The sequence below is a fragment of the Chiloscyllium plagiosum genome, unplaced genomic scaffold (genome assembly GCF_037043375.1).
Source record: "Chiloscyllium plagiosum isolate Xiang-an unplaced genomic scaffold, Cpla_swu_hap1 HiC_scaffold_1, whole genome shotgun sequence".
In the NCBI taxonomy this organism is placed as follows: Eukaryota; Metazoa; Chordata; class Chondrichthyes; order Orectolobiformes; family Hemiscylliidae; genus Chiloscyllium; species Chiloscyllium plagiosum.
The window spans coordinates 149,240,473-149,359,945 of NW_028270139.1; the positions used below are offsets into that span (position 1 = coordinate 149,240,473).

A 119,473-nucleotide genomic window follows, 5' to 3' on the forward strand; every position below is an offset into this window, starting at 1 on the left:
CGGTTTGGTCTGGGCAAAGCTTTCATAAGATGGGTAAAGGTTCTCTACAGTGTACCTCTCTCTGCGGTCATTATCAACGGGGTACGATAAAGCAATTTTAATATTTCTAGGGGCAGCCGGCAGGGCTGTCCCCTTTCACCATTACTTTTTATGTTGGTGATTGAACCGTTGGCAGAGGCCATTCGTGGGGATTTCAATATATCAGCTCCAGAAGTGGGGTCAAAATTACATAAGATCTCGCTGTATGCAGATGATGTTCTAATTTTCTTGACAAATCCAGCAGTTTCAGTGCCTTGCCTGATACAATGCATTCACGCGTTTGGCGCTTTTTCAGGGTATAAGATGAATTTTGCTAAATCAGAGGCTATGCCTATGGGTTGTCTTACGAAAGAGTTGGCTCTTGAGAGTGACTATAGATTCCCATTTAGGTGGTCACAGGGGGGTTTTGTGTATTTGGGCATATTCATTACTCCATTTCTGGATTGGCTGTTCAAAGCCAATTTTACTCAATTATTTGAAAAAATTAAACAAGATCTCCAAAGATGGGAGGCACTTCCAGTCTCACGGTTGGGTCGGATAGCGCTTATTAAGATGAACATTCTCCCTCGTGTGCTATACCCTATATGGATGCTCCCCCTGATTTACAATAAACAAACACTCAGGAGACTGAACAGTTGGTTCAGCTCCTTTATCTGGCACCATAAACGGCTCATTAAATTAGCCAAAGTGCAGTTGCCTCACAGATTGGGGGGAGTAGACCTTCCGGACATTAAAAATTACCAATTAAGCTCGCTTTTGACCTACTTAAGTGATTGGGTTTTTGGGGACCCTCTTTCAATATGGCTAGATATCGAAGTCTCCCAGGCAAGGTGCCCCCTTACCAGTTTGCTATTTTTGGACAAGGCGAGGACAGTTAGGGAATATTGCCATAACCCAATAGTCATCAATACTGTTAAAGCATGGAGGGCAATTCGGCAGAGGGAAGGTAATATTGGCAAAACATCTTTGTTTACACCTTTAGTGGGTATGCCGAGTTTTCAACCAGGTATGATAGATTCAGGATTTAGATGCTGGGCAGCTAGGGGTATATCTTGCATGGGTGATTTATTTGAGGGAGATGTAATGATATCCTTCGATCAGTTAGTACGGAAGTACGAGTTATCTAATAGAGACCTCTTTCGCTTTTTTCAAGTTAGGGATTTTATTCAAAAAAAGACCACACTTTTGACTGATCCCTACAAATCTGACATAGAAAGAGGGGTACTAAGGGCTAAGAGTACACTCTCTGTCAGTACTCTATATCACCAATTGGGGGGTGCCACCTCAGATGAGTCTGATCGACTCTGCAAGATGTGGGAAAGTGAGCTGGGTGTTGAAGTTTCTTCAGCGGCATGGGAGGATATTTGGGAGAATATTTGGGAGAATGCAAAAAAGATATTAATTTACAATAGGACCCATGCTTTACAGTTGAAGATTCTCCACAGGGTCCACGTAGCACCAGACCGTTTGTCAAAATTTAAACCAGGGATATCTTCAGCATGTCCCAAGTGCAAGGTCTGTATGGGTACTCTTACCCATTGTCTTTGGTCTTGTGACAGGCTTCAAACATATTGGAGCGCTGTGGTGGGTGCAATGGAGAGGATTTTAGGTGTAGGGGTGGAGAAGGACATTATTTCGCTCCTTTTGGGCCTACCCATTGTATCTCCTGCAGACTCGCATAAGGCAAAACTTTTCAATATTCTTACATTCTGTGCAAGGAAGAATATCTTGCTCGGTTGGATATCAGAAAACTCCCCAGGCCTGTCGGGTTGGCGGAAGATTGTTATGGAGCATATTCCCCTGGATTTTCTCACAAATATGGTACACCACAAAACTGAGAATTTTTACAAGACATGGCAACCCTTTTTGAAATACCTGGACACAGATTTATCTGCCACACTAACAAGGGCTTTTATATAGCCGTAACGATTGTGTTTCATGAGTCCAATATCCAGGGAGGAGCAACTGTGAATGTATGAGTGTTTTGTTTGGCTGGGCTGAGTTATTACTATTTATTTGTTTGTTGTTAGGTATTTATTTAGTTAGTTAAATAGCTTGTTTAGGTTTTTTTTAATTTTATACTTCCCTATATATGTTTATACATTCGTATAGGAAGGTGGGTTGGGGAATTTTTTTTTATTATTTTGGTTTAGTTTTGTACTATTTTTGTACTATTTTGAATTGCATTGATTTGTATTTGCTGTAATATTTAAAAATCTATTTTTTCTTAATAAAAATATATTATAAAAAAAAGACTTTTTTGAAGCCATAAACTAAAAATGTACACATTACTTTGGGATTCTGACCCATGGTCATGGCAAAAATTTGATTATTAAACTAGATTATTAATTGCTTAATAGGTATATTCTGATACTACCATAGAATATAATTGCCTTGTCAGTTTACACTGGGGTACTTAGGAAATCAGTGTTAGGATACCTTCCTGAATTAGAAAGAATTGTGTTTGAGATGGATACACAGTCTGCAAGATGTACCTTGCTTAATTACTGAAACAGACAATATGAAGGAAATATATAGCCTGAAACCTCAAGACCCAAGAAATATCAATACACACACACACACAAATTGTTTCCTTTTGACACTGCCAAGAAGCTTGAGAGAGGCTGGCAGCAGACCAGAGGGCAAACTGTGAAGTTTGTGCATTTCTACTTTAGCAGGAGTCTCCCCCATCCTTAGTCGACATGTGAAGCTTAAGACTTAATCAGTGAGCTCTCCAAAGGTTAAGGATATCAGGAGTCAAGCCAGTCAGTTCAGAAAGGTCATAAATGCTTTCAGAGCAAATCTCACCTTAAATAGCATTAAAACCCATGACAATAAGTCTAATAATGGGGTGCGGAGACTAGTAATCTCTATAATCCCTGGTCAACATTCTAGGGGACATGGATTCAAATCCCACCAGTGGTACTGGTGGAATTTGAATTAATTTTTTAAAAAAATCTACAGTAGAAAGCTACCCTCATGATGACTATGTCAATTGGTGTAAAAATTCCTCTGGTTCACAAGTGCCTCTAAGAAAGAGACCTTGGAGTGCAGGTTCATGACTCGTTGAAAGTGGAGTCGCAGGTGGATAGGATAGTGAAGAATGCGTTTGGTATGCTTTCCTTTATTGGTCAGAGTATTGAGTACAGGAGCTGGGAGATCAAGTTGCAGCTGTACAGGACATTGGTTAGGCCACTACTGGAATATTGCGTCGAATTCTGGTCTCCTTCCTATCGGAAAGATGTTGTGAAACTTGAAAGGGTTCAGAAAAGATTTACAAGGATGTTGCCAGGGTTGGAGGGTTTGAGCTATATGGAGAGGCTGAACAGGCTGGGGCCGTTTTCCCTGGAGCGTCGGAGGCTGAGGGGTGACCTTATAGAGGTTTACAAAATTATGAGGGGCATGGATAGAATAAATAGACAAAGTTTTTTCCCTGGGGTTGGAGAGTCACTAGAGGGCATAGGTTTAGGGTGAGAGGGGAAAGACATAAAAGAGACCGAAGGGGCAACTTTTTCATGCAGAGGGTGGTACGTGTATGGAATGAGCTGCCAGAGAAAGTGTTAGAGGCTGGTACAATTGCAACATTTAAAAGGCATTTGGATAGTTATATGAATACGAAGGGTTTGGAGGGATATGGGCCAGGTGCTGGCAGGTGGGACTAGATTGGGTTGGGATATCTGGTCGGCATGGACGGCTGTACATCACTTTGACTCTATAAATTTGTCATCCTTACCTAGTCTAACCTACATGTGACTTTAGACCCACAACTAGTTCAATCTTAACCGCTCTCTGAGCAATTAAGGATGGGTAATCATTGTTAGCTGAAACGAGACATGATGCACATCTTTCTTTTTTTAAAATAAAAAGCCTAAAAATAGGGAAATGCTGACAGTGGGTTTAAAGTCCAGCATCCACCATTGAAAGTGCATGAAATTCCAGGCTCAGCTCTGACATCCTTCAAGATTGCCATTTATTGTCCACTCATACAAATACTGTGGCTACAGGAGGAGGTCAGAGGCTATGTACTGAGTTTAGCAGCTCATCTTCGGACTCCCCAAAGCCTATCAGAGATTGGGTTTGGGGGGGGGAGGGGGGGGACTTTGAAGGTGAGGGAATGTTTCCTCTTGTGGAGGGAGACTAGACCTAGAGGTCTCCTTTTTGAAAACTGGCAGAACTCACTTCCTCAGAAATCAATGGAGTCTGGGTCATTGAACGTTTTTGAGACTGTATTAAACACAGATTTATCAATAGGAAAGGGAGTCCAAAACAAAACAAATGTATAGGTACTTAAACCCCCGTGACAAGTCACCCGTCTCCACTTTAAAATTGCATGGCTATTTCTGGAGCTTTCTTCTTCCTGATATTTAAGCTCTTTTAGAGCAAACTCACGAACAAACAGCACATTTTCACTGACTGAACCCGCACACAATGCCTGACCTTCCAAATCATTCTATCCTCTGACCTTCCAGATCATTCTATCCTCTTGAGACACTGACTCCTATCATGAGGCAAAAGCAGCTTGTTTTTTTTTCCACCTCCTACACCCCTCCTCCTCCCGCAATAAACTGAATTTTTCACCCCAAGGATTTAAAAGGCTTTATTGAAATGCATGTACACAAATTTTTAGATACCGTTACTACCCACAAAACTCAAAAATGAAACTAAAACTTCGTCTTCCCTCTTCCTGACAATATGCGCATGCACGCGCGCACACACACACACACACACACAGAGAAATACTGGCCGAACTTAAAGCTGTCCATTGTTCTTGCACTTCAGAACCCAAGTTTCCATATTATAATAATATATTATCAACCTCCATCATATCATATATCCCCATCAATGAAAAGCTTTACATTTCTAGTCTGTGGAGACCCCTCATGATTTTGAACACCTCTATCAAAGTTTCCTCACAACTTTTCTTTTCTAAGGAAAACAACCCCGAATTTTAATAACATAAGAATTAAGAGTTAAATCAGGCCCTTCTCCACCATTTAGTAACTATTCAGCCAATCTGATTCTGGCCTTAACTCTACCTAGCTGCCTGTATCTACCCAAATGTTCCCCTCTTACCTCCAAAGAAACCCCTTTGAATCGCTTGTTGGTCAAAAAGCTAACTCAGCCTGGAATAAAAACCCAACTTGCACGGTTTGCTGCAAATAAATTTTACAGACTAATGACCCTCTGAAAGAGCAAAACTTCTTGTTTCAATCATAAGGGGGAGACTCCAAACTAATTTTTAGTTAATATCTATTAGTCCTGGACTGTCATATAAAAGAAACATCATGTCAGCCTCCACCCTGTCAGTTCCCTCATGATCTTCTATGTTTCAATAAGGCCACATCTTATTTCTCTGAACTTCAATAGCATGCACCCAACCTGCTCAACCTCTCTTCAGCTTGTCACTTCATCCCAAGAACCGATTGAGCTAACCTGCTCCAAACTGCTTCTTACAAAAATCATATCCTACAATTAACGAAAACAAAACTGTATGCAGTGCTCTGGGTACAGTCTCACCAACTGTAGCAAAACTCCCCTGCTTTTATACTTGATTCTTTGTGAATTAAATGCCAACATCCCGCTTGCTTTCAGAACTACTTGCTGTTCTTGCGTGTTCTCTATAATTCATGTTCAGGACAACTTGTACAGAGTTCTGCAATCTCTCTCCATTGAAAGAATATGTTGCTTTTCTATTCTTCCTGCAGAAGTGGACAATTTCACATTTTTCTCCAATTATTTTCCAATCCTTTGTTCTTGAAACCATGCCTGAAAATCTTTTCTGCATTCACTTAATGCTTTTTACACACGGCACCCTGGATACTCCTTAGATGAAAGTGCTTTGAAAAACATTCATGATGACCTTCCTTGAGTACACTCTATACCTATCAATAAATCCCTGGATGCTGTATTAACTTCTCTTTCATCCTGCCTTGCCACCTCGAATGATTTATGCACCGAAATGCATAGGTTCCTGCACCCTTTGAGCATTCTTGGTTTAACAGGTCGTTCTGCTATATCACGCGTTTAGTTAACACAAATTCGCTTCCACACGATTGACGAATTGAGGACACTGTTGCTAAAGTGCAAACTTTTAAAATGGTTATAACACGATTTCGGCTCCATTCGTTTAAATAGTGCCGCTGTTATGCAATTTTCTTAGAACACAGGATCGAACGAAAACAGTGTTACAGAACAGACTGTACACAATAATCTTTCCCCATTCTTACTTTCCTCTCAAAATGAATCACCCCCACATTTCTCTGCATTAAAGTTTTTCCATCACGTGCACATCCATTCTAACCTCCAAATACCTAACCCCCTCACATTTACAACACTTTCAAGTTGTGAGCCACCCTCAAACTTTGAATTTGCATCCTGCACAAAGTCACTGATAAAGATTTATAAAAAGGCAGAGGTCCTACCACAATCTCTATTAAACCTCACTAGACTCCTTCCTGCATTGCAAAAAAAAAAGTACCACTCATCACGACTGTTTCCCGTGACTCAACCAACTTTGTGTACGAAAACAGAAATAGCTGCAGGAACTCTGCTTTCTCTCCACAGGCACTACAAGACCGGCTGAGTTATCCCTTCTTCAGAAGTGTATTTGCTGCCAGTCCTTAATAATTCCACAGGATTCAGTTTTGTTGGCAAGTCTGTCATGTGGCATTTTATAATAAACTTTTTGGAAGTGCACATACATCAGTAAAATTACCCTCAGCAACATTCTTTGTTAATCCATATTTGCACTCAACAAATCTGTCCAGCATTTTTGTTTTTCTTAAATTAAGGTACACCTATCGAAGCAATTATAATTTTGATCCGGATAATCTTCCATTCAAAAGCTTCACCATTAACAAGCTTAAAATGCTGGGCTGGGCTTATCCTGATATGCCTGTTTGAAGTGGGCTGCAATATTTGCAGTTCTCAAGTTGTTGTGGTTCTGTTCGCCGAGCTGGAAGTTTTTGTTGCAAACGTTTTGTCCCCTGGCTAGGCGACATCATCAGTGCTTGGGAGCCTCCTGCGAAGCGCTTCTTTGATGTTTCCTCCGGTGTTTATAGTGGTCTGTCCCTGCCGCTTCCGGTTGTCAGTTTCAGCTGTCCGCTGTAGTGGTTGGTATATTGGGTCCAGGTTGATGTGTTTGTTGATGGAGTTTGTGGATGAATGCCATGCCTCTAGGAATTCCCTGGCTGTTCTCTGTCTGGTTTGCCCTATGATAGTATATTTGTCCCAGTCGAATTCATGTTGCTTGTTGTCTGCGTGTGTGGCTACTAAGGATAGCTGGTCGTGTCATTTCGTGGCTAGTTGATGTTCATGTATGCGGATTGTTAGCTGTCTTCCTGTTTGTCTTATATAGTGTTTTGTGCAGTCCTTGCATGGTATTTTGTACACTACATTAGTTTTGCTCATGTTGGGTATCGGGTCCTTCGTTCTGGTGAGTTGTTGTCTGAGCGTGGCTGTTGGTTTGTGTGCCGTTATGAGGAGCATCAGGAGCATCTCAGAACTGACAGCCAGACAACTGCGACCCCTAGGACTCATAACGGCACACAAACCAACAGCCACGCTCAGACAACAACTCACCAGAACGAAGGACCCGATACCCAACATGAGCAAAACTAATGTAGTGTACAAAATACCATGCAAGGACTGCACAAAACACTATATAGGACAAACAGGAAGACAGCTAACAATCCGCATACATGAACATCAACTAGCCACGAAATGACATGACCAGCTATCCTTAGTAGCCACACACGCAGACAACAAGCAACATGAATTCAACTGGAACAACACTACTATCATAGGGCAAACCAGACAGAGAACAGCCAGGGAATTCCTAGAGACATGGCATTCATCCACAAACTCCATCAACAAACACATCAACCTGGACCCAATATACAACCACTACAGCGGACAGCTGAAACTGACAACCGGAAGTGGCAGGGACAGACCACTATAAACACCGGAGGAAACATCAAAGAAGCGCTTCGCAGGAGGCTCCCAAGCACTGATGTCGTCGCCTAGCCAGGGGACGAAACGTTTGCAAAAAAAACTTTCAGCTCAGCGAACAGAACCACAACAACGAGCACCCGAGCTACAAATCTTCGCACAAACTTTCAGTTCTCAAGTCCTATGGCACCAGTGCTGTATATGGAGGTTGAAAGATTATAGCCAGTGCCTTCACAGCTGACACTCTCCCTCAGATGTTTTTGATTTGGTCCTGACTTTTCAACCTTAAGAACACCCAGCCTTCCTAATTAGCAGGGTCTAGCTTTGACCTAATGTTAACAAAAAAGATTGTGGAACAAATAGGGTAGTTCACTGAACAATTCATACCAAATACATGCCATTCTGGAGAGGAGGGACTTGGTGGATTCAGTGACATTTAAAAATAAACAAACTGAAGAACGCTGGAGAAACTCAGCAAGTCTTGCAGCTTCTGTGGAGAGAGAGGTACAGAGTTAACATTTCGGGTCCAACGTGACACTTCAGAAAAGTTCAGTTTCAAAGAAATTCTGTTGAGCCCAAGACATGAACTCGGTTTCTCTCTCCACAGATGTTGCCTGACCTGCTGAGTTCCTCCAGCACTTAAGAGTTATAGAGTCACAGAGATGTACAGCATGGAAACAGACCCTTTGGTCCAACCCATCCATGCCGATCAGATATCCCAACCCAATCTAATCCCACCTGCCAGCACCTGGCCCATATCTCTCCAAACTCTTCCTATTCATATATCCATCCAAATACCTCTTAAATGTTGCAATTGCACCAGCCTCCACCACATCCTCTGGCAGCTCATTCCATACACGTATCACCCGCTGCGTGAAGAATTTGACCCTTAGGTCTCTTTTATATCTTTCCCCTCTCACCCTAAACCGATGCCCTCTAGTTCTGGACTCTCTGACCCCAGGGAATAGACTTGGTCTACTTATCCTATGCATGCCCCTCATAATTTTGTAAACCTCTATAAGGTCACCCCTCAGCCTCCGATGCTCCAGGGAAAACAGCCCCAGCCTGTTCAGCCTCTCCCTCTCCCCAGATCCTCCAATCCTTGTAAATCTTTTCTGAACCCTTTCAAGTTTCACAAAATCTTTCCAATAGGAAGGAGACCCAGAATTGCACACAATATTCCAACAGTGGCCTAACCAATGTCTGTACAGCTGCAACATGACCTCCCAACTCTTGTACTCAATACTCTGACCAATAAAGGAAAGCATACCAAACGCCTTCTTCACTACCCTATCTACCTGCGACTCCACTTTCAAGGAGCTATGAACCTGCATTCCAAGGTCTCTTTGTTCAGCAACACTCCCTAGGACCTTACCATTAAGTGTATAAGTCCTGCTAACATTTGCTTTCCCAAAATGCAGCACCTCGCATTTATTTGAATTAAACTCCATCTGCCACTTCTCAGCCCATTGGCCCATCTGGTCAAGATCCTGTTGTCATCTGAGGTAACCCTCTTCACTGTCCACTACACCTCCAATTTTGGTATCATCTGCAAACTTACTAATTGTACCTCTTATGCTCGCATCCAAGTCATTTATGTAAATGACAAAAAGTACAGGGCCCAGCACCGATCCTTGTGGCACTCCACTGGTCACTGGCCTCCAGTCTGAAAAACAACCCTCCACCACCACCCTCTGTCTTCTATCTTTGAGCCTTGCTGGTTTTTATTTCAGATCTCCAGCATCTGTAGTATTTTGCTTTTACTTGGTGGTGACTTGGGGGTTGATACACAAACAAAAAAATAACAAATTATTTAATTTCCTGTCCCTAAAAAACTAGCTTCTATCACAGCGAAAAAAATTCTATTCCAAAGTAGAGAGAAAAACAAGTTAGTTTGTTTTTTGAAAGTATTTATTTTCTTTGTGGGCGCTTCATCTAGTGTACAGATTCAGACAAAATAGACATAACATATGTATATGGCTCTGTTCTGTTTTAATATAGATTCAGTCATTTCATCCAGATGATTGAAACAGTGAGATGGATGATTTAGGCACTGAGCTGTGCAAGAAGTTGCTTTCTCTTGTTAAAAAGACTTATTTTGGGGATATTTACAGCAGTTTCCTCTTCTCAAATTCCTGAAAAAGAAAGGATAAAATAAATCAGAGTGGCACATCTCATTCAGCAAAAAAAATTCCAAACTCCACATGCTTCTTGTTTTAAAAAAGATGAAATTTCCCTCTTATCATATGTCAAACAGAAACATTAAATATTTCCGATTGTCCACCAGATAATCAGAAGATTACTCATTCAATAATGATTTATCACAGCATTTTGATGTTAAAGTTCTCCCCATCTCTGTAGCCAAACACCTCTGTAAAAGATTCCACGGTTTTAACTTCCTGTACTTGTCCACTTGACATCTTGATTTGATTTGATTTATTATTGTCAAATGTACCAAGGTACAGTGAAAAGTTTTGATTTGCATGCAGTACAGGCAGACATACCATACAAAGATCATAGGTTTCAGAGGAACACAAAGTTACAGTTGCAACAAAGGTATAGAAAAAAACAAGATTAACATTTGAAATTTGAGAGGTCCTTTCAGAAGCGCAGCAGGTCAGGCAGCATCCAAGAAGCAGGAGAATTGACACTTCGGGCATAAGCCCTTCTTCAGGAATCTTAAATCATTCCTGAAGAAGGGCTTATGCCCGAAACGTCGATTCTCCTACTCCTTGGATGCTGCCTGACCTGCTGCACTTTTCTAGCAACACATTTTTCAGCTCTGATCTCCAGTATCTGCAGACGTCACTTTCTCCTAGGTCCTTTCAGAAGTCTAATAACAGCAGGGAAGAAGCTGTTCTTGAATTTGTTGGTCTGTGTTAAAGCTTTGGTATCTTCTGCCTGACAGAAGAGATTGGAAGAGATTATAATGGGGTGGAAGGGGTCTTCGATGATGCTGGTTACAGTGATTACAACACAAGAATAAACATTCCTAATCTGAGATGATGGCACATTGGTAACGCCACTGAATTAGTAATCCCAAACCCCAGGTTAATATACAGGGGACATCAGTTCAAATACCACTCCTGAGAGAGAGTTAAATTTGAAGTCAGTTAAAAAAATATCTGTAGTATAAAGCTATGCTAAAGGCGACCATGAATCCACTGTCTGTTGTCTTAAAAAACCAAGCTGGTTCACATCCTTTTATGAAGGAAATTTGTCAATCCTTACTTAGTCTGGTTTACCTGCACCTCCAGACGCACAGCAATGTGGCTGACTCTTATTTAGGGATAAAATGCTGGCCCAGTCAATGATGCCCAGAGTCCTACTGTTTCCCCTTAGCCTACCGAATTGGGGTTTAAAACATCAAATCTGAAACTCATTCTACCACACAGTCTCTCTCAAAACTACTTTTCCAAAAGTTTGCAGATGACACCAAAATTGCAGGTGTAGTGGACAGTGAAGAGGGTTACCTCAGATGACAACAGGATCTGGACCAGATGGGCCAATGGCTGAGAAGTGGCAGATGGAGTTTAATTCAAATAAATGCGAGGTGCTGCATTTTGGGAAAGCAAATCTTAGCAGGACTTATACACTTAATGGTAAGATCCTAGGGAGTGTTGCTAAACAAAGAGACCTTGGAATGCAGGTTCATAGCTCCTTGAAAGTGGAGTCCCAGGTAGATAGGATAGTGAAGAAGGCGTTTGGTATACTTTCCTTTATTGGTCAGAGTATTGAGTACAGGAGTTGGGAGGTCATGTTGTGGCTGTACAGGACATTGGTTAGGCCACTGTTGGAATATTACGTGCAATTCTGGTCTCCTTCCTAATCGAAAGATGTTGTGAAACTTGAAAGGGTTCAGAAACGATTTACAAGGATGTTGCCAGGGTTGGAGGATCTGAGCTACAGGGAGAGGCTGAACAGGCTGGGGCTGTTTTCCCTGGAGCGTCGGAGGCTGAGGGGAGACCTTATAGAGATTTACAAATTTATGAGGGGCATAGATAGGATAAATAGACAAAGTCTTTTTCCTGGAGTCGGGGAGTCCAGAATTAGAGGGCATAGGTTTAGGGTGAGAGGGGAAAGATCCAAAAGAGACCTAAGGGGCAACCTTTTCACGCAGAGTGTGGTATGTGTATGGAATGAGCTGCCAGAGGAAGTGGTGGAGACTGGTACAATTGCAACATTTAAGAGGCATTTGGATGGGTATATGAATAGGAAGGGTTTGGAGGGATATGGGCCGGGTGCTAGCAGGTGGGACTAGATTGGGTTGGGATATCTGGTCGGCATGGATGGGTTGGACGGAAGGGTCTGTTTCCATGCTGTACATCTTGATGACTCTATGACTCTAAACATTATTTCTGAAACAAGTCCAAGGAGGCCAGTGTCCCGTTTGCAAGTCACCCTTTATTTACACATACGTAGTATGTGGGAAATTGTTGGAGTGAATCCTGAGAGACAGGATTTACATGTATTCGGAAAGGCAAGGACTGATTAGGGATAGTCAACATGGCTTTGTGCATGGGGAATCATGTCTCACAAACTTAATTGAATTTTTTTGAAAAAGTAATGAAGAGGACTGATGAGGGCAGAGCAGTAGATGTAATCTATATGGACTTCAGTAAGGCGTTTGACAAGGTTCCCCATGGGAGACTGGTTAGCAAGGTTAGATCTCATGGAATACAGGGAGAACTAGCCAATTGGATACTAAACTGGCTCAAAGGTATCCTCAAAGACAGAGGGTGGTGATGGAGGGTTGTTATTCAGACTGGAGGCCTGTGACCAGCAAATGTGCCACAAGGATCGGTGCTGGGTCCTCTACTTTTCATCATTTATACAGATGATTTGGATGTGAACATAGAAGATATAGTTAGTAAGTTTGCAGATGACATCAAAATTGAAGCTGTAGTGGAAAACAAAGAGGGTTACCTCAGAGTACAACGGAATCTTGATCAGATGGGCCAATGGGCTGAGGAATGGCAGACGGAGATTGATTTAGACAAATGCGAGGTGCTGAATTTTGGGAAAGTAATTCAGTGCAGGACTTATACACTTAAAGGTAAGGTCCTTGGGAGTGCTGCTGAACAAAGAGACCTTGGGAGTGCAGGTTCATAGCTCCTTGAAAGTGGAGTTGCAGGTAGACAAGATAGTGAAGAAAGCATTTGGTATGCTTTCAGCACTGAGTACAGGCGTTTGGAGTCATGTTGCAGCTATCCAGGACATTGGTTAGGCCACTTTTGAAATATTGTGTGAAAGTCTGGTCTCCCTCCTATCAGAAGCATGTTGTGAAACTTGAAAGGGTTGAGAAAAGATTTACAAGGATGTTGCCAGAGTTGGAGGATTTGAGCTATGGGGAGAGGTTGAATAGGCTGAGGTTATTTTCCCTGGAGCATCGGAGGCTGAGGGGTGACCTTTTAGAGGTTTATAAAATCATGAGGGGCATGGATATGGTAAATAGACAAGGTCTTTCCCGAGGGTAGGGAAATCCAGAACTAGAAGGCATAGGTTTAGGTGAGGGGGGCAAGATTTAATAGGGACCTGAGGGGCAACCTTTTTATGTCGAAGGTGGTGCATGTATGGAATGAGCTACCAGAGGAAGTGATGGAGGTTGGTACAATTACAACATTTAACAGGCATCTGACTGGTTATATGAATAGGAAGGGTTTAGAGGGATATGGCCCAAGCGCTGGCAAATGGGACTCGATTAATTAGGATATCTGGTTGGCATGAAGAATTTGGACCGAAGGGTCTGTTTCCATGCTGTACATCTCCATGAGCCAGCCCCTAAAATGAAGGGACTCTGTTTATATCTGACAGCCAGGGCTCCATAATTCACAGCCCCAATCAGGGAATTCATACTCAATGGACATCCATCTGCCCAACCGCATTCCAATTACCACAATTTCTCTTCACCACAATAAGTGATACATCACATGAGCAATTCCAATTTTTCCATGAAGAGCACTGAACTGCAGGCAGAACGCAGCATCACATTGATTAACGTAACCACCACTGTTATATCTGCAGCCTGACCTCGTGATTCTGACCTTTTGTATTCCCACACTATTGCTCCATGCCTTCAGCAGTGTATGCCCCAAGCTCTGAAACTCCCTTCATAAACTCGTTTTAGCTTTCCCTTCAGGACCCCGGCTGCCTGGTGGTTTTGGTGTTACGTTTTGGCCAACATCGCTCTCGTCAAGTGCCTCGGGGCATTCTGCTACGTTTGAAAGTGCTCCATTAAATTCAAGCTGCTGTGGCTGACCCAGTTTGACTGTCCAACGACAGTGCAAGTCACACTGAGGGGTTTGAGGCTGCTGACTTAGGCAAGGCAGAATACACCCAGTTTAGACTGAAGCAACCTGCACAGAAAATGAGTTTTGACATTGAGGGAAGAGGGTTTGCTGAGAGGGTATGATATATGCATCGCCGTTAAAATAAAACACACACGCATACCTCTAATAAGGGATATTCATCAAAGTGATGAGTCAAGGTGCCAAGAAACACATGGAGCATCACAGGAATATATGCTGCTCAGCAGGCTGGACACAGCTAGCATGGTGCATGATCAGTGTTGGCTGACCTGCCGCAGGAAGGTGTGAGAGCACTGCGCATTACTGCCTAGGACAGCTGGGAACCCGGCAATGCAACTGAGCCACTGCACGTATCACAACAGTGAGCCTTTCAGCTGAATGCCTGCTAGCGCAACATGTTATCCAGAGGCACACAGAGAAGAGAAATCCAAAAGCAGATAAGACTAGGACAAGCAGCATAAATAAAAGATTATATGCAGCACAATATTTCTTCCATCCTTTGAAACCAGTGGTTGTACATATGGCAAGTTTTGCAGGAAACACAGGATATAAGTTTATTCCAAGGTTTTTATATTTTTACGATGGATGGGTAAATAGGAAATGAAATGGTGTCGCTAACAAGCGTGTTTAGTTAGTTACTAAATTTAGACAATTTACTGAAGAGAAAGAACTCTTGCCTGTTGTAAACTTGAATTTAGAATTGACATGAAACAAAAACAAATGCCATTAATCACCAAAGGAGCACAACCCAATTTCCTTAAATACAAACATTTGGGCCTTTGAGCCTGATCTGCATTCACTAAGATCACGGCTGATCGGATTTTAAACTCAACTCTACATTCCTGCATATCCCCAACAATCTTTCATTTTCATGTTAATCTCCCTTTATCTCATATAAAACTAAGATGCTGAAGATCTGAAACAAAAATAGAAACTGCTGGAGAAGCTCAGCAGGTCTGGCAGCATCAATGGAGAGAAAGCAGAATTGCATTGAGTTCTGAAGTTGGTTAACTGGACTTAAAATGTGAACTCTTTCTCTCTGCGCAGATGCTGCCAGACCTGCTGAGTTTCTCCAGAAATTTCCCTACCTCTATATGCTGACTGTTTGTGCTGTGTATTTCCAGCAGAACCTGTCTTTGATTCAGTTTTCAGCATCGTACAATGTTTCCTTCAGTCTAATTGGTACAATAATCCTGATGTGTTAAAGAGTCGTACAGCACAGAAACAGACCCTTCGGTCCAACCAGTCCATGCTGAACATAATCCCAAACTAAACTAGCCCCACCTGCCTGCTCCTGGCCCATATCCCTCCAAGTCTTTCCTGTTCCTGTAGCTAGCCAATGTCTTTTAAACATTCTAATTGTGCCCACATCCATCACTTCAAGAATTTTATTCCATACCAGAATCACCTTTCCCCCTCACCTTATAAATATGTCTCCTCGTCTTGAAATCTCCTATTCGTGGGTGCTCTTGAATTTTCCTTTTGTTTGGGGGGAGGGGGTCTGGAGGGGGTAAAAAGTAGGGGCCTTATGGAAAGGCAAGGAACTTGACCAGCCCCCTGCTCCCTATCCCATTCCCAATTTGACAATCCTTTCTGAAGTCAGTTCACATGGGGATGTTAGACTCAGCAGTGATTGTGAGGTTCCACAGTGGAATAACTTGCTGTAAAAAAAAAATGTCTGGGCACACAAAGGAAAAAAAAAATAGCTGGGGCATGGTAGCTGAAAGTCCTTGACAACGTGACAGAATTATTCCTAAACATTTCATTCACAGGTACTGCCAAAACCCTCTTCATAAATAACTCTCCACAAATACACCTCGCTTCCAAGAATTATACAGTACCATGGCAATAAACAATCTGGAAAAATCATCAAAACAATTAAATTCCACTCTCAACAAATTATTTCATCTTTAACCTGTTCTTCCCATAATTAGTTTAATTGTTGAATTTAAAATGTACATTAGTACACGTTAAAACAATTATAGCTGCCCACCATAGTTATAAATATATTCTAGCCCAGTGAAATGTTTTCCTGTCCTTCATCTTATTGCAGAAGTATATTTGTGTCTGTCTGTTACTCTGGACGTAGGTTTGCTCGCTAAGCTGAAAGGTTCATTTTCAGATGTTTCATCACCCGACTAGGGAACATCATCAGTGAGCCTCCGGATGAAGCACTGGTGGTATGGCCCGGTTTTTATTTATGCGTTTGGGTTTCCTTGGGGGTGGTGACATCATTTCCTGTGGCGATGTCATTCCTGTTCTTTTTCTCAGGCTGTGATGGGATCCAAGTCAATGTGTTTGTTGGTAGAGTTTAGGTTAGAATGCCATGCTTCTTGAGTGGGTCTCTGAATGGCTTGTCTGAGGATGAAGGTGTCATCCCAGTCGAGGTGATGTCCTTCCTCATCTAGATGTAAAGATACTAGCGAGAGGGGGGAATGTTTTAATTTCATTGAGCAAAAAGGGCAGAAAACTAGCCACCAAGATATATGAACATCAATTAGCCACAAAAAGACATAACCCACTCTCACTAGTATCCTTACATACAGATGAGGAAGGACACCACTTCGACTGGGACAACACATCCATCCTAGGACAAGCCAAACAGAGACACGCGCAAGAATTGCGAGAAGCATGGCATTCCAACCGGAACTCTACCAACAAACACTGACTTGGATCCCATTTACTACCCCTTGAAAAAAAGAACAGAAAATGACATCACCACAGGAAATGGCACTACCACCCAAGGAAACTTAAACATGCAAATAAAAAGCAGGCCATACCACCAGTGCTTCATCCCAAGGTTCACTGATGTTTCCTGGTATGGTGACGAAACATCTGAACCTACCAGCACAGTGAGCAAACCTACTTCCAAAACCTCAACCTGAGCTACAAATCTTCTTAAAACTCGCAGCAGGTCAGGTAGCATCCAAGGAGCAGGAGAGTCAACGTTTTGAGCATATCGAGCACATTCCTGATGAAGGGCTTATGCCCGAAACGTCGACTGTCCTGCTCCTTGGATGCTGCCTGACCGGCTGGGCTTTCCAGCACCACACTTTTTGACTCCTCTCCTCTGCCGTTGCCCATTAAACAAGTCAGCCACAAACCCACCAACTGACTTGAAAAGTCCACTCCTCGGCAATAACAAGGTGCCGGGAACAGAAAACGGAGGAGGGATGAGATTTCCCCTCGACCTTCCCAGCCCGGGACAGGATATAAACCCCCCCCCCCCACCCCCAGAGCTCTGACCAGGCTCACCAGATAGCATTCCAGCAATGCCACCTGGGGAGTTCCCCTCCAGCAAGGCGGGGGGGATGGGGGGGGGGGGTCAAGGGGTGTGTCTGCCCATGGAAATAACGGCATGGCCACCAGAGGGCAGTAATCCTGAAGAGAGAAGTTAATGACAGATGTTACACGGGGAGTCTAGGGAGGAGTGTAGGATGATGGCGGGAAGGGGGGGGGGGGGGAGCTAAGGCATGAGGGAGCTGGGGTTTGAGGGCCAGGTTGGGGTCGGGGAGGGAACCTTTTAACATCTTCTGTACCTGTTTTCTCGTTTCTCAACTGAAAAATCTGGTCTTCATACTGTGGCCAGAATTGGGCTGGGGGTTCGGTAGAATTGTAACGCCCAGGGAATGGTGCCATCAGAATTACAATCACCACCAAATACTAACACATTTCTAATCCTATGAAAATCAGAGGCATTATCACCCGACACAGTTAATCCAGACACCCAGGGTTATAGGGATCTGTGTTTGAATCTCGCTGTAACAGGTGGTGGAATCCAAATTCAACACAAATCCGGAATTAGGCATTTAATGGCGACTATGAATCCATTGTTGATTGAGGGAAAAGCCCATCTCAGAGAAAGTGACGACTGCAGATGCTGGAGATCAGAGTCGAAAAGGGTGGCACTGGAAAATCACAGCAGGCCTGACAGCATCCGAGGAGCAGGAGAGTCGACATTTTGAGCATTAGCCCCTCAATGCCCATTTGGTCAACCAATGCCCTTTAGGGAAGGAAACTGCCATCCTTACCCAGTCTGGCCTATATGTCACTCCAGACCCACAGCAATGTGGCTGACTGTTAGTTGCCCTCTGGGTAATCAAGGATGGGCAATAAATGCTGCTGCAGCCAACCACACCCTCATCCCGTGAATTAAATTTTAAAAAAAGACGAGTTAAGAACAAGGATTCAAAGAAATATAAAACTGGCTTGTGAAAGGCAAATGTGCAGGACCTTTAAGCCTATTGCTCTCTATCATTATTTCCAAGTTATTTGTAGGCACAACAAACAGTAATTGCACAGCCAATTTATTAAGCTTCATGCTCATCTTAACATTTGCGTCTTCAGAATTTGCCTTTTGTCATTACCAGACAAAGGCAAGGAAAACTCACATAAATGATGTTCTGCTGCCACCTGGTGGCATTTGCGAACATTAACACGTTGTATAGTAACTGAATAAACCAAGACCCATCTCTTCTTTATAATTCTGTAATAATGTTAAACATCAGCCACAAGCCATGGAATTGGACAACTGCAGGCACTGAGTGAACATAGCATGGTTCCTGGCAGCAATGAAAGAGCCTTGTAACAAAATAAATCAGCCATTTTGGGCGAGATAACGGAAATTGACTGGGACTTGTGGGAGTTCAGGACAACATGACAATATGAAGAAAAAGGCAGAAATATATTCAATGCAAATAAATCAAAAAAATGAAGCAGAGATTCAAAATTATGGTACGACATAAATGCAGGTGGCTGACAATTCTAACCATATGGAGGAGACGGTAACCTTGTAATCAATTAGAGGCAAAACCCACTGTTTAAATTTTCTAAGTTAATGATAATTTTACACTAGTAATTAAAAACTGTTTAAATCACTAAACTAAAGCAATAACATCGACAAGTGCAGCCTCTTCATTCTCAGTTCAGATGAAGAGTCACCAGACTCAAAAGATTGACTCTGCTTTCTCCCCACCCACCGATGCTGCCAAACCGGTTGAATTTCTCCTAGAATTTATTTTTGTTTCAGATCTCAGGCATCTGCAGCTTTTGTTTTCTTCCCTTCAATCACGAGTTGCACCACGGGTCGTACTAAATGGGATGGGTTGGCCTGTATGCTAGTACAAAGACGACTTGCATTTCTATAACCTCATTCATGACCATCAGATATCCCAAAGCACTTTGAAGTCAGCAAACAACCTCCGAAACAAAGTCGCTGTTATTGTTCAGAAAGTGCAACTCCCACACGTAACAATGTGATCATGATCAGATTGTTTCTGTGATGTTGACTGAGAGATAAATAGCACACTTCGACGTGGTATATTTCATGCTCAGCTGGGAAAGCAGACAGAGCCTTGGCTTAACCCCTCATCTGAAAGACTGCACCTCTGATAGTGCAGCACTCCACTGCAGTTATAGCCCTGGTTGTAGGAATTGAGACCAAAACCTTTTCTTCAATCAATCACAGGATGTAGGCATCGCTGACTAGGCCAGCATTTATTGCCCATCCCTAATTGCCCAGAGGGCTGTTAGGAGTGTTAGGGCTCTGCACATGGACGTGGGTGTGGGTCTGGAGTCACATGTAGACCAGACCTGGTACAGATGGCAGTTTCATTCCCTGAAGGAAATCAGTGAACAGCTGGGTTTTTCTGACAATCAATTCATGGTCAATCATGAGACTCTTAATTCCAGATTTTTACTGAATTCAAATTCTACCATCTGCCATGGCAGGTTTCGAACCTGGGTCCCCGGATTAACAGACTAGCGATAACACCACTTGGCCATCACCTCCCCTGTAACCACGTGCCCTCTAACCAAGATACACCGCTACCAACTGAACCAAGACTAACACTGGTTAAGGGTGGCTGTGGGGAATTACTTCCAGAATGCACGTCTTGATTTCAGAAACAAAAATCATCTCTCGCTTTGAGACCAGCATTTACTGCCCATCCCTAACTGCCTTTATAGAGTTCAGCAGAAAAGTCAGCCATTTCAGGTGGAAGCTGACCATCAGTCCTGAGGTCAGACCCAGGAATAGCAGATTTCCAGCCCGAGAATGTCAGTCATGGAGAACCTCAGTAGGTCTGTCAGCATCTGAGGAGAGGGAAAACAGAGGTGATGCTTCACTGAACTTGAAAGATTAAGTCTGCTCTCTCTCCTCAGATGCTGCCAGACCTGTTGAGTTTCTGCAGTCCGTTCTGTTTTTATTTATCTCCCGCAGTTCTGCAATTGTTTTTTTGTTGAAAATACATGTGGTTCAGCTGTTTAAAATTACAATCTCATAACATCACGACCACTTTCACTAATAGCAGCTTTTATAAAATTTGTTTTCTTTTTAAATGGAATACAAATTTGTAAATGGCTGCTGCAGGGCTTGAATTCACATTTTCTTAGATAACTATATCAACAGACTCACTCTACTGAGGAAAATGTGACACCAATATGTCCTGCACAGCATTGAAGGTACAGTCAGACTTGGCCGGTGAGTCTCACAGTATCTGTTACTACTGCACATGGTTGCATTATCCTAAGTGTCTAATTCTTTGAGGGAAGGTATGAAGCAGTTCTAACCAGCAAGGTTATGGATCCCAAAGCAACATTCCATCAATAAATCCACATCTGAGCTGATGTGTTAAAAAGAAACAACGAAGACTATTGATTCACTCTGATGAAGTCGCCTAGATTCAAAATGTTAGTTTGCTCTCCAAGGATGCTGCCTAACCCGCTGTGATCACCAGTACTTCTTTGTTTTCAGGACAGATTCCAGCATTTGCAGTAATTTGTTCCTACAATGGGCTAAAGGCCTTTTTTTGTCCGTGCTGTAAACACTAACATTCCCATCTCCTGTACCTGCCAAGCTTATGTCTTAAAACCTGAAAAGTATAAAATGGACAACACTTCGAGAACAAAACACAACTTTGAGAAAGTTTCCCCTTTCTAGCTCCAGTAACGCATTCCAGGAATACGGATAAACACCGGACATTCCAATTCCAATATGCAGCATTAAATTTCACATTTTATAGAAACAAAACAGCTTTACATTCATTATTCATTCACGGGATGAGGGCTTCGCTGACTAGACAAACATTTATTGCCCAACCTAATTACCCAGAGGGCAGTTAAGAGTCAATCACATTGCTATGGGTCTGGAGTCACATCTAGGCCAGACCAGGTAAGGATGGCAGTTTCCGTCCTGAAAGACATTAGTGAACCAGGTGGGTTTTCCTGACAATCGACAATAGATTCATGGTCATCATTAGATTCTTAATTCCAGATAGATTTTAAATTGAAATTCCACCATCTCCGTGGCGGGATTCAAACTGGGGTCCGCAGAATATTACCTGGAGCTCATTAACGATAACACCATGAGGCCGTTGCTTGCCTCCCCAAAGCCAGTGACATTACATCTTGCGAGTGAATTTTTTTTTAAAAGAAATTCACCATCTGCGTCGGGATTCAAACACATGTCCCTAGAGCATGATAATGTTTACTGAAGCAAATCTATCTCTGGATTAACAATTCAGCAATAATACTAAGCTGTCACCTCCCCAATATGAGGTTCCCATCTGAAACGGCAGACCTTCAGGAAAATTCACTTCTTCCCCTGAAAATTGTTATGTCATTAAGACAGAAGCAGCAGAGCAATATAAACACATTTGCATGACAACTTTTGTTTCTTCGAAACAAAAAAGTTAGCAGTTGCATCAGAATAGCATCGATCTTCATTTGCACCACCTCAGGAACATATTAATGTACCGCGCCCTGGATCAGCACAGCAGGGAACGAGGCAAATGCGCAGGTAAATGTGTCACACTGCCCCACAATAAGGATCACAGAGCTCAGTGTGCCAGGCGGCCACAGCGGCAGAAACTGCAGATCCCGCAGTGCAAAGCCACACACTGAGCACAATTGCACGAGATATCTGACAGAACAAGGAACACGCTGACAACAATAATGCAACAAAGAGGTGGAGGTGGTGGGTGCACAGTGGCCATGTGGTGCAGGATAACTGGTTGTGGAAAGAGAGAATGGGAAACAGCTTGATAAGAAAAACAAATTGGATGGGACAAGCTCAACAGATGGCCACTAAGTTCAGGACAGCGACAGCGAGCCCAGGATTTTCTCTTTAATTTAAATTGAACCTTTTAATAATAATAGCTAAAGCACCTTCTGGAGAAAAGTTGTAATAGTACAAGTGCAATGACTGGAATTAGGGCCAGGTGGGTCTCATTAACTAAGATTGGCCCAGGTTAACAACCCCAATCAGGGAGCCCGGGCTGACAGAAATAAACTGGAGTCACCCTGGAGTTGTTCAGGGAGAGGTGGGCGCTGCAGGAAGTGGAGTAATTATTTCCCCCTCCAACTCTATCTTGATTTAACCCCTGCCCTCCCCTTCACTTTTTGATCACACAGCACTGCCCTTTGATGTGAAGGGCACTGCTTTTCACCCGGGGGGTTTCCTTTCTTCCTGGTGGTGGGAATTGAATAAAAGATTCGTACACCTTGTGTCTCTCACACCTGCACACACACAACATGGGTGCTGGGGAAAAAATAAACACTACCGCAGTTCGGAGGTAGTGTGGGGGTTTTAAAAAAAAACAGAAGATTCAGGGTTTTCTCAATTTAGGGGACTGACTCTATGCTGGCTCGTGTTACAGTCAGTATGTTACTGTTAGTTTCTGCTTCCCTTTTTTTGGAGGGGGGAAACCTGATTTCTGAACTGGCTGAATTATTTAGCCAGTTTGTTAACTGGCATTCCTTTTAGTGAGGACGGACTGTTACACTCCTGATGCACATAATGTGTTTCAGGTGTAACTCAGTTCTCATTAGGGGGTTGTTACAGCCTGTGTATTACTCTTCTCTTTTTACTCTTTTTTTGAGAAAAGGATAATGTTAATTTTGTGGTAGGGCTTAGCCCTTGGACTCTAGTTTCCTTTGTTTTTTGTATGTGTCTTCACTTTTTATTGGTGTTTGGACTGAGAAAAAATAAATAAATAAATAAATAAACTGGAGTCAGAGTCTCTTTATTCTCGGCACAACAACAGAATTTGCTGGAAAAGCTCAGCAGGACTGGCAGCGTCTGTGGAGAGAGATCAGAGTGTACGTTGCGAGACTGGTGACTCAGTCAGTTCTGAGGAAAAGACACCGGTTCCAAAACGTTAACGCTGATTTCTCTCCACAGATATTACCAGACCTGCTGAGCTTTTCCAGCAATTTCTGTTTTTGTTTCTGACTTAAAGGCATCAGTAGTTCTTTCGGTTTCTCTCTATTCTAGCAACCGTCTCTGAGCTAGTTTGTCAGAGTCTGTGTACTCTGCACACGGGAGTAAAGGTTGACCTGGTGACGGGATACTGGCCTCTGGGGAATTATTTCAAACAGAAAGCAGCAAAAGGTGGGCTGGTATTTCCAATACTTCCATGGAGCTTCAAATGGGCAAAAGAAGGACAGCTAAAGGAGGAATAAGAATCCTGCATCTCTTTAGCTGCACCATAAACTGTAGGAGGAGGAAGAGTGCTGCTCAGAGAGTATTGTCTCTTGGAGCGTACATCAGTGTGAAAAGCCTCGATTAACCTTTCGGCACTGAAAGATCAACTTGACAAAGGTGGAAGTAATTAGAACATAGAACATAGAAAAGTACAGCACAGACCAGGCCCTATGGTCCACGATGTTGTGCCGAGGATTAATCCTAATATGAAATAATAACCCACGCACCCCTCAATTCACTGCTAGCCATGTACATGCCCAGCAGTCACTTAAATGGCCCCTAATGACTCTGCTGGTTGGTTATGGAAGAGGCAGACTTTGCACAGCCTGAATTCAAATGGAGGAGACAGCAAGTAACAAAACCTAGCCGGTCCTTGGGTTTTCCCTTGAAACTGATGAGTATTTACCTTCTGTATGGTGCTGCCCAGTTGGGCAGGGGACATGCTGACGACCACACCAGCCTGCTGAAGGGCAGCAATCTTCTCCTTGGCTCCACCTTTACCTCCAGCGATGATGGCCCCGGCGTGGCCCATTCTCCGACCTGGTGGCGCCGTAAGACCAGCAATGAATGAGACCACCGGCTTGGCATTGGGCCCCTGACAAACAAAAACAGGAACACGTTAATATCAAAACTGACAAGAAGATCGCTTCACTGGACTAAGAGTCCAATCGTACTGACCGAACAGTTCAACTCCACTGTGAGCTGAGATTTTAACTTCAGTTTCAAAAGGAAAACAATGTTGAAAGTGACACCATCAGTAAGCTGCAGGTTTATCGTTACAAACTCGGCCAGTTCATTAACATGCTTCAGGGAAGGTAACCTGCTCTCCTTACCTAACCCAGCCGAATTACAACTCAAGTGCCATACTAATAGAGCAGAATTCTAACTGTCCTCTACCTCATCTCAGTGAGGCACTCCAGTCATATTGAGGGAAGCTAGAACGTCTCAGCAAGTCTAGCAGTTTGTGCGAAAGGGGGAAGAGAGGAGTTAATGCTTCAGGGAAGGTGCCCTTCCATCATCGGTTGTGATCAAAGATGACCAGTGACCAGAGAAATTAATCTTTCTCAATCACCACCAACAATCAGCCCATTACCAGCTGAGGAGTCCATGCTTTCAACAGAAAGAGCTGGTTGCAAAGGGTTGGATGAGCCAAATGACCAGGTGAGAGCAGGCACATGAAGTCGGTGACAGCCACATGGGAGATTTCAGTCCTTTGAAAAAGTGGAAAACAGGCATAGAAAATTGTTCCAAGGTGCGTGAGGTGGCGTTTACCTTTCAAAAGTCTTTTTTGGAGGTTGGGCCGCAGAGAGACCAAAGTCTCGTCATTTTGTGAAGTTGAGCCTCTGGGTATGAAGGGATGGATGAGAGTGTTTGTAACTGAAGGCGGCGGGGGGGAAGAAACGACAGAGGCAGATAGAGGTGGAAACAAACAATATTGACAGCAGAGCAGATGTAGGGGAAGGAAGCTGAGTTTCCAGTGGGCTCAGGGGCATCATGCAGTACAACTAGAGGGCAAGGGAGATTGATGGCAAAAAAACTGGAAAGGTACAGATGTTAGCATGAGAGCTCCAAATCTGCTCAATACTTCAAGATGAGTAATGACACTGATGAAGGACATAATTTAATATCTCCTTCCCAGAAGGAAGGAGGAAGATTAGGTTATAAAATTATCACAGATATAATTTGCAACAGGAACAAAGTGCTGATCCTCAAACTATAAAAATTTGTAGTATGGTTTTGCTTTTTTCTCTTTTTTTCCACAAGAGGACAAATGATTCCCAAGTAAAACGATAAAAATATATTTTAAAACGTAGCCAATTAGAATATAACAATACAGATTGGTCAGAGTATTGAGTACAGGAGTTGGGAGGTCATGTTGTGGCTGTACAGGACATTGGTTACAATATTCCAATACTGTTGGAATATTGTATCAAATTCTGGTCTCCTTCCTATCGGAAGGATGTTGTGAAACTTGAAAGGGTTCAGAAAAGATTTACAAGGATGTTGCCAGGGTTGGAGGATCTGAGCTACAAGGAGAGGCTGAACAGGCTGGAGCTGTTTTCCCTGGAGCGTCGGAGGCTGAGGGGTGACCTTATAGAGGTTTACAAAATTATGAGGGGCATGGATAGGATAAATAGACAAAGTCTTTTCCCTGGGGTCAGGGAGTCCAGAACTAGAGGGTGAGAGGGGAAAGATACAATAAAGACACCTAAGGGGCAACTTTTTCATGCAGAGGGTGGTACGTGTATGGAATGAGCTGCCAGAGGATGTGGTGGAGGCTGGTACAATTGCAACATTTTAAGAGGCATTTGGATGGGTATATGAAAAGGAAGGGTTTGGTGGGATATGGGCCAAGTGCTGGCAGGTGGGACTAGATTGGGTTGGGATATCTGGGCAGCATGGACGGGTTGGACCGAAGGGTCTGTTTCCATGCTGTACATCTCTATGACTCTAGATAACCTCATAGTCACCCTATGGAGTTTCACCTATCTTATGAGATGTTGCAATGAAAAAGGTACAAAGAAAAAGGATATTTTTGTGCTGTTGGTATATTATCCATTATTATAGAATTACAAAGATTGCTTGTTTCAGTCTCTACTGACATATCTATTCGCATTATCTCAGAGTCATACAGCACGGAAACAAACTCTTTGGTCCAACTCGTCCATGCTGGCCAAGTTTCCAAACTAAACAAGACCTTTCTGCCCGTGTTTGGCTCATGTCCCTCTGAACCTTTCCTATTCCTGTACCTGTCCAAATGTATTGTTAAATGTTGTAACCATACCTTTAGCTACTACTTCCTCCGGCAATTCATTCCACATACGCTCCATCTTCTGTGTGAAAAGGTTGCTCCTTCACTTCCTTTTAAACCTTTCCCCTCTCACTTTAGACGTATCCCCTCTAGTTTTGGACTCCCCTACCCCCAGGGAAAAGATTTCTACTATTCAGCTTACACCCCTCTATTTAATAAACCTCTATATGGTCACACATCAATCTCCAATGCTACAGGGAAAAACGTCTGAGCCAACCCAACCTCCCTATAACTCACACCCTTCACTCCTGGTAACATCCTTGTAACTTAATATTTTCCTAGTGCAGGATGACCAGACATCACTTTCAAGGTACTATGGACCTGAACCTTTTGATCTCTTCTTGGGCCACAACACACTGGCCTTGGCTGAATAGGTGAAGTAACATTGTACAGATGCAGAACACTGTTATAGCAGGAAAAGGAATCTTTTCACGACTCAAACGCACCATGATGTGCTGTGCCAACGAGGTTATGGAGCTATCCTCTGGTTGTAGCCAGTTCCTTAAAGGCTTTCGACTCCAAAAAACCTACACCTTGCATTAGAAAACTTGGTCTTTCACATTGTTAGGAAATTTCAACAAAACTGTCGAGAATCAAGTTCCCCAAAGGAGTTCTGTCAAACCTGAACCTCCTTTTGTACATCCCTAACATGCTGTGTTGACAATGCCTTAAAACAATCTTCTTCTGTCACTCAACAGCTGTCAGGCAGCAAAAGAAATCAACATCTTGTTCCTCTGGACTTGGTTCAAGCTAAAGTCTACAGAGAGAAATCTCAGTAACTGAGATTAATGTTACAGTCAGAGTTACCATCTGGTTCTTTAGCCAACAACCATTTTTAGTGTAATTAGCATCAAATGCTCAACAGCCACTGTGCAGCCCTTCTGGGCAGACAGCTCTTGAAGAAGGAAAAATAGACACAAATATTAGTCATCTCTCCGTCAGACCACAGTTTGAATCTGACAATGAATAAAAGGCCAACTGAATTCAACAAGAGACAATATTCCTTATGCTCTATTCAGAAAAGGAAATACTTCCAAAAAGAGATTTTTCTAATATCAAACCACAAAACTGTCAGCCTTATATAAAGACATGATGTGGAGGTGCCAGTGTTGGACTGAGGTGGACAAGGTCAGAAATCATACAACACCAGGTTATAGTCCAACGGGTTTATTTGAGCGCTGCTCTGAAAGCGGGTGATTTCAAATAAACCTGTTGTGTGATTTCTGACCTTACGTAAAGATAGAAAAGGAAAATCTTTTCCCATAGATGATGGTTCCAGGACTAAGGCACACAGATGCAGAGCTTTGGGAAAGCACGACAAGAGCATCTGGGATTGAGTTTTTTTTAAAAAACACTGCTAGTGGTAATGACATTAGATTAGATTAGATTAGATTAGATTAGATTACAGTGTGGAAACAGGCCCTTCGGCCCAACAAGTCCACACCGACCCGCCGAAGCGAAACCCACCCATACCCCTACATTTACCCCGTACCTAACACTACGGGCAATTTAGTATGGCCAATTCACCTAACCTGCACATCTTTGGACTGTGGGAGGAAACCGGAGCACCCGGAGGAAACCCACGCAGACACGGGGAGAACGTGCAAACTCCACACAGTCAGTCGCCTGAGTCGGGAACTGAACCCGGGTCTCTGGCGCTGTGAGGCAGCAGTGCTAACCACTGTGCCACCGTGCCACCCTGACATGAAACTTGCTGCCTCGTGAAAGGTGGTGGAAACAGACAATGATTTCAAAAATGTAGTTGGTTGAGCAATTGAAGGAAATAAACTTAAAAGGGCTAGAGGGATGGAGCAAAGGAAAGGGACTGAGTGAGAAAAGGGACTGAGTAGTTCTCTCTAAAAATAGGCAGCACAGACTAGATAGCTTCCCTGTGTTCTAAAAATGGCTCGACAGCTTAAATCGAAGCCCTTAAACTTGGTCAGTGAATTGAGTTTCCTCAATAGCACGATTGGGATAAACTAGTGACGACTAAGCCACATGGAACATGCAGAGTCCTGGCTGCACTGAGTAATTGGAGTCGGGTGTCTGTACATATTTGACTCCAGGTTAGAAAGAATGTCACTTCATGTTGCCCACACTGATAGCAAACTTTTAGCAGGGTGTGTCTGAGCTATGGCTCTCTTCCTCTCTCCATGTTATCAAATGCCCCATCAACATCTTGCAGTAAAAAATCCCTGACTACAACTGCCTTAGTATTTTTACACGGCTCTGCAATTGGATGATATATTTGATCTCTTACGTCTCAGACAGTTTTGGGGTGTGTCGTACACTCAACAAAATGCTTGTTCCTTTTGTGTTATTAACTCCCAATGAGTGCCCTAATTTGATGATCCTTTCAAGTTATCATCCCAATCACTGCATTCCCTGACCAATGCTGCAAGCCCTACTTCCTCTACTGTCTGGGCCATTGCATTAAAATATATCCCAAGAGCATTGCTAACTTTTCTTATTTGGCCTACATTACCTCTACCTTGCAAATTTACTTACTCGCATTTTACCTTTAATTCCATCTCAGCCTTTATTCCTTCCAAACTACTTGCCAGGATCCTATTCCCATTGCTAATCTTGATAAACCACCCCCAAAAAGCTTTAGCTTTAGCTTCCCACAAAGGTTTTGGTTCTGTTCCTGTTCATATTTGGCTGTTCATCTTGTACAGGTCCCACCTACCCAGGAATTGTCTCAATGTTTCAGGAACCTAAAGATCTTCCCACTGCTGCACCATCTCTTCAGCCACAAATTCATCTGCGCTGTCCTTCTATTCCTAAACTCACTCCTGCACTTCGCATCAGGAGTCTACATTAAAAGTCCCACTTTTCAATTTTCTAGCCAAATTACTTAAAAGTTGCTCACAGAACCTTATTTCTCTTGCTTCCCATGTCATTGGCCCCAACGTGGACCACCAAGGCCTGACTGCTCATCCTTCTCCAGAATGCTCTATGACATTTTTGACCCTGGCAGGCATGAAGCAATATACCAGCCTGAAATCACATGTATGGCTACTAGCCTACTCTCCTCATCAATGAGTCCCTTACCACTAGTGTCCCTCCACACTTCTTAAACTTGTAATTTAAAAGTATTTGAACCTCTAGTTTGATAATGAAGAAGATCAAATTGACAGTTCACAAATAGTTTGCAGTTATGGGTCAGTGTAACACACCAAAATTTGTGGAGATTTATTGATCCTTCAGATTCAGCCAATGCAGGATAGAAGTTAAACCAAAACTATAATGAACTTGGAAAGGGTACAGAGGCAGGTATGGAGCTTGGCTTTACCTCTCTGGATTAATTCTGAAATGTAGGCAATAAATGCCAGAAATGTCCATCCCCATTTAGCACGAGGAAGCTGCGAAGCTCCGGAATGGCTACATTGTAAAAGCTTGATACAATTAAGTAGTTTGTGAAGTCACCTCGGGGCCAATTAAGAGTCAACCAAGATGGCCTGAAATGGATCATAAAAAGGTCTAGGTGTGTTAACAGAGGACATTAAAGAACTAGCTGAGCTTTGAAACAAATGCACCACTGTGGTCACTTCAGGTGATGGCAGCTTATTTCCAGAATTGAAATTCTCAAACTGCTACGGCAGAATCTGAAGTCTGGGTTACTAGATCAGATACAATTACATGATCCTACCCATAAAACATACAATGCAATGTTGCTGGTTAGTTGTCTCCAGTACGTAGCTTTAGTTCTGCTGTCAGACAGGATTTAGCTAGCACTGAACATGTTCAAAACTCATTGATGTGATCCATTTAAAACCTGGAACCAGGTTATAATAAAAATCTGGCATTGCTTTATAAAGTCAGAGATGTACAACACAGAAACAGACCCTTTGGTCCAACCTGTCCATGCCAACCAGGTATCCTAAATTTATCTAGTCCCATTTGCCAGCATTTGACCCATATCCCTCTAAACCATTCCATTCATGTACCCATCCACAAGCCTTTTAAATATTATAAGTGCACCAGCCTTCACCACTTCCTCTGGCAGCTCATTCTATACACGCACCAATCTATGCATGAAAACGCTGGCACTCAAAGTCCCTTTTAAATCTCTCCCCTCTCATCATAAACCTATGCCCTCTAGTTTTCGACTCCCCTTCCCTGGCTATTTACTGTACCTTGCCCCTCATGTTTTTATAAAGCTCGATAAAGTCATCCTTAAACCTCGGACATTGGAGCAAAAAATGCCCTGTTTTGTAAAAAAAAGTCTTTATTCTTTAAATTGATGCTACTTCAGTAAATGTTTTTAAGGCTAAGGTAGATTTCTTTTGAACAATGAAGGAATTAAGGGTTATGGTGAAAGGGTGGGTAAGGGGAGCTGAGTCCATGAAAAGATCAGCCGTGATATCATCGAATGCCACATTGTTAACTCAGTGTCTTTCATTACAGCAAAATGCATCAGCCTATCAAAACCCAAGACACTGAAATATGGGGTCATAACCTATATTCCACTTCCAACTGAGTTACTTGATATTTTGAATGCATAATCTGAATTAATCAGGTTTCTTTTGCAGCGAGAATCATTAACAAGAATACTTTCATGAAAATAAACCAAACTGACTTTTCAGCTGTCGTATAATGCCAAACATTGCATGAACATTTGTCTTGTTAGTTTCAAATGTATGTCCAAAACAAAAACTTGTGGTGTTGACACCTTCCTAACAAAAGAGAAAGCTTAATTCTGTATCCTCACCACTACTTTTACAATATTCTTTTAACATATCTTCTTAAGGTTCCTGGCCAGGTGGACATTCCTAACCCAAGTCACCACACTTCACTCAGTCCAGAGAGTGAACATTATAGAATCATACAGTACTGTATAGAAGAGACTCTTTGGCCCATTGAGTCTGTTCCGCTAAAAGTACACCTCTGTCAACACTAGTCCCACTTACCCACACTTAGCCCACAGGCTTGAATATTAACAGATTACAATCAAGAATACCACCACGGCTGAATTCAAAACAGGCCTCATGACATATCCATGAGAATTCACCAAATAGGGATCAGAGCAGCGTTTAAATGGTCTCTCTCTTTTCTCCAAAGCCTCACTCCCCACTTCCCACACCATTCAGGTCAAATGCAACACCTGCACCTGTTTCTTGATTAGTGGAGGGATCAAGGGTTACAGAGAGAAGGCAGGAGAATGAGGTCGAGAAACATATTAGCCATGATATGGAGAGAACAGGGTCACCCGAAACGTTAACTCTAGATTTCCCTCCACAGATGCTGCTGGACCTGCTGACTTTTACCAGCAATTTCAGCTTTCGTTTCAGGTTTCCAGCATCCACAGTCCTTTCAGTTCTTTGTTTACAAGCCTACGCAGTGTGGAAGACAGAAGACTGGTCAGGCGAATATTGGAATATTCAGTCCAGAAGTAACAAAAACAAAGAAGAGAATAAGTATTATATTTATAGATTATGATGCAGATTACAAAAAACTGCACTTCGATTTTTGGTTAATCTTTTATCCAACCTGATCTTCTAGGCCACCACTATGTAGATCGACCCTGCAAATACACTCTTTCCGAAGAAAAAGTCTCATACTTCCAATATTAATTTGTAGTAATACTGTGCACAATGATACATTTAACACTGCAAACAGTGGTTTTGGTATTTTTAAAGTAAAACATGGCATGTTACGTTGAGTATAAATCTACAGCACAGGAACAGATCATTTGGCTCAGGTGACCTATGCCAATGTATGTGCTACAAGTAAGCCTCTTCCTGCTTACTTCATCTTGACCCCATTAGCAGAATGATGCATTTCTGTTTTTCCCCATGTGGATATCTAATATTCCCTCAAATGTCACTTTGAAGTACTTTGGGATCTTTCTAAGAAAAGGTGCTTAGCAATTTGATTAACTTCCATTGAATTTCACACCAACATCAAAATATTAAATAACAACACGTCAAGGATTTTAATTTTATGGAGGAAAAACAAATCTACGGACTCATGCAAATGAAAATAATATAAAGCTCCGTTGCACACACAGGGTCTTCTTGCTTTCTTGAATCTGAGCTTTCACAAATCCTCGGACAGTGCAACAATACAATGGAGGGTAGAATAGTAGAATCTAGTCTTAAATCTTAACTGGGACAGGTTTTTAAAAACAATGCAATCCTTCCTTAATTCCCACAGCACAGAAGGAGCACAATTTCAAACCTTCTGTGCTCAAGCAGCTTACTGTGTTAACAAGGTAAAAACAATGACTGCAGATGCTGGAAACCAGATTCCGGATTAGTGGTGCTGGAAGAGCACAGCAGTTCAGGCAGCATCCGAGGAGCTTCGAAATTGACGTTTCGGGCAAAAGCCCTTCATCAGGAATAAAGGCAGAGAGCCTGGAGCGTGGAGAGATAAGCTAGAGGAGGGTGGGGGTGGGGAGAAAGTAGCATAGAGTACAATGGGTGAGTGGGGGAGGAGATGAAGGTGATAGGTCAGGGAGGAGAGGGTGGAGTGGATAGGTGGAAAAAGAGATGGGAGGTAGGACAAGTCCGGACAAGTCATGGGGACAGTGCTGAGCTGGAAGTTCAGAACTAGGGTGACGTGGGGGAAGGGGAAATGAGGAAACTGTTGAAGTCCACATTGATGCTCCGGACAAGTCATGGGTTAACAGTCAAATGGCAAGGAACCAGATTTTGTACAGCATAATAAATCGCATGCACCCTGACTCTGGGCAAAATCACAAGGGAGGAGAACAACAGAAGGGGATGTGCAGAATAAAGTTTAAAATAATGGAGACAGAAATGATTTATAGGCACAAGGGAGAAGCAGATGAGAAGAATCTCCCCTTCCTCAAGCCATTATCAACAACTCAACATGTCACAAATCAAGACACAAAGTATACGTTGCCCATTGCATACCTGATTAAACATTGAGAAGGCATTTAAAAATATATAAAACCCTCTGCTGAGCATTTCAAGAATATAGGGCACAAAGGGATTCTGCATCATCCAATAAAACAACAGTGACACCAACCATGCACAGATTTTTGTGAATCTTTATTCCAAATTTATATTAAAACTTGTGCCTATCTAAAAAGAGAAAGAAAATGAACCCAGGTCACCTTGTGAAAATGTCAGCACAATGATTTATGCATGTTCAAATGAATATGTATGTGCAATGATACCTGGCTCAGGACACTCCAGAAACATGCTGAGAAACAGAAAACAGGACTGTAGTGTTGAAATTCAGTTCTTGTTTACTATTTGAGGATTTTTTTGAGGATGTAACTCTGAAGATGGACGAGGGAGATCCAGTAGATGTAGTGTACCTGGACTTTCAGAAAGCTTTTGATAAAGTCCCACATAGGAGGTTAGTGAGCAAAATTAGGGCGCATGGTATTGGGGGCAAGGTACTAACTTGGATTGAACGTTGGTTGGCTGATAGGAAACAAAGAGTAGTGATAAACGGCTCCATTTCGGAATGGCAGGCAGTGACCAGTGGGGTACCGCAGGGATCAGTGCTGGGACCGAAGCTTTTTACAATATATGTTAATGATATAGAATATGGTATTAGCAATAACATTAGCAAATTTGCTGATGATACTAAGCTGGGTGGCAGGGTGAAATGTGAGGAGGATGTTTGGAGATTACAGGGTGACCTGGACAGGTTAGGTGAGTGGTCAGATGCATGGCAGATGCAGTTTAATGTGGATAAATGTTATCCACTTTGGTGGCAAGAACAGGAAGGCAGATTACTACCTAAATAGAATCAATTTAGGTAAAGGGGTAGTACAGAGAGATCTGGGTGTTCTTGTACACCAGTCAATGAAGGTAAGTATGCAGGTACAGCAGGTAGTGAAGAAGGATAATAGCATACTGGCCTTCATAACAAGAGGGATTGAGTATAGAAGCAAAGAGGTTCTTCTGCAGCTGTACAGGGCCCTGGTGAGAGCACATCTGGAGTATTGTGTGCAGTTCTGGTCTCCAAATTTGAGGAAAGACATTCTGGCTATTGAGGGAGTGCAGCGTAGGTTCACGATGTCAATTCCTGGAATGGCGGGACTACCTTATGCTGAAAGACTGGAGCAACTGGGCTTGTATACCCTTGAGTTTAGAAGACTGAGAGGGGGTCTGATTGAGACATATAAGATTAATAAAGGATTGGACACTCTGGAGGCAGGAAACATGTTTCCGCTGATGGGTGAGTGCCAAACCAGAGGACACAGCTTAAAAATACGGGGTAGACCATTTAGGACAGAGATGAGGAGAAACTTCTTCATCCAGAGAGTGGTGACTGTGTGGAATGCTCTGCCCCAGAGGGCAGTGGAGGCCCAGTCTCTGGATTAATTTAAGAAAGAGTTGGATAGAACTCTCAAGGATAATGGAATCAAGGGTTATGGAGATAAGGCTGATTAAGGATGATCAGCCATGATCATTTTGAATGGTGGCACAGGCTCGAAGGGTAGAATGGCCTACTCCTGCACCTATTGTCTATTGTCTATTTAACTACCTCGGAATTGCTGCATCAATACATTCGTTAATTGATCAGTGATAATAATTAACAAGTTAAATCTATGCAATTGAAAGTCCTGCACACAAAACATTTCACATTGCAAACACTAAACAAAAATGTTAGTCTGAGAGTCATACAGCATAGAAACAGACCCTTCAGCCTGCCATGTCTGTGCTGGCCAACAAGAAAACTACACTTATCCCACTTGCCTGCGCTTGGTCCATAGCCTACTATACCCTGGCATTTTAAGTTCTTATCAGATGCTTCTCAAATGTTGCAAGAGTGTCTACCTCCACCACCCTTTCAGGCAGCCCATTCCATATTTCTGGATGAAAGATATTTTTTTCAGATATCCTCTAAACCACTTACTCAACACCTTACGCATATGCAAGGTTTGTAGCTCAGGTTGAGGTTTAGGGTGTAGGTTTGCTTGCTGAGCTGTAGGTTTGCTTGCTGAGCTGTAGGTTTGATATCCAGCCGTTTCATTACCCGGCTAGGTAACATCATCAGTGGCGACCTCCAAGTGAAGCGAAGCTGTTGTCTCCTGCTTTCTATTTATATGTTTGTCCTGGATGGGGTTCCTGGGATTTGTGGTGATGTCATTTCCTGTTCATTTTCTGAGGGGTTGATAGATGATATCTAGATCTATGCGTTTGTTTATGGTATTGTGGTTGGAGTGCCAGGCCTCTAGGAATTCTCTGGCATGTCTTTGCTTAGCCTATCCCAGGCTAGCTGTGTTGTCCCAGTCGAAATGGTGGGCTTTTTTTGGATGAAAAAAACCACCATTTTGACTGGGACAAGCTAAGCAAAGACATGCCAGAGAATTCCTAGAGGCCTGGCACTCCAACCACAATGCCTTAAACAAACACATAGATCTAGATACCATCTATCAACCCCTCAGAAAACGAACAGGAAATGACATCACCACAACCCCAGGAACCCTATCCAGGACAAACATATAAATAGAAAGCAGGAGACAACAGCTTCGCTTCACTTGGAGGTCGCCACTGATGATGTTACCTAGCCAGGTAATGAAACGTCTACATACCTAACCTGCAGCTCAGCGAGCAAACCTACACCCTAAACCTTAAACATATGCCCTCTGGGCTTAGTCTGCCATGGGGAAATGTTTCTCACAATCTACTTGGTCTACGCCTCTAATAATTGTGGGTATCTCAATCAGATCCTCTCCTAGCCTCGTCTATTCCAAAGAATAAAATCGCAGTCTATCCAGTCTCTCCTCGCTCTTGGACTTTTCATCCCAGGCAACATTCTGGTGAATCTCTCCTCTGCACCTCTCTAGTTCAACCACATCTTTCCAACAGTGTAGCGATCAGAACTGCACACAATATTCACAGTAGCCAATCAATGTTTTGAAAGTTGTAACAAGACTTCCTTGCTCCCATATTTTACGCCCTATCTAATGAAGGCAAGCATCATGTATGCTTTCTTCATCATCCTGTCTATGTGTGCTAACACCTTCAGGGATCTATGGATCCATACACCAGGGTCCCTTTGTACCTCAGTACTCCCTAGGCACTTACTATTCATCGTGTATGCCATTCTCTTATTTGACCCAATCATCACATCTCATTTACCAGGATTAAATTCCAACTACCATTACTCTGCCAGTTTACCTGCTGATTAATAACAGACTGGAGCCTGAGTGTTCCTCCTCACTATGAAAAACATCAAACTTTCATGACATCTACAAACTTCATAATTATACATTCTGCATTCACATTCAAGTAGTTAATGTAATAACAAATAGCAAAGGTCCAAGCACCAATCTTTGCGGTACACCCTGGTGACAGGCTTCCAATCACAAAAACAATCCATTATCACCCTTAGTCTCCTATATGCATGTTTTAATTTGTATTGTAATAGCTTCTATCTTGCTGATGCAAAAAAAAATCAGGATCTTGAAGCCAAGCTGCAAAGCATTAATTTGACCATAAGAGAAATTCCAACAGTGAGAGGTTTAGGCATTAGTTGGTACCAGGTAAAATTTAAAAATCCACAAAACTATACAGAATACTGCTGATCTTCAACACCTGACCAAGGATTCAGGGCTGACACCCATACCACTCAGAAGGATAACCTTGATGATTGGCCATGATCAGATCAAATGGCAGAGCATGCTCAAAGGGCCAAATAGCCTTTATGTATGTTTCTATATCAATGTAAGAATTAACAGACAGATCTTCGCTTCATCCTTCGTGTTACCCAAATAAAGAAAAAACGAGGACGGGAAAAAAGGGGAAAAAAAATGAAGAAATCTAAAAAGTAGAGTTTTCGCATGGAGACCCTCATCATACCTTAGTATTTATACTTCCACATTCACAGCTGCCCTCCTCCCTTTCTCAGCAGCTTAAGTATTTTGTTTACCCTGCTCTGGAAGGATCATATTTTCCCTCCTTGGCCTGCATCAATTCACTAATGCTATGGTCTTCAACATCAGCCCTCTGTTTTTTTTTACAGATGTTAACTGACTCGCCTCCCTGTTGAAACCTCGCTGCGTAAGCATCCTTGCATCCTACCATGCATGTGAGAAATACCACCTCAACTCCCACCAGTCATTGAAAATGTTCATACTATACTGCAGTATTATTGTGGCATAGTCACTTCAATCCTCTTTAATCACTGTGACCAGATTGTGCTGAGAAGAATCAAATGAAAACATGTTTCTTTCAAATAATATTTTTCATTCTCTTTTCCTGCTAAAGGAGTTGGTGATTATTCCAGGGAATTTGAGGTTAACTGGCTCCCAGCATATATCAAACTGGGAACATTCTGATTCAGCACCAAGTCTCAAAGTTCTTCAGTTTACCAGCTGATTATCCAATCCTACTGCTGAACATGGCAAGATCACAAATGAACGCATGGTTTTCATTCCGATTCAAGAAAACAATTGATTAATTAAATGATAAATTAAAAGCGCTGTACACACCGTGTTGCGCTGTGTCAAAAAATCTGCTGCGTTCTCCTCTGCGTTTCCACCAATCTCTCCAATGAGAATAATGCCTTCTGTTTTGGGATCCTTCAGGAAGACATCAAGGCAATCAATGAAGTCTGTTCCATTGAAAGGATCTCCACCAATACCTAGGATTTAAATCGCCAAATTAAGGTGAAGTCTTCTATATAAATCAAAAATGCACAAGAATATTTCACTGTCCAGTTTAGAGAAGAAATCTTCAAGTTTGTTTCTTTCCCAGGTTGTCAGTCAAACCCTTCCTTTTCTCAAAACAAAGAAAACAAAGAACTACAGGTGCTGAAACCAGAAACAACAATTGCTGGGAGAACTCAGCAAATCTAGCAGCATCTGTGGAGGGAAAACAGAGCCAATGTTTCAGGTTCAGCAGCCATTCTGGGGAAGGGTTCTGAAGTGTTTTCTCTCCAGAAGTACTGCCAGACCTGCTAGGTTTTTGCAGTAATTTCTGTTTCTGGTCCCATCTTTTTCATTAATATTCTGCACTCACTGTCCAAATTTGAAGTCCACAGGGCTCAGAATTTTTTTTGAAATTATGTCACACATCATGATAGATCGTCAAAACAGCAGTCGCATGATTGATTAGTTTTCGCCAATCCTGTGGGGAGTAGCAGGGAAGACGACTATCTTGACGAAGAAAGCAGAGCAGTAATCATCATTCCAACAGCACAGCATGCTCCTAAACCAGCACAACAATTAGCCATATTCCTGGTTCCTTCTGGGAATCTAGAATCACTTGTCAGCATTCTGTAGCATACATGCAGCCAACTGCAGCAGTATTCAGGCGAGGCATTTTGGGGAATTAAAACATCTGGATTTTCCTTTCCAGCCCACATGAAGGTGAGCGGGGAGCAGCAGTGGTATCAAGGACACATATTAAATGCAGAAACAATTAAGTTAAAATAAGATCTTAAAATGGATTTTATCAGATTCCCATCATAGTTCCATTCACTTGAGGACAGTGGTGCTGAACAACCGCAAAGCAGAGTGCTTTTGAATCACAACTAAATCAGGCAATAGCAAATATTCATTTGGAATACTATGTCTGCCAAGTTGTGAAACACTACCTTAATTCTGAGAAAACACACCTTTGAACTGCTTAATTAGTGTGAACCATACAACGTTTACAGGAGAAGATGTATATCAAGAGGCAAGGAAGGAAGGCTCAAAAAAAATCATGCAATGCACAGATGACACAGACTCTAAAAGTGGCAGATGATACATCAGTGGCAGAGTTTATATTGCTGTTTTATTATGCATAGGCTTTGTGCTGCTGGCAGCTATTCTTGTGGAAAGCTGTGGGCCAGTCATGTCCGCGCCTAGAAATACTTTCAACTTTCCCGAAGCTGGCTTAAAGAAACAAACACAAAGAAGCTGCAAATCATGAAATGGTGGCATAATTTGAATCAACACACCTGCTGTACTCATAGCAGTGAGAACTCCATGAGAGCGTGACCGCGATTGTATTGTTTCAACACAGATTTCTTGGCACAACTGCACTTGTAGCAACACACATAGAATGCAAAACAGGTTCAGCCCTGGAATGAAATCTTGTGACTTACCAATACAGAGAGACTGGCCCAGGCCAACCTGTGTCGTCTGGTGAACTGCTTCATACGTTAGCGTACCAGATCTTGAAACAATACCTAAACATAAATACACTCATTTACAGAAAACACAAAAATACCCCACTGAAGTAGTTTAATGGTTACAATGCCATAATCTCAAATCTCCATTATGTTGCCTATTTCAATTATCTTGGGTCAATGAACTTATCCAATGTGATCTGCCACATAGAATGAAGAGCTTAGGTTTGATCCCTGTTAGATTGGAAAAGTACGGCAGATCACCAATTCTTGCTAAGGATTTAAAAGTTGTAGGCTTAAGTGCAACTCCATACCAATGTGGTTAGCTTTTAGTTGATCCCTGAAGACGGCAAGAGGTATGTCTAACAAATGTGCTTTGAAATGTGCTGCCAAGCCTGTGAATTAAAAGAAAAGCCGCAAGCTAACATTCCCCTTTGCTCTTCTGAAGGGGCTGATTCATGTTGGTGGGCAGTGCCGTGGGGCTCAGACATTTAGACCTGAATTTTCATGCTCCTGTTGGATACTCTCCAACTGTGACATCCATTTAAAAAAAGAACTGCACACACTGGAAACCAGGAACAAAAACTGAAATTGCTGGAAAAACTCAGCAGGTCTATCACAGCATATGTGGAGAGAAAACAGAGGTAATGTTTCTGGTTGACTTTGCTTCGTCTCCACAGATGCTGACAGACTTGCTGAGGTTTTCCAGCAATTTGTTTTTGTGATGTCCATAAAGGTAGCCCTGATCTTTCAGTTTTAGGTCGGCACAAAGGTGGGGTGGGATGGCAGAGGGGGGTTGCTGTAAAATAAAAAGAGTCACAGCAGGCACCAAGAGAAGTATGAAGTTGGAGGTGGAGGTGGGCCCAGTGTGGGTGAGCAAAACAATAAGGCTCTTGGAGAAAAAAAATGGGGAGGTAGGAAGTCTATAGTGCAGTTTCTGGTATTTTGGATATGACATTATTACAGTCAGTGCCAACTCTGCAAATGTTGTCCAACTGTTAGCTAACCCTGAAACAGATGGCCAAAAATGGGCTCTACTCGAGAATGAAAACAACAATGCTGCTGTCTCTATGCAGCTCACTCTACTAAAGCACTTGGAGTGGATTCACAAGACATGGCCATGGAGTTGGCCTTATCTTAGGACAGCATCACTAAATGGTAAAGACGTTCTACAGAACTGTGGCTACCTTTTATACTTCAGTGATTTTGTTCAGCGCCATGTCCTATTCCTTGACTTCTTGCCATTCGTCCCTCTGGCCATGATACTATCATCCAAGTTGTATACTGTACAATATCACTCACTGGAGAGGCTTACAATACACCATGACCATTCTTGCTCGGGTGTAATGCAGAGCTCCACCTAAGTGAACCTGAAGCATATTTTGAACATGTCAAAGTCTGTTAGGTTATACTCCCTTTGACCAAATGGGCTGCTGTTGTAGTTGCGATCTGCCTCAATTTAAGGGCTGCTAAAAGGTGTAATTGTCCAAGTTTTCAAAAAGTATAATTTGTCCACTAGAAACCAACCACAGTTCTGTGTAGGTTGGTGAAAAGCTGAGTACGAAGGAGTCATGGCAACTACTAGGGAGCCTTGTACAGAGTTGGAGGTAAACCTTGTTGTGATCACAAGATGCTTGGCCATAAAAAAAACGGAAGGAGACTTTCAGTTGACAAAGAGGTCCAAATGCTGGTTTGGAACTTTTACGGTGACATGGGATTCAGACAATTAGACAGAAGCTCCTGGTCACTGTGAAACAACAGAGCCTAAGCTAATCAACTCTGGCAGCCACCTCAAGCTGAAACACAATTCTGTCATCAAATGAAGACAACAAATATCCCGGAGTCAGAGCAGAAACCCAGACAAATACTTTCCTGACTTAACCTACAGCATAAGAATCAACGAAGGCAGGACAGTCTTTTGAGTGAATGTTCTAATTCAGTAAAGACTAAGAATCCATTTCTCCTTTCTGTACAGCCGAGTTCAATATGAGGTTTGCTCATCAATTGCAACAGGGATTCATTTTGATACTGGAGACTGAATGGAGAAATTCAATCACGATTCATTGACCTCTGTTGGAAAGCATCTTTAAGTGGAAATCAGGTGACAGCCTCAGTTGCAATGCTGTTTCTATGGAGTAAATTCCTAACACTCAATAGTCTATTAGACATCGAAGGCATCTTGATCTCGGTATCAGAGAATCACTGATGACTATGAAACTATGTTCTGTAGGCGTAGCTTTATCTTCAGCTTTTCACGTACATTCGAAAGCTTTGGAATTGAAAGCCACTTGTCTATTTCCCCTAGTCTTTAAGGGAACCTCATTTTCAAAATTTTTAACCTCTCATTTGGTTTAGCACCACGTTTCCCTCACAATTCCCAGATTAAATGCATGTCCAGGTGAGTTGATACTTTCCACACTGCACATTATAATACCACAAATCTCAAGTAGAAATAGAAGCCAATTTGCATCCAGTACTCACCAATTCGACCTTTCATATGGATGTGCCCAGGCATGATTCCAATTTTACACTCTCCAGGCTGAGGAGGAATGAATTAATTCAGGGGTAAAGGCATGTCAGTATCTGCACGCAAAAATCAAATGAGCAAAATACAAAAGGGAGGCATAAAAGATAGCAAGCTTTAATCAATGCACTTCAAATAAACAAACATGCCAAAAAGAAGGAAAAGACAAAAGAAATCAATATTAGCCACTCAAACTCATGTAATTAATAAATGATACATAACAGCCAGTTACACAGCATTCATGACTAAACAGCAGATCACCACAACATACAAGGCAGGAGAAACAATAGATTTCAGTCTTCAAGCATGATATTTTTCTTTCCCCCTGCAGGGTCTAGGCAATGTTGACAAAGCTGTATTTGTTACCCATTCTTTGTTGCTCCAAGAGCATCAAGAATCATTGACCTCGTTTCAGACTTGAGTCCTGGATAAGGCAGACATTACAGGAGAAGTACTTGGGTTTTCAAGAAGCTCAATCTGGGAGCTTTAATGATCGCTTTTTGTCCAGTACTTGTCCACAAATCACCAATTTCTTTGAATTCGTGTTTGCAGTTGGCCATTGTGAAGTTTGCAACCTGTTAATTAACCAATACCCCCAACTATTTAAGGGTAACATGGTGGATCAGTAGTTAGCACTGCTGCCTCACAGCATCAGGGACCTGGGTTTGATTCCACTCTCGGGTGACCATCTGCATGCAGTTTGCACATTCTCCATGAATCTGCTTGGGTTTTCTTCAGGTGCTCCAGTTTCCTCTCAGTCCAAACATGTGCAGATTAGGTGGATTGACTGTGCTAAATTGCCCATAGTGTCCAGGGATGTGTAGCTAGGTGGATTGGCCATTGGACATACAGGGTTACTGGTAGTGGTGGTGTGTGGGTGCGTGTGTGCGTGTGTGTCCATGATTTTATTTAGATCATTCACTTACAATTTGTACATAGCTAGCTGCTCTCTGTTCTGACAATAAGTCCAATTGGAATGGTTTTATGTGGGAAATTTGGTGAAACATCAGATTTCTCCCCACAGATGCTGCCATCATTTTCAATTTTTAATGTGAGATTTCTGCTGTCTACTTGTGTAGGAGGTCAATCTCTGGGTTGACACTGATGATCATGTGGTTAAAGAGGCACGTAACAGTCTAGTAGACTCGCCAACTTTAAGGGCATTTAAATGGACGAGAATGGAATAGGGGAGGTTAGATGGGTTTCAGATTGGTTCCACAGGTCGATGCAACATCGAGGGCTGAAGGGCCTCTACTGCGCTGTTATGTTCTATGTAAACTATATGTAATTCACACATAGCGAATAACAATTCTGGCAGAGTAGTGGATCAGTGATATCCTTGCACAAATCACTGCCTTCATAATTGTGAAAACAAAAATCAAAAATATCCTATCTAAAGCTAGAAGTCACATGACACCTAGTTATAGTCCAACAGGTTTATTTGAATTCACAAGTTCTCGTAGCCCTGCTCCTTCATCAGATGAAAGAGTAGTGCTTTGACAGTTTGTGATTTCAAATAAACCTGTTGGAAGTTAACCTGGCGTTGTGTGACGTCTGACTTTCTACATCCTTGTCCAATGGCAACACCTTCACATCCTATCTAAAGCTGCAAGAGTGTTTATGTTGCTACAACTGACTGTCTACAATTTGGTCCTTGACGGACTGCACTAAAAATTCTTTCCTCTTAATCGAACTTCAAGCTGCGTCATGCTGAAGCAATAAAGGATTTCTTTTTAAAATGTAGAAATAAACACTCCAATCAATGAAACTTTACCAGTTAAACTAAATGATGTCAATCACTTATTCAAGGCACTTACATTGATCACTCCTGGACAGTTGGGACCAATGAGGCGAGTCTTATTCTGACGAATAAGTCGATGTTTCACGCGTACCATGTCCTGCTGTGGAATTCCTTCAGTGATGCAGACCACCAGTGGTATCTCAGCATCTATCGACTCCAGAATAGCAGCAGCAGCAAAGGGGGGAGGGACATAGATAACAGATGCATCAGCTCCTGTGTTTTCTCTGGCCTAAAAGTATAAAGATGAAGTGATTATTTACTGGTAGCAATTTACAAACTTTACATTGTTAACTCTTTCTGTTTTCATGCTATAACAACCTGATAGATACAGGGTATTTGCTCAAGATGGTTGATGCACTGAGTTTCCATTCTCAGGCTACTTAAAAGGAGCTACATGAGAAACAGAAAGAAAGAAACCAGCCTTAGTCACTTTAGTAAACATCTTAACTGCTAACTGAAGAACAGATTAGCAGCCCCACATTTGTAGCTGGGGAAAATGCATGTTGTACAATGGGATTGTTGAGGAAAACATCAATATAACTAAACACAAGCCGCTTACTATAATAGTTCAGTGCATAATAATCTATAATTAAACATACATATAGAATATATAATTACAATCAAGTAGAACAAAACTGTTATTAAAAAGTTAAACACAGCATGCACTATATTGAGACTAATGAAATCCATAAAGTTCATGCTGCTGAATCCTACATCCCTGTCATTAACACATCCACGCTCAACTATTTCAATACTTCCCAGATCGGCCTCCCACCTTTTACTTCCCACAAACTCCAGTTCCTCCAAAACATTTTACTTCATGTAACCCATTTGGTACCAAGTTCCACTCACCAATCACCTCTCCTTTCATCAGTGCCTCGAATTTAGAACTCTGTTTGTATTTTATTCATGAATGTGGGTGTCATTGCTAAGCATTTATTACTCATTACGAACTGCCCTTGAGAAGGTGGCAGTGAGCTGTGGGATGTTGATGCAGGTGATATTTAACAATGACAATGCCACTGAATGTCAAGTGTCTGCAAAGCATTATTTTAAGTCACTGGATTACTCATCCACTGATAATGCTGCTACGCCACTGCTTCCCTAGTTATCTTTAATTAATTCACAGGATGAGGACATCACTGACTAGGCCAGTATGGACTGCCCATCTCTAATTTCCCAAAAGGCAGTTAAGAGTCAACCACATTCCTGGGATCTGGAGTCATATGTTGGCCAGACCAGATAAGGATGCCAGTTTCCTTCCTTAAAGGACATTCAAATTCCACCATCTGCCACGACAGGATTCAAAACCTGGGTCCCCAACACATTCCATGAATAAACCACTGGGCAATCGCCTCACCATCTCTTGATATCACTAATTCCCTTCAGACCTAGAATCTTTTCCCCTGCTCATCCCCAAAGAACGCTCCACTTCTGACTCTAGCCTTTTGCCCCACTTCAGCCAATTAAGCTCAATGTTTTGGAATCTCCTTGGAGTTTACAGCCCTCCTTAAAAACCACATCCTCAACCAAGGCTTGAACACCATTCTTAATACCTGCCTTGCCTGGATGTCTCAAAGTCTTCCTGACTCTTCTATTAATCATCTTGGGAGGTATTTCTTTCTTTGAAGGTGCTACAGGTGTTCAAGCTTTTATTGGCATAAACTTAAGTCATGAATCTATTTGATGACATCGGGTTTCATTCAACTATTTTCAGCTCACATTTTGTGAACTGTGCTTAAAGGTTTAAGCAAAATTGTTGCTATTACAGTCAACTTAATGCCATTTAACAACCACTGGTCAAGGTTACAACACTTCTTTTTTAATGCCAATGTAATCCCATTCTCGGGACAAATGGCTTCCATCAGAATGAAGCTTAACAACTCAAAACTCTGTAGTAGTGAATCTGTGGACGGCATGGTGACAAAGTGATTCGGACTGCTCCCTCACTGCGCCAGAGACCTGGGTTCAATTCCCACCTCAGGTGACTGACTGTGTGGAGTTTGCACGTTCTCCCCGTGTCTGTGTGGGTTTCCTCCGGGTGCTCTGGTTTCCTCCTACAGTCCAAATATGTGCAGGTCAGGTGAATTGGCCGTGCTAAATTGCCCGTAGTGTTAGGTAAGGGGTAAATGTAGGGGTATGGGTGGGTTACGCTTCGGCGGGTCGGTGTGGACTTGTTGGGCCGAAGGGCCTGTTTCCACACTGTAATGTAATCTAATCTAATCTAATCTAAATCTAATATATAATGGTCAGCGAACCAAGGTCTCCCAAACAATTCAACAACGGGTTCTATTGCTGTGATACCGCTGTGAGAATTGCAAATATTGGGTGTGGTGAGATAACAAAAGAATTTGGTGTGGAAATAGAGAGGGTTGTGAGGAGATTTCACTGAGAAAGACGCTGCAAAATCTCCCATTTTAACTGCTGTAAGAGCCAGGCTTCCTAGTCAACTGTATGAAAAGAATATTAGGATTTGAAGCTGTCTCCATAGTTGCCATTTCTATTTGAGACATACAACACCAAAATTCTGGCTTGTGAAGACCCTCTTTTGGGTGATCTTGCAGCAAACACTCCACAGTCTATGCAGAGTTAGCTGAGGCAACAAGACGATCACCAATATACTCCAAAATAATTCAAGATTGATTCTGAACTTGTTAGACAGCTCAGGGCTGTGCTGATTCCATTTTTTGTGTGTGTAACTCCTACAGAATTTCCTACAAGCTTCATCATCTGTAAATTGCAGAAATTGTTAGAAATTTGCTATACATTCCAAATTTTTCTTGACTCTTTTACATTTGTATAGATATTTGTAACATTTATAGAAAGGGGAGAATCTTCTTTGGTGAGAAGATACTATTGTAAATGTTAACTTGACTGTATTTACCTCTTTAACAGAGTTGAAGACAGGCAAATTCAAGTGGCTTTTACCCCCTTTCCCAGGTGACACTCCTCCTACAAGATTAGTGCCATATTCCAAAGCCTGTTGGCTATGGAAGGTTCCCTGGAATATACAACAAAGAGGAAAACATGTAATTAAATTAACATACAAATATACTCAACAGTATTACACTTTAAGTCATCCAACGTAGTCTCCTCTGAGACTTTATCCAAATAATTTTATTCAGCAGTGAGCCACAGAGCGCTTGCATGTAATTGAGTGGAGAACGATCTCACAGCCAGGCAAGATCCTGCTGATCACATCATGCACTTTTCACAGAGTGTAATCAGACGTAAAAATTATCTTTGATTTTACATCCAACCCAATTGAGTTAAGTTATATCACACCAGCTACTGCCTGAGCTGATAGCAACTAATTCAGCACAAAACTGGAGGGACAAAGGATAGGTGCACTATACCATATGGATGCCATCAGCGCAGAATTTGCAACCTCATGGATGGGCATATACCTATTCGAATAAGATCATCAGGCTAGAAGTTCAACTCTAGTTGAATGCAGGACAGCACATCATAGAAGATGATTCCAGTTGCTGGATGCCAGTCATATCTCCAGAACATCTCTGCAAGAGTTTCTCAGGGCAGTGTCCCAGGTCTAACCATCTCAGCTGCTTTGTCAATGACCTTCTCTCCACCCACTGCACCTTTGCATACTCTCTGATTTTGCAGCTGGGGTGGAGCGTGCTGGCCCAGCAGTTAGTGACCTCGATGGTGTTTGTGCCTGGGAGGAGGGTACATGGTGAGGATCTTCTTGACCCTCCTGAACTTAAAGTTCCAAAGGTCAGAGGCAGAGCAGGGAGGGTGGATGTGGAAGACCCGGTCACCTCTGCAGTGTCCCAAGGGGAGATTTCTGAGGTGTCAGTGCGAGCTTCCTCCTTTGGCTGGGTGCCACCAGTGTTCACCAACTTTCCCCTGTCCTCCTGTATTGCACCTCAGGTCCTGAGCACTAATGGTTTGGACATGAAGTCCAAGTGTGTAAGTCTGTAAAGCAGACCGAGGGTTCCAGCAGATGCCTGGTTTCCGGCAGTCTTACAAGTGCCTGTAGCATTTTTCCCCAAGCCAGCAGAGCTTTCACAGTGAGGTGCTCACCAGACTGTGCTCCAACACACTCAGGGTGTCAGTATTTGAGGTGATGCTGATGGTGGGTCGGGGGGGGGACTAGGTGGGTACTGGAGGCCGTCTTGCCAATTCTCCCGGAGATCTCCCCCTACTTTCATCCTCAGCCAATAAAACTGATGCAATAAAATGAATATTGGTGTAACATTTGCGATTAGATTAGACGTTCAGCCTAGTTTGTCAGTACTGTTTCATGGGACGTAGGCATTTCTAAAAGAGCCAGCGTTTCTTCCTCATCCCAAATTGTTCATGAACTAAATGGCTAAGATTTGACAACATTACTGAGGGTCTAAAATCACAAAAAGGCCAGACCAAAGTAAGGATGGGAAATTTTCTTCTCTAAGGGACAGTAGTAAACCAGATGGAGTTTTATAACAATTGATAGAGAGATACCAGAGCAAAAAACAGAGTGTGGTACTTATTATGGCATTATGGAGAGGGTCACTGCTAGTGTTCATCTGCACCCGCAAGACAGCACTGATTAGGTAGCAACATCAGGCCAGGCTGCGAGGTCCTAGTGATGCAGCCTCCTCTACCAGGCCTCCATGAAGAGGCCTCATCATCTCTTCAACCCGGGCCTTCAGGTCCCTATCAAAGAAATGCAGAGCCATGTTTTGTTTCTATGTTCCTTATGATTTAAACGATTGTCTATTTGGAGTCATTTGCAAATTTATACAGGTTAACTTCTGTCACCATATCAGTTAGTTATACAGAGCGTGAGCAGAAATGATCCTCAAGAAGCCCCATTGGTATTAATCTGCCTCCCACAGTTCTGTATGTCAATATGGACCAAATTCAGTACAATCTCTGATAGTGAACACACAAAGTCAATGCAAGTCAGTCCTACCTATAAATTACAAAGACAAAAAGCTTGAATACCCGTCCCCACAAAATAAAGTTGAGAGAAGTCCAATGTTTTGTAGCAATTATGATGTACAACTGATGCAATAAAATGAGCATGTGTGTCATATGATGCAGCATTGCATGGGAATAGATTAGACCCACATCTAGTTTATTAATATTCTTCCAAGGGACATGGGCATCACTGACAGAGCCAGCATTTGTTCCGTATCTCGAATTGCTCTTAAACTGAATGGCTAAGGTTACATTGATTGTTGTGGATCTAGAATTACAGGTAGGCCAAACCAGCTAAGAATGGCAAATTTCCTTCCCTGAAGGACATGAGCAAACCAGATGGAGTTTTATAGCAATCGATGATGATTTTGTCATTGGCACCATTACGAAGACTCACTTTACTTTCCAGCTTCATGAATTAAATTCTAAAGGCTACCACAATAGAATTTGAATCTATAACCTCAGACCATTAGCCTAGCCATCTGGAATGCTAGTCCAAAGACATTATTACTTGGCCATATTCAAGGTAGTTCATCTCAAGTGGGACGCTAATGTGATCCAATGATCCAACAATGTGGTCACATAAGAAAGGGTACTGGGAAGAGTTAAGAATATAGGACTTAAGAACAAGAGTAGATCATGTAGCCCTTCATCCTTGTCTACCATTCAATGGGATCAAAGCCGGATCTGATTTATAAGGATGTTGCCCGGTATGGAGAATGTTACCAAAGTGAAAAGAGTGGATGGACTAAGGTTATTTTCTACTGAACAGAGGAGGCTGAGTAGAGGTGGTTAAGAGGGGCCTAGACAGAGAATGAACAGAGGCAATCAATAGAAGGATTAGAGGTGAACAGAAGAGGGTGCTGCAGGTCAGGAATTTGCTATCTCAATGGGTGAGAGACCAGAAACTTGCAGCACATTTTTAAAAATCCTTGGAGATGAACCTGAAGTGCCTTAATACAAAGAGTTACCAATAGCTGGAACATTGAACTATTTCATCCAGTAAAGACACAATGGGCTGAATGGCTTCTTGTGCATTAAATATATACAATTCTGAAGTAAGTCAGCCTAGAGTCATTGGCAATGCTTTCAGAAGACAGTCCACGCATGCCAACCGAAAGACTTGATCAATAGTCAAGTTGCTTGACACATCAGTGCAGTACTGAACTGCAGTTCAAGAGCTAGGATTTATCCTTCACAAAACAATGACTGTTTCAAATCTTTATTGTGTAACTTGTTCACAAGTCAAGCTCAGAACTAACTATAAAATAACTAAAGAACTGCAGATGCTGGAAATCAGAAACAAAAACAGAAATTGCTGGAAAATGCCCCACCTGTGAAGAGAGAGCAGAGTTACCATGTTGGGTTTAGGAACACTTTTTGTGAACTACTTGTCTCTCCACAAACGATGCCGAATCTTCTGAGTTATTCCAGCAATTTCTGATTTTGTTTCAAGCTTAGGACTGTTGTGTTACATTGCAACTTCTATTATTACTGTTGCAGCTGCCTTTTACTAAAGTTGACTAAAATGGCCACCCAGAGTTTTGTAGCTGACACAAGATGGCTAAAAAGGGATTGGCAGCTGCACACAGCAGACTTCCACAGCCAGGCTTGTAGTCTCCATATAGAGTCACCGGATAAGATAAAGAAAGATCCTAATAATAGGGAATCATTTTAGGGTCCTGGTGAGAAAAGACAGAGGAATTTAATTAGATTTCTGTAGACAGGCAGCTCTAAGCACATAAGTATTCTGATAAAGAGCATCCTTAAAAAAACTTAGATAAGAAACAACTGGCAATAACCACAGTCCCAAGTTTGTTATTTAGTAAAATATAGAAGGAAAAGTCTGATCCCACACTATTCTGAACTGTTTACGTAATTGTGAATTAAAATGCAACCTACAAACTAACTTGAAGAGATTTAGCTGAATTCCTATGAGCAGTCAATCTTGGACAGCAAAAAGAGGCCCACTTCATTCGCACGAAAGGTAAGCGATAAATGGTGTAAAGATAACCTTGAAGAGAGCACCAACAGACAGTTAGCATGGTAGATGGTGTAAGGAGGTTGTGAAACATGGTCAGTGTGACATCCAGAAGATAAACAAATGCAGCATCACGGCTTAGCAAACAGCCTAAGTACAAATGTAGACAATTTGAGTAAATCCTTGTAGCCAAAGATCAACGGGAGAATGACAGAGACCAAGTATAAGATATGGGTGAGGGCGAGGTCATGTCCTGTTGTACCTTGAGAATCCAAATAAGTTTCTTTAAACAACTTGGTAAAGCTGTGAAAGTGACTGAATGTCCCCCTTATCAATGGAATTCAAATAGATGCTGTCTTATTAAGTAAGAAGAAATAGTATGAAAAATATTTAAAATAGAGACAGTCAGGTTCATCCAAGTATTAAACTTCTTTTTAAAATCAAGTAACAGAATGCAAATAACAGAAGTTGAAGCTGCAAGACAAAGAGACTATTTGTTTGATCTCTCAAGGAGAGAGCGAGAGAGAGAGAAAAAGGGATGTGGGGACACCTCCCACCATGTACGTGGTAGGTACTCATGTGACTCAGACAACGGATGAATGGGCACCACAAGACAATCAACAGACAGGAGTGTTCCCTCCCAGTTGGGGAACACTTAAGCAGTCCTTCGGGTGACCATCCTCGAAGGCGGACTTCGGGACAGGCAGCAACGAAAAGTGGCCCAGCAGAGGCTGATAGATAAGTTCCACATCCATAGGGAGGGCCTCAACTGGGACCTTGGGTTCATGTCACACTACAGGTGACCACCATTGCACTATACACACACAGACACTCCTATACACACACAGACACACACACACACCCTTACAGACGCACACACACTCCCACATGCACCCCCTCACAGACTTAGACCACTCTATACTCACGCGCACATATACACTCTCTCTCACAGACACTCACAACCCCCCACCCCAGACACACACACACACTCATCTCCTCAGAGACTTAAGACACTATACACTCTCTCTCACACACTCACAACCCCCCAACCCAGACAGACAGACAGACACACACACACACACACACACACACACACAAAGACCCACATGCACACATATACATATACGTTTGTGGGGTGAATTTGTACTTGCAGAATTACATTGTACTTTGCTAAAAAATTGCATGAATTAATGTAAAACTGGTATCTCACTTTTTAGATTAGAATCAATCTACACATCATGGCACAGACAGAGATCACAGGGGGCTAACACCTTCAACATATTGTCCAGCTAACACTAATTGTTACAGTTAACCTGAGAACGCAACTTTTAATAAAAAAACGTTTTGTGAATTTACACATGAAGGAAGTGAAACTACCATGGTATTCGAACAGATAAAAGACTCAACAGACAATGAAGCTATTTTTCAATATATAATTTCAGTTACATCATACTGTAAACCTTTGCTAGAAATTCTGTGCCTTACAATCGTGTCCTCTACTACCACCTGATGAAGGAGCAGTGCTCCTAAAGCTAGTGTGCTCCCAATTAAACCTGTTGGACTATAACCTGGTGCTGTGTGATTTTTAACTTTGAGAGAATGGGTGCAGCTGCTGCCCAACTTGTCAGCTTTGTCAAAGAATTATAACATTAAGTGTAATTATATAACTTTATATTGGCAGAAATTAGCATCCTTTTGTATCTCTTGTAATAAGTATATAAATTGTCTAACAGAATGCAAAAAGCCCTTAGGTGATAAGCAAGTGTCTAGTTTATTAACAATTAACGTGACACAGCTGGCAAATGTCTGGGAAGGAGTACACACCTGTCAGCATTGGAACATGATTGAATGAGTTGCATTGTAAGATGAGACAGGTAATGGAAGTGTCTGGTAAACGTCATGAGATCATGGGAGAGGCTAGGACTGTACATAGAGATATCCATCATTGATCATGTATTTACAGGATTGGATGTGCAGATTTGGGGGAATATAGCTAACAATGACATCAATATTCCATATAATTATTGTAACATGGAATGTATAAGAATTAAATGAGGGCGGCACAATGTCCAGTAGAATCTGTTAGAAACTGCTAGACACAGAACTTAAAGCTCCTCTTTGAAATCTCTATGACAATTACCGACAAAAATTGCCAATTATCATCATTCAGACGAGTTGTTAATCTGGAAGCAATCTGACCTTTCAGGTGGGCATAAAGCATTACATGGCACTAGTTGCTGAAGAGTATGGAAGTTCTCTCCAGGGTCTTCACCAATATTTAACCCTCAAACAACATCTCAAGAACAGATTGCTTAGTCTTTTTCTTATGGATATTTGTGGAACCCTGCCTTGTGCAAATCAAAGTTTCTGACATTACAACAGTCAGCTGTAGCTGTGGCCTTCTTGACTGCATTCTTGCCAGAGTCAGTGAATTCAGGTCTTAGTCCAGGATCTTAACATAAGTTATCTAGATTTACAATCTAGAGCAATAATAGCATCTTTCCAACGAGACTTTAAACTAGGGACACATCTGCTCGCTCTCTCTCTCTCTAGTAGACGCAAAAGGTCCCACGGCATGATTTTGAAGAAAACCAGACATGATTTCTTTGCTGTCCTCATCCACCTTCATCCTGTTCTGAACATCAATGAAACAGATTATCTGAGTCATGACCACACTGTAGTTGGTGGAAGCTAATCTTTCCTACATTATAATGGTGACTATGTTTGAGTTCCAAATTGCTTTGGAACATCCTGATGTCATGAAAGGCACTGTATAAATGCAAAGTAAAAACTGATAAGAACTATGGATGCTATAAATCAGAAACAAAAACAGAAGCTGCTGGAAAAGCTCAGCAGGTGTCTAGCAGCACCTGCGAAGAACAATCCAAGTTAACATTTCGGGTCCGGTCACCCTTCCTTAGAACTGATGGTAACTAGGAAAATGGTTTTCCTAGCTGCCATTAGTTCTGAGGAAGGGTCATCAGACCTCAAAACATTAACTTTGATTTATTTTTTCAGATGCTATCAGACCTGCTGAGCTTTTCCAGGAACTTCTGATTTGAGTGAAAACTCAATGGTGGAAAAGTGCTTTGGAAATCCTGAAGGCAGAAAAGACATCATCATTAAAAGTTCTTTCTTTTGCATGAAGTTTTATGAAGACAAGTTAGACTTTATATCAAAAAGAATTGAAACGCACAGCACCAAAAGCAGCTCTCTATTGTCAAAACATCAACACTCACGGCTGATGGTAAAAGATGCCAAGTATCAAAAATAAATATGAGAAATAAATACCAGCAGGTTAAATATGAATGTTAGACAGATGGAATGCAAACAAGACGCACCTGCTTCCCAGTAAAACCCTGGCAAATGACCTTTGTTGTTTTGTCTATGTAGAGGTTTTGCCTTGAGCCGCTGTAGCAGTGTCTCACTCCACTCCGCTTTGCTGCAACTAACAAAAGGCCAATGTTAGCAACACAGGTCCACTATTTTGCTGAGGTATATAACATGCAGTACTGACTCAGGATACCAAAGGTCTAATTCACACACAGACAATTACAGACAAGCACAGCAGTGATGCTTTGGTGCTCAACTAGATTTTAAAAACAGGCCAATTACGGAAAATAATTTTAGGAAATCCCGCTCTGATTTTGCAAGTCCCACCAAGATCACCACCGGGAGATCAAAATCAGTCCCAATCCATAAACACACAAGAATGAGGAGCAGTAGAGCATATGACCCAATGAATCGCCAGGAAGGATTGAGAAGATCACAAATGATCCAATTGTGGCCTCAACTTTGTAGAAACATATTTTCCCTCATAATTCCCACCTTGAATGCTTCCCACCCTGATCCTGATGTTCTTGTCTGCCCTTCCATCACTCTTAACTCCCCTGCTGATTAAATCGCTCTAATTCAACCTCAAATATATTCAAGGTCAGCGTCTGTTGCTCTCTGGGGCAGAGAATTTCCAGGACTAAATGATCCTGAGAGAGACAGATTCTGCTCATTTCTGCTGAACCTGCCCAAACTTTCCACCTAAAATAAAGCAATAATGGTAGCAGATTTTAACTATCCAAACATGAATGGTGACGGAGGGAACAAAATTCTTAAATTGCATCCAGAATTTACTTTTTTTTAAAGCTTGTACATAGATGGATAGACCCCAACAAGGGAGGGACAGCTTTAGACCTAATACTTGGGAATGAACTCAGTCTGGTAGAAGGTGGATTAGTAGAGAAGCATTTTGGACATAATGACCACAATTCAGTTATATCTAGGATATTTATGGAAAAGGATAAGGATGGGCCAGGAACAAACGCATCTTAGCTTAATAAATTTAGCCTAAGATTTGGCCCAAGTGGACAGACAGCAACTACTTGCAGATAAAAATGGGTCAGGGCAGCAGGAAGCATTCAAGGAGGACACAGCAAATGGACAGGGAAATACATTTCCAGACAGATAAAAGCTGGGATCAAGAATGGAGCATCCTGGATGTCATGGGACAGAAGGTTTAGGGTTAAGAAAAAAAAATAGAAACTATGGCAGATACCAAGTGCTCAATATGGCAGAATCCCCAGAGGGTCTAAAAAACATACAGAAACTTAAAAAAAGAAATTAGGAAAGCTGAGAGAGTACCTTACAAGCGTTGGCAGGTAGAATAAAGGGAAACTGAAAGGACTTTGTTTTAAATATTCTAAGTGTAAGTGAGTAACAGGGAAAGAGGAGGGTCTATAGAGGTAAGAAAGATAAAACAAAATAAACCAAACCATTTGCTTGTAACACAAATTCAAAGAGTTTTAAGCACACATTAAAAGTATAAATCACATTCACCCCAAAACACCACTCCATAAGTGGAAAAGATCTTTCAAAATAGCCCACAAAAAACACTCCAGGAACATTATGTAAAAGTGTGATTTGTACAGCATTCATTCCAGAGTGGGTTTACATCACTTATGACTTCAATGTTGGTGCCTTCTCCTGGTGCTATTATACACCTGATTTTATATTAACTCAGCTGTAAGTAACTTCTGCAGGATTTTATCCCAACAATTCTGGTCCAAGACTAACTTGAACTTCTTACTCGGAGGTAACCTAGTTCACTATTTATCCTTCTCTTCACAGGAGCACTGACCTACACAGCTATGGTCTTCCACAGATTTCAAAGGATTGCTCCAAACTCAAAGTAAAAACGTATTCCCTTAAGCCTCCCTTAAGTTGAAAAAAAACAAGTTCCAAAAGTGTCTACTCTTGAGGCTGGGTCATAAAACAATATATTATAAAATCATTTTTTTTTAAAATCACCATGGCTACAGAATTACTTACAAGTTAATTAATTTCAGCAACACAAAAAACCCATAACCAAAAATAAAAACTCAAACTTACAATAAATGATTAATAGAAACAAAGCAATTAGTGTCAAATTAGGCAGCATGGATTTGTAATGAAAGGTCGTGTTTAACACATTTGATCAAAATGTTTTGAGGAGGTAACCACGGCTGTTGATGAGGACAATGCATTTCATGTGGTCTACATGGTCATGAGCAACATTAGGACTTAAATGCAGGGGATATGATCAAGAAGCTTTCAGATGACATGAAATTTAGTAGAATGGTAAACAGTGGGTAAGATAACAATAAACTATAGAAAGATATCAACAGACTGGTTAATGGACAGAGCAGTGGCAAATGGGATTCAACCTAGAAAGTCTCAAACAAAAAGGAATGAAAGTGGATGAACCACCTAACATCGAACTTGGCACCTAAAACAACGGCAAAGATATTCCTGTCAATCTGACAACGTCCTCCTTACTAACATCTGAGGGCTATTGCAAAATTGGGAGAGCTGTATCACATGCCAGGCAAGCAACAGCCAGACATAGTCATATAGGAGTTGCCCTGGGAGTCCTCAAAATTGACTTCGGACATCATGAAGCATCAGGTCAAACACAGGAAAAGAAACCTCCTAATTACCATGCACAGTCCTCTCTCAGCTGATATGGATCACATGAAGGAAGCACCAAGAGTGGCAAGGAGACAATGAATTTCCTCCACCCAGAGTACAATGTCCACCACCCAGAGTGGTTCAGCAAAAGCATAACTGCTGATTGAGCTGGTCAGATCCTAAAGGTCATTGCTATCTACCAGTCTAGCAGCTAAGGAATTAATAAGAGAATATCTTACTTGACCTCATCCTGATCAATCTGCCTGCAGCAGATGGATCTATCCATGACAGTATCATGAAGACCATGCTATCAGGAGCAGAATTAGGCCCTTTGACCCATCGAGTCTGCTCTGCAGCCAAATAAAAGAGTGACCACTGCATGGCCCTTGCGGAGACAAAGTCACACTTTTGCAATGAAACAATCTTCCATCATAACTGCCTGGCACTATCACCATAATAAAAGTGCCAGACTTCAAATAGATCCAACACAACACCAGGAGGTGCCACAGGCCATTAGCAGCAGCAGAATCATACTTCAACACAATCTGCAACCTCATAACCTGGTATATCCCCCAACCTACCATCATCATCAAATCAGGGGATCAACCCAATGTTTAATGAAGACCCCAGGAAGAGCAACATCAGCCATAATTAAACAGGAGGTGTCAAGCTACCAACAGGACTACTTGCATGCCAAACAGCACAAGGAGAAAAATGACAGACAGATCTAAGCAATCCCACAACCAATGGATCAGATCAAAGCTCTGCAGTCCTACCACATCCGGTTGTGAATGGTGATAAACATTAAACAACTTACTGGAAGAGGAGGTTCCACAAATATTCCCATCCTCATTGATAGGAGTGCCCAGTTTATCAGGTGCAAAAAGGTTTAAACATTTGCAGCAATCTTCAGCCAGAAGTGCTGAATGGATGATCCACCTCAGCTTCCTCCGGAAGTCCCTAACATCACAAGTGTCAACATTCAGACAATTCAATTCACTCCATAGGAAGATGGTCATGGTTGCTGGAGGTCAGTCATCTCAGTTCCAGGACATCTCTGCAGGAGCTCCTCAGGGGAGTGTCCTCAGCCTAACTATCTGCAGCTGCTTCATGAATTACCATCCCTCCATCAAAGCCAGAAGTGGGGCTGTTCACTGACGATTGCACCATTCATGATTCCTTGGACTTTAAAGCAGTCAATATCCAAATGCAACAAGACCTGGATAATGTCCAAGCTTTGTCTGAAAAGTAGCAAGTAACATTCGCATCACACAAATGCCCGCCAATGACCATCTTCAATAAGATTGAATCTAACCAACACAAGTAACTCACTTCCCCAAAGCCTGTTCACCAACGTACAAGACACTGTTGCGATGGAATACTCCCCACTTGCCTGGATGGATGCAGCTCCAACAAGACTCAAGAAGCTTGACACCATTCCAGGTTAAAGAAGCTTGCTTGATTGGCACCAAGACTAAAAAATTCAATTATTCCTCCATCATTGCACAGTAGCAGCAGCAGTGTGATACACTGCAGAAATTCAAAGATCCTATGACACAATCTTCCAAATCCATGACCACTTCCACCTCGAAGGACAAAGGCAGCAGATACACATGAATATTTCCAGCTGCAAGCTACCCTCCAACCTAACCTGAAAATATATTGCCGTCCCTTCACTGTTTTGAATCAGCATCCTGGAATTCCCTCCCCAATGGCATTATGGACATACCTAAAGCAAACAGACTGCAGTGTTTCAAGGCAGTAGCTCACCACACTCTTAAGGGCAACTAGGGGCACGCATTAAATTCTTCCCCATCCACATAACCATAAGAAATAGGAACAAGATCAGGTGTTTTGACCCCCTTCAAGCTGCTCCTCTATTCAATAGGATTGTGGCAGATCAGACATTTCTCACACCCACTTTCCTATAATCCTTGATTACCTTACCATGGAGAGCTGATCAGTAGGGAGTTTCAAAGATTCTCAACCATCTGAGAGAAGAAATTCCTCCCCATCTCAGTCTTAAACTGGCACCCTTTTATACGGAGACATTGCTTTCTGTTTTGGACTCCCCAGTGTGGGGAAATATCTTCTCAACATTTATCCTGTCAAGCCCCTTAAGAATCCTATGTGCTTCATTGAGATGGTTTCACCTTTATCTAAACTCCAGTGAGTAGAGTCCCAATCTGGTTAGCCTCTGTTCATGAGATAATACCATACTAAGGCTCATCTTAGTAAACCGTCTCTGAACTCTGTCCAAGGAAACATCTTTCTTTAAATAAGGGGACCAAAACTGCTCACAGTACTCCAGATGTGGTCTCACCAGCACCTTGTACAGTTACAGTTGGACTTCCTTATTGTTATACTCCAATCCCCTCAAAATAAGGGCCAACATTAATGACCTTCCTGATGAATACCTGTGTGCTAGCTTTCTGTGTTTCAGGGACAAGTGCCCTCAAGTTCATTTTGCAGTTTTTCTCCATTTCGATAATACTGTTCTTTTGTTTTCCTAACAAAATGAACAACTTCGCTTTTTCCCCATACTACACTCCATTTTCCAACTTTTTGCCAACTTACTTAACCTGCCAATATCTCACTGTGAACTGTTTGCATCTCTTTCTGGTGACACCCACATTTCAGGAGTGAAAAAAATAACAACCTGGACAAGTGTGAGGCAATGTGCTTGGGGAGAACCAACAAAACAAATGATCATACTGTGAATTACAGGATCCTGGGAGGTTAGAATAGATGTGAAGGTCATTGATGCGCATATCCACAGCTCCCTGAAGCTAGCAAGGCAAGTAATTCAGAAGAAAGCTGAGGCATAGAGTACAAGAGTAGGGAGGTTGTGCTGGAATTGTATAAAACACCGGTGATGAAACCCTTCATCAGGATTCCTGAAACATTGATTCTCCTGCTCCTCAGATGCTGCCTGACCTGCTGTGCTTTCCCAGCACCACACTCTCGACTGTGATCTCCAGCATCTGCAGTCCTCACTTTCTCCTCTTCACTACATCACATTGCCCATTTTGATAAGGCAGATTTCTGAAAGAAACTTAAATGTTAACACACCATTGAAATTAGCTGTGAAATTTTATTTTGCAATGTAGATGTTAATTTTTTTTTAAATCTGCCATGTGGAAACATACACATCTCCTCTACTACCACAAGAGGAACACTTCAACCGAAGTAACATTCAGGATGCAAAGGGTGCAGAATTGTTTTAGGTCACCCAAACTGGTTCTGCTTCGATACTTATATCTTCACAGAACTTGCATGAAAAATGTTGACGGCATACAAATTTGTTTAAACACACTTAGGGACAGAAAGCACTTGCTAGCTTTTAAACAAACAATTTTCAATTTATATAGCACCAAAACAGGTCAGAAAACATTTGAAAATACTTCAAAGGAATGTCAAACAAAATGTGACAAACTAGACGCTTGCTGGCAGTTGCCCGGCTGGAGAATTTAAAATTCGGAGTAAGTCTCAGGATAAGAGATAGGCCATTGAGGTTGAGGACAGAACTTTTTTTTCCACTTGGGGACCCTTGCAACTCACCTGTGGATAATTATTTGTTTATGACATGCAAGAAAAAGATTAACAGATTTTGGAGCACTATGGTTATCAGGCAAGAAAAGTAAAGTTCAGTGAGTTCAGATGTGATCTTATTGTATGAAGGAGTAGACGGAAGAAGTCATAGAATGTAGTACTGCTTCTGTTTCTTATGTTTAAATGATGTACACTGAGTAAGGATATATTAGGACAACTTGCTAAAAGCTTGTTCAAAGAGGTTTCAAAGAGTGCTTTAAAAAAAAAGAGGTAGAAGGGTTCAGGGTGTGATGGTTGAGGGCATATTGCCAACACTGGAGTGATGCACAAGCAGCCAGAATTAGGGCTGAGCAAAGATCACTGAGGGTTGTAAATCTGAAAGAGATAGCAGAAATAAGGAAGCAAAGAAATGAAAGATTGTAAATAATGATCAAAAGTTTCAAATCAAGGCTATTTTTCACGCCTCTTTCCAACCCCTGAGAAGAATTAGTCATTTATAATGTGGTGATTTAAAATCAACAACATTAATGCTTTCAAAAACCACAAATCAAAAAGTAGTCAAAGTTGAAAAACCATCACATTGAAATTTAATCTTTGATAATTAACGCTGTTTACAACTTTACCAGGTGATCATTAATGTCCATCAGTCAGCCTATGATGCATTACACTAAACATATTACTTTCTGAGTAAAAGAAAAGTTTTCTTAAAGTTAACTTTGTTTAAATGTTAAAATTTTGGTTCTACTGCCTTGACACAATAGCATTAATCCTGAATGACCTCTTCTTCGGCTGTGCACACAGTCTCGACAGGCCTTCCTCAGAGTTCATCATCTTGGAGTCCTTTCTGTTGCTTTTCTCTGCACATTCTTCCTTCAGCAGGAACCAAATGTGATCACAGCACCCCAGATAACGTCTGATCAATGGACAAAAATCTCTCAACAAACCTGTGTTCAATCAGTTTTGTTATTTTGTCTGGATGCCTAATGTTCATCAACCCTTTCTTTCCTAAGATCTCACCTGAATAGCCCTACCCAATCTCCTGCTTACTTATAGAAGTTATGTACATTGTTCCTAATCAAATGTATTTTGCATTTGTCAAAATTAGATTCCACCTGTCTTCTCAGCTGCAGGAAACCCTTTGCAAATTATTAACTGACAAGCCCACTGTTATTAGGTTCAGCATACAGGTTTGTTCATGTTTTGCACTTCTTTAAATCTATCTTTAAATCACTTTTACCCATTGTTAGGTTTGATCATAAGTTGCCATGGCATCCTTCTGAATTGAAGGTTTGGCATGCAGAACTTTAACAAAAGCTATAAAAGTCTAAATAAATTATTTCATAAGAAGCTCCAGCAGCTAGTTTCTCTGTAATCTACTCTCAACTGTTCTAAACTATTCCTACATTGGGTCCACTGTGTGGCTCAATGACAAGCTTCCAAATGCTGCCCATTATCTGAGCCCACCACTCACAACACAATGACCCCACCTCTTTCAATGAGTGCCAACAAGTAATTTAAACAGAGAGAATTTATTTCATCCAAGCAGGATTTGATTTTAAATTCATTCATGGAATATGGACATCAATGAGGTGGCCTGCTTTGATCGCTCATCTCTACTTGCTGCTGTCTTGAACCACTGCAGTAACACTGAATGGCTTGCTGGGCCATTTCAGAGGGTAGTTAATAGCCAATTTAATTGCTACAAGTCAGACTGGGTGAGGATGGCAGATTTTTCTTTCCCTAAATGACATGAGTGAACCAAATGATTGTTTAGGACAATCAACAATGGTTTAATGGTTATGCCTTATTACGCTAATTTTTAATTCCAGATTTTATTGAATTCAAATTTCATCATCTGCCATGATGGAATTCAAATCCACGTTCCCAGAGTATTCGCCTGGATCTCTGGATTAGTAATCCGGATTAGATTACTACGATGTGTGTTCTATCTACAAGATGCACCACAGAAATTCACCGAAGATCCTTTGACAGCACCTTCCAACCTCATGATCACTTCCATCTAGAACGACAAGGACAGCAAGTACATGGGAATACCACTCCTGTAAGTTCCCCTTCCCTGGGCCGGATAGGATTTATCTGACGATACTCTGGGAAGCTAGAGAGGAGATATCGGAGCTTTTGGCCTTGATCTTTGAGTCATCATTGTCTACAGGTTTAGTACCAGAGGACTGGAGGACTGCAAATGTTGTGCCCTTGTTCAAGAAGGTCAGTAGACATGACCCAGATAATTATAGAGCCTTATGTCTGTTGTAGGAAAAGTTTTAGAAAGGATTATAAGAGATAGGATTTATAATTATCCAGCAAGAAACAAGTTGATTGCAGATAGTCAACATGGTTTCGCCAAGGGCAGGTCGTGTCTCACAAACCTCAATGAGGTTTTTGAGAAGGTGACCAAGCATGTAGATGAGGGTAGGGCAGATGACGTGGTGTACATGGACTTCAGTAAAGCCTTTGATAAGGTTCCACATGGTAGGCTGTTGAGAAAATGCAGAGGCATGAGGGTGGTTTAGCAGTTTGGATTAGAAACTGCTTTCTGAAAGAAGACAACGAGTGGTAGTTGATGGAAAATATTCAGCCTGGAGTCTGGTTACTAGTGGTGGGACCACTGTTGTTTGTCTTTTTTTTAAATCTCTTGGACGCAGGCATAGGTGGATGTGTTAGTAAATTTGCAGATGACATTAAAGTCGGTGGGTAGTGGACAGTGTGGAAGAATGTTACAGGTTGCAGGGGAACTTGAATAAACTGCAGAATTGGGCTGAGAGGTGGCAAATGGAGTTCAATGCAGCTAAATGTGAGGCGATTCACTTTGGGAAGAATAACAGGAAGGCAGAATACTGGGTCAATGGAAAGATTTTTGGTAGTGTAGATGTGCAGAGGAATCTTGGTGCCCATGTAAAATAGATCCCTGAGAGTTGCCACTCAGGTTGATAGGGGTGTTCAGAAGGCATACGGTGTGTTAGGTTTAATTGGTGGAGGGATTGAGCTCCAGAGCCGTGATGTCATGCTGCAACTATACAAAATGGTAGTGCGGCCGCACTTGGAATATTGTGTACAGTTCTGGTCGCCCCATTACAGGAAGGATGTGGAAGCATTGGAAAAGGTGCAGAATAGATTTACCAGGATGTTGCCTAGTCTGGAGAGAAGGTCTTATGGGGAAAGGCTGAGAGACTTGGCTCTGTTCTCATTGGAGAGAAGGCGGCTAAGAGGGGATTTAATAGAGACATACAAGATGATCAGAGGATTAGACAGGGTGAACAGTGAGAATCTTTTTCCTAGGATAATAACGTCAGCTTGGACGAGGGGGCATAGCTGCAAATTGAGGGGTGGTAGATTTAAGACAGATGTCAGAGGCAGGTTCCTTATTCAGAGAGTGGTAAGAGCGTGGAATGCTCTGCCTGTCAATGTAGTTAACTCAGCCACATTAGGGGAATTTAAACAATCCTTGGATAAGCATATGAATGATGATGGGATAGTGTAGGGGGATGGGTTTAGATTAGTTCACAGGTCGGCACAACATCAAGGGCTGAAGGACCTGTTCTGCGCTGTATTGTTCTATGTTCTCTAAGTAAGGAGAAATCTACTCAAAGAGAAACTTATTAGCACAGCAAGTGTTGAATAAATAGCTTAGATGCTTACCAAGGATACTGGATAAGTATAGGAGGGAAAAAGGTCTGGAAAGGTATGCTGAAAGTAAAATGAAAAGGGAGGAGACCTCTGGTGAGAAGAAGGATCAGTCCAGGATGGTCAGGCTGGATGTCATGTTTCTGTGCAGTATATTCTATTACCAATAATATTATGCAGCCTGTAACGTAAAGTGACTTTCTAAATGAAAAGGAGGCCTTACAAACAAAAACATTTCGTAGAATCATGGAATTCACTATTCCAGATTGCAGTGGATGCCAGAACACTGAATAAATTTAAGGAGGAGGTAAACAGATGTTCAATTAGTAACAGGTTAAAGGGTTATGAAGAGCGGTCAGGAAAGTGGAGATGAGATCAGCTATGATCAAACTGAATGGCGGTGCAGGGTCACGTGGCTGAATTGCCTCGTCCTGCTCCTTGTTCTGAAGGTCATATGTTTTCGTGGACAACAACTAGAGAAGGTGTGAATTCCAGTTTCATAAATGTCACACAGCTTGAGTAACTGTGAAATTAAGCCTGATGTAAATGCAGTGTCAAGTCTGCTGAGGGTTATGCATGAGTTAATCAACAATTAATTTCCAAGTTATAATTAGTTATAACAAGTTATAATTAGTTAAAGCACTAGAACATATAGTTCTTGGTTGGAGAGGCCAGCAAATCAAAATTTCTGTACTGCGTGAACTAGAGCTCAGCAGTGACTCAGTAAATGTACAACCTCATGCAAACCTAATCCAAGCAGACTAAGCATGATCCCCACTCAAAGCTGAATTAACCTGAATTGCGCAAGGCACCAGCTGAGACACTATAATTGACTTGTGACCGCTCCATGTAATTAAAATCAAGATGGGAAATGTCCCGGAACAGTACAGGTCACTAATTGGGCAAACAACAAACAGAAGTTTTGCATCTCTGTAACCTACAGAATACTAGAGTAATGAAGAAGGCTTGCAAGACTTCAGTTACAATCAATAGCACTGTGTGCAGCTAGGGATAACCCATTAGAGGAAGGAGAAGAGAAGCAAAAGAAAGCTACAGAACAGGTTCACATGGATAAATTCATTCACCGGATATGGGTGTCACTGGCCACGCCAGCATTTATTGCACACCTCTGATCACCCAGAGGGTAGTTAAGAGCTCTGGGTTTGGAGGCCAGGTAAGCAGGGCAGTTTCCTTCCCGAAAGGACTTTCATGAGCCAAATGGGCTTTTCCGAGAATCGTTAGATTCATTAGACTCCTAATTCCAGAATTTTTTAAAATTCAATTCAGATTCCACTTTTTCTTGAAATTCACTTCTAAGATGTGGACGTCAGTGGCTAGCCAGCATTTATTACCCATCTCTAATTACCCTTGAAAAGGTGGTAGTGAGCTGCCTTCTTGAACTGCTGCAGTCCACTTGCTGTGAGTTGACCCACAATGCCATAAGGAAGGGAATTCCAGGACCTTGACCCAGGAACTGTGAAGGAACGGCAACATATTTCTAAGTCAGGATAGTGAGTGGCTTGGTGGGATTTGAACCCGGGTCTCTGGAATAACAATCCAGCTATAATACCACTCAACCATCATCTCCCCTTGTTCTTCTCAAGTTTCATTTCATTGAGCAGAAAAAAAATTGAAGAATGTGTCAATCCTAACGAAGGTTACAATGAAAGAGTTACTGAAAGATTGTTTTGTTAGTGAGAAGGTACATACATAAGACAGTCACAAAACATTTATGAAAGGGAATTGGATAATTATTTGAAATAAAAGATAGTCAATGGATTTTGGAGGAAGAAGCAAGTATGTTAGATTATATAGAGGTTCATGCAAGTGTCATAGAATTATAGAGATGAACAGCACAGAAACAGATGCTTTGGTCCAACTCGTCCATGACAACCCGATATCCAAAATTAATCTGGTCCCATCTGCCAGCATTTGGCCCATATACCTCTAAACAATTTCTATTCATGTACACATCCAGATGCCTTTCAAATGTTATAATTGTACCATCCTCCACCACTGCCTCTGGCTGATCATTCCATACATGCATCACCCTCTGCGTGGAAAAGTTGCCACTTAGGCCTCTTTTAGATCTTTCTACTTTCATCTACTCGGCTCTCTAGTTTTGGATTGTCCTACCCCGGGGAAAAGAACGCGTCTTGCCAATCCACTCCCCTCATGATTTTATAAACTCCTACCGGGTCACCCCTCACCCTCCGACGCTCCAGGGAAAACAGCCCCAGTCAGTCTCTTCAACTTCTCCCTATAGCTCAATCCCTCCAACTTTGGCAACATTCTTGTAAATCTTTTCTGAACCCTTCCAAGTTTCACAACATTTTTCCTTTAGCAAGGAGACCAGAATTGCACTCAGTATTCCAAAAGTTATCTAACTAATGTTATGTACAGCCGCAACATGACCCCTCAACGCACAGACTATACTAAATGCCTTCTTCACTAGTCGAAAGCATGGTGCTGGAAAAACACAGCAGGTCAGGCAGCATCCGAGGAGTAGGAGAATCAATGTTTCAGGCATAAGTTTCCTGATGAAAGGCTTATGCCCGAAACGTTGATTCTCCTGCTGCTCAGATGCTGACTTACTTGCTGTGCTTTTCCAGCACCACACTCTCGACTCTGATCTTCAGCATCTGCAATCCTCACTTTCTCTTGGCCTTCTTCACTATCCTACCTACCTATGACTCCACTTTCAAGGAACTATGAACACCCATTCCAAGGTCTCTTTGTTCAGTAACACTCCCCAGGACCTTACCATTAAGTGTAGAAGTCCTGCCCTAATTTACCTTTCCAAAATGCAGCAACTCACATTTATCTAAATTAAACCCCATCTGCCACGTATAGAGAATAGCACACCTAGTATTCATGGTGCAACACCTTGCTGTGGTGTTACATTTGATGCGTTACATAAATACATAACGTCTAAACTTGTCAACCATGGCCTAGAACATGTCCTAGAAAGAATCAGTGCCTAAAGGCAGAAAAAGGAAAATCCTTCATTAAAAATTTGGAATAAAACAATAATTTGATACATTGAGTGCATGGGCAAAGGTCTGGCAGATGGAATACAATGTTATTAAGTGTGAAGTCATACATTTTGGGAGGGGTAACAGCAAAATAGATTATTACTTGAATGGTAGGAAGTTGCAGTATGCTGCTCTGCAGAGGGACCTGGGTGTCCTTGTGCATGAATCGCAGAAGGTTGGTCTGCTGGTACAAAAGGTAATTAGGAAGATAAATGGAATTTTGTCCTTCATTGCTAAAGGGGTTGAGTTTAAAAGCAGAGAGGAAATGTTACAGCTGTGCAAGGTGCTGGTGAGGCCACACCTGGAGTACTGTGTGCAGTTTTGGTCTCCTTACTTGAGAAAGGATGTACTGGCACTGGAGGGCTTGCAGAGGAGGTTCACTAGGTTGATTCCAGAGTTGAGGGGGTTGGCTTATGAGGAGAAGCTGAGTAGATTGGGATTATATTCATTGGAATTTAAAAGAATGGGGGGGGGGGGTGGGATCTTATAGAAACAAAATTATGAAGGGAATCAATAAAATCAAAATAGTTAGAATGTTTCCACTGGAAGGTGAGACTAGGGCAAGAGGACATGGCTTAAAAATGCGTTGCTGGAAAAGCGCAGCAGGTCAGGCAGCATCCAAGTAGCAGGAGAATCGACGTTTCGGGCATAAGTCTTCTTCAGGAATGAGGAAGGTGAGCCAAGCAGGCTAAGATAAAAGGTAGGGAGGAGGGACTTGGGGGAGGGGCTTGGGAATACGATAGGTGGAAGGAGGTTAAGGTGAGGGTGATAGGCCGGAGAGGGGGTGGGGGCGGAGAGGTCGGGAAGAAGATTGCAGGTCAAGAAGGCGGTGCCGAGTCCGAGGGTTGGGACTGAGAAAAGGTGGAGGGGAGGGGAAATGAGAAAGCTGGAGAAATCTGCATTCATCCCTTGTGGTTGGAGGGGTCCTAGGCGGAAGATGAGACGATCTTTCTCCAGGCGTCGTGTTGCCATGGTCTGGCGATGGAGGAGTCCAAGGACCTGCATGTCCTTGGCGGAGTGGGAGGGGAAGTTAAAGTGTTCAGCCACGGGGCGGTTGGGTTGGTTGGTCCGGGTGTCCCAGAGGTGTTCTCTGAAACGTTCCGCAAGTAGGTGGCCTGTCTCCCCAATGTATAGGAGGCCACATCGGGTGCAGCGGATGCAATAAATGATGTGTGTGGAGGTGCAGGTGAATTTCTGACGGATATGGAAGGATCCCTTGGGGCCTTGGAGGGAAGTGAGGGGGGAGGTTTGGGCGCAGGTTTTGCATTTTTTGCAGTTGCAGAGGAAGGCGCTGGGAGTGGAGGTTGGGTTGGTGGGGGGTGTGGACCTGACAAGGGATTCAGATCTTCAGGAAGGGCTTATGCCCGAAACATAGATTCTCCTGTTCCTTTGATGCTGCCTGGCCTGCGGTGCTTTTCCAGCAACACATTTTTAAGTTCTCCATTTCTATCTCGGACAACCGACTCAACACGGACGTTTACTATAAACCGACTTACTCCCACAGCTACGTAGATTACACCTCCTCCCACCCTGCCCCCTGTAAAAACGCCATCCCATATTCCCAATTCCTTCGCCGCATCTGCTCCCAGGAGGACCAATTCCAATACCGAACAACCCAGATAGCCTCCTTCTTCAAAGACCGCAATTTCCCCTCAGACGTGGTTGACGATGCTCTCCACCGCATCTCCACCACTTCCCGCTCCTCCGCCCTTGAACCCCGCCCATTCAATCGCCGCCAGGACAGAACCCCACTGGTCCTCACCTACCACCCCACCAACCTCCAGATACATCGTATCATTTCCGCCACCTCCAAACAGACCCCACCACCATGGATATATTTCCCTCCCCACCCCTATCAGCGTTCTGGAAAGACCACTCCCTCCACGACTCCTCGTCAGGTCCACACCCCCCACCAACCCAACCTCCACTCCCAGCACCTTCCCGTGCAACCACAAGAAATACAAAACTTGCACCCACATCTCCCCCCTCACTTCCCTCCAAGGCCCCAAGGGATCCTTCCATATCCGTCACAAATTCACCTGCACCTCCACACACATCATTTACTGCATCCGCTGCACCCGATGTGACCTCCTATACATTGGGGAGACAGGCAGCCTACTTGCGGAACGTTTCAGAGAACACCTCTGGGACACCCGCACCAACCAACCCAACCGCCCCATGGCTGAACACTTTAACTCTCCCTCCCACTCGGCCAAGGACATGCAGGTTCTTGGCCTCCTCCATTACCAGACCATGGCAACACGACGTCTGAAGGAGGGGCACCTCATCTTCCGCCTAGGAACCCTCCAACCACAAGGGATGAATGTAGATTTCCCCAGCTTCCTCATTCCCCCTCCCCCCACCTTATCTCAGTCCCAACCCTCGGACTCAGCACCGCCTTCTTGACCTACAATCTTCTTCCCGACCTCTCCGCCCCAACCCCATCTCCGGCCTATCACCCTCACCTTAATCCCCTTCCACCTATCGTATTCCCAACGTGCCTCCCCTCAAGTCCCTCCTCCCTACCTTTTATCTTAGCCTGCTTGGCACACCCTCCTCATTCCTGAAGAAGGGCTTATACCTGAAACTTCAATTCTCCTGTTCCTTGGATGCTGCCTGACCTGCTGCGCTTTTCCAGCAACACATTTTTAAGCTCTGATCTCCAGCATCGGCAGTCCTCACTTTCTCCAAGAGGGCATGGCCTCAAGATTAGAGGGAGCAGGTTTAGAACTGAACTGAGAAGGAACTTCTTCACCCAGAGGGTTGTTAATCTATGGAATTCCTCGCCCGGGGAAGTAGTGGACGCTACTTCAATAATCCCTTTTAAAGCTAAGGTAGATGCCTTTTTGAAAATAAAGGAATTAACGGATATGCTGAAAATGCGGACAAGTGGAGCAAAGTCCACAAAAAGATTAGCCATGATCTTATTGAGTGGTGGAGCAGGCTCTGACGGCCTACTCCTGCTCATAGTTCTTGTGTTCTTATGTATTTAGCAAACTAGGAGCTGGAAGGGATCACTGCACCCAGTCCCGAAAAGTTTAAACTATTTTCTTTTTAACAATGAGAAACAATCTTGAGCAATGTGCTGATGTTACTTGCACTCACAGGCCCTTCTACGTGAAACAGCTAATTCAAAACTGTGCTGTCAGGACAGAACTTGAGTGCTGCTAAAACCTTTTGTCTAGCATTCATCAGGACAGATGCCAAATCTCAAAGAGAACAATTATACTGCATGGGAAATGGTGCTGATTGGATTGCAAATGGAATTTGATCGGTCAAGACAATGGAGACCATTTCAGGAAAGTTGCCTCTAAATTCAAAAACTCCAAGTTGACACTGATTGGTTGAGGAATTGCCATGACGATTGCACAAGGGGCAATTGCTCCCTCTGCTTACGTTTAACTGAAAAGGGACAATATCTGGATACATCTCTCTTTGATTAGAGTGGTGCTGGAAAAGCACAGCAAGTCAGGCAGCATCCAAGGAGCAGGAAAATCAACGTTGCGAGCAAAAGCCCTTCATCAGGAGAATTCCTCTCTGTGCACATGGGCAATCATTCTCTCTCCCTCCAGGGCCCGGAATTAAGGTTGAAGGACGTGAAACTATACTGCGTTTCTGAGTGTTTTGCTTCGCGGGGTGGGGGGGGGGGGGGGGGGGGGGGGGGGGGAAGGTCGACAATCAAGCTTGCAGCCATATCAAGCATCGAACACAAGGTTCCATAGTTATTGCTAACATTGTTCTGCCAATGAAATGAACATTAAACTGCAGGGAAACCAATTAAGGTGTCAAATAAAAATGAGGCAGATCAACGCAACACAGTATTCAGTAGGTAGCTTAATGCGCACAGCTATGGAATTACTGCAGCAATTCTTTTAATTTATAGAGATTGCATTAACAAGCGAATTCATTGTTGAGCTGACAGAAGCCACTTCCTCAGAAACAAGCCCAATTAAACAGTAAATCGTTGGAAGTGCAAGAATAAAAGCAGAAAATGGGGGAAGCACCTGCAATGGGAAGATATTAATATTTTGGGCACGTATAGAACAACAACTTGTATTTAAATAACACTTTTAATGCAATAAAAACATGCCTCAGAGGCATTGTAACACACAATATATTAAACCAAGTCATGTAAGAAGATATTATGGACACTATCTTGACCAAGATGTCCAAATTGCAATCAGAGGTAAATATAAAGGGGTGTTTTAAAGGAGAAAAGAGAGGTTTAGTGAATTCCAGAGCTTAAGGTTAAAGAAGGTGATGTCAAGACGACCATTGGTTCAACATTCATTCACAGGATGTGGCCATTACAGGCCATCTATAACAGGCCTTGACAAGGTGGTGGTATGCTGCTTTCTTGAACTCCCAATGTCCATAGTGAGTGGGAATACATAGTGCTGTTAAAGAGTGAGTTTGAATATTTTTACCTATCAGGAGTGAATGAACCTTAATATAGTTCCAAGTTAGGATCTGCAGCTTAAGAAGGAACTTGCAGAGGTGGTTGGGCCAAGTATCCTGTCCTTCTAGATGGTAAAAGTCAGGGGTTTAGTTTGGAAGATGTTGAAGGAGTCTTGTTAAATGCTACAATCTATCTTGAATCTAGGCACTGCTGCACAGGGGTGCGGAGGGAGAATGTTTAAAGTGGTGGATATTGCAATTCAGTGAGCATAATGAATGGTGAGAGTTAGGAAAAGCAACAAAGTTTTGGATGACCTCTGTTTACAAGATTACAAAATGGGAGTGCTCATGAATGGCCAGAGAACAAAGGTAATGAGGGTTTCCATCGAACAACAGACGGGAACAGAAATGAGCAATGATACAGATGCGGAAAATAATTATCTTAGTGATAACATGAATAAGCATAGTACATGGATAGCAAGTTTTTTTAAAAAGTAATGTGAAAAAGGAAGAGAATGGAGAGATGGTTAACTATTGTCTATGCTTTTCAACCTTACAAAAATGTTCTCTTATTCTTATTGGCTGAGGTACACTGAACGATGTGCACATATTTACCTGATGTTTTTATTTGACACATCTCTCTCTCCAAAGCTCTAACCTGTAAACTACGAAAGCTGCAGGTTAGTGCAGGTACTCTCATGTTGGGAACACAAAAGTTGAGACAAACTACCAAAAGTGAAGTTTAAAAAAAAAAGAGATACAACCAGTGCTGTTACAAGAACTTCAGTGAAAGGATAAATTGATAGTAGATATGTCATATTTGCATAATATATTCACCTTTCAAATTCAAATTTTGCCCTGTCAAAGCATCAAACACATTTTTGAGATAAGATCAATGCATGGATTACACAGAAGGTGGCAGCAAAAGGAGTAATTGAAAGTATTCAAAAAGGAGCTTTAGATTTATGAGATCATCACACAGTTGAGTCTAGTTCCAACATGGAAATTGCTGTTTGGTGCCTTTTGTTGCAGCAGCAAGATTTTGAGTATTATAGATATGAAAGAAAAGAACCATCCAATAACAACTGAGCTTTTTTTTTGGAGCATGGTTCCACTTTGTGCAAAGACAGGAACAGGCTGTGTCAGCTGCAGCTTAGTTGAAAACACTCTTTAATCAGAGCAAGAAGGTCGTGAGGTCAAATCTCAAATTAGAGAAATAGACTGAAAGAATGAATGACGTTCACTGTAACATATAGGGAGTAAACTCAGACCCCATAAACTCAGTTGATGCAGAAAATCTCACAGCATTGCTGTTATGATCCCTGCTTACATTAATAATGAATAAGTCAGATCCCAGAATGAATGACGTGATAGAAGATGTACTTTATTTTTGAAGTTGGTTACTCAACAGATTCCCATGAGGCTGCAGATGTTCTTCAATAAAACATAACTTTCCTTTTGTGTAATAAAGGTCTTATCTGTAGAAGATAGTTATGAATATGGAATCATAGAATCCCTACAGTGTGGAAAGAGACCATTCAGCCCATCGAGTCCACACAGACCCTCCGAAGAGCATCCCACCATATCCCCATATCCTCACATTTACCACAGCTAATCCACCTAATCTGCACATCTTTGGACTGAGAGACGAAACTACAGCAGCCAGTGGAAACTCACATCAATGCAGGGAGAACCAAACTTCTCACAGACATTCACCCAAGGCTGGAATCAAACTGGGTCCTTGGCACTGAGACAGCAGTGCTAACTACTGTTCCATCTTCCTTAACACAAACATTAGAACAAAGTTTCAAACTGTTTCCATTTCAGATACTCAATTTCAGAGAACTCTCACTCTTATCGACGTATTGAGGGTGCAGAGGAAGGTTCTATCTGACTATTATCACATTGCTATTTGGGGGTTTTGATTTGCTGTGTACAAAGTGGTTGCCACACTTCCTTCATTAAATCATTGACTACGTATCAAGAGTATTTTATTAGGCATGAAGTGCTTTGGGATATCCTGAGGTGAAGCAAGGTTCTATATAAGCGCCAATCTTCCGAGAGTTGTGATCCCAGCAGTTGGTAATACCAGGCAAGACAGATCCCAGAATGAACCCTTCCTTGACAGGCCATAAATTATATTTTTGAAATTTGGTTACTGTGGAGATCTCGCCGTGGATTGTCGCCTTGTCATGGTGGAGAACCTTGTGTAGTCCTGAGATCCCTTGAGCAATGCTGTCTGGAGCAATGCTCCTGGTTGGGTCATCCATGGCAGTATGGTAGAAGATGAGGTCCCTGATAAAGAACAGTCCAACAGAGATCTCAACGGTGGAACAGGATGGCAAAGTTACTTCAAACATAACGGCTGTGAAGGTGGGTGAAGGCTGCAACAAATCCATCAGCTCCAATCATTGTGGTCTCCATGCCATTGGAATCAGTTGGTTGATTTTGTAAAGTCTCATGTGCTTCTTGGAGTGCAACATCAAGTACACGTGAAACAAATACACGCACCGGCATCTTCGCTCTGTGAGTTACTTCAAGTGTTTCGATGACGTAGGGAGGACGACAGAGGCAGGCAATGAAATGGCTGGAAGCTCCTTGTCAAGTACTGGCATAAAAGCGGTGAATGCTTGATCCAGTTGCTGAACGTTTGGACAGAAGCAGGAAAGTTGTTCAGTAGCAGTATTCACGTCTAAGCAGCCCTATTTACAATCCACTCTGCTCGCCCTGAACTGGGAGGGGCTAGAGAAGATGCCCTAGTCTGCTTCATCCCATCCTGTCTGGAAAGCAGTGTCCAGAGGGATCACCATTATGCGGTTGAAAAAACATCAAGAAGTGAAACTATGAAAAAATGAGGAGAAGGTGAGGTCTGCAGATGCTGGAGATCAGAGCTGGAAATGTGTTGCTGGAAAAGCGCAGCAGGTCAGGCAGCATCCAGGGAACAGGAGAATCGACGTTTCGGGCATAAGCCAAACCTGGAATATGCGAACTTTGATGATTAACCCAAACGTAGACCGGTCAGATAGGAGAACTGCCTTTGCTACCCAGGAACTCCAAACATTCAACTTTGACATCATTGCTCCGAGTGAGATCCGCAGTGCTGGAGCAGGGCAACTAAAGGAAGAGAAAGGTCAATACACCTTTTTCTGGAAAGGAGTAGGTTTTGCCATCCCAAACAGCCTACTTCAGAAGCTGACAGAGAAACCACTGGGAACCAACAAACGTTACATGACTCTGCAAATCCAGCTCATCAAGAACCAACATGCTACCATCATCAGCGCCTGTGCTCCAACTCTGGACGCTGAAGACAAAGTAAAAGGAGAACTTCTACGCCCAACTTGACGAGATCATTCTTTTGCGAGACTTCATTGCCAGAGTCAGGAAAGATCAGAGGCCCTGGACTGCAATAATAGGCAAGGAATGAGTTGGCAAAGTCAACACCAATGGAACACTCCTCCTCACCAAATGCGCTGAACACAATCTGGTGATTACAAACATCCAATTTCATCAGAAAAACAGGCATAATGTCTCCTGGCAGCATCCACACTCCAAACACTGGCATCTCATCTACTACATCATCGTACAATCTTGGGACCAACAAGCGTAGTGATAACAAGAGCTGTTACTATTGCCGGCAAGTGCAGGGCAGACCATTGACTCATCTCGCCACCGCGAGAATGTAGATTCAGCCCAAAAGGAAACACCAAAATCAGAACACTAAGAAATTCAATGCTGACATCCTCCAAGACATCAACCATGTACAGAAGTTCCAACAAAATCTTCAAAAACAACTGCCTCAACAAATCCCACTATCCATAGAAGAATACTGGAATCAACAGAAGAACGCTATCATCACTTCCTGCAAAGAAACAATTGGACTCAAGACAAAAAGAAAAATCAGGATTGGTTCGATGATAATGACGAACTACTCCAACAACTTATTGATGAAAAGAGAACAGCTTTCATCATCTTACAAGATGACCAACAATTGGCTATCAAAAGGAAACGCTATCAGGGATGCAAGGCTGCCATCCAGAAGAGCACCCAAAACCTGAAAAACCAATGGTGGAGGAAAAAAGGTCAGGAAATCCAACAGCTAGCGGACACCAGTGACACTTGAGGCTTCTTCAACACAACTAAAACTATTTTTGGCCCATCCACTTATGGTCAAACCCCTCTCGAAATCCTGAAGAGCAACGCTGACATCAATTCGAGATGGAGGGAGCACTGTGAAGATCTTCTAAATCAAACTACCCCATTTGACAGGAATGTGATCAACAACATTCCAAAGCAGCCCGTTGATGACTCCCTAAGCAAAATACCAACACTTGAAGTAGTCAAGGAAGCCATCAAAACCTTGAAAAACAACAAGGCTGCTAGACTTGATGGAATATCAGCCGAGGTCGACAAAATTAGAGATAACCTCATTCATCACCAACTGCATCAACTTCTCATCAAAATCGAGATATACGAAGACGGACCAGCAGACACTAGAGACTCAGCAATCGTTACCATCTACAAAAGGAAAGGTGATCAATCTGAACGCAAAAACTATTGTGGAATTTCCCTGTTTGCAGCAGTAGGAAAGATCCTCACCTGCTCATGAACAACTGGGTCAAGCCTTTAACCGAGAAGATCCTTCCGGAGACAAAAGCCAGTTTGAGATCATCACGAAGATCAATATGATCTTCATGATGAGACAACTACAAGAAAAACGTCGTGAACAACTTCAACCTTTGTATGTGGCATTCATTGACCTCAAGAAGGGCTTATGCCCGAAACATCGATTCTCCTGTTCCCTGGATGCTGCCTGACCTGCTGCGCTTTTCCAGCAACACATTTTCAGCTCTGATCTCCAGCATCTGCAGACCTCACTTTCTCCTCATTCATTGACCTCACCAAAGCCTTTGACTCAGTATTAAGGGAAGTCCTATGGGATATCCTATCCACTTACGGATGCCCTGAAAAGTACATTCAAATTCTGAGACTCCTCCACGATGGCATGCTTGCCACAGTTATGGTCAGCAACTGGAACTGTGAGCCTTTTCAAGCTAGATCAGGAGTAAAACAGGAATGCGCGATTGCCCCAACTTTGTTCACCATCTTTACTGTGACAATCATCCACGTCATCAAGGACAACCTACCCCCAGGAATAGAAATTGTCGAACAGAACAGATGGCAGAGTTTTCAATCTTGCCTATCTTAAGTCCAAAAACAAGACAGCTATGAGCTCCCTCACTGAATTCCAATACACAAATGACAACAGTGTTGCAGCCCTCTCAGAAAATCACCAGCAACACATTCTGACTGCCTTCAACTGTACACACACAAAACTTGGACCTACCATCAATTTCAAGGCGGCTCAGGTCATCTATCAACCGTAACCAAATTTGATAGAACCAACAATTAAACTTGGCAAAACAACCCTGGAAAATGTGGAGCACTTTCCATATCTTGGAAATCACCTCTCCTCCAATGTCAACCTTAATGACGAGATCCAATATAGTCTTAAAATGTGCTGGAACAGCTTTTGGACATCTCCAAACAAGACTCCTTCATGATCGTGACATCTGGGCAGACACCAAAATGTTAGTGTACAAAGCAGCGGTGATCCCAACACGTCTGTATGCATAAGAAACTTGGACAACATACTGACGACATCTGAAGGCACTCGAAAAGTTCCATCATCGCTGCCTTCGAAACATCTTAAATATCAGTTGGTAAGATAGAAGAACCAACGTCAGCGTGCTGAATGAAGCAAAAACAACAAGCATTGAAACCGATGTCATCAAGAACCAACTAAGATGGAGTGGTCACTTTGTTCAGATGAGAGATGAACATCTGCCAAAACAAATCTTCTACTCCCAGCTTAAAGAAGGCAAATATAAAAGTGGCAGACAATAGAAGAGATTCAAAGATGTTTTAAAAGCCAACATGAAGAAATGTAACATCGACATCAACCACTGGGAAACCAATGCCAAGGACAGAAACTCTGGCAAACCATTATCCGAGAAGGAACAGCAACTTTCAAAGCCGACAGACATGCAGAACTAGAAGAAAAGACAAGAAAATGTAAAGCGAGGCAGCAACAACCAAAACCCGAACTACCATCTGGAACTACTCATCCCAAATACAGAAGAACTTTCAAAGCCAACATTGGACTCATAAGCCAACTGAGGGCCCATTGATAGATCAATGGAACGAAAACTATCATCCTCGACCTCACCACGACAACGACAGTGGAGGTCAGTTACTGAATGTATTCAGACAAGATTGCCAATATTCTTTTAACACAAGAAAATACCGGAAATACTCATGTATAGATCGTTGTATAAGTCAGCCCCTTATTCTTGGCCAAAAAATCTTAAATTTTCCATGTATCTTATGTATAAGTTAGAACATAGAACATAGAACATAGAAGAATACAGCGCAGCACAGGCCCTTTGGCCCTCGATCTTGCGCCGATCCAAGCCCACCTAACCTATACTAACCCACTATCCTCCATATACCTATCCAATGCCCGCTTAAATGCCCATAAAGAGGGAGAGTCCACCACCGCTACTGGCAGGGCATTCCATGAACTTACGACTCGCTGAGTGAAGAACATACCCCTAACTTCAGTCCTATATCTACCCCCCCTTAATTTAAAGCTATGCCCCCTTGTAATACCCGACTCCATACGCGGGAAAAGGTTCACACTGTCAACCCTATCTAACCCCCTAATCATCTTGTACACCTCAATCAAGTCACCCCTAAACCTTCTTCTCTCTAATGAAAACAGCCCCAAGTGTCTCAGTCTTTCCTCATACGATCTTCCTTCCATACCAGGCAACATCCTGGTAAACCTCCTCTGCACCCGTTCCAGTGCCTCCACATCCTTCCTATAGTATGGCGACCAAAACTGCACACAATATTCCAGATGCGGCCGCACCAGAGTCTTATACAACTGCATCATGACCTCAGGACTCCGGAACTCAATTCCTCTACCAATAAAAGCCAGTACGCCATATGCCTTCCTCACCGCACTATTTACCTGGGTGGCAACTTTCAGAGATCTGTGTACATGGACACCAAGATCCCTCTGCTCATCCACACTACCAAGTATCCGACCATTAGCCCAGTACCCCATCTTTTTGTTATTCTTCCCAAAGTGAATCACCTCACACTTAGCTACATTGAATTCCATTTGCCACCTTTCTGCCCAGCTCTGCAGCTTCTCTATATCCTGCTGTAACCTGCCACATCCTTCCTCACTGTCAACAACTCCTCCGACTTTCGTATCATCCGCAAACTTGCTCACCCAACCTTCTAACCCCTCTTCCAGGTCATTTATAAAAATGACAAACAGCAATGGTCCCAAAACGGATCCTTGCGGAACACCACTAGTGACGGCACTCCATGAAGAAACTTTGCCATCAACTACTACCCTCTGTCTTCTTCCATCCAGCCAATTCCTAATCCAAACCTCCAACTCACCCTCAATGCCATATCTCCGTATTTTCTGCAGTAGCCTACCATGGGGAACCTTATCAAACGCCTTACTAAAATCCATATATACCACATCTACCGCTTTCCCCTCATCAACCTCCTTCGTCACCTTTTCAAAGAATTCAATAAGGTTTGTGAGGCCCGACCTGCCCTTCACAAAACCATGCTGACTATCCTTGATCACATTATTCCTATCCAGATGTGCATAAATCCTATCCCTTACAATTCTCTCTAAGACTTTGCCCACAACAGAAGTGAGACTCACCGGCCTATAGTTACTAGGGCTATCCCTACTCCCCTTTTTGAACAAGGGAACCACATTTGCTATCCTCCAGTCTTCTGACACTACTCCTGTAGACAAAGAGGACATAAAAATCAAGGTTGAAACTTTATTGCTGGAACAGCACAGCAGGTCAGGCAGCATCCAGGGAACAGGAGATTCGATGTTTCGGGCACAGGCCCTTCTTCAGGAATGAGCAGAGAGTGTTCAGCAGGAGAAGATAAAAGGTAGGGAGGAGGGACTTGGAGGAGGGGAGTTGGAAATGTGATAGGTGGAAAGAGGTCAAGGTGAGGGTGATAGGTCGGAGTAGGATGGAGGCGGAGAGGTCAAGAAGAAGACTGCAGGTCAGGAAGGCGGTGCTGGGCTGGAAGGATCCGGCTGAGACAAGGTGGGGGGAGGGGGGATGAAGAAACTGGTGAAGTCCAAGTTCATCCCCTGCGGTTGGAGGGTTCCCAGTCGGAAGATAAGACGCTCCTCCTCCGACCGTCGGGTTGTTGTGGTTTGGCGGTGGATGAGTCCAATGACCTGCATATCCTCGGTGGAGTGGGAGGGGGAGTTGAAATGCTGTGCCACAGGTTGGTTGGGTTGGTTCGTCCGGGTGGCCCAGAGGTGCTCTCTGAATCGCTCCGCAAGTAGGCGGCCTGTCTCCCCAATATAGAGGAGGCCACACCGGCTGCAGCGGATGCAGTAGATGATGTGGGTGGAGGTGCAGGTGAATCTGTGGCGGATATGGAAGTTTCCCTTGGGGCCTTGGAAAGAAGTGAGGGGGGAGGTGTGGGCGCAAGTGTTGCACCTCCTGCGGTTGCAAGGGAAGGTGCCGGGAGTGGTGGTTGGGTCGGTGGGGGGTGTGGATCTGACAAGGGAGTCGCGGAGGGAGTGGTCTCTACGGAAAGCTGATATGGGAGGGGAGGGAAATATATCCTTGGTGCTGGGGTCTGTTTGGAGGTGGCGGAAGTGACGGCGGATGATGCGCTGTACATGGAGATTGGTGGGGTGGTGGGTGAGGACCAGTGGGGTTCTGTCCTGGTGGCGGTTGGAGGGGCGGGGCTCAAGGGCGGAGGAGCGGGAAGTGGAGGAGATGCGGTGGAGGGCACCGTCGACCACGTCGGGGGGGAAATTGCGGTCCTTGAAGAAGGAGGCCATCTGTGTTGTACGTATTTTGAACTGGTCCTCCTGGGAGCAGATGCGGCGGAGACGAAGGAATTGGGAGAATGGGATGGCGTTTTTACAGGGGGCAGGATGGGAGGAGGTGTAGTCCAGGTAGCTGTGGGAGTCGGTTGGTTTGTAGTAGATGTCCGTGTTGATTCGGTCGCCTGAGATAGAAACAGAAAGGTCTAGGAAGGGGAGGGAGGAGTCCGAGACTGTCCAGGTGAATTTGAGGTCGGGGTGGAAGGTGTTAGTGTAGTGGATGAACTGTTCAACCTCCTCGTGCCAATGGCTCTGCAATCTCCTCCCTTGCTTCCCAGAGAATCCTAGGATAAATGCCATCAGGCCCAGGGGACTTATCTATTTTCACCTTTTCCAGGATTTCCAACACCTCTTCTCTACATACCTCAAAGCCATCCATTCTACTTATTTGTGACTCAGTATTCACATCGACGACAATGCCCTGTTCCTGAGTAAATACTGAAGAAAAGTATTCATTCAGTGTCTCCCCAATCTCTTCCGCCTCCACACGCAACTTCCCACTACTATCCTTGACTGGACCTATTCCTACCCTAGTCATTCTTTTATTCCTAACATACCTATAGAAAGCCTTAGGGTTTTCCCTAATCCTACCGACTAAGGACCTTTCATGTCCCCTCCTTGCTGCTCTTAGCTCTCTCTTCAGGTCCTTCCTGGCTACCCTATAACTCTCAATCGCCCCAATTGAACCTTCACGTCTCATCTTGAGATAGGCCGCCCTCTTCCATTTAACAAGGGATTCCAATTCCTTATTAAACCACGGCTCCCTCGCACGACACTTTCCTCCCTGCCTGACAGGTACATAATTATCAAGGACACTCAATAGTTGCTCCTTGAACAAGCTCCACATATCATTTACACTCTTGCCTTGGAGTCTACTTTTCCAAGCCACACATCCTAAGTCATGCCTCACCGCATCATAATTTCCCTGACCCCAGCTATAACTCTTGCCCTGTAGTACACACTTATCCCTCTCCATCACGAGAGTAAAAATCACCGAATTATGGTCACTATCCCCAAAGTGCTCACCTACCTCTAATTCTAACACCTGGCCTGGTTCGTTACCCAGAACCAAATCCAGTATGGCCTCACCTCTTGTTGGCCTGTCTACATATTGTGTCAGGAAACTCTCCTGCACACATTGAACAAACACTGACCCATCTAACGAACTTGAGCTATAGCTTTCCCAATCAATATCAGGAAAGTTAAAGTCCCCCATAACAACCACCCTATTACTGTCACTCATCTCCTGAATCACCTTCCCTATCCTTTCTTCAATGATTCTAGGACTATTAGGAGGCCTGTAAAAGACTCCCAACAGGGTGACCTCACCTTTCCTATTCCTAACCTCAGCCCAAACTACCTCAGATGGCAAGTCCTCATCCATCGTCCTTTCCACCACTGTAATACTATCTTTGACAAGCAATGCCACACCTCCCCCTCTTTTACCCCCACCTCTGACCCTACTAAAACATTTAAATCCTGGAACCTGCAACAGCCAATCCTGTCCCTGTTCTAGCCATGTCTCCGTAATAGCCACAACATCGAAGTCCCAGGTACCAACCCACGCTGCAAGTTCACCTACCTTATTTCGTATACTTCTTGCATTGAAGTATACACACTTCAAGCCACTTTCCTGTTTACAGACACCCTCCTTGGAAATTGATGCCATGTTCCTAACCTCCCTACACTCCAGGCCCTGCACCCTGAAGCTACAATCTGGGTTCCCATGCCCTTGCAGAGTTAGTTTAAACCCCCCCCAAGAGCACTAGCAAACCTCCCCCCAAGGATACTGGTGCCCCTCAGGTTCAGGTGTAGACCATCCAAGTTGACCCTATAGAATCGTAGTTGAAAAATGTGGTGCTGGAAAAACACAGCAGGCCAGGCAGCATCCGAGGAGCAGGAGAATCGACGTTTCGGGCATCAGCCCTTCTTCAGGATTCCTATAGAATCGTATTAAAACACGTCCATTCATTCACACCGGTAACTCCATTCACCAGTCTTTGTTTGCTATATCGCATCTCTATTCATTCATAACTCTACTTACTGCACTTGGTTTACTACAGCACGTTTTGATTCATTCATTCAGACCGGTACTCAATCTATCTGTACTTATCGCACTTTGTTCACTATACACGACTGACTTTTGATAATAAAACAGTATTTCGAACTGCAGCATGAATTTCAGCCCCTCAAAACTTGTGTCCATGTATTAGTTGACCCCCTAATTTCAGCCTTAAAAAACCATCCTCAAAATTTAACCTATCCACAAATATATACGGTAAGTTGATCACACAAAAGAAAATAAACAAAACAATACTATGACAATTTAGGAAGAACTTATTATCAACAGTAAAAGGCAAGAGTCAACCCTTTATAGACACTCAACTCCAGTGAAATAACACATCCTTCTTCACTCTAATTTCTTACTCAATTGAAGAGGTCATAAGCAAATTCCTGGTGCTGACTTACTGCACATTCTCTGGATGTGATTCATTCTGTTTCTCCTTGAGACATGCAGACAGGCTACATCACTGACTCTGACTATTTTGAGGCTGCTAAAACAGCACGTGAGCTAGTCTGGATCTTTTCTTCTGAACTGAACCTACTTCTGTAGGTTGTAAAAGCTCAACTTAGTAAACACTTCAGCAATTATCTCACTAGGTAGCTTAACGAATCATTCTAAATCACATGATGAGTAAATGTATAAGGTATGAGCAGGTAGGGAAAGAGTTAAGTTTTGAGTTTTGTGAAACAAGAGGTTCAGCTAAACATGGCTCAGTTAAAAACTTGCAGTAAACAATGAGGTACTGGAGGCAAGGGTAGTGAGTTAACAAGGTGAAAAAGCATTCATTATGTAAAGTCAGTTATTCATTGTACGACGCCAGATGGCTTAATCTCCGCTATTCTCACCCGCTGATTGTAACGGTGATATGTTGCCTTATCTGGATGCCCCTCCCTGTAAGTGATTATGTAATTCATTAAGAAACTGCTGTTCGAGAGAAGACCGAGAACTCATGTCCCTGAGCACGTGTTCTTCCTCCCTCCAGGGCCCGGAATAAAGATGAATGAGGTAAAGCCATACTGTCTCTCTGAGCATTTTGCTTCAATTGAGGTGGAAATGGGACAACAATGATTTCTAAGAAAGACTGCTTTGATCAAATGCTTAAGACCGTAACAAGAAACAAATGACCACTGTGAATTAAAAGTCTACTTACCTCTACTTTGGAATTCAAGTTCTTATATCATTTATTATAGTCTTGCTTTACACACCGACAATTTTAAATTCAATGACAGCTTTTTAACTCTTACTGTTAGCTATAAGGACACACTCAGTATCCATTAAGTTGGAGGTCCTCAAATTTGCTAAAGTCATGATGAAAGTACACTGTAGATTTGATTATAAGGAGTGTGAAATTACAATTATGAGAAGAGACTTGAAATAGAAGGATAATTTCCAAGAGCAGATTTAACAGATTTTTAAAGCTATAAGGAATTTTAGTACAGTGAACAGTCGAACAGCCAGAAGGACTGATGTGCTGCTTTACTTTCTCCGTCCAGGTGAATCCTGAGCTGATGAGCCAAGGTCAAGCATGAGCGTTTTACTGGGCTGAATTGAGAGTGTCTTACATCAGTTACATGGAGAAATTAGAGAAGCTGGCGTTGTTCACTTTTAAAGGACAGAACATCAAGAATAGCTTTGATTGAGATATTCAAAAATCATGATCGGTTTTGAGAGAGTGAGAAAAGGAGAACTTGTTGCAAGTGGCAGAAGGATTGGTAACCAGAAAACAACATTTCCAGAAGACAGGTGTCTGCAGGTTATTATCTAGAACGTGCTGGCTAAAGAGATAGTAGAATGATTTAATAATAATAATATTCAAATTGAAACTGGATAAACACTTGAAGGAAGGAAATTTATAGAATGTGGAAAGAGCAGGTGAGTGTGACTACTTGAATGGCTCCAATAAAGAGCTAGCACAAGCATAATAGATTGAAAGGTCTCTTGCAATCAACGCTAGAAATCAACTTTTTTGTAAATACAGGTCTAATATTAAAACCTATTGACAAATATAGCTTCATCAATAAACCTAATAATAATCAAAACAACAGAATTTTCATTACTATCCAAGATTCAAGAAATCCCCAGTGTACATGTTATCACAGCAATATTTGCAAACATGAAAAACCAAGTAATAAAGTGAAAGTGACTGCCCCTGGAGCCAAAACCTCATTTAATTTCTGCTTAGGAGTGATGTGAGGGATCAGCATAGGTTACAGAAGTAGTATTACTTTTTATATTGGAGGTCCAAGTACAGGATTACAATTTCTTTTCAATATCTGGTTGGCAGTAGCCATCTATTACGTAGCATTTCACTTGCACAAAAATATCCTCTAATGTCAAAGGCTGTTAATGAGTTTTTCCAGTGCAGCTGCTGGCTAAGCTGAACTATTTTGTCCAACAAAAGAAAAACCACTTTCAGACATTGTACACAATAAACATGAAATGTGTTGGTGCTTTAGAGTACAACAGGTATCAAAGAAGAATGTCATACAGTAAGGTCAAACTATTACACCCAGCTTAGCAGGACAGTTCTCAAACACCGAGTGTACAAAAGGGATCAAAGAAGGAGTAATAACACCCACACAGAAACAGAAATTTAGAAAGATATTCATCACCCAGGAAGTGACTTGGTAAAGTTGATCAGCTTGAGAAAAATAAAAAGACAAACATACAGAAACTGATATAACCATTTTCCAAATTAATAGTAGAGTCCTAGAGATAAGAAAAGCCTCACCCAGGATTGTTAATTTACCCCGTGTTTCTCCCACTGCAATGAAACATCCACAGTTCACTTCAACCTCATGGATGAGGGAGAGAAAATCATTCAGTATTTCCACTTTGGAGTGCTATCTCAGGGAAGAGACTGGGCAAGAACAGCATGAGGACTTAGCTGCAATATTTTCTGTCATCCAATAGTCTTCTGGACCTTATCAAGGTGGCCAATGCTTGACAAACATCCCAAGATGAAGCCAACTATTCTTGCCCCACTCGCCAACCCAGTAGGAGGACAGGAGTGAAGATGACAACAAATGGTACAAATGTGAACTTGTTTTGTTACTGTCAGAATTCTATATATGTTGTTCTGTTACAATATTAAGAGAACATTGGAATAATGAAATAAAACAAAGGTTGTTGGAAAAGCTCAGAAGGTCTGGCAGCATCTGTGAAGAGAAATCAAAGTTAACATTTCAGGTCCGATGACCAGGCTTGAAACGTTAACTTTGTTTCTCTTCACAGATGCTGCCAGACCTGCTGAGCTTTTCCAGCAATCTCTGTTTTTGTTTCTGATTTACAGCATCTGCAGTTCTTTCATTTTTTAATTGGAATAATGAAATCTGAAGGCAACAAAATCATGAATGTAGCTTTTGCAACAGTTGAAGGGCCGAAGCAGAGATATATGGGTACAAACTTTCGACTTAGGAACACTCGTACTTACGAAAGCATTCCCTTTCAGGGCTGTAATTTTAAAGGTTCGACATACGAACATTCCTTCATACTTATGAACGGCTACATTATATTGTCCTGCATGCTGTTCCCACTTGTGTACAAGTCAACTTGCAAAGGACTCAAGAACAGAACCTTTTGCAACCCATGAACTGTCTGCACAGACAAGCGACGCTATGGAAATGATATTATACAGATACAGCCTTGAAATGGATAGCACAGCATGGTGCTCACCTCCTGGTCAATTAGTATGTTGAGGTTGCAGAAAATCAACTTGAGTGATTGAGTTTCAGACAGTGACCAACTATGGAAGACGGAAATATTGATGAAGTAACAATATTTGTGACAGGAGCCAAAGCCCAATATTCCCACTAAGCTGGGAAGCCCAACAGTAATACACAAAATGTGACAAGTGATATAATCTGGCCATAGTTTCAGAACTAAGTCGCTGAACTACCAGCAGGTAGTGGCGTTGGTGTGCACCATCTACAAGATTTACTGCAGCAACTCATCAAATCCTTCAACCTCTACAAACCAAGACATGGTCAGTCAATGCGTGGAAACAAGAAAAATCATAGAATTATTACAGCAAAGGAGGAAATGATTTGACCCTTTCTTTGTGTGCTGGTCTTCAGGTGAGTTGTTATATTGAGGACTACACTCCTGGGTGCATGCAATAAATTCCTTGACAATCAATTGAAGTGGAGCAGAACCACTTCACTACAAGCATTGATTAAGGCAGATGATCTGGACATTACAGAATTTTTTTTTTAAAAATCAACCTGTCAACATTAATACACATCACTGAAAGCAAGTGGGACTTGAAACCAGTTCAGACATGACTGATGTTTAGCAACCATTTTAAACTCTCATAAATTCCTAAATCTTAATGGGGTGGCATGGCGGCACAGTGGTTAGCAGCACCAGGAACCCGGATTTGATTCCAGCCTTCGGCAACCATGGAGTCTGCACATTCTCCCCATTTCTGCATGGGTTTCCACCAGGAACTCCAGCCTCCTCCCACAGACCAAAGATGACCCAATCTGTCTTAACAGGGTCTCCAAGTGAACATTTCATTGAGTACTATTCTCTCCTTTTCTTCGTAACCCTGCACATGCTTCTTTTTCAAGAAACAGTCCAACCATATGCTGAAAACCTTGCTTGAAACTGCTTTCACCATATTATCACAAAGTACATTCCAAACTCCAAAGTGCTTAGCGTGTGAGAAAGCTTTTCCTCATATTATTATTGATTCTTTTGCAAATTAATTCAAATCTGCACCCTCTGTATTCTCAATCCTTTGAAGAGGTGGAACAGTTTTCCTACCAAGTCTGTCCATATCTGATTTAAGTGCAGAAACCAAAATGTAAGTTGATTCAGAGGCAGGGTCAGAAATAAATGTATAACAAAACAACATGCAACAGACTCAAGAACAGAACGTTTTGCAACCCATGAACTGTCTGCACAGACAAGAGATGCTATGGAAGTGGTATTATACAGACACAGCCTCGGAATGGATAGCACAGCATGGTGCTCAGCAACGTAGTAATGCGCAAATTAGGAAGGGCCATTTTACACTGTCAGTCTCCTCAGCTAAGTAGTTTCTACTGAAAGGGGGAACTGGTGATTAAACTTCAGTTACTTTTAAAATCTTTATCAGTTACATTTGAATCCTATGCTCCAATTCCTAAAACAAATTCCTAAAATTTTCACTGTTGGCAAACTTAGCTGTAGTTTACTATTATTTAACTCATGCAAAAAAAGGGGTAAAATACATTGGGTCAATAATTTTCAAAGTACGAAACAGGATGACTGATATAATGGTAAAAAATTAACAGAAACAATTTCAAACCCATGATGGATAGCAAATGTCAAACTACAAACTTCAAAACAGTAAACACCATAGTCACCGTTTCCAGTTACCGCAATCAATTTGCAGTTCAATCTAATAGATCAACAAGTTTATTCCATGATAATTAAAGCAGTTAGGGGCAATACAGATGTGAGTTATCAAATTAGAGATGTGAATTATGAAGGCAAGACTTCCAGTCTTGGAGCCTTTGGAGGGGGTATCTTATAAAATGAAGTATACCAAATAGCAAATGATATTTGAGTTCTGGCTGGGTAAGTAACACTATCCGAGCTAAGCCCTGGACTGATGGACAAAACTCCAAGGCTGACACTTCAGTGCAGAACAGAAATGCTGTTGCATAGCTGGTGACTTTCAAATGAGACATCAAACCAAGGACCCATCTTACCCAAAAAGCAATTTGAGACATCCAGTGAAAGGCAATATATAAATGTGTGTTTTTATTTCATGATGTGGAAGTGCCAGTGTTGGACTGGGGTAGACCAAGTTAAAAATCACACAGCACTAGGTTATAGTCCAGCAGGTTCATTTGGAAGCACTAGCTTTCGGAGCGCTGCTCCTTCAGCAGGTGGATGTGGAGCAGGACCATAAGACACAGAATTTAACGCAAAAGATCATTGGGCACACGCATGGCCTAGAGGGAACACTGGGATAGTAGTGAAATTTGAATTCAATAAATTCAAAAAATCTGGAAAAAAAACTGGCCTAATAATGAACAATATAACTGAGTGTTGTAGCAGCCCAACTGATTAACAACTGTGCTGTAGAGGAGGAAACTTACTATCTTCACACAGTTTGGCTACTTGTGATTACTCCCAAGATATTCTCCCTTTTTCTCAGATCTCTCTACTTTAAATGTTACCCCCAAAATAACTCAATATAAGCAAGAAAGCCTGATTTCTACCCCCTATCTCGCCATATAAAATCTCCCTCTTCCTCCTCCTTCAATCCCCAATGTCTCCCCTAGCCCCCTCTATCAGTCATGAAGACATTCACCAACATCCTTTTGATAGCACTTTCCAAACCCACAAACATCCATCTAGAAAGAGAAGGACAGCAGATACTTGGGGTCATGAATATCTGAACGTTTCCCTCCAAGCCCTTCAACATTCTAATTTGAAACTGTATGCCATTTGACCCAGTGCATCCAGATCAAAATCCTAGAACTTTCTCCTTAACTACATAATGGATCTGCAGACACCAAATGGACTTTGGCAGTTTAGACTGGCAGCTCACCACCACATTCTCAAGGGCAACTAAGAATGGACAATATACGCTGGCACAGACTGTGGTGCCCAGATCCCATGAATAAATTTTTAAAAAGTACTCTCTCTCTCTCTCTCTCTCCCCTGCCAGTCTCACATTTGTCAGCCAACATACTACCCACCATTACAAATCACTATCATAATCCTGCAGAAAGTAGTCAGTCCAATAAAAGTAATTTCTCTTTGCCTTCTGTCAGTCTGAGAGGAGGTAACTAATCTCAGGCAGTCTGCATGTTTCAGAACTTGGAATTCAATGTGAAAACATTCCTCTCCTGATCACCGCATACAGTGAATCTCTGGAAAGTGCACGCGGTGAAACAAGATCAGACTTCTGATGTATTTGGCCCCAGTTCATGATGGAACAACTTTCAGATATTTGGAGGAAGAGTTTCTATTTTGGGGGAAGTCAGCAATTGATGCACAAAATTGTACTCATTTTCTGCAGTGAATTTGCGTTTCAGGTTGACAAACTTGTTTGCAGAACCACAAATGTACAATCACAAACATAAAATCTTTCATGATCTAATTCAATTAACCAGTGGTTGTGAAGGGTTCACTAGCTTTGCTGGGGTATGCTAACCAGTCATATGTACAAAGATTTGAAACCAGTCCTTCAAGCCCACCATTCAATGCGCTCTGAAGTCCACATTCTTATCTACTCTCAACAACCTTTGACTAATCCAATAACCTGTCGAACAATCATCTATGCACTTTAGCCTTGAAAATATTCAATGACTCCCACCTGAGGCAGAGAGAGTTCCAAACGCAGACAAACCTCAAAAAATTCTCACCTCTGTCCCGAAATGACAATCCCTAATTCTAAAACAGTTCTCCTAGTTCTGGTCTCAACCATGTGAGGAAATATCCTTTGTGTATCGATCTTGTCGAAGCCATTCTGGATCTTAATAAATTTCAATCATGTCACCCTTCACTCTTCTAAACCTCAAGTGAAACAAGCCCACCTTGTCCAGCCTATGCTCAATCAATCTCATAAACATATTGACCACCTCCAAATGTACTAGCATCCTTCCTAAACAGGAGACCAAATTGGTCAGTGTTCACAATGTGGCTTCACCCATGTACTGTATAATTGAAGCAGAAGATCCTTACTTTTATGTTTAATTCCCCTCATGAAAGAATAGCACCCCATTAGTTTTCTTGATTAATTGTTATATTTGCATACTTTTTGTAACTCATGCACAAGAATACACAGGAATCTTTCTGCACCTCAGATTTCTGCTGTCAACTTTTTCATTCTTTCCTGCCAAAGTGAACAACTTGACATTTTCTCACTTTATAGTCAATTTGCCATATTTGTCACCTTTCATAAACATTATAGATAATGTTCTGGATCTCTTCTCCACAACATACTTCGTTGATGTTATCTGCCAATTTAGCCACTATTCCTTAGCTCCCTTCATCCAAGTCATTGACATGAATTGTACAAGGTTGAGATCCAGCACAGACCCGTGTGGGACTTCACTCATCATATCCTGTGAATCAGACAAAGATCCATTTATGTATACTGGCTGCCTTCTGCCACCCAATCTTCTGTCCATCCTACATGATTCTCCACAACATGAGCCTTTATTTTTCACAATAACCTTTAATCTGGTTCCTCATCAAATACCTCCTGTTAAATACCAGCTCCCCTTAATTCACAGCACTCCTGAAAAAGTTTTTTTAAATAAATTGGTTGAACATGATTTTCCTGTCACAAAATCATGCTGACTCTTTCCAATTACCTTGAGCTATTTTTTTAAAAAGCTAGTTATAATCTCTTCGCCATGACAAATATTGATCAATTCAGCCTACGTACCCTGTTTGCTGCCTCTCACCCTTCTTGAATATAGGGATTATATTGTATTTGCCACTTTCGAGTTTGATTGAATCTTTCATGAATCTAATGAAGTTCAAATAATTAACTCCAAAGCCATGAGCCATCTCTTTTAAGACCCCAGGATGAAACCCATCTGGAGCCTGAAACTTGTCTAGCCCACAGCTTCATCATTTTGCTTATACTGTACTGCTAATTTCAGAAAATTCCTCTCTCACTTCCACCTCTTGATTTACATCTATTACTGGAATGTTTGTTGTATCCTCTGTACTCTTTTCCTTTTTACCTACCTGTTTTACATTCCTTGTTAGCTTCCTATCAAACTCTAATTATTTCACCCCAATCAATCTATTATCATTCCCTGCCTGATCTTTACATTGACCAATTATCTGACCTGCCACTCACCTTTAAGCAGTTATTGGCTTTTTCCTTAAGTTTGATGCTTGTCCTAACTTCTTTAGGGATGGGTGATGGATCCTTCCTTCTGAAATTTTATTTACAGTAAGAATATACTTGAGTATTCTGAAATTTCCCCAAAAATGTCAGCTATTGAATCTCTACTGATGTACCTTCTAACCTAGTCAAAGAATCATAAAAGAAGGGCTTATGCCCGAAACGTCGATTCTCCTGTTCCCTGGATGCTGCCTGACCTGCTGCGCTTTTCCAGCAACACATTTCCAGCAAAGAATCATAAATCCCTACAGTATGGAAACAGGACATTCAGCCCAACAAGTTCACACTGACTCTCTGAGGAACACCTCACCCAGGCTCACCCCCCTCCCCCCCCCCCCCAACCCTAACCATATAACCTTGCATTTTGCATTTCCATGGCTAATTCACCTAATCGACACATCCCTGAACACTATGGGCAACTTAACATTGCCAATCTACCTAGCCTGCACATCTTTGGACTGTGGAAAGAAACCAGAGCATCCAGAGGAAACCCACCCAGGCACAGGGAGAACATGTAAACTCTACACAGTCACCCAAGAGTGGAAATGAACCCAGATCCCGGGCACTGTGAGGCAGCAGTGCTAACCGCTGAGCCATTGTGCCATCCCAAACTAGTATTCTAGTTCACCTCAGCTAGCTCAGGTTGATGCCCTTACTTTAGTTTAATATATTAGTCTTGCAGCTAATCTTCTCCCTTTGAAACTGATGTAAAGTTTAATCAAATTGTGATTTCTGCAGCAGAGGTTGCCTTATCTCTGAGGTTGTTGATTAATCTTACCATGGTACACAATATCAAGTTAAATATAACCTGCTCTCTGGTCAGTTCAAAGTATGCTGTTATTAGAATCTGATATCTCCAGTTTAGAGGCAGATTAAAGTCACCCACAATTATTAGTATTACTCCATCATAAACACGCAATATTTCTTCTTGTATTCTTTATCCTACAGCATGGTTACTGTTAGCAGGCTTGCAGAATAATCTGTGACTTATTTCCTTTACTATTCCTCATTTCCACCCAAGATTGTATATTCTGATCTCCTGAACTAAGGTCATCTCTAACTATTGCACAAACACCATCCTTGATTAACAAGGTGTTGTCTCTTCACCTTTACCAAGCTTCTTATCCTTTTCAGATTTCACGCAGCCCTCAATATGCAGGACATAATCCTGCAGCTACCTTCTCTGTAATGGCTACCAGATCATGTTTATTTATTCTAGTGTGTGCTATCAATTAATGTTTTTATGAATGCCACGTGCATTCAGTTACAGGGCTTTTAATTTTATCTTTTTGCTATCTTTGTAACTTAAAGCCTTAATTGGTAGAAAATAACTGGGAATGTGCTTTCTCTGCACCTTCCTGCTATTCTCTGACCCTCATTTTCTATACAACTATTTTCCTCTCTTACCTGTCGCTGCTCTCTAATTAAGCACACTTTTCCAAATGTGATCCCTTGTCCCCGCTATTTCATTCAAAACCCCCTCTCTACTTCCTGAAATATGCTGTCCACAAGAATACTGGTCCCAGCAAGGTTCAGGTGTAGAGCATCCAAATCTTCCCCACTTTCCCAGTACTGTGCCAATGTCCCACAAATTGGGACTCACTTCCTCCACATCATGAGCCATGTTCATCGTTCTAATTTTATATGCCCTAAGCCAAACTGCATACGGTTGAGGTAATAAATCAAAGACTATAAACTTTATGATTCTGCTTTTAATTTCCTGCCTAGCTCCTCATACTATCTACATGGAACCTCTTCCCTCATGCTACTTATGTTGTTGGTCCCTATATGGACCATGGCAATTGGATCCTTCCCAGCACCGAATGGACATCCTACACCCTGGCATCAGAAAGAGAAACAGCCACCTGCACTCACTCTTTCCAGACCATACTATCACCTCCTCACACGGTATTCCCTGTTGCATCACAATCTTGTACTACAGTTAGGATCACTTTACTCATCTATGTTGGAGACCCCGCTCTCATCCAAACTTCAAACCTGCTGGATAATTGCAGAAGCTGATACATCTGTCTTCTGGGTTCCCTTATCTGCCTCACTCACAGTCGCACCCTCCAGTCCCTGAGGCATCTGCATGGGTATATGAATAGGAAGGGTTTGGAGGGATATGGGCCGGGTGCTGGCAGTTGGGATATCTGGTCGGCATGGACGGGTTGGACCGAAGGGTCTGTTTCCATGCTGTACATCTATGACTCTGTGACTATTCAAACCAGAAGGACCTAACCTAAATAGTGTGACTGCCTCCTGATACAAAGAATCTAGATACCTTTTCCACTCCCTGATGTGTCACGTCTGTTACTTAGCCTCCAGCTCAAACTCTGAGCCGAAGTCAGTCGAATTTCAAATACTGCAGAAATCAGTTCCAAAGAAGGATCACTAGACCTGAAACGTTAACTCTGATTTCTCTCCACAGACACTGCCAGATCTGCTGAGATTTTCCAGCAATTTCTGGTTTTGCTATGGCAGACATCCCCCTCTTCCCTTTACTGTCCAGCCTCACAACATCAAAAAAAGGCAGAGGGGAGCTGGTGGCTTTGTACTTGAGCCGAAGAGTGTGGTGCTGGAAAAGCACAGCAGGTCAGGCAGCATCCAAGGAGCAGGAGAATCAATGTTTCGAGCATAAGCACTTCAACAGGGCTTCGTACTTGACCCTGGCAAGATTCAGCATCTAAATACTGAAATCTCTTGCACAGGCAGCCATTTCTGTCAAAGTGATTTCAGGTACACTCTGCATTAGGGCCATGCATATCTTAAAACCTGGGAGAAAGATGAGGACTGCAGATGCTGGAGAGTCAGAGTCAAAAGGTGCGGCACTGGAAAAGTCAAGCAGTCTGCAATCCTCACTTTCTTCTAGTTGCTTGCCTGATCTGCTGTGCTTTTCCAGCATCACACTTTTTGACATCTTAAAACTTGCCCATATGCAGTTCATAGCCGCAATATAAGAAGTTCAAATCAACAAAAAAAAGGAAAAGGCAAGAAAAACAAAATAGGTCAGAATAGTGAACAAGATGAAAGTCAGTCATTAGATGCGAAAAGAAAAATATAAGGGAAGAAATTAGCATAGGAGAGGAGGGGAATATGTCACAAAAGACAGCTGATAGGACACCAAAACAATGGGGATAAGAAATGAACAAACAGGGTATGAAGCAAACTGAAACAACTTTGCAGCAGGAGTTCAACACCATCTAGGACACAGGCTGCTTGCTTGGCATCTATTCACATCTTCAACATTCACTCCTTGCACCATCGACTCAGTGGCAGCAGTGTGTACCATCGACAAGATACACTGGGACAGGTTGCAAAGGTTCCTGAAACAGCACCTTTCAAACTCACATTTCCTAGAACTTAGAAAGACAAAGACCAGTAGATATATGGGAATATCAGCCCCTCTAAGTTGCCCTCCAAACCAGAGACCATCCTGACAAGGAAATTCCTTAATGGTCATCAGGTCAAATCCTGAAACTCGCTTCTTAACAGTACCATGGATGTCCCTATACTTCAAGAAGTGCTGGGTTTCAAGAAGATGGTTCCCCACCAACTTCTCCAGAGCAATAGTGAATGTGCAATGAAGGCAAAAGTGAAGACTGCAGATGCTGGAGATTAGAGTCGACAGTGTGATGCTGGAAAAGAATAGCAGGTCAGGCAGCATCCGGGGAGCAGGGGAATTGATGTTTCGGGCACTAGTCCTTCATCAGGAATCTGGTCCAGTCAATAAGGCCTATGTCTCATGACTAAATAAATCAAAACAAAAAAAAAATGAACATACCAAATCTGGTGAAACAAAAAAATTCACCACAAACAAAATAATATACAAAATTGTTACAGCACAGAAGACAACCATTCAAACCATTATATTTGCACCAGCTTTCCGAATGATCAGCTTAGCAGGTGCCTCTTGGACTGAATTCTCCCCAACACACTGCACATTGTGCCCCTTCAGAAAATCATCGCATTTTCTTGATGCCTCCACCACATGCTCAGCAATGCATTCCAGACATTAACAACTCACTTATGACTGTATGACTCATTGCATTAAGCCATTTTACCTCATCCCACCTCTGCTTCCTTTTTTTAAAAAACCAATTACTTTAAATCTGTGCCCCCTTGTTCACAATTATTTCATGGAATACAGTATATGGATTTCAGTAAAGCCTTTAATAAGGTTCCACATGGTGGGCTGCTCTGGGAGGTTAGATGGCATTGAATCCAGGGCGAATTGGATACACAATTGGCTCGATGGTAGGAATCAGAGGGTAAGAGTGGAAGTATGCTTTTCGGACTGGAGGTCTGTGACGAGTGGAATACCTCAGCGGTCGTTGCTGGACCCATTACTGTTTGTTATCTATATTGATGATTTGCATGAGAATGTACAAGGCATAATGAGTGCGTTTGCTGATGACACGAAAACAGGAGGTATCGTGGACAGCGAGGAAGGTTACCAGAAATTGCAGCAGGACCTTGATCAGCTGGGGAAGTGGGCCGAGAAACGGCAAATGGAGTTTAATATAGATGAATGTGAGGTCTTGCGTTTTGGAAAATCAAATCAAGGTAGGCGTTTCATGGTGAATTGATGGAGCCTTAAGGAATTTAGTGGAACAGAGGAATTCTGGAGTTCAGATTCACAATTCTGCAAAAGTGGAGTCACAGGGCATTGAAAAAGGCTTTTGGCATACTGGTATTTATCAGTCAGGGCACTGAGTATATAAGTTGGGAACTGATGTTGCAGTTATACAGGACAGTGATACAGGGCTTGAAGTATTATGTTCAGTTTTGGTCACCTTGTTATAAGGATATTATTAAACTGGAGAGAGTGCAGAAGAAATTTACAAGGATGTTGGCAGGACTCAACAGTCTGAGTTATAGGGAGCGATCAAACTGGCTAGGTTTTTTTTAAGCGTAGTAGACTGAGGGGGGATTTCATAGGTGTGTATGAGATTACAAAGGTATGGATAGGGTGAATCACTCAGTCTTTTTCCCAAGGTTGGAGAATTGAGGACGAGAGGGCATCAGTTTAAGGTTAGAGGGGAAAGAATAAATGAGAAACAGAGAGACAACTTTTTTTTTACACACACAGAGGGTGGTTCGCATATGGAATGAGCTGCCAGCTGAAGTGGTTGAGGTGAGTCCATTAACATTTAAAAGGCATTTGGACATGGATAGGAAAGGTTTAGAAGGACATGGGCCAAATGCAGGGAAATGGGGTTTGCGTGGATGGACATTTTGGTCAGCATGAACCAGTTTGGGCCAAAGGGCCTGTCTCCGTGTTGTAGGACTGAATGGAAACAGTGTTTCCCTATTTATTCTGTCCAGGGACCCTCAGGATTGAATACTGCACTTTGATCATTAAGGAACAGCCTGTCAAGCTTTCCCCACCATTTAACACAATCATAGCTGACAGAAAACCTCAATGCCATTTACCTACCACATGCCATCAAATTTCCTCTAACCATGGTCATTAAAGAAAAGTTTCAACATCTCTAGTCGATACTTAACCGAAGTGCCTCATGCCTGCAACCAACTTGAATATCTTTTCTGAATCCATTCAAATGCCTTCACGTCCTTGCTAAAGTGCAGCACCTAAAACAGGACACCATACTCTAGCCAAGGCAGGAACGTGCCTTATACATATTTCAAGAGAATCTCCTGGCTCTTATACTCTATGTCTCTAATAGTGAAGTATAAATGCTGTATGTTATTAACTGATCTCTTAATAATCCTGTCACCTGCAATGAATTATGCAATATACACAAACTAATTACCTTAATGAACATATATGCAGTGAACTTTGTTCAGAAATCAAATGGAAAAGGTCACAAAAGGGGCAATGAAATACACTGGAGATGACTCAAGAACCCTTCCACCACCAAAGACCTAAACAGGAATCCGAAGCAACCATTCAGCTTCTCAGGTTTGTTCCACTATTCACTGAGATTGTGCCTGACTTCATACCACCTAACTCCATGCCTTTACCCTAAATCACTGAATAGATTTTTCTTAAATGACAATGATAAAGTCAGATTTAAAACTCTCAGTTGAGCAAGCATCAATTGCCACTGGTGCAAGACAGTTTCAAACTTCTACTGTTTTAAATGAGATGGCAAACAAAGATGTGACTCTGAAAGACTCTATGGTACAATCAGAAAGAGCAGCAAGCAAGTGATCCTTGAAGACCAATATTTATCCCTCAGTTAACATCACCAGAACTGATAATGTGGTTGTGATATTATTTGCAGCAGCTTGTTGTATGCAAACTGGTTGCTTTGTTTCATGCATCACGATAGTAACTACACCTCAAAAGTGCATCACTGGCTCTAAGTGAGTATGTAGTTCAAACCACCCCTTAGGCTTCTAAATTTCAAGGCAATACACAATTTTTTTTCAGAAAAGCCCTTACAGAAAATAAAACATAGTTGCATGCATTCCATAAGTGTAGTGACAATCAGTATTGGAGAGGATAAAGGGGTAAAAACATGACTCTTGCAGCAATGACTGGGGGGAGCAGCCCAGGGGTGGCTCTGAGCCCAGAGGTCAGAGGTCACCCTGCGGCCTACAACCTGAGGCTTTTCTATCTAGCGCCCGAAACGCGCTAGCGGGAGGAGTGACCGCGCCCACAGCAATGTGGACGCTGCACCCGGGTAAAGCGCTGTCGACATGAGTGTGGGTGCACCATGCGCTGTCCAATACTCACGGAGGAGCCGCACCCAAAGCCCGCGATGTGCCATCGTCTCCCCGCAAGCGGCGGTCACTCGCCCAATGACAACACACTAGGACCCCCAGCTGACAGCTGCCACCTCCGCCTGATTCCATCACCGACTCCGAACCTTCCCCAATACAGGCAGCCCGCGGCAACGAATCTTCCATTCGTCCAAAATTGAGTCATCTTTTGAGTCGAATTAGCAGTCTCGGTTTTTTTTTAAATTGGGCGATCGACGACGTTGCCTAAACAATGTGGTGCGGGCTTCGTGTTCGCGTAGGCTTCTGGGAAATGTAGTTCTTCCCATGCCCACAGGCGGTGTTTTGCACACGTCAAGTAACAAGCACAAGTCTATCAGATTGGTAAAAACAATGACTGCAGATGCTGGGAACCAGATTCTGGATTAGTGGTGCTGGAAAAGCACAGCAGTTCAGGCAGCATCCGAGGAGCAGGAAAATCGATGTTTCGGGCAAAAGCCTTTCATCAGGAATAAAGGCAGTGAGCCTGGAGCGTGGAGAGATATGTTGAAGGTGTTGGCCCCCAGTGTTCTCTGTCTGTGCCATGATGTTTAGATTGATTCTAATCTAAAAAGTGAGATAACAGAGTTTTACATAAATTCATGAAGTTTTTGAGCTCAGAGTTCTACATGAATGCATGCAGTTTTTGAGCAAAGTACAGTGTAACTCTGCAAGTACAAATTCACCCCACAAAATGTATGTGTGCATGTGGGTCTTTGTCTGTCTGTGTGTGTGTGTCTGTATGGGGTGGGGGTTGTGAGTGTGAGAAAGTGTATGTGTGTAGTTGAGTGCAGAGTGTCTTAAGTCTGTGAGGGGATGTGTGTGGGTGTCTGTGTGCGTGTCTGTGTGTACCTTGTTCGTGTGTATGTGAGAGTGTGTGTGTGTGTGTGCGTAGGAATATCTGTGTTTGTGTGTGTGTGTAGTGCAATGGTGATCACCTGTAATGTGGCATGAACCCAAGGTCCTGGTTGAGGCCCTCCCTATGAGTGCCAAACTTAGCTATCAGCCTCTGCTTGGCCACTTTTCTCTGCTGCCTATCCCAAAGTCCACCTTGGAGGATAGTCACCTGAAGGTCCGAGGCTGAATGTCCTGGACCACTGAAGTGTTCCCCAACTGGGAGGGAACCCTCCTGTCTGTTGATTGTTGCGCAGTGCCCATTCATCCGTTGTCGTAGCCTTTGCTCAGTTTCCCCAATGTACCATGCCTCCGGGCATCCTTGCCTGCAACGTATAAGATAGACAACGTTGGCTGAGTCACATGAGTACCTGCCATGTACAAGGTGGGAGGTGTTCCCACGCGTAATAGTGGTATCTATGTCCACAATCTGACACGTCTTGTAACGTCCAGCGTGACAGGGTTGTATGGAGTTGTCCTGAGTTTGCTACGAACAATGATCTTTTTGAGGTTTGGCGGTTGTTTAAAGGCAAGTCGTGGTGGTGTGGGGAAGGTCTTGGTGAGGTGCTCATCCTCATTGATAATGTGTTGCAGGTCACGAAGAACATGGCGTAATTTTTCAGCACCTGGGAAGTACTGAACAACGAAGGGTACCCTGTCAGTTGCAGCACGTGTCTGTGTCCTGAACTGCATTAATTTATGTAAAACTCTGATTCTAATCTAAAAAGTGAGATAACAATCTAGACATCATGGCATAGACAGAGAACACAGGGGGCCAACACCTTCAACATATTGTCTAGCAATCACCATTGTTAACAGCTAACCAGAGAATGCAACTTTTAAAAAAAAAGGTTTTGTGGTGTACACATGAAAGAAGTGAAACTATCACTGTATTCTAACAGATGAAAGGCTTAACAGACAATCAATTTTTCAATGTATAATTTCAGTTACATCACACTGTAAATTTTTGCTATAAATTCTGTGTTACGATTGAGCTCTCCACTATCACCTGATGAAGGAGCGTCGCTCCGAAAGCTATTGTGCTTCCAATTAAACCTGTTGGACTATAACCTGGTGTTGTGTGATTTTTAACTTTGTACACCCCAGTCCAACACTGGCATCTTCAAATCATTTCTAACAGATGAGTGTCTTAACAAACAATCAAGGTATTTTTAAATGTAAAATTTCAGTTACATCACACTGTAAACTTTTGCTATAAATTCTGTGTCTTACAGTTGTGTACTCCGAACCACATGATGAAGGAGCAGCGCTCCAAAAACTAGGTGCTCAGTGGTTAGCACTGCTGCCTCACAGCACCAGAAACCCAGGTTTAATTCTGATCTCGGGAAACTGTCTGTGTGTAGTTTGCACATTCTCCCCGTATCTGTGTGGGTTTCCTCCCACAATCCAAAGATGTGCAGACCAGGTGAATTGGCCATTCTAAATTGCCCATAGTGTTAGTCAGAGGGAAATGGGTCTGGGTGGGTTACTCTTTAGAGGGTCGGTGTGGACTTATTGGGCCAAAGGGCCAACTGTTGGGAATCTAACCTAGTGCTTTCAATTAAACCTGTTGGACTATAACCTGGTGTTGTGTGATTTTTAACTTTATACACCCCAGTGCAACACCGGCATCTCCAAGTCATGTCTCCTCTTAACCATTCCAGATTGGAAGGAGCATCCAATTATGAGGGAAGAAAAGCATCTAAAACAACTTCTGTTTATCCTCATGCACAAGATTCAATCTGTTTCAACCATTTCCCTAACTCTTTACAGAATCTGATATGAGTTAATTGGTTTAATTGGAAGCACTAGCTTTCGGAGCACCGCTCCTTCATCAGATGGTAGTGGAGGAAACAATTGTAAGACACAGAATTTATAGCACAAGTTTACGGTGTGATGTAACTGAAATTATACATTGAAAAATACCTTGTTTGTTTGTTAAGTTTTTCATCTGTTCGAATACCATGATAGTTTCACTTCTTTCATGTGTAAACCACAATACTTTTTTAAAAAAGTTACATTCTCAGATTAACTGTAACAATTGGTCGGGTTGGGGGGGGGCGCGGGGGGGTTGTGAGTGAGAGAGACTGTATATGTGTGTGGAGTGGTCTAAGTCTGTGATAGGATGCATGTGTGAGTTTGGGAGTGTGTGTGTCTGTAAGGGTGTATCTGACTGTGTGCGTGTCTGTATACGTGTGTATGTGTGTATATAGGAGTGCCTGTGTGTGTGTGTATGTGAGAGAGTGTGTGTGTGTAGGAGTGTCTGTGTGTGTGTATAGTGCAATGGTGGTCACCTGTAATGTGACATGAACCCAAGATCCCGGTTGAAGTCCTCCCTGTGAGTACAGAACTTAGCTATCAGCCTCTGCTCGGCCACTTTTTGCTGTTGCCTGTCCCAAAGTCTGCCATGGAAGATGGTCACCTGAAGGTCCGAGGTCGAATGTCCTGGACCTACGCTGCACTCCCTCAATAGCCACAATGTCTTTCCTCAAATTTGGAGACCAGAACTGCACACAGTACTCCAGGTGTGGTCTCACCAGGGCCCTGTACAGCTGCAGAAGAACCTCTTTGCTTCTATACTCTATCCCTCTTGTTATGAAGGCCAGCATGCTATTAGCCTTCTTCACTACCTGCTGTACCTGCATGCTTATCTTCATTGACTGGTGTACAAGAACACCCAGATCTCTTTGTACTTCCCCTTTACCTAAATTGATTCCATTTAGGTAGTAATCTGTCTTCCTGTTCTTGCCACCAAAGTGGATAACCATACATTTATTCACATTAAACTGCATCTGCCATGTATCTGACCACTCACCTAACCTGTCCAGGTCACCCTGTAATCCCTAACATCCTCCTCACATTTACCCTGCCACCCAGCTTAGTATCATCAGCAATTTGCTAATGTTATTACCATCTTCTATATCATTAATATATATTGTAAAAAAGCTGCAGTTCCAGCACTGATCCCTGCGGTACCCCACTGGTCACTGCCTGCCATTCTGAAATGGAGCCGTTTATCACTAGTCTTTGTTTCCTATCAGCCAACCAACTTTCAATCCAAGTTAGTACCTTGCCCCCAATACCATGCGCCCTAATTTTGCTCACTAATTTTTTTTTTCACTTTTAGATGGTTCTCTAGCTCAGCTTTTTAAACAATAGGGATGAAGTCTGTCTGTGTCCCAATGCTATGTCAGACTGACAAACCCTCTGTCTAGTTTTACAGAGTTTTACATGCATTCCTGCAGTTTTTGAGCAAAATAAAAACATAGGGACACTAACAAGATTCACACCTACAGTTGAAAAAGCTGAGCTATCTTGAGAATGTAATTTAAAAGAAATTCTGGGATTTACATAGCCCATTATAAAAGACGCAAGTTTTAATCTAAAATTGCTTCTGTATCACATGTCCATGACACTGGACTCCTTTGGCTATAAATTCTGTGAGCATGATCTTAATCTTCACACCCACCTGATGAATGAGTGGCACTCCGAAAGCTAGTGCTTCCAAATAAACCTGTTGGACTGTTAAAAAAATCACACAACACTAGGTTATAGTCCAACAGGTTTAATTGGAAGCACCAGCTTTCGGAGCACTGCTCCTTCGTCAGGTGGGTGTGGAGGACACAGTTGTAAGACATAGAACTTATAACAAAAGTTTACAGTGTGATGTAACTGAAATTATACTTTGAATAATACCTTGATTGTTTGTTGAGTCTTTCATCTGTTCAAATACCATGATAGTTTCACTTCTTTCATGCGTAAACAAAGTTACATTCTCAGCTTAACTGTAACAATTGGTGTTAACCAGACAATATACTGAAGGTGTTAGCCCCCGTGTTCTCTGTCTGTGCCATAATGTTTAGACTGATTCTAATCTAAAAAGTGAGATAACAGAGTCTTACATGAATTCATGCAGTTTTTGAGCAAAATACAATGTAACTCTACAAGTACAAATTCATCCCACTACATATATGTGTGCATGTGGGTCTTTGTATGTGTGCGTGTGTGTCTGTCTGTCTGTCTGGGGTGGGGGGGTTGTGAGTGTGAAAGAGAGTGTATCTGTGTGTGTATGAGAGTGTAGAGTGTCTATGTCTCTGACAGGATGCATGTGTAAGTGTGGGAGTGTGTGTGTCTGTAAGGGTGTGTTTGAGTGTCTGTGTGCATCTGTATATGTGTGTCCGTGTGTATGTGTATATATAGGAGTGCCTGTGTGTGTGTGTGTCTGAGGTAGGGGGTTGACAGTGTCTATGAGAGAGTGTATATGTGTGTGCGTGAGTGTAGCGTGGTCTAAGTCTGTGAGAGGATGCATGTGTGAGTGTGGGAGTGTGTGTGTCTGTAAACGTGTGTGTGAGTGTCTGTGTATGTGTCTGTGTATATGTGTGTATGTGTGTGTATAGCAGTGTGTGTGTGTGTGTATATAGTGCAATGGTGGTCACCTGTAGTGTGACATGAACCCAAGGTCCTGGTTGAGGCCCTCCCTATGGATATGGATACCACCATTACACGTAGGGACACCTCCCACCATGTACGTGGCATGTACTCATGTGAATCAGCCAACGTTGTCTATTTTATAGTTGCAGGCAAGGATGCCCTGAGGCATGGTACATGGGGGAAACCAAGCAAAGGCTATGACAACAGATGAATGGGCACTGCACAACAATCAACAGACAGGAGTGTTCCCTCCCAGTTGGCAGTGGAGGCCCAGTCTCTGGATTCATTTAAGAAGGAGTTGGATAGAGCTCTCAAAGATAGTGGAATCAAGGGCTATGGAGATAAGGCAGGAACAGGATACTGATTAGGAATGATCAGCCATGATCATATTGAATGGTGGTGCAGGCTCGAAGGACAGAATGGCCTATTCCTGCACCTATTGTCTATTGTCTATTGAAGGAGCGGTGCTCCAAAAGCTAGTGCTTCCAAATAAACCTGTTGGACTATAACCTGGTGTTGTGTGATTTTTAACTTATCTTGAAAACGTAATTTAAAAGAAATTCTGGGATTTACATATCAAAGAACAAAAACCAGCATATCCCATTATAAAAGAATAAAGTTTTAATCTAAGATTGTTTACTGTATGACATCTCCATGACACTGGAATCCTTTGGCTATAAATTCTGTGAGTATGATCTTAACCTGCATAAACACCTGATGAAGAACGGCGCTCTGAAAGCTAGTGCTTCCAAATAAACCTTTGGACTATAACCTGGTGTTGTGTGATTTTTAACAAGGAGGAGACAAAGGCCGTCAGCATTCTCAAAGATCCATCCCACCCTGACAATGTTTTTCTACAACCTCTACCATCGGGGAGAAGGTACAGAAGCCTGAACACACGCACCAACCGGTTTCAAAACAGTTTCTACCCTACTGTTGTTAGAATACTGAATGGACTCACAAACTCTTAACATTCACCTGTATCTGTGTTTTTGTTTTTGCTGCTGTTTACCTATTATTTACTTATCTACGCTACTTAACTCTGTGATCTGCCTGTATTGCTCGCAAGACAAAGCTTTTCACTGTGCCTCGGTACACGTGACAATAAATTCAATTCAAATTCAATTCAGTTCAATACATGTTGCATCGATGAAAATAAAAAAAATTGCAACCAAAAATGAGACATCTACTTTTTTTCCCAATATGTTGTGCATACGGGTATGTTCGATTTGTCAGCTCTGCCCCTAGACAATCCCCATATGATGTCGTCTGTCCTGAAGCAAACAATGTTCTCTGGAGTCTGAAAGGTTGCAAACCATGTCCATGAACACTGTAGCTTAAATTCTAATGTCGGAATATCTTCAGTGTTTGAATGAAGTGCAGCAATAAGCATTTAAAATCATTGTGGATAAATGTATCTGCTAAATGTCCATCCAGACCATTTTCTATTTTAAATACATGAACAAAAACAGGACCGCTGGTGGGTCCACTGCTTTTTGTCATTTATATAAATGATTTGGATGTGAACATAGGAAGTATGGTTAGTAAGTTTGCAGATGACACCAAACTTTGAGGTGTAGTGGGCAGCGAAGAAGGTTACCTCAAAGTACAGGAACCTCGATCAGAGGGCCAATGGGTCAAGGAGTGGCAGATGGAGTTTAACTTAGATAAATGTGAGGTGCTGCATCTGGGAAAGGCAAATCACCATAAGACTTATCGGCTTAATGGTAAGGTCCTCAGGAGTGTTGTTGAACAAAGAGACCTTGGAGTACAGGTTCATAGTTCCTTGAAAGCGGAGTCACAGGTAAACAAGATCGTGCAGAAGGTGTTTGGTATGCTTGCCTTTATTGGCCAGTACATTGAGTACAGGAGTTAGGAGGTTGTGTTCCGCCTCTACAGAACATTGTTTAGGCCATTTTTGGAATAATGTGTTCAATTCTGGTCTTCAATCTCCAGCATCTGCAGTCCTCACTTTTGCCTAGTTGATTTTTAACATTGTCCACCTCAGTCCAACACCGACTCCTCCACATCATGACCTTTTTTAAAAGTTGAACCAAAACAACGGAGTATAATCTTGTATCTTATAGTGACCGTCACCTCATCCATAAAACCTTTGCCACATGTCTCAACGAGAAACTCCAGCTTTAAGGCCCACTCCAGAACTTGTTAGTCAACAAGTAGGTATTCATGACAAATAATCAACCTCTCAAATCATTCCAATGTGCCAATGGCAGGCAGTAAGAGTGGAGATTTCTAGTCAACTTGATGCAAAGTGGTGGTCCTCAAACTGTAACTAAAACAAAGAAAGATACACTTATAATCCCTTGCAGATCACAGGTATTAGGAGGAAGAATAGCCCATTCAAGCCCAGACTTTGGCCAGAGCCAACACAGACGAGGCTGCGTATATAATGGGGATTAAAAACTCACAGATGTAATACCACAGGACATCCAGTCGGAAAGGAACATCATGTTGGGAAACTTGAAGGGTTCAGACATGATTTGCAAGGATGTTGTCAGGGTATGAAGCTTTGAGCTATTGGGAGGAGCTGAATAGGCTGGGGCTACTTTCCCTGGAGCATCAGAGGCTGAGGGGCAACTTTGTAGAAGTTTATAAAAGCATGGGGGGCATGGATAGGATAAATAGCCAAGGTCTTATCCTCTGGGTAAAGGAGTCCAAAACTAAAGGACTTTAGGTTTAAGGTAAGAAGGGAAAGATTATAAAGGCGGACCTAAGGGGCAATGTTTTCATGCAGAGGGTGGTGCCTGTATGAATTGAGCTGCCAAAAGAAGTATTGGAAGCTGGTACAATTACAACATTTAAAAGGCATCAGGATGGGTATATGAATATAAAGGATTTAGAGCAGGGGTGGGGAACCTGCAGCCTTCTAGGTCATTGTGTATGGCCTTGGCAATGAATCCAAATTTTGAAGAACAAATCTTTTATTTTTTATTAATATGTTTTTTTGTCCTTTATTATCTTAAAATGAATGTATTTAAAATACCAGCGAGTAAAAGAAAATTCAACGAAATAATCCTCACAGGCTGACTGCCATAATTTAAAAATTGGTAAGTCAGAAGGGCTATATGAAGGATATATAATTGAAGTTTTTTGGGTGCGGCCTTATTAGATTACAACTAACATAATGCGGCCTTCCAATATGGAAAGGTTCCCCACCCCTGGTTTAGAGGGATATGGGCTAAGTGCTGGCAAATGGGACTGGAGTAACCCAGGATATCAGTACGGCATGAACAAATTGAACTGAAGGGTTTATTTCCATGCTGTACAGCTGTATGACTCTAGGTGGCACACCACCATTGTGGTTGTGATAGCTTTATAAAACATCAATTAGGAGTCAAGATTTTATGCAGAGTCAAAAAGAACATTGCTACTTTTAAGAACAAACTTCAGAAGTATTTTCCAAATTTTCAACTAACTGGAACAGAGTATCTGTGTTTTGTTTAGTACGCCCATCAGTACTTTTTATTTTGAATGCAGATCACAAAGGAACCACTAAAACTAAGGCTGTTCTTATCGCACTTCAAGATGTCACTGATCCTTTTTTTAAAGTTAAAAATCACACAACATCAGGTTATAGTCCAACAGATTTATTTGGAAGCACTAGCTTTCAGAGAGCTGCTCCTGAACAGCCACCTGATGAAAGAGCAGTGCTCCTTCGGTTCACAGCCTCATTCCAGATGAAGGGCTTTTGCCCAAAATGATGATTCTCCTGCTCTCGGATGCTGCCTGAATTGCTGTGCTTTTCCAGCACCACACTCTCGACTCTAATCTCCAGCATCTGCAGTCCTCACTTTTGCCTAGTTGATTTTTAACATTGTCCACCTCAGTCCAACACCGACTCCTCCACATCATGACCTTTTTTAAAAGTTGAACCAAAACAACGGAGTATAATCTTGTATCTTATAGTGACCGTCACCTCATCCATAAAACCTTTGCCACATGTCTCAACGAGAAACTCCAGCTTTAAGGCCCATTCCAGAACTTGTTAGTCAACAAGTAGGTATTCATGACAAATAATCAACCTCTCAAATCATTCCAATGTGCCAATGGCAGGCAGTAAGAGTGGAGATTTCTAGTCAACTTGATGCAAAGTGGTGGTCCTCAAACTGTAACTAAAACAAAGAAAGATACACTTATAATCCATTGCAGATCACAGGTATTAGGAGGAAGAATAGCCCATTCAAACCCAGACTTTGGCCAGAGCCAACACAGACCAGGCTGCATAGATAATGGGGATTAAAAACTCACAGATGTAATACCACAGGACATCCAGTCGGAAAGGAATATCATTTATTACTGAAAATAGGGCCACTACTCATGGTGTGTATAGCTTAGTCCGAGCCCAGGACAGACAGCTCTGTAGACCTGTCCCTGGGACTGCTTTATGCTTTGTTTTCATTGAACGGTGTTATCACACATCAATGGAGCAGGTGGAACTTGAAACCAACCCTCCTGGCCCAGATGTATACTGTAGATACTACCACTGTGCCACAAACTCTCTTGGGGTCTGCTTTTTTTTTCTTTGTTTTCTACATCCAGAACAGTTTTCACACACAACTGAACAGCTTTCTCACTCCCCACCCCCCATCAATCACCATGACATTTTATTGTGTTTAACAATCAACTGTCACCATTAATATTAGATTAGATTACTTACAGTGTGGAAACAAGCCCTTCAGCCCAACAAGTCCACACTGACCCTCCGAAGAGCAACCAACCCAGACCCATTCCCCTACATTTACCCCTTCACCTAGCAATTTAGCATGGCCAATTCACCTAACCTGCACATGTTTGGACTGTGGGATGAAACCGGAGCACCCAGAGGAGTTCCACACAGACACGGGGAGAATGTACAAACTCCACACAGACAGTTGTCTGAGGCAGGAATTGAACCCGGGTCTCTGGCGCTGTGAGGCAGCAGTGCTAACCACTGTGCCACTGTGCCAGCCATATAGCCAGTTATGGGTCTGCTTTATCTTCTTTTTCTATTTTCATTTATCCAGAAGTGTTATCACATACAACCAAATGACTTTCCACTACCAAATCACCATGACTTTCTTTTAAGTTTAACTATTAACCACCACCAATAATCACCATTGCAGCCATTTAGACGTTTAAATGCAAAGCCTATTATGGGCAATGCGAACCTTCATAAGTGAAGTGTGTGGGGAAAGATAAAAGGGACTAAATCAAAATGGAGTTGGTAGGGCAGAATAAAGCACTGTCTTTTCCACAGTGCTTTATTCCTCTATAAAGGCATTCAGAGAACTGGTGGACATTGGATACTCATGATACCCAGGCACAACCTTAATCGAGAAGAGGGACAGACATGACACCTCCATAAGCAGTTTAGGTCTGCTTGCTTTTTCTTTATTTGCTTTTTTTGGGTTATCTATCTTTTATATATTGTGAGACAGAAAAAAGATGCAAAAAAGATGCCATTGTGAAAAGACTTTATTTTGTATAGTCTCCAACACCAGGAACCCCACCCTGAATGTGGCCAGTTGTGTAATAACAAGATTCCTGAAGAAGGGCCTGTGCCCGAAACGTCGAATCTCCTGTTCCCTGGATGCTGCCTGACCTGCTGTGCTGTTCCAGCAATAAAGTTTCAACTAATAACAAGCAAAGCCTGTTAAACGCAATGTTGACATGCAAGAAGTGAGTGGGGAGGGGGGGGGGGTGTCGGGGGAGGAGGAGGGGACCAAATCAAAATGAAGTTGGGGGGGTAATAAATCACTGCATTCCCTGCAGTGCCCATCTCTCTCAAAAGGCATTGTGGGTATTGGGGGGGAGCACGTTTTCCCTCTCCAGTGACATCAGGGCTTGAACATAACTGCAGAAGAGGGGCAAGCAGTCAGCAGACATGAGCCCTCCACCACTCAATTAGGTGAGCTCGCTTTCTGAAGGACTTAGGTAATGAGTTCCAGCTTGGCAGACCGTTGCCTGTTCTCAAGGGAACTTGTACTCAACGAGCTCCATGAAATTATTTAGCAGTTTGCCATCAGCCTTGTAAGGGTCATCATAGTAGACAAGGTTAATGTATTAACTCTAAACACTGATTGAGTCTCCTTCTATAGTGTGAATCTTATTTGCTGTAATTAGAGTGTGGAATGCACTGTCTGGAAATGTGGTGGAAGAAAGGCCAATTGAGGCATCCATAGGGGTATTGGATGATTATTTGGATAGAAATGGTGTTCAGGGATATGAGGAAAAGGCAAGAGATTGGCACTCAATAAATGAAGCAGTACAGACATGATGGGCCGAATAGCCTACCACAATAACTCTGCGATACTGTTTATCCTCCTGGATAGGCTATCATGATGGCTAACACCTTGTTACATCGACATAGGCAGTCAGTGCTGAGCGTCATGTCACTCTCAATAAGACAGACCACAGGAAAATTCAGTGAGTGGCTTAAGCCTTTGCAAAACATATTGGAAAGGGAAATCTTTCACAAGGCTGGAGTTTGCAGCAGTTTATGTTTGGGATTCGTTCAAAGACTCACAACCTGTCCAGGTAAGGGAACACATTTCACAAATTCAAGTATTCACAACACAAGAACAGTGTAGATATTTACTTTGTTAACTCTGACAGTACTGTTCACAAAAACCTGTAATCCCAATAGCTCCACCAACAGACATTTAATAATATTACATCACCAATCTCTTCTCAAGTCCCTTCACTGTCCAACATTACTTATTAATTACTAACAGCTCTGGAATCATCTTAAAATCCCCAATGTTTTTCTCAGTATGCGGGATGACTAGAGAAATTGAGGTTTTGGTCAAGAAAAAGAATGAAGCATATGTCAGTCTCAACAGCAGAGATCGAGTGAATCCTTAGAAGAGAATAAAGGCAATAAGACTATACTGAAGAGGGAAATCGGGAAGGCAGAAATGGAACATGAGGTAGCTTTGGCAAATAGGGTTAAGGAGAATCTAAAGGGATTTTATAAATACATTAAGGCCAAAAGGATAACTTGGGAGAGAATAGGGCCTCTCAAAGGCAGCCTATGTGTGGAACTGCAGAAGATGGGTGTGATATAAACAAGCATTTTGCTTAAGTGTTTACTGTAGAGAAGGATACGAAAGAAATAGAATGTGGGGCAATGTATGGTGAATTTTGAGAAATGTCCATATTACACAAGAGATGCTGGATGTCTTAAAACGCATAAAGGTGGATAAATCCCCAGGACCTGATCAGGTGTACCCTAGAACTCTGTGGGAAGCTAGGAAAATGATTGCTGGGCCCCTTGCTGAGATATTTGTATCATTGATAGGCACAGGTGAGGTGCCGTGAGGTAGAGGTTGGCTAACGTGGTGCCTCTATTTAAGAAAAGTGGGATAAGGGAAAGCTAGGGAACTAAAGACTGCTGAGCCTGATACAGTGGTGGGCAAGTTGCTGGAGGGAAGCCCGAGGGACAGGATTTACATGTATTTGGAAAAGCAAGGACTGATTAGGGATTTGTGTATGGGAAATCACGTCTCATGAACTTGTTTGATTTTTTTTAAGAAGTAACAAAGAGGATTGATGAGGGCAGAGTGGTGGACATGATCTAGATGGACTTCAATAAGACATTCAACAAGGTTCCTCATGGGAGAATGGTTAGCAAGGTTAGATCACATGGAATACAGGGAGAACTAGCCATTTGAATACTGAACTGGCTTGAAGGTCGAAGACAAAGGTTGGTGGTGGAGGGTTGCTTTTCAGACTGGAGGCCTGTGACCAGCAGTGTGCCACAAGGATTGGTGCTGGGTCCACTGCTTTTTGTTATTTATATCGGTAATTTGGATGTGAACTTAGGAGGTATCATTAGTAAGTTTGCAGATGACAATGAAATTGGACGTGTAGTGGACAGCGAAGAAGGTTACCTCAGACTACAATCAGATCTTGATCAGATGGACCACACACACACACACACACACACACACACACACACACACACACACACACACTCCTATAGACATACACACTCACACATGCACTTTGTCACAGACTTAGACCCCTCTTTACACTCACACACACATATAGAACATAGAACATAGAACATAGAAGAATACAGCGCAGTACAGGCCCTTCGGCCCTCGATGTTGCGCCGATCCAAGCCCACCTAACCTACACTAGCCCACTATCCTCCATATGCCTATCCAATGCCCGCTTAAATGCCCATAATGAGGGAGAGTCCACCACTGCTACTGGCAGGGCATTCCATGAACTCACGACTCGCTGAGTAAAGATATATACTCTCTCTCACAGACACTCACAACCCCCCACCCTAGACACACACACACATGCACACATACACATATATGTTTGTGGGGTGAATTTGTACTTGCAGAGTTACATTGTACTTTGCTCAAAAACTGCATGCATTCATGTAGAACTCTGAGCTCAAAAACTGCATGAATCCATATAAGACTCTGTTAACTCATTTTTTTTAGATTAGAATCAGTCTAAACATTATGACACAGACAACAGCACACAGAGTGCTAACACCTTCAGCACATTATCTGGGCTGACACCAATTGTTAAAGTTAATCTGAGAATGTAACTTTTAAAAAAAGTTTTGTGGCTTACATATGAAAGAAGTGAAACTAACATGGTCATTCTAACAGATGAGAGAATTAGCAAACAAACAAGGTATTTTTCAATGTATAATTTCAGTTACATCACACTGTAAACGTTTGCTATAAATTCTATGTCTTACAATGGTGCACTCCACAACCACCCGATGAAGGAGCAGTGCTCTGAAAGCTAGTGCTTCCAGTTAAACCTGTTGGACTATAACCTGGTGTTGTGTGATTTTTAACTGATTCATTTGCCCTGCCTTATTTCCCAAACGTAGGTTAAATTATGCTCTTCTCTAGTAGGTCCACATTCTGAATCAGAAAATGTGCACATACACACTTAAAGGCCTCTCCTTCCGATCTCTGAACACGATGGTACTTCGGACCTATTCCGCCATTCAACAAGATCATCTGATTTTAACCTCAACTCTACCCCAACCCCCCGATAATCTTTCATCCCCTGGTAATCAAGAATTACATATATGGGGAGCCAGTGCAAACAGAGTGGGCCAAATGGCATTCTTATATTTTATAACAATGTTGTGATTCTGTGGATAAGGGGGCTATAGTTCCTATTCTTAGGGAGCTGAAAAGACTTAAACTGACTTCCTAGAGGACTGCAATTTCCATCTCTTTGTAAAACCAAGAAGACAGAGTAAGGGGTGGGCTGGATGGAATGCTTCTCGGTTGGTCGGTATGGACCTGATGGGCCAAATGGCCTGTTTCCATGCTGTAGGGATGCTATGATTCTAAAAGGATTCTCTCTCTCAACTTAAATGCTGGAATTCAATCATGGTCAAAATGAATCAGACCTACAAAACCTAAACCAATCTGCAAAACTAAGGATCATGAAGGCACCATCAATTATTGGTAACCTCCACTCCAACAGCGGCACAGTCAACTGTCTGCCCAGAAACATTTTTTTAGTACTTTTATTTTGCCTCTCACTTCTGATGTGGGCCCTGTTACTAATTCTTCCCATGTTTAATAATTAATTAACTCATGCTGTTAACTCAAGAAAGCTTCGATGAACTGGCTCCTTTCAATATGTATATTAATTTAGGTCTTTCCACAAAGGAAAGGATTGTTTTCAAATTAACCGTGTTGCAACCAACCAAACATGAGGTTGGGCAAGTGAAGAAAGGGAGCCATTTCACCCCTTTTACCCAGAAGCTGAACATGGAAAGTACAAGCAGGAGTGGACCATTCAGCCCTTTGAGCCTACCCCGCTATTTAATATGATCACAGCTGATCATCCAACTCAGTCTCCTGTTCCTGCTTTTAACCCATACCCCTTGGTCCCTAACTTCTACTTGAAAGCATTCAATATTTTGGCTTCAGCCACTTATGGTGATAGTCATAGAGTCATACACCACGGAAACAGACCCTTCGGTCCAATTCGTCCATTCTGACTAAATATCCAACACTGAACTAGTCTTATTTGCCTGCATTTGGGACATATCCCTCCAAACCCTTCATATTCATATACACAACCAAATGCCTTTTAAATGTTGCAATTGTACCAGCCTCCACCACATCCTCTGGCAGGTCATTCCATACACTCATCATTCTCTGCGTGAAAAAGTTGCCCCTTGGGTCCCTTTTAAATCTTTCCCCTCTTAAATTTATGCCCTCTAGTTTTGAACTCCCCTACCCCAGGGAAAAGATTGTGGCTATTTACCTTTTCTATGCCCCTCATGATTTTATAAATCTACATAAGGTCACCTCTCAGCCACTGATGCTCCAGGGAACAAAAGCCCCAGCCTATCCTGCTACTCCATATAATTCAAAGTCTTCCAGTCCTGGCAATGCCATGGTCATGGATGGGGCGGCACGGTGGCTCAGTGGTCAGCACCGCTGCCTCACAGCACCAGCAACCTGAGTTTGATTCCAGCCTCATGTGACTGTCTGTGTGGAGTTTGCTCATTCTCCCTGCGTCTGTGTGGGTTTCCTCCCACAATCCAGAAATGTGCAGGTTAGGTGAATTGGCCATGGGTAAATTGCCCATCGTGTTCAGGGATGTGTAGGTTAGATGCATTAGTCAGGGGTAAATGTGGAGTAATGGGTGGGTTACTCTTCGTAGGGTCAGTCTGGACTTATTGGGCCGAATAGCCTGCTTCCACACTGTAGGAATTCCATGAACATCCTATTAATTTGTTTCTGTACCTTTTCTAGTTTAACAACATCCTTCCTATCCAGGTTGACTGTTTGATGTAATTTCTTTTCATTTCAGACCGAAATTACTTATCCAGTCTCCTTCGAGTACGGTTAGAATTTTGTTGATTCCATGAGACACCCCCACCCCCCCATATTTCTAAACTCGAGTGAATATAACCTAACTTAACTGCAATCTCCCTTTGTACATCAGTCCTGCCTCCCAGGAATCAGATTCTTAAACCTTTGCTGCACTCCTTCCGATAAAAAAAAATCGAGATCAGCAATGTTCCTGCTGAACTATGCACAAGGTTTTGTACAGTAAACAGCATGCATAATACCAGCAAGTATAAAAGAAAACTCACGCACACAACAGCAAAACCTTAAGGAGAATTTTCAACATCAGTAATTGTCTTTCCTCTGCTTGGGAATTCTAGAACTGTGGGCACAGTCTGAGAATTAGGACTAGACTGATCAGAAGAGATAGGTAAAACAAGGACTGCAGGTCTCTGATCAGAAGAGATGTTAGGAAGCACTTCTACACACAAAGAGTGATAGAGGTTTGGAACTCTCTTCATCAAACAGCAGTTAATGCTTGTTCAGTTGTTAGTTTTAAAATTAAGATACATACACCTTTGTTAACCAAATGTATCAAGGGGTATGGGCCCTCTTTAAGATGGCGGCGCCAGCACAGTTAGGTAGTGTTTGGGCTCCATTCACTCCAGGCGGGCCACATCCTTCTCTCTTTCTCCTTTTTGTTCCTTTTTTGTTTCTTTTCTTCCTCTTTTTTTTTCTTTTCTTCATCTTCTGACTATCAGAGCAGCATTGGGGGAGCATCAGCGATAGTGGTGACGATGTCCGGAGTGGGAACTCCTGGCTGCGGTAGGCCCGGACTATGGACCTGGCGGGTTGTCAGCCACAGTGGTGACAGTGCCCAGAGCAGGCATTCCTGGCTGTGGTAGGCCCAGACTGTGGACTTGGTGGGCCACCAACTGCAGGGGTGACGGTGCCTGGAGCGGGCACTCCTGGCTGTGGCCTACTCCTATTCCTATGTTCCCTCACTGAGATTAGAGGCAGTGTGAATGAAGAAAATAATTTGCAGAATGTAGTTGTCTCTAGTTGCTTCTGCTGGTGTATTTACAATTGGTATATGCAGCGTGCAACATTTCAAACCCTCACCTCAAGATGCTCCTCAATCAGGTGAAGCGTTTAATGACAGAATGACCCAGAGAAATGTTGAAGTGTGTGCAGACTCCATTCAAATGAGGGAAACAGTGACCACAGACTGTGTCATCCTGCTGTCCCACTGACCATTACATTCAAAGAGTTTGGGAAGTTTCACTGCAACTGTACAAGTTGCTGGTGAGACCAAATCTAGAGTATTGTGAAGAGTTTTGATCTCCTTATTTAAGGAAAGATATTGTTTCATTGGCGGCAGTTCACTAGGATGATCCGTATAGAGGGATTGTCTTCTGAGCAAAGGAGAAAGAGGTTGGGACTCTACTCACTGGAGTTTAGAAGCATGAAAGTTGATCTCATTGAAACATATATGATTCTGAAAGGGCTTGACAGTGTCAATGCTGAGAGGATGTTTCTCTTCATAGAACAGTCTAAGGGACATTGTCTCAGAATGGAGTGCTAATTTAAAGTCGATATGAGGAGGATTTTCTTCTCTCAGACAGTTGAATGCTTTTGGAACTCTTTGCCACAGAGAGCTGTGGGGAAAGATTCCTTGTGTATATTTAAGGCTGAGATAGATCGATTCATGATCAGTTGGGGAATCAAGGGTACAGAGGAAAATGCAGGAAACAGGATGAGAAACGTCAGATCAGCCAGATCCTGCTGAATGGCACACCGTTCAGAGTAACCTCGTTGTAACAGTGAGGAATAAATATCACATTCCTGAAACATCAATAATTGCAAATTGGGAATGTGTGTGTGGAGGTTGGAAGGGGTTTTGACTTAGTTCAGCTCGGCACCGAAGCCTCTGACTCTGACACAGAGTTCAGTCCCATTCCAGAAAACTGAGCAATTAGACTATGCTGACACTTTGGTGCAGATGGAGAAAGTGCTTCGTGGTCAAAGATAGTGATTTTTATTGGAGATGTTAATCACAGGCCCTTTCACATGGACAATAACAAACCTCTAGCACAATTTGAAAAAGCATGGAAGCTCCGATGGATTTCTTGTCAATCTTTATTGTAATGGGCGACCTGATCATAATTATCTCATTAATGTCCATGAGATATAAACTAGGAGCAGGTCATTTGAACTCTCCCATGCCTGAGGCTCCAGTATTCAATAAAGTCCCCATAATTCCAGAGGACCCATAGGGCTGTTCTCTCTCATGAGAGATGACAGCTGGTGGTTTATCTGAAGGTTCACCATGCCTCAGGCAAAGGGAGAGCTTGAGAAGGAGCGTACTTTATAGAAACCTCAGGTAGGTGCAGGAATTGAACCCATGTTGTTGGCATCACTCTGTACGACTCAATGACAATCCAGATTTACACTTTTTAAAAACATTGAACCTTCCCTCCATCAGCATCATTCACCACTCATCAGAAACTGAAGCAGTCTACGTTAAAATAAAGCAAGACCTGGAGAATACAGAGGCTTGGCCACAAATGTGGCAAGTAACACTTATGCCATATAAATGCCAGGCTATAACTATCTCCAATAAGAAATAAAAACAATCTAACCACCACCTCTTAACCTTCCATGGGGTTATCATTACTGAATTTGACCCCCAATCAACATTCTGGGGGTTACCAGTAATCTAGAACTCAAATGGACTCACCCCAAAAAGTTCACCTTCTTAAGGGCAACATTGTAAAACTTGTTCATTTACGGGATGAGGCTAGGCCAGAATTTATTTCCCATCCCAGAGGGCAGTTAAGAGTAAACCATGTTGCTGTGGGTCCAGAGGTCAGACCAGGCAAGGATGGCAATTTCCAGTCCTAAAGGGTATTAGCAAACCAGGTGGGTTTTACGTGGCAAACAACAATGGATTCATGGTTATCATTTGACTCAATTCCAGATTTTAATTGAATTTAAATCCCACCGTCTGCCATGGTGTGATTTGAAACCAAGATCTTGCAACATTACCTGTGTCTCTGGATTAATCGTCAAAACGGGTGTGGCAGTGGAATAGCACAGTGGGTCAGGCAGCATCTGAGGAGCAGTAAAATCGACGCTTTGGGCAAAAGCCCTTCATCAGGAATACAGGCAGAGCGCCTGAAGGTTGGAGAGTATCTCTCCACCCTTCAGGCTCTCTGCCTGTATTCCTGATGAAGGGCTTTTGCCCGAAATGTCGATTTTACTGCTCCTCAGATGCTGCCTGAACTGCTGTGATTTTCCAGCACCACTAATCCAGAATCTGGTTTCCAGCATCTGCAGTCATTGTTTTTACCAAATACATCTGCAGCATTCAATTTGGTGGAAAATGAGATTAAACCTGGTTATGTGCTTCCTTCTTCCCCACAGCATTACTCTGGGTATCTAGGAAGTTGTTTTTCAACTATTTTTTGTCACATGAACTAATAACATTGCAGACTGAAATCTCTGTGCCTGTTCTCTCCTTGAAAAAGGGTATGGCCGCCGTTTATCCTGCAAGTAAAATATTTCAAAATCCAACACCACTTTGGTAGCTACTGAGGAAAGAGAAATGTGAAAGGCAAGTGGGAGCAGGAATGGAGCGCAAGTAGGTGAGCAGGTACAGTGGATCATGTCAGTAGGGAAAGGGGTGCAGGGAAACATTTCAGCATCTATTTCAGGAAGGAGGCTTGGTCTGGTCTTCATGGGGGAGGGAGTGGGGCGGAGGGCAGTGTTTTTAGTTAGTCTTGTGGAGAAAATATAGAGAACCACCAGGAGACACAGAGTTCTTCAAGAAGTAGGTCTTTTATTTGCAAAACAAAAAACCGTGACACTGAGAAAGCGGATTCTCAAATGCCCCCAAACCTCAGGGCCCGTGGACTTTTATATCTTTTCTCATCATGTTTCTGTTAGCTTATCAGCATGTCCAACTATATTAATCAAAGTACCTCACTCTAGCTACACAATAAACCAGTGATGTTAGTTCCCATTATCTCTTTAGTAGTATGTTCTACTTGATGTTATTCTAATGTCACGGTTAGATATTTATTATCACTTCTGCTAGTGATCTTTCATTGCAGACTAACCTATCATGATAGATATTCAGCTATTCCATCTATTATAATAGCCTCCTGTCTCAAGCTTATTCTACTATTAATTAGATATTTTAATGTCATGTCCCAAATATTTAGGCCCAATCCTGTCAAAATAACAGAGAAACTTGCTTTATTACTTGTATTATCTTACCTCACCATAGTGACCTTTCAGCCTTAACCTTACTTTGCTAATTGGCGTAAGAATGTTCCACTATGGTTATCCCATCCTGACTCCACAGAACACAGATTACTAGTAGTCTTCATGCTTTAACCCTTCCCCTGCTTTCATGCTTTTTATTTTCCATATTAGCCAGAAGTTCGATCAGGTTTTAATCCTGTGACTTTTCCTGGCTAGTGATTAAACAGGTCAGAACCCACAAGGTCTTCAATTCTAACCCAGAATTCAGGACTTTCGTAGAGGATTCCGAAGGCTGGGTTATCGCACATCGAACTTCAAAAGGTCCCAACAAAGACTGTTCAAAGCAAGTTCATTCACCCCTCTCTCACTTTCTGGACAGGAAAAGATCTGGGGAATGAAAAGGAACTCACCAATGTGTGACTCATTGCAGAACAGGATTGAACGGAAATTATCCCAGTCACAGCAATGACAGGACCAACATTTCCTCCAACCCTCCCACTCTGCTCCGTCTCAGGGTAGGGGTACAACTGGAAAACCCAATACTTATTGCCCATGTGAGCTCTCTCGATAAGATGGCAATGAGACTTTACCTTTGAATGTTTGCAGTGCATAGAAGAACTCCTATAGAATTCCAGCATTCTGATATTAGATTAAAAACACAAATATATGAAATAGGAGATGTAGACCATTCTGCCCATCAAGCATGCTCTGCCATGGAATGAGGTATCTTTGTGATTCAAATTTCACATTGCCATCTAGCTCAACTATCCTTGATTTCCTTGCTCAACCTCAAATCTATTTACCTCTACCTTAAAAAAAAAAATCGCATCCCACCACAGTAGAGTCATAGAGATGTAGAACACAGAAACAGACTCTTCGGTCCAACTCGCCCATGCTGACCAGATATCCTAAACTGATTTAGTCCCACCTGCCAGCATTTGGCCCATATCCCTCTGAACCTTTGCAGATGCCTTTTAAATGTTGCAATTGTACCAGCCTCCACCACTTCCTCTGGCAACTCA

The 119,473-nt window shown here is 42.5% G+C and overlaps 1 protein-coding gene across 3 annotated transcripts; it reads right to left on the reverse strand.

The window, feature by feature from the left end:
• Window positions 1-9,882: 9,882 nt before the first annotated feature.
• suclg1 (succinate-CoA ligase GDP/ADP-forming subunit alph) lies at window positions 9,883-98,169 on the reverse strand. 3 transcript variants are annotated; one of them, XM_087991538.1, is made up of 11 exons: window positions 98,036-98,169; window positions 72,058-72,107; window positions 67,148-67,225; window positions 54,217-54,323; window positions 46,853-46,969; window positions 43,985-44,197; window positions 42,125-42,182; window positions 39,620-39,703; window positions 38,019-38,170; window positions 24,188-24,376; window positions 9,883-10,124 (listed from the first exon to the last, which is right to left on the reverse strand). In XM_087991538.1, the coding sequence occupies exons 1-11, from the start codon at window positions 98,152-98,154 to the stop codon at window positions 10,098-10,100; spliced, it is 1,194 nt and encodes a 397-aa protein (XP_087847664.1). In that variant the 5' UTR covers window positions 98,155-98,169; the 3' UTR covers window positions 9,883-10,097. The 3 variants fall into 3 exon arrangements, with proteins under 3 accessions (XP_087847664.1, XP_043555042.1, XP_043555129.1); XM_043699107.2 differs by lacking the exons at window positions 67,148-67,225; window positions 72,058-72,107 and having other exon boundaries at window positions 98,036-98,091; XM_043699194.2 differs by lacking the exons at window positions 67,148-67,225; window positions 98,036-98,169 and having other exon boundaries at window positions 72,058-72,094.
• Window positions 98,170-119,473: the final 21,304 nt, after the last annotated feature.

Bases quoted from the DNA above. Each gene is read 5' to 3' on its own strand.
- suclg1 (XM_087991538.1), bottom strand. From the start codon at position 98,154: ATGGAATCAGGCGGAGGTGGCAGCTGTCAGCTGGGGGTCCTAGTGTGT. The intron at 42,183-43,984 runs GTAAGTGCCTTG...ATTCCTCCTCAG, and splicing joins ACTGTCCAGGAGTGATCAAT to CCTGGAGAGTGTAAAATTGG. The intron at 38,171-39,619 runs GTAAGTCACAAG...TTTAAATCCTAG, and splicing joins GGGCCAGTCTCTCTGTATTG to GTATTGGTGGAGATCCTTTC.